Consider the following 144179-nt stretch of genomic DNA (forward strand, 5'->3'; position numbering starts at 1 on the left):
TTTCATTTATGTTTATGCCATGTAAGTACCTACACTTTTGATATTTATCTCCACCTTGTGTTTTATTGCTGCTACTCATATAATGATTTTAAAAAAATTATTTTGTTTTTTAATTGTTGAAAAGTTATTAAAAATCAAAACTCTCTACGTAATTTTTAAACTTGAATATTAATCTTACACGATCAGTACAGTACCGACCCTGTAGGCACGTCATAATAGGTGGTCTTATCGGTGATTGATATGAGTCTGTTATCTTTTACCATGGCTCTTAGTACATTGATTAAATTAAATGTTTACACAAAAGACACTTAGTTGCTGACGACATCTCCAATGGAGTCATCCGAACTCAAACGCACAGTGATAAGAGTTAGAAAAAAACGACCATCGAAACGCATACAAAAAGTTTTGGAGGTAAGTGAATAGTGATCGTGTAATAAGTTCACATTTTACTACGAAAGTAATGCAATCTTGTGATTAGCTGTGAGAGTCCTCTTACATACTTGAACAGAGGCAAAAATATACTATTTTTAAACACCTATTTTAAAAATAGTAATGATCGTCTGTTATAGTGAAGTGATATTATTGGCATACAAATGTAATTTTTATCTGCTTAGCTACTGCAAGTCGATAGTCAGCAATAATAATTATTATTTTGATAAAAAATTTCATTTACAAATATAATTCTGGACAAATTTGACAAAACTTCAAGTAATAAAATTAATGATTTTATTAGCACGTGGTCTGAGAATAATCAGTTATAAGTAGAGCCCTGAAAATTACGCGATTTCGATAACTTGAATTTTTACACCAGATCATCATTTTTACACACAAAACATAAATTTTGCCATTTCAAAATAACACCGGTTTTTCGAAAAAACTCCACAAAACCAAAAATAAATGCGAAATTTACAGGTTACTAATTGTAAGAATAGATTTTAAATTAATAAAATATTTATTAGAGGAATGTAATATAATATAATGTGTATCATGTATTTTAAAAATGATTTAAAATTGTTAATTGATTTACAGACACCCCTGATTTACTCAGCCTAAGTACCTACTAAGTATTTGATCTTTAATCGATTAAACATTATTTTTAATTGCAACAACAATATCAGGACTGATTCATTTAGATATTCGTTTTTACCTAGATTGCATGCAGTTGGCAATTCTTTCGCAGAAATTGTAGATGTATTCAACTTCACTGAATATAGTTACAAGAAGGATATAATATTAAAACTCAAAAATAATAACTCAATATTAAAAAAAAAATATTTTTACCTATTATATTACTACCTTTTCAGCTATTGTTTCTACAAATGTGTTAGTAGATGAAAAATAATAAATAATATTGAAAAAAATAATTAAAGTGAAGTGTTTCATAATACGACAGACAAATTATTTTCAAATGAAGTATAATTTCTTGCCATGTATGATTATGATCATTCACACAATACATCAGTTGTGTGAATGATCGCACTGATCATTCAAACAATTGATTTATTTTCACGATAATCCGGTGTTTCAAATTGGCGAATTTTCGGAGAGATTGATAAAATCAATTTAATTTTTTTAATGCCCCGTCATATATACAAACATTACCTAAATATATACTTTTAAATAGACGTAAACAGGATAATTTGGTTCAAGATTTGATTTACCTCAACAAGGCATATTATGAAGATTGTAATACAATAGGAGGTCAATACAACATTATCATCGTTATGATATCAAGTCAACAATGTTCGTAAGTAATCAGTACCTACCTGCCTATCCTAGTGAAGGAAAAAGATATATTTTTTTCAATAAGGCTCCTTTATAAACTCAAAAATTGTTTACGCCCTTTCGAAAAAAAGAGTTTAATCTTTATTCGAGTTTGAATAATACAGATTATTTTATGATAACATTAGAAAATCTTTGAAAATTTTAGATTGCCATTATAGTTACACTAGGGTGTATGATACGCGTTAATTTGAAAGTAAGAACTGGTTGTAAATTTCATTCCTCGCCACACCGGTCTAAGTTTCCCTCTCGAAGAGCGGGAAATTGCATTGGAAGGATGCATGTAGGGGGGCGGGGCGCATGCGCGAGGCGACGCAATCAATAGCCGTAGTGGGGAATAAGCCCGTCATCTAGTTGTCTAGTTGGCAGGCCTCAGCCTGTATGGGGTGACATAGCCAGCATGCAGCCTCCCCCGAGAAAGGTGAGCTACTTCATTACTTACATATATCTCACACGAGAACCACTGCTAAATACAAGCCATGTCAGTGCCGGCGACTTCGCGTGTAAGTGGCTTTCCGCAACTCCTTTTGCACTCAGTTTCACTCAAAACTTCCTCTCGCCTTTCACTCCGAATATTACACTATCGATGCTTTATTTTTGTAATAATCCGCACGTGATTGAAACAAACGTAATTTAGTTACACTGCAAATTACAGTTCAAATTGGTTTTAATGTAATCCGTGAATCGATATCTTTTAGTGAAGTTGTTTAGTTTTCATCGTCGCACCACCCAAAATGTTGGCTCCAAAATGAAAAGATGCGTGCGTGCGATAATAAATGATGTTTTTTTAAAAATATATTAAATTAAAACATTCAGTTTGAAAATTCCGGTACAGTTTAATTTTATGATGTGGGTGATTAATATGAAAGATTCATAAATGTTTTGTAACTTTACAAAATTGTGAAGAAAATTACAACATGGCGCTCTCCTTAAGTTCGGTATGCCTAACGCCCAACAGAAGAGTAGGTGTGGGCCAGGATATCTGAGATATCAATAGGCCCTAGTGGTTCGGGGAGCAGTGTATTTTAATGTTTCAACTTTCCCGTTATTTGAAAATGTCTTGTATGAACGAACTCACGATACAACCGAAATTATCACTAATCTTAAAAATTTTCAATGGCCCCTTAGCTTTTCAAAATATTTGTACCTATGCCATACAATGAATGTTTATATTTTTTGTGACGTGTAAATAGACATTCGTGAAGTATATTTTGCATTTAAATAAGTAAAATATAATATACGACATTTATCCTGAACATTCTTTGAAAATAAGTGAAGAGTTTTTTTAAGTCACATAGGTTTATTAAAAGATCGAGCAAGTATTTTTTTATAATTAAGTTTATTCTTAAATTATATTATTTGACTGCTAATATATTTCTTAGTAATGTTAATTAAAGCATTCGTGTCAATGAGTACAAATACATATTCTAAAATACCGTACTTGTTATAGGGCGTATCTTTTCACAATTTTATCCATTTCTCAAACCGTATAAAAACATTATATTTCGTTACATTATTTATTTACACAATTTGTAACAGTTTTTATAAATTTTGAGAATAAAAAAAATACAAATCATTTTGAAACCTTTATAATAAATATTGTTTTGTGTTACCGATAAATTTATCTTAGGACGTAGGATAGCCACGAACTGCATTATTAATACTAACACTTTTTAACATGTAATCTTTTTAAAATTCATCTGTTTACTATTATCTTTCAATATATTTTTGGTCAAACATGAAAATGTATCTGGGAATACTATACTGTTCACAATCTTTAGATAATAGTAAAAAAACTCAAAGAAAAGCCCAATAAATGAAAAGTTGAACCGGTGGCATTCATTACTAAAATTTGCGTTAAGTACGTTACAACCTTCCTTATTCACATATATTTATGTCTTTATATCATATATTCATATACTCGAGGAAACACGTAACAAAAATACACTTAACGGTAATTTCATCGCCAAGCTTTCCTTACATTCTACAACAATATATTTGGATTATAACTGTAACCTAAAGTTAATGTCAATATATTGGCTACATAGTAATGCTCAACACAGACCGGTGAAAATTCACGGATTACCATAATTGTAGGATTTGCGAAGATGAAAGTATTTATAAAATAATTGCCTCGGGATCATTGCCTGAGATTTACCTTTCGAATGTTAGTAAACATGGAAAATTACGACAATTGTCGACCATTTAAATAAAAGAAATACACATTTCGAGTAAAGAATTATTAATCACTAATATAATCGCTTGAATTGCATTTGATTTATACTTATCAGGTATAATTTATTGAACTTGAATGAGTAATTTAAAAATAAATCGCTTGAATTGTATTTGATTTATACTTATCAGGTTTAATTTATTGATCTTGAATGAGTAATTTTACGTAACGATAACCGAAATTAGTAGTTAAACATCAAGTTATTTAGAGTAGAAACACAAAATAAGAAACAAAACAAAAGTACCAAAATACTAGAAAACGTATTCCTGTGCACACATAAAGCCTTCTTTAAATAATTAATTAACTTAACGAAGTGGGTGCTAATGAGACCTTTCTTTAACAGGGAAATTACGCGAAATTCCTGAAAAATTTGCACAGCGAGCAGGTGGCAAAACTACAAGCTAAGAATCAACATGAGTGCGAGTTACTGGAGGACATTCGCCAATTCACCATCAAGAGATCGGCGATCGAGAAATCTTACTCCGAGGTATTTCAAACCCTAATATTTATTATTATTTGAATACACCATTTACATAATTGAAACACTGTTCGTTACTTTGTGGAGCTTGCACAATCGTTTTAGATCCAATCGTGCCTAAATTATTATATTTCGTTAACTTGTTTTTAATAATTGCTTGTATCTTGCACTCTTAATTTATTATTATGTTTATGATTATAATGAGTTTACACCCGCCTTCAATCGTGGGTTTGTATAAATCTTGAGACTAATGCTAGAATGACCTATGTCAGATTTTTATCACTTCGAATTATGTATCGCAAGTATTCTAACACTTCCCTCGTTTTTGCTGTAAATTCTTATCAGTCATCTAAGATTAAAGCAACTGACGCTCTCAAATGTGTTTGTCTACTATACAGGATGTCCGGGGGGATTTTCAGTTGTTTTGTTATTTTTAAACTTATTTATCTTTTAGGTAGAATCACCTCCTGAAGATAATCCACTTTAGCCCCCACTTTTTAAAATGTACAAGTTGTACATAAAAAAAATCAAAAAAGTATATTACATTTGAGATTGGCAATTCTACCACTGATCCCTTGAAATAAAGCCCCATGTCCATAAAATTACAGTATTGCATTTAATAATGTTCCAATTCAATTTAAAAAACGTATTTTAAAACTCTACTCTCCAATTATCTACACATACTTTATTATTTTGCATTTTTCCCACACTACGTATTATGCGTGGTGGCAGTTTTCCTTCACCGACACCTAGTGGCTAGTGGCCCATTATAATAATAATATTGGAGTCATTATATCAGTATTTTACTACCATATCTTACAGGGGTTAAAAATCACTACATACAGTCTGTATTATCGATTTTTCGACAGATAACACCAAAACAAACCCTAGTCATATATTGTTTATCTCCCTATCCATCTGTTTAAATTGCTCTTATAGTAAGTACGCACGTTCGATTAGGTAAAAAATAGTTTTAAAATAACTTCAATAAAAAACTTAACTTGACTTTAAGAGTAAGCTACTGAAATATCGCGTGTATTAGAAGAATTAAAGGGAGAAAAAAAATGAAACCATACCCAATACGGTCGATAATATGAAACTGTGTAATATCTCATGTTGGTTTATTTATTTATTATATTTGTTTACAAACTATTATACAGTAATAACACAGCACAAATCATATAATACGAACTGACAACAGTAGCGATGAACGAAGGGAATGGTAGGTACTAGCTACAACTGAATAAAGCAATGATAGACTGTACAAAAATATATATTATGATTTCTAAGCAAGGTTTTGATGAAATACATGATTCATGCAATATAATGAGTTTTTCTAGCTACCGTTTTCTAGTCCAGCCCTGATAAAAGCGAAGCTATATAAAGAAATAGTTATATGTTGTTCATTCAATTTTTTCAATCCAAAGCAACAATTTCTCACTATCGTGTTATTATGTGTTTTCAGGATGCTCGCCTATCAAATATTTTTAGCTTACTTTATAATCTTGGTTTAGTTCAACTTATACTTATTGAAAACCGTTATTTTGAACGGCTTCAAATGTTTGAACGATGCTTACTATGTCACGAGTCTAAAGATACAGCCTTGCAAAATACGGTCTAAAAGATATTTTTATTTTATATTGTTATAATTTGTACCCTGAAAAAAAATTAAGGTGCCGACCTTAAGTGACCTCTGCCAAGGTCGCCATTTTGTATGAAAGGTGCCAGATTTTTTTTTTCTAAATAATTCCGGAACGGTTGATCATACGTTAAAGTTAAGACTTACTAAAAATATATATATAGCTAAATACACCATTTATACAATTTAATAGTGTTATTTCTGGCTGTTCATTACATAATTATGATAATTTTGTGATCTCATTTTAAACCAACACAAGGTTAACATTATATTTTTATATATAATCATCACAAATAATTGTATGAAAGAATAACAAAAAATGCAAGTAATTTGAAATATAGCAGTTAAATGTAACACTTGAGGGTAAAATTTCCATCAATCAACTGATGGCGTTCCAGAGAATGAAGAAATCCGACAACGACTTTAAGCATTACATTAAATTCAAGCTTCCACCGTATCCTCTGGCACTTTTATCTGGAGAAAGAAAGCCCAAAGCCACGAAATCATCGTTGTACGCTGTTTTCGAACAACCTCCAGAAGGCGTAGATCTCGAAGATAACAAAATTAATGTTGTGGATGGAGGACATCTTTGACACAAAGTTGTATGGCATCGAAAGGTTTACACAAAAAAATCTTTGTTTTCGATGAATTTATATATATACATCGTACATAAAAAAAACACCTTTGTTTTACCAAGTTGCCGAAAATTCTGCGAATAGTTCGAAACATAAGGAAGTGAATGAGAATATTATGTTTCGACACGCGTTTAGTTGCTGCGACATGACATCGTCCGTCTTCAACCAAGGAAAAACTAAATTTAAAACATACTGCTCATCTCCATCTCTGACATCTTCAAACATCGAGATGCCAACCCAGAAGAGATCATAGACGCCGGAGCGCGCATTGTAGTTGCTTCCTATAGTAGTCAAATGGAAAAGGAAACCTTTTAAGAATTCCGATACCAATGTTTCGCTAAATTGGCAGCAAAAAACCAAATAAATTTTCCCTTCTTCTTGCATTTAAGACGTACCATCAAGTGCAACAATTATATGGAATCCAAACTAATCGAAGACTGGGGGTTGGAAACTTGTCACGAATTGGCTCGCTCCAGTACCTAACAATGATAAATAGCACCCGAGACTTAATTGAATTTCTTTAGGTACCATTGTAAAAAAAATGTAGCTGCAGAAAAGTTGGTTTGAAGGGTTCTATTGTACGTGGATTCTGTAATGGTCAATCATGGGAAATTACACCAGATGTTCACATCGAGAGAGAGGACGAAGATCAAGGAAGATGTCATCAATTGTCACATATTTTCAGAAGAAAAGAAATTGAGGAAGAAGCTGTTAAAAACCACCGACCCCGACCATGATCGGAAAGTAATAATATACATAATCGCGAACATATATTATGCAATTCCATTTACTTTCTAATGTTATTGTTTAGATATACTATATTATGTCATTTTGTCCTCAAATGTTACACTAAACTGCCATATTACAATCTAAGTGTATTTTTTCTACTCATTTAAACAAATAAATATATATTTTCTTTTTGATTATTATACAATACTGTTGAAATTAATAAATTTGACGCGATATGGCCTACGTGCTCCGCGCGAATCTTTCGCGATAATGTTGATTAGACCCACTAGGGATACCACAGTTAAAAAAACACTATTTACTCTACCTCGGTGTAGAAATGAGTTCACAAAATTATCTTTGTCTCAAAAATCGTCTTTCCGCCGCTGTAACTTGTTGTACATTATATTTAAAAAAATTCATAATCTAAACAGTGATAAATTTTACGTTTTTCTAGTTTGTATTGAACAATTTTGTCGTAAGATCAATCGTTGAGGAATTATGTTGAAGAAAAAAAACATTTTGGCACCTTTCATACCAAATGGCGACCTTATCAGAGGTCACATAATGAAGAAAAAAAAATTATGGTCCCAATCTTTACAATATAAAATCAAAATATATTTTAGACCACCTTTTGCAAGGCAAATACGAGTACCTGTTTTTATCTCTATTGACTGAACTACAAATGCTAGAGAACAAAATACATACGACGTTTTGGCCAAGTATTAATTTGGCTAAACCTCGGCTTTCGGATGAGCCAACCCGACCATAATTCCTGAGACACGATGCCACAAAACCAACGCTTTCCTAATTCTTTTGTGTTTTCTTACAGGCTCTGTTAAAGATATCCTCGGCATATTTGAACAAAAAGATCCCGAATATTCCAGACTTGAAAGTTGATGGAGGTGAAGAAAAATGGTAAGTAATTTTTTATATAAAAACAATATTTTCGGTAGAATATGATTGATATTATGTGAAGTAAATAATCATCAGAAGCAATGAATTATAACAATCATCTTTATAGTTGTCGTAGCCGCAATGTTGATTTTTGGGAAGAGAAGAGAAAGAAAGAAAAAAACGAACATTTATTTTGGTTCCGCATATATATATTGGTTTCTTTGAGGTAGTTTAGCACCGACAGAAAAAAAAGTTCCGCAAATAAAGACTAAAAAAATATTGTCTCTGCGTCTCGTCACTAATTTATTACCATTAATTGAAAGGAAAAGTCTATAGCTTACGGTCACTTCCGAGTACGATACATTTGAAAAGACGTTAAAAAGTATTATTGAATCTTTGATATTTACATAAATTATTTGTGACTGAATACAATATTTATGTAATATATTGAAAAATAGTTCCAATTTTTCACCATTTTCATTTTTTTTTGTTATGAGTTAGTTTTTCGGATGCAACATTAACATTAAAAAGGTAGCTCATCTTAATTGACATAAACATGTACTTATATTTATGATACCGACATTGAATTACTTATAAATTAGCGATCGTCAAGTTTGATTGGTGAAAGTGGAAGGAAAAGTTATTTAAAATATTAGCATGCTTTTACAACTCTGCCGCAACCCGTCCTTATTGTTAACGAGGAGTACCTATAGTGGACTCTAAAGATGACTCGCGCTACTAATGGCGCAAAACGCTAACGGCAACCAAAATGGAACGGGGAAGAAAAGAAATAAAGAAATATTATCAACAAAATTGTACCTTATGCTGTACATATTGTAAAAACACTTACACTTCAAACTAACTTGATATATCTTTTTGAATGGTGCTCAATCAACAAATTAGCATTAAACATAAATAAATGCCAGTTCATTCATTTTTCCAAAATAAGTGATCCTAATTTTTTTCAATATTCATTAAATGATGAAAATTTATAAAATTATTGATCTAGGCATTATGTTCGACAGTTAACTCACCGATGTATGTCATATTAATAATATTATCAACAAGGCCCTAAAGACTCTTGGCTTTGTTTTGAGAGCTGCAAAAGATTTTAATAATTTAGGAACATTTATTATGTTATATAAAACCCTTGTCAGATGCCAACTTGAGTATAACTATACGTTATGGTCTCCATTTTTCAATATTCATTCAGATAACATTGAAAAGATTCAACGGAAGTTTCTAAGGTTTATAAATTATAAATTGCATATTCCTATACAAAACATAAATTAAAATTACCTCTTGGATAAAATGTTTCTATTGAAACTTTCAGAAAAAGAATAAGCACAGATTTATTTATTAATACTGTTACAAAGAATACTACATTTTAAAATTGACTGTCCCGAATTACTTCAATGTATCAATATCTATGTTCCCAAAAAATCATGCCGACATTTCTTACCTTTTAACTTCAATAACACCAGGACACCAGCTTACCAAAATTCTCCGATTCCGAGACTTCACAATCTCGGAAACAAATATTCTGATCTGGGTGATATATTTCATTTGAAAACTAATCAGTATAAATGTTGTATATTCTATCACTTTTATTCTTCTAGACACAATTTTTTTTTTTTTTTTTTTTTTTTTTTAAATATATTTCTTTTATACAAAAACATAAATATGTTAAATTACAATAAAAATGTTTTCTTTTTAACGTAACTACCCAATTCAAGAGAGAAAAACGTTTCTCGTGTTTGATTTGGGGAGTAGTGCCATTACAATATATTATATTGGGTAAAGAAAAGAAAGAAAGTTTTTATTTACAAAGTAAGAAATAAACAAAATGTATAAAGCTTGATAACAAAAGTATAGATAATTAAAATAGACTACAATAGATGTTACTAAATTAATTTAAGAATAAAAATAAAATAAAATAATATTATTACATTTCGATTAATAAGTAGGTAGTAGGTGGTATAAGTACATGTAGTTATTTTATTCATTTGGAGTAAACAGAGCTGATAGTATTGCAAGCGGAGGTACATAATAAGTTGCGACAATAATCTGTTGGTGGCTCGAATGCTGATATAATATTAGAGGATATGGTAAAAGAAGAAAAATATATTTTTTTTAGTTAATAAATTTTATGAAATAGTTAATGATATACTGAGTATGTAGGTACCATTAAAATTTGAATTTGATCAATTACTACTAATATGTACCTGTTATCAGTAGATATGTAAAAAATCAAATTAAAATTTATAATTATTATTTGGTTGATCAAGAAGTTGTTTTATTTGTAATTTAAAGGCTTTATAATTTTTTTCAGATTTGATTTTATATGGGAGTGCATTAAAAAAATTTATACCTTGATAAGAATAATGGTGTTGAGAAGCGCTCATTTTAAATTTAGGGATTTCTAAATTGCCACGTGATCTTGATCGGTTACTTATTTTTGGAAATGTTACTATAGGATTGAAATGATCTTTATGAGTTTGTAACAATGAGTTCTTTTTGAATATATTATTTAGACTGAGAACCCTAAAAGAGTTAAATAACTGTGTTGTTGGAAATATAGATGGTTTACGTAGGATGACTTTTAGAATCAACCTCTGTGCCTTTTCTACGGGTAAGAGGTTAGTTTTGAAAGTCCCCCCCCCACCCAATTATACCATATTGGAGAATAGATTGGGCAAGAGAGAAATAAATAGTTTTAATCATATTATATGATAGGATGTTTCTCAATCTAATGAATAAGTAAATAAGTTTTCTTACTCTGGTTGCCGTATTTTGGACTTGTTCGTTCCATTTTAAGTGTCTATCTACTATGATACCCAGATATTTTATACTATTTTTGCATGTTATTGGTAAACAATTTACATTGCTGCATTCTTTTTTATTTTCACACTGTGATGAATGGATTTTAATTGTTATATTGTTTTCGAAATTTTTTCCTGCAAAGAGAATGGGATGAAATATGTTTTCTCGGTATTTAGTGAGAGACAATTCAGGTCGAACCATGTTTTGAGTATGTTTATATTGATATTGGCTATCCTCATTGTTTCCTCCCACGATTTTCCTTTAGTGATAACTACAGTGTCGTCTGCGTAAGATATGATATTTCCAACAATGGGAAGAGTGAACATTTGATTTACATATATAATAAAAAGGATTGGACCGATGACAGTTCCTTGCGGTATGCCAAAAGATGAGGTTTTGGATTCACTAAGGGTATTATTGATTTTGACATATTGAAATCTCTCTTTAAGGTAACTTTGGAACCATGATAGCACTATTCCGTCCAATCCAATTTGTTTTAGTTTCTCAGTGAGTTTTGAGTGTGATATGCTATCGAATGCTTTGCGGAGATCAATGAAGATTCCAAGACACTTTTCTCCATTATCTAATTTTTGCATTATTGTTGATGTCAATTTAGCAATCGCATCCTGTGTGCTGAGATTGTCCCTAAATCCAAACTGGTTTGGGCTCATTATCAACTTATCTTTTAAGTAGTTGTTGAGTTGTTTTTTAACAATTTTTTCATAGATTTTTGCTATATTTGATGTGAGTGCTATCGGACGATAGTTAGAAGTGTTTTTTTCGTCACCAGATTTAAAAACAGGGGTCACAATAGTCTTCTTATAGTTGTTCGGGAATATGCCCTTCTTCAGACTTACATTTATTATATGAGCAATTGGTTTGCTGATTATCTCACGTACAGTTTTTAATGTTTTTACAGTTATGTTGTCGTAGCCAGGGCTTGCTGATCCTCGTAAACTTATTATAGCGTTTTCAACTTCTTTATCAGTTACTGAAGCAAATGTGTGGAAACCTTCTTCAAAAGTTGGGTTTAGCTCTGGTTGTTGAGTTTGTTCTTTGTCTAGGATAATATTACTAGCAAGATTAGCGCCGACATTAACAAAATAATTGTTAAAGATGTCACCACAAAGTTTTGGGTTTTTTTCTGTGTCAGTATTGATTCCTTGATGAGTAATTTCTTTGGGAAATTTTTGTTTTGTGCTTTTGTTGATTATTGTTTTGATAATTTTCCAGAACTCTTTGCTGTCTTGACCAGCATTTTTTAATTTATCACGAAAATATTTTTCTTTAGTCAGTCTAATTAAAAGCGTAAGTTTGTTTCTGTATTTTTTGTAGAAAGTAGCCATTTTTTCGTCGTTAGGGAATTTTTTAGACTGGTGATAGTATTTTTCCTTATTTCTGATTGAAATCACTAATCCATGGGTTATCCATGGCTTTATTAATCTGTGTTTAGATTTTGTTTTAGAATTAAGTATTTGCGTAGAAAGTTTTATGTGATTTAGGAAAACAGTTTCGAAATTCTCTGCACAAGTATTTGGATTTTCCGATTCAATTATTGATGCCCAGGTTTCCATCTTAAGATTTGTTTCTAAAGTTTTCATATTTAAATATTTTTTTTCTTGTTTTTTTTGTCAGTTTTGTTGGGGTTGGTACTTTTTTTGTCTATGTTGTTAACGAATATGCAGGTGTAGTGGTCAGTTATGCTGGTTTTCCATAATATCGACATGTTTTTTTCAGTGTTATTTGAGTTGCACCATATGTGATCGATACAGGAAGGGATTTGTCCGCTGATATTTCGTGTTGCATTATTTATATATGATTTATAGTTTAGCGAAGTCATTACATTTATATAATCATCTTTCGTTTTGCTTTGTACCCAGTGTCCGATATTAATGTTAATGTCACCAACAATAATATTAAAGGTACTTTTTTGACTCAGTAATAATTTTTCGGTTTCTATAATGAAATTTGTGGGATTCGATCCGTGCGTCCGGTAGATGGCAATAATATGGTACATAATTTCGTTCACTTTTACACTCAGCTGTAAACAGTTTGCTAATTGAATTTTAATTTCTGTGACAGTGACATTGTTATATTTATTTAGAATGAACACCGCGATACCACTGGTTCTATTAATATAGGTAGTTGACGAAAAATATGTGTAATTCGGAATACTGTACAGTGTGTCAGCGTTATTTATATTTAAGTGCGCTTCTGTTAAAACAATGAGGTCCGGTAATGTTTCAAGAAGGTTTAGTGTTACTACAAACTCATCTAGGTTTTTTTTTAAACTTCGGATGTTTTGGTGAAGAACAATGAAAGCACTTGGGACTTTTTTTAGCAGATCTCTACAATGTTGTGAATCTTCGCAAATGTGCTGTAAAACATCTGGTTGGAAAAAAGCGGTAATTCACCCTATTCCCAAGAAAGGTGACCGCTCCAACCCGGCCAACTACCGCCCCATAGCGATCACATCAGTTCTGTCCAAAGTGATGGAACGTGTGATCAACGACAAACTGCTCACATACCTCGAGAAGAACAAAATTATCAACGACCGTCAATACGGATTCCGGCGGAACCGCTCGTGCGGTGATCTTCTCGCGTATGTGACGCATGTTTGGGGGCGGTGCCTGGAACGTCACGGTGAGACCCAAACGGTCGCACTAGACATATCCAAGGCCTTTGACCGGGTCTGGCACCGAGGACTTGTCAACAAATTGCATTCTTACGGACTTCCCGCATCCCTGTGTACGTGGATTGCTGACTTTTTAAGGGATAGGTCGATTCAGGCGGTTGCTGACGGTTTCACCTCTTCCTCGCACTCCATAAATGCTGGCGTCCCACAGGGATCGGTTCTGTCTCCGACTTTGTTTTTGTTGCACATCAATGACCTTTTGACATGTGCACCGATTCATTGTTACGCGGATGACAGTACAGTTCATGATAGCTTTTTGTTTGACAAGCCCCCAAAGGGCACACAAACTCCAACGGCTCGGAGGGCTTTGAAGCAGAGAATGGACGGTTATCTCGAGAGTATTTCCTCCTGGGGTAAAAATAATCTCGTCGAATTTAATGTTTCAAAGACCCAATCCTGTCTGATTACGTCTAAAAGGGATCCAAATGATAATCTAGTCTCCTTCAACGGAAGCAATCTTCCGAACAGGCCTTTCATTGATATGCTTGGTGTAACTATAAGTGACCAGCTCAGGTACGGGGGCTCCATCGAAGCTAGAGTAAAGTTGGCCTCTCAGAAGCTGGGCGTACTGTACAGGGCCCGCAGATACTTTAATAGTACACAACTGCTCACCCTGTACAAATCGCAAGTGCGCCCTACTGTCGAATTTGGCAGCCATCTCTGGTCTGGAGCCCCAAAATACCTGAAAAAAAACCCTTGACTCTGTGCAGAAACGGGCGGTCCGTTTGATAGATTCCCCAATCTTAACAAACGGACTGCAATCTTTAGAGCACAGGCGTCAGGTAGGTATGCTGTCCTTGTTCTATCGGTATTACAATGGAAGATGCTCTGAGGAACTAGCGTCATTGATCCCTTCGGCACCGGTGCGTAGTCGGGATACACGCCAAACGCGCGCCCAACATTTGTACACAGTTGACACTTGTCACATGAGAACGGGTCGCTTCTATGATTCGTTCTTAAGTTCAACAGCTCGGCTGTGGAACGAACTGCCGGCCTCTGTGTTTCCTCCCTCCTACAACATGGGACTCTTCAAGACCCATGTTCACTCCTTCCTCTCCACAAAAAGACCCTCCACACAGCATCCCCAAAGATGACATAGGCCCTGAGGGAAATTATTTTCTTCAGGGCCTCCTGTGTGGAGTAAATATAAAAAAAAAAAAAAAAAATTTGTCAATTTCCTCGCCTAGAAAATCATCCATCACTTATTCATAATCGATTCTCTGTTGTGCTATGATAACCATTCGTTTTCGGTAAGTACATTTTTCGCTATTAGCACTGTGTTCAGTATTGTTTTTTGTTCCGAATAAATTGTTGTTTTTGTCGCAGTTGTAGCATTTGACTATATCTTTCGTTTTTTCGCATTCACTAAATTTGTGGTTTTTTGCACAGTGTATGCATCTAGGCTTATTCATTTTGTTCAGGCACCTTAGTGATGTATGTCCGAAACCAAGGCAGTGGTAACATTGCATTAAGGGATTGCAATCTTCTATGTGCGCTCGGACAAAACCAATATTGACCCTTTGTTTATCAAGTAATATCTTTCGGATTTGGCCTGTTGTTTCTATTATTACATTGCGCAGTTGGTCACTTTTCTTGTTTTTCAATATTTTAGTTACTTTAATTGAATCATTTGGGGCATCACTTAGTTCATTGTTTTGCAGCAAAAGGTCGTTAAGAAAATTATCTTCATTATACTCCCCTCCCACACCTTTAATGACCATGCACGGTCTCTTCTTTTTTAATTCTGTAGCAGATATTCCGTTTTAATTTTTATTTATTTCCGTTTTTAGTTTGTCTGCATCTTCTTTTTTCGAGCAAGTCATAATTATTTTATTGTTTGATGCTTTTTTGATCCCATTTATACCAATTCCTAGGTTAGGTGCTTTGATTGTTTTAGTAATAATTTTCTTTATGTCCTCAGATGTTTCTTTGCCTTCTGCAGCAATCATAACGGCATATTTGGGTTCTTCGATTTGTACCGTTCGTTCTTTTAGTACCATTGCGTACGATTTTGGTTCATTATTCTTTTCGAGTTTGGTGATAACTTTTTTTTGAAGATCTATTATTTGTTCCTGGAAATTGTTTCTCTCTTGTTTCCATGTTTCTTCTAATAGGTTTATGGTTAATTCGAGATTATTTCGCACTTTCGAGTCTTTTACGGTAGTTATATTTTTTAGGTCACTTTTTATGTTTTCGATTAATTTTAGTACGTCCATAATGTGGTAAAACTTGAGCAGCCGTGCACAAAATACACGTCACTCCGGGTCAAACTATGTGACAATACTGATAGAACAATAATAGACCTATGTACCCTTTTATGTATGTACAGCTTCTACTATTTTGTTTTGTTGAATCTTTTAAATTCAATTATATGCGTGAGGATTCATTTTTGCCATTATGTTTACATTCTTCTTTATGGTATTAATTTTTAAGTGTTTACTCTGATACAAAATGCTAGTATTTTTTTTAAAGAAAAGCCCACTAGGGCGTGTATAAATAAAAAATAATTACAGTTTCATCCCGATTACAAAAGAACCGTATGAATACACATATCGACAGTATATCTCTTAAAAAACTAATAAATACATTAGAATCAATGAAATCAATGGAAATCAATGAAAATTAAGACCCCAAGAAGTAAAATTGCTTGATCAAGTTAGTGATTCAGAATGTAGTGACTTATCCATTCCTCAAGGTACAGTATTGGGCCCTTTGCTATTTATCATATTATACGTCAACGATACATTTATAGTCTCTAAATGTGATAAAAAATGGAGAAACTATATCCTACGTAGATGACACAGTGCTACCATTAAATTTAGACGGAAATAAATAACATGGCCAACATAGATATCAATGAACTAAAAAAGTAGTTTGATCTAAATTTACCAACACTATCTTATCTTTTTTCTTTAAGCGTATCTTATATCTATATAAGAAACGAATAAAGGAATGCCAAAATAATTACATATTATGATCTCTTCTAGGACAAATACACAAACATAATGGTTATATCTCGTCATTATAGTAGACCAATGTCTAAAATGGTCACCATACATAAACATACTCAAATACAGATTAAGGCAACTAACATACATCTTTAGATGTCTAAGGACGGGTTGTTTCGGAGAATTTGAACAATTCATAAAATTTCAACGTTCATTTCCGGGTTCTGTGAAAGTCCTATTCAAGTTCTGTTATTATATCATTGTAGGCTAGTTGCTTGACAAAACTGAAATAAAAACAGAACTTGAAAAAATCTTTCACAGAACTTGAAAATGAACGTTGAAATTTGATGAATTGTTCAAATTCTCCGAAACAACCCGTCCTAAGACATATTCTAAATGAAGATTTACTTATAATGACCTATTTTCTTTCTGCCAATCAATAATAATATATGGCAACACAGGATGGGGTGGAACTTATTAAAAAACGAAACAAATAGCTTTACATAGCTCAAAAATTAGTAATAAAATCAATTAACATTTAAACCACGTACCTACATATTCATAAGTACTTATTTTAAGATAATTAAAACTTGGAAAACCGAATGTATTGTACTTCTACCATGCGACAATAAAATTTCACAACGATAATGTTCTTAATAAAACTGCTCCATTTAAAAATAAAAGAAATCTAAGACAAAAATCAACTATACCAAATCCAAAATGTCATAAAAATAATGGGCCAATTCAATTATAAATATCTCTGATTAATTTTTTTTTATTCATTACCTGAATGATTTAGAAACATAAATAACAATTTAAAAGATTTTAAATATCGCCTTAAAAACAAACACAATATATGTACGTTTAATTCTATAGCATAAATATAAACAAACAAATAATGATGATATTATGGACACTACGACATATTTTATTGTAAATGATGTAAAATTAAATAAAAAAATAACGAGGCCACGAATTCGCGAAACTCTTGCCACTTCAATATTTTATAAAACACAACTATTTCTACTGCATTGAATTTCTGCATAACTAATAGTATTTTTTTTATTTTTTGATTACTGTTGCACTAAACTATTATGTATATCAAATGTTTGTAAAAGCCCGTATGGGCGTAGAATATATAAATAAACTATTGGTACCCCGCAATTCCTCGTTGTATTCCTAGGCGTCCCCAACTTATTCTAGCATTTAAACACTCCTGGCACTAACAAAAATCAATTTTGAAATTTTCAGCGATATCGGTTGACTAGTTTTCGAGTCTTCCGAGCACAAACATACGCAGGGAGAATTTTTTAAATATTAATATTAGAAACTAGTTAGAATTTAATGAAACTATTTGGAAAACATTTTATAATACAAAACGTTGTCCTGCCACAGACCGCCTTCTATGTAGGGATGTTAAAATTTGTGGTTGAACGTATTTTTAGATGAGGTATCTAAAAAAATATTTTTTTTTTCGATCTCTACAACAGTGCCACCTTGTCCTAAACTATGCTATATTTAAAGCTGGAACCAACCAAACAAGTTCACATAATTTTATTGAAATCGGTTGGGCGGTTTTGGAGAGTAAAAATCACTGAACGAACACAGTGATTTTTATATATTAAGATTAAACAAAAATCAGAACGGAAGGAAATGAGAGAGGGATAAAATGAGGTATGAAGAGGACGAATGGGAATTACTTGATGATTAAATTACGTTACTGAACAATATAAGACCATTTTAAGCAACTGCATTGACCCTAAGTACATAGTGGTCGATATAATATAGAGAATAACGGAAAAATTTATATACTAGCCAGCGCCCTTGAGAACCCATAAAAACAGCGCCGTATAAATCATCCAAATATTATTATCATTATTATTAAAAAGTGAGCAAGTGGGCATCGTGTTAAACGTTTTGTCTAAAATTAAATTATCCTTGGATAGTGAAGTAATCAAATATTTTTGATGTATCTGCCATGGTTTTTTTCACATCATTGGTATTCCGTTGTTTCTCTCTGAGTTCATAGTGCATCTACATTGTATGCGTCAATTCTCTATGTTGTTGATCTCTGTCCCCCTTTTGTCACTCTACCCCCTTAGATACTTATAATCGCGGTGTAAACATAGGTCGAAACAGTGAAAAACTTGGCCTATTACCACAGCGTGCATATGGCTAAAACGGCCTTAAACCATACTTAAGGCCGGCAATGTTCGGTCATAGTGTTTTATCATATTTTCAAGGGGTCTTTCCACATAAATGCAGTTTTTTTATTATGCGTCTACCCATTCCAAGCTGCTAATACTAGGTTAGCAAAGGGAGCTCCAGTGACGCTAGAATTATGTCTGCCTCTCAGAAGTTGGGAAAACTGTTAAATAAAACCTTATGTGGTTGTGTACACACACCCCCTACATAAAAATGATATTAAAGCATAATGTAAACATAGTTCATCTCCCTTTTAATTTTAAATTTGTTTTGTGTAAGAGATTCAGTAAAAAAGATGTAAGTAAAAATGCATCCGGATTCGTCATTTTGCACCAAGAGAAGATTCAAAGCAGCTTGTGAACACTTACACTGCGTTATTGTTTTTATTTATTTATTTAGTGAGGACGCTTACGCCGCAAATGGGTCAAGTGCACGCAATCGACATGCATGTGAACTTTTTGACTAGGTGAGGTTTTGAGTTTATTTGAGATAGGTATCTTAATAATTTGTATAGTAATAAACAAACAAAAAATGGAATCAAACAAAAATCAATAAAATATAAGGTTTACATTTTCCACACGAGAACGGGAAACAGCGGTTCACCCCTTTCTCTCCTTAAAAACCCATCACTGTTCATCTCTTAGGATAAATGCATCCTATTATACACACATTTTTAATTTTTGTTTAACCTTAAAATGTTAGACATATAATTTGCTAATTATCTTGCTGCTACAATAATAATATAAATGTGTAACCAGTGCGTGTATAAATGTAAATGTGTTCATGTCAATTCCATCTTATTACAAACATATAATAATCTACGGTAGGAATTGATAGGACACAGCATCCGACTGACCCCATTACATATCGACGTTAAACCCTTTCACCGTGTAGAATATTATTATTAATTAATCCTGTGTGATATTTAGACCCGTTCGCGATGAATCTACATGCTCATGTTATGCGTATCATTGAAGCATAGCTTTGAATGGATACTCCGATAAACAGAAGTCCGGGTTATACAATGAAGCTTTTCCCGGAACTTTAATTCCGCTTCCCGTATAGCGCCATGTCAACAGTCTATACGTAATTGTTGTTTTGATTATGAAACACGATCATAGAGAACTTTGACAAACACTTTCTAAATATTGGATCCATTTCTACAAGAAACTAAAAGTAGGTTAAAATGATATAGGGAGGGTTATTTCATTTTTCAGCCATGGCTTAGCATAATTTAGAAATCAGGGCGCTAGCGCAAGAGCGGTGTAATGATCAATTTCTGAGAAATTGATTAATTATTCAAATCTACGCTTACTTGTGGTGTTATATACCTGCAATAAGAGAAATACGTCAACCCTAGTTTCCACAAGGTAAAAAATAACGCCACAAATACTGCTTTAGAAATAGTGGACCAATAATTAAAAACGCCCTAAAAAAGGTTAACAACAAAATAAGAACCATACCCATTACAAAAAGTATAGGTAATTTAGTTACCAAAGTTATGTTAGGTAAATAAAAAACTTAATACTTAAATATTGTACAAATTTACGTCAGACTTTTCTGGTAACTGTAAAACGGTGGCCAAACCATCGCTAAAATATTAAATAACCCGGTCTTTTAATATTTTATTACTAACGGTTTATTAAATTTATAATGTGAAAACAACACGGTTACCTTACCTCGTTTTTCCAGTGTTATCCAATAGACTAAACGGAGCGCTTACCATGCAAGTGATGCGTTGTTTACCAGTGGGAACATGTAATAGAAACATATATTTTTTGTTTGTTTTTATTTGAAAAAATGCCGAAGGACAGAAAAAAAACACTAACATTTTTTACTTTAAATAAGCCCAGAATTCGCTGGTTATCTTTCGGGTACGTTCTGACATAAAGTTAGGTATAAGACATCGGTGAACAGGTTTTCTCTCCAGTGGAGGAAATAGAATTTTCGACAGATTTAAAAAAAAGTTTGTCAGCCCTTGAAGGCATTTTCCAAAACAATAGGAAAAAAATATATTCGCGGGACGACTGGCGCAAGAGAAATTTATAATTTAGACACGAGAATACGTGCCAGGTGAATTTTTATATTCATTACACTAATTTTGCATATCTGCATTACTGTTCAAGTTTTGTCTTATTGTTTTTGTTCGCAAATCTGCAAATTTCTTGCTTTGCAACTTTTTTGTTGTTTTTCCTCTTTTAAGCAATAATACTCCTGCCTCATCCAGTATTGTCATCCAGTGGGTTTCGATTATTTTCGGAAATCTATGGTTAATTACTATTACTATTTATTCTGCTAATACCTCTATAAATTTACTTTTACCCGACGTACTCCCTCAATGACCATGACGTATACATTGAACTCGGTAAAAACCCCATTTGAGATGTCCTAAAATAACCAGATTAAAAAAACATTTATTTCGAGATAAACTCGCACAATTTAAAAAAAAATAATAATACCAATTAAAAGGCTATTCAGTACTGATAAATGAACATAAATATATTGTACCTGTCGATAGTTTTTGCAAATTTACTATTTATTCGAAGTTTTAGTTCGGAAGACCTAAGCGGGTTTGGGTACCCCGATAATAATTTATTGGATAACCAACACCTCTGCCATAGGTCACTCTGAGTGGTTATTTACCTTTGGTGATTTAGAAGGGGTGCCCGGGTTCCTCGGATGAGATGTATTCATGATGCGCTTGCTCATCAGCTGTACCAGATCAGAAGAGGCTGTTTTAGGGAGAGGCTAGTTTTGGGAGACCCTTTGACCTCTCTAACTGGTCTTTCAACCTATCGCTTTGCGCCGCAGTGAGAGAGATATATTCATATGTCCGTCAATCCTTAACACACTGATCCCTAGATTCTTACCCAACCCTCTTACCTTTTACCTTCCCAGAACTTCTTCTACTTACTTTATTTTTAAAAAACCATTAACACAGCATCCTCCCATAATATGACATAGGCCCTGAGGGAAATTTCTTATGGGCCTCCTGTGTGGGTTAATGTAAAAAAAAGACACCACAAAAAGTGAAGCCCGTTGTCATACTTCATATGAATTTTCTCAATTACTTTTCACCATCATGTGGTCATCATCCCATTGTAGGATTTGACCTACTATACTGTATATACTATATCTACCTCCTATATACTATATATACCATAGCTCTTATACCTCCTCTGGTCCCAGCCATTTGTCTACAATCCTCAGACCTTTTCATTATGCAGCAGTTCTCTTCCAAGAAGTAGGTCCACACTTTTCTCTTTCAGTCTCTGGGTAACTTCCACGATTTCCAATTTCGGTGTGCTTTCATCTGATATTTTTCCACATGGTCAGCCCAGATATTTTCATGCTCAATTAGATTCTCGATTTCACGGTCATTTTTGTAGTTCGTACAACATTTTTGAGCGTTTTAAAAAAAGCAGAAATACACAGATAATACTTACTGATATAAAATATTGTTAATTTATTGACAATCTGGTCAAATTATTATTTTTCCTGTTGAAAACGGGACTGTAGGCCTATAATGAATGAATTGACAAATTTCATAACGAACTATCAGTAAAGAACAAATATGTTACGAGGAAGTCGGAACACGTGTACTTAAAAATTATAATACTCTCGATTCTAGTCAATTATATCTACATATAAATAGAATGAATAATATTTTATAATGAAATTTTCATGCAGTCACATTGTTAACTTGTAGTGTTTGGCCCAAATATACACTATTGAAGACTCTAAATATCTACTAACGATAAGTTATAACTTCTAGTACAAACTTTGTTTTGTTTGATTGGAGCAAAAGTAGGGAACCAGGTTGGCTGGGTTCCCGGCCAAAAAAACACATTACAGTTTTTTTGTTGCGGTATTGTGTTTTTTGATTGATGTGTTTGTTTGTTGCAGGAACATGTGGAGCGTGTGGCGAACGGTGCTGGAGGAGAACGAGAAGCTGGCGCGCGCCAGGCTGGCGGCTGTGGAGGTGTTCCAGCAGCAGATAGCCGACGAGGCTAAGGCTCTGCGCACACACAAGATGGCCACCTCTAAAAAGGTGAGTCCTCTCCCCACAGACCCCACATAGACAATAGTGGGACATTGCTACCCGGTATCGATACCATGCTTCTCGTACTGGTCGCGATGAGGTTGAAATCATGAAGCTCAATCTCCAAACATGTCTTTGATTGTAGCGGATGGACAGACATAGCAGCAGAATATCGATGAAACTTGTAATCAACATGTATTCCTAAAAAGTATACCTACAGAAGTACTAACATTGGTACAAAGGTATGTACTTACAATTTAATCGTAAGTAAGTCTTAATTCCAGTCATTAGTGTAATATCCACAAACGCACAATTAATCAGGATGGCCAGAAATGGATATAAATGAGTTGCGGCAAACTGTTCCAGTCGTAAGCGGCACACTTCAGTCTCTCACTCTCTAATTCCAATGTCTTGTTTGTTCATTCCTTGACGTCATCCATTTACTTATATATTGTCTTCCTGATAAGTCTTCCATATTCTTACCCTGCCTAATATTTGTCATCACTTTGAAGGTTCACAAAAAATCATCGTTCTTTTGGGTATAATCAGCGAGGTTTTAAATATAAGCGTCGAACGTATTCGAATTTATGAAATGGAATCTTGAAGTGGAAATTAAATTATAGTTAAAAGACGTTTTAAAATTTGACAGCAGTTTAAGAGCTAGTCTCTACGGATGAAGGTTTAATCCTCAGTGACAACTTTTAAAAAAAGTTAAAAGGCATTTTGAATGTTGACGGTAGAGGTAGGTCCTATGAGTACTTTTCGTTACTGGGTACAATGAGTACAGGTACAAAAAAATACCGGTGACAAAATACTCAAAAGTATTTAATACCGACCTGAGGATTGATTCAGAATTCTAATGAACTCGCATAAATTCTGCCCACATATTCCTCACAAATATTCTACGGGAGCTTGATTCCCCGTTTTATTATTCGAAATCCATGGGGGGCATATGGACCACATATCCTACACAAAAAAAAATTAAAATGGGTACTCCCCACGGAATATTTGAAATCCGTGGGAGGGGGGTTGTTACGGAACTTCACTGAAAAAAATTCCGCACAAGCAAAATAATCTAATATGTGATTCCCCACAATAATTTTTCGAAAACCGTGGGGGGGGGGTAGCTACGGAAAAAAAATCCCCACATTTTTCCCGTCGCTAAATATCAGATCACATACCACTCAATACTCAAGACGAATATACCCATCAAAAATACCCATCGGAAATACCTATCAAAAATACCTACTGAAGAAATACCTATCAAAAATACCTACTGAAAATACCCATCAAAAATACCTATTAAAAATACTTGTCAAAATACCTATCAAAAATACCTGGTAAAAGTACCTATTAAAAATATTTAGTCCCGGTATAAAATACTCATGAGTATTTTGGAACCAGGTATTTTAGAGATCTGTCACAAGTACAAAGTATCGCAATGAAATACCCGTTACTTTTACTGGGTACGATAAATACGCCTCACCTCTAGTTGACGGTAGTTTAAGAGCCAGTCCTTGGGAGGAAGGTTCAATCCTCAGTAAAACAAAAAAAAATCTTCAAATTATTCGTAATTCTGTTTAAAAAGGAATTGCAGGCCCTTAACGATAAAATTTATAGATTTTCTGATAAACTTTTAATAAAATATCAATGAATTGTCACGATGTCGAAAAACGTGATCATAAGAAAAAACCTATCACGTTCGCATTTCGTCTTTATATTTTATTGAAACAAACGCAGGTGCAAAAACCTTATTACGAATTTACTAAAAGTTTATAAGGAAGCGGCCTACAGTCCCATTTTTAACCGGATTACCAATAATTTGAAGAGTTTTTTCGAGTTTTATTAAATCAACAATACTTATTTTTCTGTCTGCGTCTAAGGTTAAAGAAAAAAATTTGTATTCGTGGTATCGGGATTTACTTAATCTTAATCCCTAAATAAAGATAAACGAAGTCCCGAGATAACCGCCCAACACTGTAAAAACAATCAATTCAACGCTAATCCGCTCCGTTAATAATACTCAACTTACTATACAGAAGTTATGAGGAAAAACTATAGTAAAAATAAACTATGCCTAAATATTGGTCGATTATTATATTATTGACCCATTGCCTGAAGGTGTATCGGCATAAATGAATTATTAATCTGAATAATCGACTAACTTATTTAAATTACCATCCAGCTCTGCAAGAGTTGACCAATACCTACCTATTTATAAACTTCTATTGAACTATCGAAATATTTTCTTCTTCGATATTTTTTTCTCTCCTGGATTCAGTAATTTTCGTTTTTTTCTGAATCTCGCCTTTAAGGGCCATCTCAAAACATTTTTCGAAACTTTACGCCGATAGATGGTGTTGTTTTCAATATCGTCTAATAAAACACTTTTAACACGTTATGCTTTATAATATTGAGATGAATTATTGGTTTGCGAACGTATATAAGTAATATTAATCTGTATAAATTTTTTATGGTACCTATAATTACATAATCGTAGAAAACGGCTGAAAAATACACAATTTCATTGCAAAAAATACGTACAAAAGACATTTCACGCAGCTCCGCGCGCGTTGGTACAGGAAATTTTTATTTACCCAACCAAAACCATTTGCGAAAAAGACTCCATTTCAAAAAATTTACGATGTTTCGCATGAGTATGAAAGAGACACGAGATAGAGGTTTGTTCAATTCACTAAACTAAATCAATGCCTGGGAAGATTAAATAATTTATAAAAGGAGCCGGCTAGGAACAACGGTATGTGTGCCGGGAGCTGGCGTTAACTGGACCTTTTTTTTAAAGGCCGCTTTTGCTAAATGAACATAATCATACCAAGCGATGTAGGTATATACCTACATAGTAACCATGTATTCGCGCTTTTGCTTGCTCACAAATATTTCGCGAATAAGTCAAAAGGTTACACTTTTTCTTACATTTCTATGGGGCGCATTCATCAAACCAACGAAGTGGTTAGAATTGCCAGACGGAGAAACAAATTTGTCATATGCATAAGTCAGAAAGGGCTCTCGTAATATCAAGCATCTAAATAATATAGGCATTGTTTTGAAATCAGCTCGCCACGTGCGTCGTAATATATTATGAGTGTCCACAAAGACGATGCCTACAGTGTGCATATGAAGTCGCCTTTTCACATTAAAAAACTTTTTGTATTTTGTAAATGGGTATATTTTATTTTCACAAATGACAAACATGTCATGTAAATAATAGTAAATCCTTTATAGGGCAGAAAGGTGATTGAAAAAAAAAACTTTTTGTACAAATATCTTATACACGGTGTCCATAAACTAGTTGTAAAACTGCCATCACAGTAAGCGGAAAGCGTTGCCTGGGTCGTGATGGAGGAATTAGCCAGCTGTGGAATTGAACTCACGATGCCTGGCGGGAACGACGATAGTAAAAGATTTTTTATTTACTTATTTATTTATTTTTTATTCTTTTCACATATTCTGTCCATATTTCTTTTTTTTGTAAGATCCTTTTTCTTTCAATGTTTGTTTTAATATTTTGTCCGATAGCTTGAATTGGTCTACTTTGTCCAATTAATTCATCATCTTTCTCACAGAGAAGCAGTCCTGGATTTCTCCACAAAAATTAATTTTAGGGGTCTCGTCATTCGAACACTTGTTTTCTTTATTTCCGCGCCAGTGTTTGTGGGAACTAAAAGATATAATATAAAGGCATTAAAGGAGTATAATTTTTGAGCAACATTAAATATGAATCACCCTATACCAAACGAGCGACATGGGTCATAAAATAACAAGCGTGATGGTTAGTTAGTTAGGTAGGTACCGAGAAAATATTTAAAAAATAATAAAATATTTTGAAATAATTTCATAATACTTACCTGTATTCCGATTCGCCGTGCTGACGTTTCATCCCGTTCGCACTTAAGCTGCTGCCACACGCAAAGCTCACATCAACAGATAATATAAAGCACAATAGCGCTCGCCATACAATCCCATACAGACCCGACACACGTAAAAATATAACGCGCTATAAGTGTGGTTCTGAACTTCGCTAACCGAATTTATTTTACGTAACCGCTCCCGACGCGATATTTGAAAAGTTATGCGTCCCCCTCTCCGCCGTAAAAAGGAGAGGGGGTCATTTTAAATTACGGAGCTACCAACTAAGTTCCGTGTTCCCTTTGACAGCCATGACATAAGGAGCCTAATAATGCATTTCTTATTTATTATGTTAGCTCATATCGTCATGTGTGCTAGTAAATTTAGGAACATAAAAAAAACTTTATTTGGCAAACATACTTAACATATATTTAAAATATAAATATAATCAATATTTGAATTTGAAGTAAACAAATTTTCGCCCTTTCAAAATTAATCATATTTTTAATCTCAGTATGTTTATATGGTAATATCATTCGGTTTTTTGATAAAGTTGGACGGCTTGGACGAAAGTTGAGCTTATTTTACAATAATTTATTATATGTCGCTTTCGTCGATCGGCGTGCGAACTGCGAATTTCCTGATTCGACGGAGAGGTTATGTCAGGTTATGTGAAAATGCGCTATTTACGCGCAGATTGTTTAAAATCTAAAAAGTTTTTTAAATAGCATTTATAACTATATAGTTGGCGGCATCTTCATCTGAGGATGAGCTGTCCAACAGATCCAGCAATAGGCGACAAGTATCATCCATTTCGAAAACGTGCTCAAGCTGTCAGTAAGTAAAGTTGTCACTTTGACAAATGAAATTATGTTCCTCGGCCGCTCTCGAATTCAACTGACCCCCTCTCCTACCATAGGAAGAAATATTTGATAGCGTCGTGTGTCGGTAGAAAAGATGATGCGCTGTACATTAACTTTTGATGTGAGCTTTGCGTGTGGCAGCAGCTTTAGTCTTGGATTCACTCTTTTCCCGGAATACTGATGATTCTTATAAAGGGCACGCCTCATTTTTATGGAATAACAATGCTGTACAAAATCGAAAAAAGTCACTTCAAACCGCGGCAGACAATGACTGTTGTAGCCCAGCTACACTACTCGCGAAGTTGATCGAAGTTGACCGAATACGATAGTGTGGGCACGAACTTCGCTTCGCTTCGGTCATCTTCGCTTCGCTTCGCCCGACTTCCGATTGTTGTCGGTAAATGCGCCCGAGTCAAAGGACTCGAAGTTCGAACACGAAGTTTCTGCCCACACTACTCGGTTCACTTCAGTTCGCTTCGAGACGTCGTGTTTGGTGGTTGTGCGTGCGCAGAGTCATAGTGACTATACGTAATAAAATATGGCTTCTACACTGTGGTCACAGGACCTAATTTTTTTGTTCCTAGAAACACTCCAATCCGAGGCGGTTATTTGGGACCCAATTGAAAGGGACCATAAAGATAACTAACTAACTAACTAACCTTGAATAAACTTGACGGCCGGCATAGTCCAGTGGTAACGCATTGGACTGCCATTCCGAAGGTCGCGGGTTCGAACCCGGCGTGCGCAAATAAATTTTATTTGATTGATTTGTGTTATTTCACAATTAATTAATTAAAATAATATATAGTATATTTGCGGCACGTTCCAGAGTGGAAGATACTACCAGTATCGCCCTGGTGTAAGACCACCATTCAGAATTGAAACGTTGCTCCAAATGGCTTAAGCCGTGTTTAGTGACTAGATCTGAATAGCCAGGTACTTCCCCACCTTCCTCTTTCCCTTCCCCACTTACCTTCAGCCTCACAACATCCCCCAATTGGGGATGCCATAGTCTCACTGGCTCCAGACGGGAGCAGTTGGGACTCTTGTGAGGTATTCACTATAAAAAAAAAAAAAAAAAAAATAACCATCACGCCGTTTCCCCGCAGGGGTAGGCAGAGAGGACGGACCGCCAAACAACTCGGTCTTGGCACACACTCCTTGCCTCATTCACATTCATACATCGTCTCATACATACTCTTCTATTATTCTGACTCTTGACATGGCCCGACTCGAGTATCTGATTCACTTGATCGTGCCATGTCTTCCTCGGGCGTCCCCGACTTCTGCTACCATTCACATTTGCATCATATATCCTCCTTACACTCCTATCTTCGCTCATTCGCTCTACATGCCCAAACCATCTAAGCGTCCCTTTCTTAATCTTACTCATTACGCTTACATCAGCCTTGCCCTCTTTGCGGATCTCCACATTCCTCACACGATCAAACATGGTTTTACCACACATACGCCCTTGAGGTGATTTTTCACAAAAACGGCGCTTTACAAATTATCCAATTATTATTATTATTATTATTATACGCCTCAGGGATCTCATTTCAACAGCATTTAATCTACTTTCATCCTTTATTTGCCACTTGAACGTCCATGTTGCCTAGTGCACGGACTCCGAGAGACTGAGCTACTCGCGAAGTTGCACGAGTGTGTGGGCACGCACTTCGGACTTCGGCTAACTTCGTCGAGGACTTCGTCGAAGCGCCGAAGCGAGTAGTGTAGCGGCCGCTCAAATGAATGAGAGAATGTGAATTGGCGGGCGTCTAGCTAGTGATAGTTACAGATTTAAGAAAGTTCTAAATAATTACAACCGCTCTCACTATAATTATTATACAGTTAATTTTGCCTTTTTTACTGCGTGCCAAAACCGCAAATGTTCCTTGCGACGAGTAATACTGGAACATTCGTAAAAAAGCAAAACGAACATTCTATCAGAATAACAAATCAAGCCGCGCAAATTCACATTTTTACTACAAATTTACTGACCACTTTAACACCGTAGGAATGGGCTAATAGCGTGCACGTGAAACATATGGCTCGCACATATGTTTGTCTCCTTCTAACACGGATTCGGGCATTTCGGCTGGCGGTGCCCGCATAAAATAATTACTTTTGTTAATTTAATTACTTGGTTATTATAAGTGATAGAACAGTGAAATTTTCGTTCGCGATAAACTCATTACGAGTATTATTTTTCGGTACTAAAATAAATAAAATATTATCTATAGTTTTAAAATGTGGCTGAAAAATAGATTGTATGGGAATTGTCACATCTGTTTCACCTTAAGCCGTTTACAAGATTATATTGTCACTTTTTTTTTCAATTGTATTGGCGGGGGAGGGATATATTACGATATACTTTAACTAATTAACTAACTAACCATGATGCTGTTTCCCCGCAGGGGTAGACCGAGAGGACTGATTGCCAAACAACTCGGTCTTGGCACACACTAAATCTACATACATTTTACAATATAAACCTTTTTTACAATATTCAATATAGATAAAATACCCACAATCGACAAAATGCATAAAAATTAAGTTAAATAAATTTCAACTTAATAAATCCGCAAGATATCAAAATAATACTTTCATTTCATATTCAAAATATTTTCCTAGGAAAATAATAGAGGAAAATACCAGAACCTCTGAAAGAAGGCTCTCTTTTTTTATTATTAACATAATTGATAAGTAACAGTTGTGTTCAAAATCATATAACGCGGCAACCGCTTATGTAGTTTTTTTTTTTTAATTTCCCCGTTAGTTTTCACAGACATAACAAACACTGCTGTTACGAAAAGTGAATTTCACACAAAACCAACATAATGGTATCCCACACCAGAGTTGAATACTCTCACCGATGCATAAAACTTGATATCGGACTTCATAAAAGAATGTAGCAGAAAAGTTGACAGTATAGTAAAAAAAAATTACGTACAGTAAAAATGATACTGGAAAACTTTTTGAATATTATATTTTCGAACATATACCCACTTGTTTTAGCGAAAAAGCTCGCTAAAACTCATGAACGAAAACAAAAACATTTCTAAAAGAAAGGAAGTTAATACATAATATGCACCAATACAGACAATCCAATGTTTGTATTGTTTCCTTCAACTCTAACTGCGTAATCTGTACAATATTTTATAATTTTAAATCACCGCAATGATTGATGAACGGAGGAGTTCAAACAGACATTTTTATGTTCATTCTCGATTTTGTTACCTACATCGATTAACAATGTATATTGTTGGTTACCTACCGTGTCACTCGCTAAGAAGCAAGTAGGCATCTGAATCATCCCCCTAAAACCACAAAACAAAATTTTTGAAAACCAACAGAGAAATTATTCTAAAACTTTAGTTTTCAGAAATTTGGATCGTTTCACTTTTTTGTATACCATAATAATTTCCCTCTCGTATTTGAAATTACTATTAATACTTCGAATGGGGCTGGGGTAAAGGCCTAATTGCATTTCAAAATTAATTCCCTAATGCACGTTGCTCTCTGCTCTTAGTCTCCAAATCGAATATTGATATCGGTTCTTTTTTTAGCTAGGCAACAAGGTGACTGTGGATTTATTTATTTTTTATTATTTATACCCGCTAAACTGCCAAAGCAGTTTGTCAGGAGGTCAGTTAAACAATATTAATATATTACTTAAGCATACATATAACGAGAAATCACAATATTTAAAATAGATACAGAAGAATAACTTAAATAACTACAAAACAGAGACATATATAAAAAAGATACGATACAATAATTTTTAACTTACTACAATACAAAAGAATAAAATACAAAGACAGTCAGTTGTAACTCAGGCAAATTACTCATATTCATATATATACATATGCATAAGATTATAAACAATATCAGTATAAAAAAGCTTGATCTATTAACCATTTTTTAATTTTATTTTTTAATTCGGTGGTGCAATTTTATTGAATTTTTATGTCCACTAGAATCTTATTAAATATGGTAGGCACAAGATAAGAGAAAGTCCTTTGTCCGTATTTATTTATAATTTTCGGAATAGATATACCTTCATTTCTATTGAATCTTGTGTCATATGCATGATCTACTTTTTCTTTGTATATTGAATCTGACGTTTTGTTTTGACATATAATTTTAAACCATAATATTCCTCGATCAGATAATACGAACCCTTAAATGCATGATTTATTTATTTTTCTGGAAAAAAATATATTTTATAGATATTTACATGCAAGGAAATATAAAGAATTTTATTTTTTTGTAATTTTTTAATGATATTTGATTAAAAAAAAATTGTTGCAGGTTTACAACACCATGTATTTAATAAAAATTAATATGAATAATTTACGTATGAAAAAAAAATAAAAACCCTAAAAAAATTTCTGAAAACTAATAAGTGTACCGGAAAAATACGAGTTATTACATATAAGTATTGTATTGTTGTATCTACTTACATAAGAAAATCAAAATAATAACAGCAAAACAAAACTGTAATTCTAACCTCCAACCAATTTTCGAGAATCTTCACTTTGTTAAAGAAAAAGTGACATTCGACATTCGCGAAAGAAAAAAAAGGTGATGCCACTCGATAAAATATATTACCGTGAACTTGATAATTCTAAAACGGCATGCATTAAGTATACACAAAGAGTTAAAGATGGTTTGAACGGTTTGTTGCAGTTTTGCAACAGTATGCATTTAAGGGTTTTAACAGACTCATATAATAATTTTATATCTCTTCTTTGTGAATATATACGTTTTTTTACCAAAAGCTTAGTCATGGAGTTTTGAATTGATTGGATGTAACCTATATTTGTCTTGCAGGAGTTTCCCCAGGACGTTATTCCGTATCTGATTGTAGATTCCGCTAGTGAAAAAAAGAGATTATTTTTAACGTATTTATAGGCATAAAATATTTAATTTTGTAAATTCGCCCCGCAATAGCACGTAGGAGTTTGAAGATGTTGCTAACGTATGTATCCCATTTCATATGCGGTTGATGGTTTACGGAGTGATTGTCAGCAATACTTCAAATGTGTTGGGTTGTAATATATTAAAAAAAAAATAGTCCTTATAGCTAAATGATATATTTAATAATTGAAATGGTTAATAATTAAGGTTTCAAAAATATAAACGAGACATAAGAAGCAGCATGATTACAATGTAAAGGAAAATCATGTTCTAGTTAACGAAATATATTAGTTACTATAATATAAAGTACTCTATATTTAATTAATTTGAATCTCTAGGGTGGTCATAAAGTCTGATAATTTTTGAGAGTTAATTTACAAAATGTTACCACGATATTTTATTTAAATGAGTCGAATAATTCATGAATTTACAGGGCGTCAGTTTGTATAACCATAAAAAAGAAGTAATTATTTAAATATGCTACATGATAAACCAAAAATTGTAAGAAAGAAAACTGAATAATATGATTATGTCAATTACGTCAGAAATACGTTGTATAATAGATGTGCAAGTAAAAAATAGGCATTTGCAACATTTCATAAATTGATATTTCTTAGTAAATTGTACATAGGAAAATTTGAACATCGTTCCGCTCGGCAGAGGTAGGTGCGCAATGCGGTACCGATGATTTTCGGAGTCAGAGTTTTCAGGCCATGAGGTTTTTTATCCAGCTAAGAATTTTTCCTCCTAAAACTCATTAATGTAATATAAAATCAGTCAAGTAAATACAACCATCAGATGGTAATAGTAATAAGGCCAAATGAGCCGTAGTACTAGTCAGCTAGAAACATGAAAGGGTATTGCTATAAGCCCTAGCTAGTTAGAGGATTACGAAAGAATACATAAAATCAAAAAAAAAAGTTTTGGCCGAAACGGGGACAAAATGAACAGTGGCGGGGAGTGAGGATTTCGCCAGTGGCGTGGAGTTGACACATTTTATAAATGTAAACAAATTTTAATAAAAAGAAATAATGTGGCCAACAACGTCCGTTACAGTAGCTATGATTCGCCCTGATCTTTTCGTGTCCATAATGTGTTCCCTGCCGCTCTGCCGTTCAACGTCCGTCACATGACATTTTTGTAGTTGAAAACGCACATTTATGAACATTGGTTTTTCCTTGTTTCAGTGTTCCGACCATCTAGTGATAGTGCACAAGGAGCTACAGACTTGTGTACAGGATGTAGATAAGACCAAGAAGCTCTACTTTGACGAAGAACACTCAGCGCACGATGTGAGGGACAAGGCCAAAGACATAGAGGAAAAGTAAGTGTCGAAAGTTTTTAATGACGGAATCTGGAAAAAAAGTTGATTGCAGAAATAGGTATATTCAAGCTGATCACGTTCGACAAAGATAAATAACAAAATAAAAAATAACAACAAAGTTACAAATAAATCATTTTACGAAAATTTGGGAGGCAGGTTTTGGTTCCGCCGCCCCGAAAACCATTCATTGGATAACCACCAAATCTGCAATAGATCACCGGCAGGATCGGGTGAAGTTTGTCCAGTTCTTGGAGGGCGGATTTTTCTGCCCGTCTGCTGCGTGGTGGACCGGATAGTAAGAGGGGGTGAGGAATCTTGACCTCTCCAGCCGAACTCTCTCGACCCATTGCCTTGCTCTGCAGTGGGAGGGTTGGATTCATACATCTGCTACTCATACACTGATCACACTGATCCTCAGTTTCTTTCGCACCCACTACACCCTTATCCTTCCTATTCTTATAATACACACTCCCAACAGCGTCCCCAAAGATGAAGTCAATGTAAAAAATGACTTTATCCTACTTTTTCTGATTAATAAGCATTGTTTCCGTAAAACATATCGTGGTACCTACATAATTGATCTCATTATACCGAAATCATGCTAAGTATATTTTAATATATTGTGCTTGAAGATACATAATGATATAATGTTATATTCATTATAACGTGTTACGCGTTTAAAATACAATCTTTGTGTTTTACCTAAATTGATGATGTCTTATATGTATCTATTATTGGATTGCGAATATTTTTGCAAATATATGTGTGTGTTGCCAACTTTATGATTTCAATGTATTATTGCGATTCTAAAAATTGTGTTTTTATGATGTTTTTTCAACGCAGGTATTTTTTTTTGTAGAAATGTATTTATTTTCGTTTATAAGCACACGCAAAACTGCCAAAGCAGTTAACTAATTGCAACAGTAGACAAAAATCCGATTTACACTAAGAAAAAAAAACTTTTAATAAGTTATTCCTTTTCATTCGGAATTCAATTGCAATCCTTTGAAAGTGCTATTTGTAATAAGTTCTGAACTTAAATTTCCGAGGTAAGATTGCTAATCATTAAAGTGGTGTTATAGGAAAAGTAGTATGGAGAGAGATCAATTGTCCCGGGCAATCATTGCATTTTTATGCCTAACAGAATGACACAGTCACTATGTGGCTGACCTTCTACCTTCCCCATAAGTCATATATATTATATATTTAGATAGGTATGACGGTGAAATAATTGGGTGAAGGTATATATTTAATATACATCGATGTTACGAATTATATAGTTTGTTTTATTGATACGTAAAATTTTTATGTATAATCCAATTGTTTTATTGAAAGCTCAAGTTTTCACCAACTCTAAGATTTTATTCGAGTTGAATGTTTGATATCGTTAATATCTATTTTCACTAGTGACAGAACTTTTATTGATTTTAAGATCAAATAAAAGTTAATGCTAGTTTATTACTTTGGTGAAATATAATATGTGTTGAAATCAGTATTTGAACTGAGAAACTTCAGCCGACGACTGCTCGGTGCTCAATATTGATTTTCATAGGGTGGACGTACCAGTTTTAGCCTCAGGAAGATATCTTACGTTTGATTGATCAGTTACTACGACTATTGCATCTTGATGGCCGCCGTGGTCAAAGGGTAAGGCACTCGACTAGCAAGCCGAAAGTCATGGGTTCAAATCCTGGCGATTGAAAGTAAAATTTATTTTATTAATTTGTGTTGTAATATTAAAAATAATATATAGTAAACTTTCGCCACTTTCTAGAGTGGAAGATGCTATCAGAATCGCCCTGGCGTAAGATCACAATTCAGAATTGAAACTTTGCTTGAAATGGCTTTAACCTTGTTTGGTTACCATATTTGAATAGCCAGGTACTCCCTACCTTCCTCTTCCTTATCTCCTTCTCCTTTCCACGACCTTCAGCCTCACAACATACACCAATTGTGGATGCCAAAGTCTCATTGGCTCCGAACGGTTGGGAACAGTTGAGACTTAAAAATATTTATATATAATTACCTATTACTTGAATACTTAGATATTTTATGATAAAATTATTTGAGATGAGTTAAGATTGATTTTATGCTAATTAATTAAGGAGCAGATTGTGCTGTCCAACTTAAGTATTTCACAATCAAATACATATTAAAATGTTTACATGTAAGTGGCCAGTAATGGGCACGTTACCCTTTTCATTGAATGAAAGCCAGTGAAAACTTGGCAAGCAAATATGTTCGCGATGGGGCGACTGTACCAATAGCAGGACTGGGTATTGGAAAATGTACTACGATTCTTATTCCTTTGCTCAACTTGCGCGGTGTGTCACTAATCTGCCTTTATCGAAATATTCATTCGTTGTAGAGCTTTCAGATAAATAAAATAAAAAGGTTTTATTCCGATTGAAGAAACAATATAAGAAAACTGAAAATATTAAGGAAAAATCTTTAGTAAATGGGTAAGTTGTTCTAAATATATGCGATAAATATGTAGCGATTTTCCATATTAAAGCGAAAAAATACTTAATATTATATTTTTGATAATTTAAAATGACATGTATGCGATAATTGTATATTTTAACATAAATAACTCCTTGAATAATTATTTTACAATGCATATAAGTATTTGGCTATCATTCGTGCTGATGTGATATTGAAATAATTATTAATGTGCGATTGCCTCGTATTATCTCCACTTATCCATATTGTTAAGCGTATTGTCTTATAACTCCGAAGTTGATTTAAAAAAAATGAAAATTTTCTAAACATAAGTTATTTTGTATAATCGTGGTTTGAAATGCGATTTTTACTATTGTTTGCATTTATGTGCGCCAATTAATTACCAGAACAAATTAATCAAATTAAAACTGCGATACTGCGCGCGCACCCTCCACGGAGGGGTCTGTCAATATGACGGAGATGACATCACTGTCGCTATCTTAGAAAATCTGTCAAAACAAATGTACTTTACATTATTATCTATTAGTAACATTCGCGAATCATTTCTGGCGGCAAAAACTGGTTAGATGAAAAATAAAATTTCAATAATGCGCGTTCACTCTGACCGTTGTTTTGATTCCCTTGTACGCATTGCGTGAGGGCGTTCAATATTATGTGGGATGTATTGAGTGAGAGCGTTCAATATTATATGGGATGTATTGAGTGAGGGCGTTCAATATTGTGTGGGGTATATTGAGTGAGGGCGTTCAATATTATGTGGGATTTATTGAGTGAGGGCGTTCAATATTATGTGGGATGTATTGAGTGAGGGCGTTCAATATTATGTGGGATGTATTGAGTGAGGGCGGTCAATATTTTGTGGGATTTATTGAGTGAGGGCGTTCAATATTATGTAGGATTTATTGAGTGAGGGCGTTCAATATTATGTGGGATGTATTGAGTGAGGGCGTTCAAGATTATGTGGGATATTGAGTGAGGGCGTTCAATATTATGTGGGATTTATTCAGTGTGGGCGTTCAATATTATGTGGGATGTATTTTTTGTCGGAAAGAACATCAATTATATTTAAAGAATTTATCATAAAATAAAAAAAAAATCATGTTCATCGTAGGAGACAAAAAAGTGAACTGCATATTTTTAGAGTCAATCAAACCAAATACCCTATAATATTAATAACACCTCCAACTTCTGACGTTTCCTATACAGTCTGATGGCAACCTGCTACACTAGCGCCTCCCAGCGGCATGAAGTGTGCGCCTTGGTTTTCTCGAATACATTTTAATGGTTTTTGTGCGAAATTATATTCTTTATTTTAAGTTAATAGTAAATCAAAAAAGTGTAATTGAAAAAAATTATATATCCCACATAAGACCTTTCTGCTTTTTTTACTCATACATTAAAAATATATTAACGCGGCTCTTTGATGGCAATAGAATATTTAAATTAGGTAATACAATATTTAAATACTTACTTTCTAAAATATTTCAGTATATTTAATATTATTAATGTATAAAAAGATCGGTAATATATTAATATTAAATATCAATATATTCATTAATTCAAAACACATATTTAGATATTTAAAAATTCAGTTTTTCCTCCGTCATATAATCCAGGCCTCTCCAAGACCCGCATTAATAAATACTTTCCTATAGCCCCAACCATAACCCGCCTCACAACGCTGCCCAACCGGGTGGCGATATAGCTCCCCTGCTTTTACACTGTACAGACAGGGGCGCTCTTGTAAGGTGTCACATAAAAAAAATACAAAAATGTGTTTTGAACATCAACATTGACGGTGACTTCAACTTGTCACAGAATGCTACATGGAACTTTGCTGAATTAATCTTAAAAATTACAATTATATTTTCATGCTGTAATCCACGTATTATGAAATCAAGAACATTTCATTTGCTAGGTTTGAACAAAATAATTGCACCAACTATATAACCTGTCAACGTTTTTTGGCATCATGAAAAACGACTTTATAGTGTTTTTATTGTTTGTTCGTAAACTGAAAAACGGAATCTACTTTTGAAATATATATATATTTTTATCAATATTGATTCAAATACAAATTACAGGGTGCAAAACACCGCCACCACGTACTAAATAATTCAATTTGCCGCCATTGAAAGAAATGTCAAAGTCAACGTGCTACACAATCTACCTCTAGCGGCTACAATTATTCATTTCCACTATTTCACTGGAGTTAGACGTATTATTAATATTATAGGATATTTGATCTAACCACATTAATAATCTGACCGCTAATTGACTAACTTTTAGTAAAATTCCAGTTCAGAACGACAGGTACAGAGATAATAAGATTTTATGGTCTAAAAACTAAACAGGCACTTCGATAATGTTATTCGCCCTCCCCCTATTCCCATCACCGCTTTTCGAAACATGTTAGTTAAAATGAAAACTTTTTGGTTACATTATGTAAGTAATTATAATGAGAGGGTTTCAAAATCCCTCCATTTACAACACACACAAAACTCTTTTTCGTTTAAAACCACCTTTTATTTTGCAATATTATTACATTGCCAATTGTCAGAATATTGTGCAACGTATATGTCGCATATTACTATATTGGAATAGGATTGTAAATGTCTGCTAATACACCATTTTTTAGATCCGTATTTTCTTTCAAATTTTTGAAACAATATATTCAAGACTACAACGATATATTATGTTCTAGACCCTGACTGCCCAGTAATTTATTTTTGAAGTTTTTAACAAACTTATAAAAGCTGTTGTTTTTTGCAAACAATCATTGTAATCGACATAAATGTAGTTCTATGTAGGTCGTGAATAGGTATAAAGATAGACATTTAAAGATTTTTTAAGAAGGCCTTATATTTTGTTTTCAGTTGTTCGGTATATTTATACGTAAAAAATATTGTAATAATTAAAGAAAAAAAAACTTTGTTTGAATACCACTTTATTTTATATATTTATAACCAACCGGTTTCAGTTCAACCCGAACCTAGTTAATATGTTTTTATTAACCCTGATGAAGGTTCGGGTTGAACTGAAACTGGTTGTTTATAAATATATATATAATAAAGTGGTATTCAAACAAAGTTATTTTATTATAATTATTATTATTATGTTTACCCACAAAGTGTTTGCTACAAGTGAAAAATTTAAAAAAATATTGCGTACTTTCCGATACAGATTCTTTACGTGCCTTTTAATGAAATTTTACCCAAATTACACATTTTATTTTATTAACAAAATGTGTAATATATTAGTAATACAAAAAAAAAATTAAACATTTAAAAAATAATTATTCTAAAACTATTGTATAAGTTAAAACACTTTTCATAGCTCTAAAAGGCTATATCATTCTACTCGTAGCTCCAAAAACTAACTAACTTTCTGCTGTAATTACATCCATTAACTCCATTATTTCGGGTTGCAAGTAATCATCATATCATTGTATTTATCCAATTTTTTGAAAATCAACAATAGGCTCAACATAGGTATCTACATAATACAAGGTGGTTTGAAATTTTTTTAACCTAATATAGAAACATGTAATTTTTTGTCAGAGTCGGAATTATTTAATAATAATAAAATAAAATTGTAAATATTAAAACTTTCCAGCGATGATCCAACCTTTTTTAATCCGTAATAGTAAATAGAAAAAGTCCAAAGAATACCAATCAGATTTGGTGAATATGATGGAGGGCCTATTTACACAAATCAAAATTCGTGAATTTAGGCCGTGCCGACAGTCAAAGTGAGACTCTGAGTTATAATGATGTAACAGCATTTTATTCTTCCCGTTCATTCCCATCCGATAAAACTGTTGGGTCTTCTCCGGAGCAGGTTAACCTTTCGCAAATGTGGAATGTTGTTATGGTGTGGTAATCAATAGTGTAGTAATGGGTCCAGGCTTTGACGGTTATGAATCGATGCCAAAAATCTCAACCCATTCGCTTATACCAGTCCAACAAAGCATGGAAATGTTCAAGGTTGACAAGAGCGGCAAACACAGATACCTATTATTGAAAGGGAAATCTAAAATCTATCCATGGATCTATCTCGCTATCACAGCGTGCCCTGAAAATGGAATAAACGCCTTGCCCCCGCGCTTTTCAACATTTAGAACTTATATCCGAGGCTTCTGCCTACTGGACTTTTGAGCATCTTCATGGATGGAACATACGTTTAGTTTTATTTATTCGTGTGCACCAAACTAGGTGACCTAGGTTTAGTTTAGAAGTTTATCGTCGATGAACAATCATGTGAAAGTTTTGGTTTAGGGTTAAAAACAGTAACAACTTAACTTTACTATTTACCTGATAAAAGATTCTGTTATTTCTTCACGCGTCTCTCTTTCCCACTGAAATATTCATGAATTTTTTGAATCCTGTTTTTAAGAATCTTACACAAATTTCAAACAATGTTATCAGTGAATTGTTTAACAGAAAACATTCAACTCAACCATTAAATACTAGTAAAATGGAGCTCGGTGGCTGTTTTAAAACATCCAGAGATTACTGAATAAAGAGTTTGTGCTTTCGTCAAAACTGTATACTGTATACCATTATAAAAATATGTATAATGCAATGTAATAGTCATAAAAGGAGAGGTGGTCAAAAAGTTGTATGGTGATGTAAGATGGTGCGTGTTGATGCATGTTTTGGTGTTAACAGCTGAAATCACTTTTTTTAGACTCAAAAAGAAAAAAGGATCATTCTTCCAGTCAATAACATCTCTGCAAAAGAATAGCGCTAAAGTGTCGTCTCGGCGTGATGCGCTGGAAGAGAAATCCACCGGAGCGAGGAACGACTACATCCTCAGCCTTGCAGCTGCCAACGCCCATCAGGTAAACAAAAACACTTTATTACCTTCTTTTTCGAATTCCTAGCTCTTTTTTCAGTGCATAAGCAAATTTTGTTTTCTTAAATAAAATAAAGCAAATATAGTACCATTTTTAAAAACTATATTAAATGAACGATTTTATTAAATTAATTTGACAGGTTAGCGTGCAATATTTTTTTTATAATGTGAAGTATTAAAAAAAATTAATCTTGAATCGGGCAAAACTGTTTTTATTTTTCAAAGACATGGACACTATTAGCTTTATTTTTGATTGTGATCAAAAGAAGAACTATTCAAGTTTGTATGATAAAAAAAAAATAATTAAAATATGGAATTATAAGAGTGTGTAATTTTGTAGCTGTGAAACTAGAGGTGTCGATTGTCACGAAATTCACAGAAGTGTCAATATCTCTAAAACTAAAGATTTTTTAATATAGTCGTTTTATGATACGGATGGACCATTTGTTCATTTCCATTGCAAACTCGAAATCTATTGACCATTTAATAGTGTCGTACTATGATATGGATGGACCATTTGGTCATTTTGATTGCAAATAACATCCCCTATCAACACACTTTGTTAGATCCATGCAAAGGGACACCTGTATATATCGTTACTTAAGTTAGCTTATTCCCAAAATAGTGAAAAAGTTTATTCATTTAGTAATATATTGAAACAATTTTAAACTTTTTTTCTGACCGTTACCGATATCTGCCGATAGCGGCCATCTTCAGTACAATTTTTCCTTCAGCCATGGTATAAAAATATACACAATATTTGGGAAGGGCTATCATGGGTGGTAATTGCTTTAATATGTCATCATAATCTAATTCCATTCGAATTGTCGTCATAAAAAATAGACAGTTTATTAATTTATTTGGATAAGCAGCTTTTTAATTTGAAGCCGTACTTAATTCATTTGTTTTTTTTTAAATTTTTTAATTGTAAAACATGTTTATTTAAATTTCAAATATAATAATGTACCTCTTAAGTTCTGTGAGTAAATTAGATTTTTTATTGGACTGAACGCCAAAATATGTGTAACATTAACGCCAAAATACGAGAAATTCTGAAAAAAAAGAGACGAAATAAAAAATTCAAGACATAACTTTTAAATTATCATTTTACTTGAATGACGTATCATTTTACGTATAAATAAAGGGCAATTTTGCTTTTAAATAAAGAGCAAGAAATCTGATTAAAATGAGCTAAGCAGCTACACCATACTTTTTGTAGCCATCTAGATTTAGAGCTATAAAAGAGAGGAGCATGACTAAAATGAACCGTTCAAATGTCAAAATAGTTGACCGTCGATTTGACTACTAAACAAAAAATTACGTAGATTGATTGAAAATTGGAAATTTTCAATATTTGCATAAGTCAATAATTCTTGTAAGATTAGTGGTAAGCAATTCTTAATGAGTATACATTTTAAACGGGCCTGTAAAATGTGTAATGAATTCTTTCAGAACCGTTATTTCTTGGTCGACCTCCAAGGCTGCATGAGCACGATGGAGGCGGCGGTTTACGAGCGCGTGGCGGAGTACCTGACCCTGATGGGTCGCACGGAGCTCCTCACCTGCTCCGCCACCCAGCACTCCTTCGGCAAGATCCGCGACCAGGCGCAACAGCTAACCCGCGAGTACAACCTGCAGTGCTGCTACCTCTACTACCCGGTGCTCAAACAACACATACAGGTAAGTTGTATCATATAATCTCAAATCTTTATATTTCAACTATAAAGGATCTATATATGAAAGTAAGCTGACATTTCCTGGTCATAACGAATAGGTGTGTCAGTCGGCTTTGAGGGTTTGTTCTCCAAACCGTCAGAGTTTTTTTAGATACCCGTACTTTGAAAATTTTGTACTTTTTGAAGTGAAACTTCTTTACGCGCGTCATGCAATTTCGAGGACCGGAGTAAAACCGACTCATGACCGAAACGAAAATGCGGGTACCCCCACCACCGATTAAAGTTCATTTGATCTAGTCAAAGTTTTGAAGTAACATATAAATGCTTCTTAGCTCATCCCGACAACTGGCGTTGGTGGTGTAATGGTCAGCATAGTTGCCTTCCAAGCAGTTGATCCGAGTTCGATTCTCGGCCATCGCACATTATTTTTTTGTTTTTAACGCCTTTTTCATTCAATATCTTATTTTTTAGTAGGTCAGAACATTTTTTAAAAGAAAATAATATTGCAAAATAATAAAAACACTTATCTCACTGTGATAAAACATTACTCCGCTAGAGCGCGCTTTGCGTTATTGTGTTGGATTAAAATTATTATCTAATCCGTATATTATGATAATTGTATTACATTTATTTAATTAATTTATTTATTTTGATAATATGTAATAATTTACAGAAAAAAAAATTAAAACTATCTCCCTCTGATAAAATATCCGTTCGCTAGAGCGCACTACGCGATCTTGTGTGGGATTCTATTTCTGTACATTGTACATTATTTTTAAAAATATATTATATTTTGGGTGTGATGTAGGTAACATTATAAAACATAACAAGCTCTCATATTTTCAGAACCTACATAATATAATCAATTTATGCGGCTTTGCTTACAGTTGGTGCTCAGCGTGGTTGGCTTTCAATCAGTTAAGCGAGGTTCGATTCTCGGCTGTGGCATTTTTGAAGTGAAACCTTGTTGAGGTGGGGGAGCCGCTCACGAACGTTCTCTCTCTTCTCTTCTTTCCTCTCTCTCAGACACCAGCGAACTGCGCCACGCCAAGCATCAGCTGAAACTAGAAGTTTCACTTCTGTCTTGCGTAGGCTTGACACACCCACTTTTCTTGGTCCGCTGGAAAGGTTAGGCTGGAAAGTGGTTAGGCTTTCTAGAATCATCGTTAGGTGAGGTGTTACCTCCTGTCGGAGAGGTTCAGAAAAAGTTTCTGATATTTCTCTATACGAGGAAATGCGGCCATTATCCCTGACTCTACTTGCGAAATTTCTTCTGGGTATGCTCAGACTCTTTGCAGCTGAGAAGGAAGGGGTTACTTACACTTATTCAGGCTGCTGCGAGGCTAGGTTTATCGAGAACTCGGCAATATTGGAGCTTGTGAGTATACATGTTCCTGATGACTATCTTAGACAGAGTCATCATAGATTATTCCATCTTCCGACCCGTAGGACCATCAAAATGGTTCTCCCGGTGTGGAGGAGATTTTTGCTGCTAAATCAAATTTCTTCAAATGTCGATATATTCTGCGTCAGCGAGGAGGTCATTCAAAATGAAAACCTTGTTGATTCTTTAGTTTAGTTTAGTAGTAGCGTGGTGGTATTTGGCACATTTAAATGATATGTCTTCTTTTTTTCTTTTATCTGTATTGTACACTATTGTTGGATTGACAAATCTCCACTCACTATCCGATTGGCAGGACAACTTGCTGGACAGAATGATGTGGTTTTGTTGATTGTGGTTAAAACTGCCATCGAATTATTATTATTGCCTTTGTCGGGACGTCAGAATTATAATTATTCGTTTTGTGGTCAACATGCTGTCATGCAAGCAGTCCTGCAAATTGTATGGTGAGTAGAGGACTTAAGCTAGCTCACTGATATTTTGTGAGCAGTTTTTCTAAAACTATATCACATCTCTGCACAGGTATTCAATGAAAATATAGCATCTTCTCTCAATTATTTGACATGTTTAAAAGCTTCAAAGCTTATGATAAAAAAATATTGCAAAGTAAAAATATTTTTTAGAAATTCCAGAGAGAAAATATAATTCATAAATCCTGATGAAAGATTTTCTTATTCAATTAATGTGGGAATTCACCATAGCTATAATATATAGGTACAAGCAAGTTTCAAAATATGCATAAAATGCAAACTTTTAATTGACCGTCTATTACAATCTACATCATTGAAGTTGGAATACGATAATAGTCAAATTGATATACATAATGCAAGATGAGGCATGGAAATTTTTTTTTAAGGCGATTAAAATTTAAAAAAACGTGTTGCTGATGGAACATACGTATATTTTAGGATTGTGAAAGAAAATAATTTTCAGTTTTAATTTATGCAGTTCAACAAAACATTGGGTAAGGGGGTGCCCATCGTTCTCCATACAATAGATTTCTGAAGGTTCTCACCACTTTCCAACATATTCACCTGATTCAGGCTATATCCTCCTGAATAAGATTCTTCAGTTGACGCAGGATTGTATGGTGGTGTTAGTAAACCCCCGCTTTGCGATATTCCCATAAAAATCATCTTATAAAATATCTTCTTTAAAGAATTTCTAAAATTATTTAAAAAAAAATAATTAACAAATATACATATTGTATCTTTACCTTTTATGTATTTTATCTTATTTACTTTTAGTTTTTTACCTTTACTTTTAGTTTTTAACACTTTTTTAATTTTATTATTATTATTATTTTAATTTTTTCACATTGTATAATTTGTATGACTACCATAACACGGGCATTAGCCTAGTATTGTAATTGAAAATTGTACTGTTTAAAAATCTTTAAAAAAAATAAAAATAATCTGTAGAGTTGCTAAGCTCCACGAGCAGTTGTCTAATAATTGCTTACAAAAGTGAAATGAAGTTGTTGAAGAATGAACAATGACCAATACTGCCTAAAGTTATTGCCATCAATGTTCAGAGATTGCCACCACTCTAATACCAAAGTAATTTAGAAACTGTTACCAGGAATCTCAGCATAAAGTAAAAAATGGAGAATCACGGGAATGTCCCGGAAAACAAAGACATCTACCAAAATATAATTATCATTTATTTAATATTTATTGCAATAAATATCATGCTATATATTATTCTATTTGTGTTGCAGTATGAATTTGAGGCGTGCGACAACGACCCCGTGGACCACGTGACGGCGGACCACGACAGCGCCGCGGCGACCCTTAGCAGCGAAGCGCGTCGCTGGGCAACACGGATCGCGCGCGACAATAACTCCGTGCGCGAGGGCACGCGCCGCGTGCAGGTGCTCATCGCGCTAAGGGACTCGGGCCAAAAGGTATATTCTATATTCTTATTGATATCTGTCATCTGCCACCTTCAATCTTATCAAAAAATTCGTATCATGATACAATGTGTCTATAATGGACATATATATGTTTGACCAGGCCGTTTTGGCCATGTATATATATATATAAATTTAAAAAAATCATAGAAATAGTCATTGACAACTCAAAAGGCTGAGGGCTGAAAAAGGTATGAAAGATACAAGTAAGTGTAACTCTCAATCCAGAAATTTCCTGGCTATGCTTTTGCTTTTGTAGACATTTCTGACTGGGTCACATTTTGGAAATAAAAAGGCAAATTTTGCTAAAGTGATCTACAGGAGCAACATTCTTCAAAAAAGAAGCACGTTTACTTTGTTATTTGACTTAATAAACACTCAAAGCACTTAGATTACCTAGAAGCTAGATCACTTAATTATTTAAGGTGAGCAGAGTAATATGGTTATACCGCTGAGAGCTTCGTTGTAGTTGTAACATCTCCGTATCAGTTTGTAAATACTGCGAAGAACGGAGCTGTCAGCGGTGCGCCATTAATGAACCCAAAATGCAAGTAAATATAACATTTGACATGAAAGCTCACTGTTTACTCAGGATACCAATTTGCAGGTGGACCCCAACGACCCCAACGGCCCCGACATCGAAACCAAGATCGACGAGATCCGCCAGAATATTCGGCGCGCCGAGACGTCCAAGGCTAAGGCGGAAGCGCGCATTGAATGCCTGCGAGCCGGCGGCGTCAGCGTGGATGAGATTGTGCAGGAAGCCGAAGCTCTGTCGGTGCAAGACCTGCCGAGGAGCAGCAGCTCGCTCAGCGTGAGGACGGATGCGTCGGGAATGGCAGTAAGTAACACTCATCCGCAAAACAATTTATTATTTTGGCGAATACGGTTCAACAACTCGATTATCTAAAGTAAAAACATCTGATATGATAACCCTTTTTTACCGTATGTCTATTTGAAAATACATAGATTTAAGAATTTTTCCTCTCGGCTTAGAAAGAATAAAAATTGATCGTTTTAGTTTTCTGGCTTTGCACTCTATTTTAACATTGATATTTTAGCTACTTGTTATGTGGTAGCCATGTATTTGGAAAGGTGATTTTGAAGATTAATATCACCTTCAGCACCATTTATTATTTTTTGTATATTTTAAATCGTTTTTTTTAAAGTAAATCAGATGTTGTATTGTTTGTATACAGTGTACGATTTAAAATATTTTGTGAACTACGTCTTTAGACTACGACGTAGACACGTCTACGTAAATACGTCTACGTCTTAGAGAACTGATAGTTGCAATAACTCATAAAGTATTGAAGAAAAATTATGAGGCGTTAACAAGCAACGAAGAATGGTTATGTTTTATCAATGCAACTTTTAAAATTACTATTACTGTTACTAAACCTTGGACGGGCCATAAGGAAATCTTAAAGGGCCCATAGACTAAGACCTCAGAAATCCCTCTCTCTGTACATGTATTTTATAATTTTTAAGAAAGTTCTCTCAAGTCAAATAGTCGAAAGCTGCACCTTAGAAATTGTTAAAGCAACAATTTTGTACAATTTTTGTAAAAAAATAGCGCAAAAAAACGTAATATATATACGTATATTGGCAAATACAAGTAGGTAACTCGAACAACGGAAGACATTTAAAAAATATATGTATATATTATGCTTAGACTTAAGATTAGCCATTTAATAGAATATTTCTCTAAAAGTACCAATGAAAAATAAACGAATTAAAATCTACTCTCTTTGACCAGGTGGCTACAACGTAGCAATTTGTTAGACTAGTCAAAATAATGAAAAAAAATTCTAAACTGCCTATATCACGAAGGCGCGAAAAAGAAATTATAGTAAAAATCTTAAGTAAAGTCAACTGAACTAAGAAGATTTTAATCGGGTTGGGTAAGGGGTTGAAGGAAGACAATTCTAATTAATCCGAGTTATATAGAGGTTCTGTATTCTATGTTTAGATGTTTATGGATTAACAAAAAGGAGGAACGGACGAGCCGTTCATCGACAGCATGGGGGCACAGTCAAATTGATAACTTTACACTATCGAAGTTGACCTAATTATCGATGATTTTATACCGATTTCCCTAGCACGGTCGCACTATTGATTTCATGACCGATAATGCAAATCGGCGCATCTGTCTATGAATTAACATTCCAAAAAATCAGACGGTTAAGTAAAAGTTAAAAATAAATTGTCAATGTCGAATTGAAATAGTAGCATTAGCAGTCCGCATGTACTTTTGTCACTAAAAATGGAGTTAATTAGTTTTTTCTCAATTCTTTAAATGATGGAATTAAATCTATGAATCGTGCATACGATTTCTTTCAGTTCTAAGAGCTTAGTTAGTTCACCCTCACTCAATAATAAGCCACTTAATTTGCACAACGAACAACATTATCCAAAAAGTTGTGTATATTGACAGCTTATCATATACCTTGGAGGTCGCACTAAAAGTTACGTGTGGGAAAATTTTCTGCCGATAGAACAACCAAGACTGCTGGATCTGAAATTCTTCAATCTTTGAAAAAAATAACATTTAAGTTACACTTTCATACTTAAACTGTGCATGATGTGAACATTTTTAAGTGGACTGTTGACATCTACCCTTTTTTCAGCGCTTATGTAATGATATGTTAATAGTCTGTAAATGTTCCAAAACAATAAATAAAGTTGTTTGTTAATATAAATGTTTTCGAATCTCGCTAGGAATTAAGAAAGGTCTGGAAAGAATAGGATTTTATAAAGACTAGTGAGAATTGGAGGCTGGTAAATTTGGACACATTGCATAAAAGGCATGTCCTTCTGATTGTGGAAATCACTTTCAGAAACAAAAATCTATGGAAAAGCCAAAAACAGTACAAGCGTATTGAATTTGTTCAGGGCCTCGATTCTCGACGAAGTCATTTGATTCGAGCAATGAGTGGTTCGACCCAAACGAGTGGAATGACTTTTGACGTTTGGCGTATGTACAGTCGACGAGGCTCAAGAATGATAATGTCGACTAATATATGTACCTTCGACGGTGATTGCGAACGAACTGAATTGTAGAACCGATACCCTGGCCATGCAACCTTTTCCTAAAACTAATATAAACATTATAGAATTAGTTTTTGGTGTATTATGCCGTATTGCGCTACCTCCTTCTTTAGCCAACGTTTCGGACAGCATCGCAGTGTCCATCATCAGGGCAGATGTGTAATCTAAAGTTGGGGTGAAGTGTGTGCTTATGTATGAAGATGCGATACCGTATTGCCAGCTCCAACCCATCTAAGATCTGACATTAACATATAAGTTTTTAAAGGTTTTCTGCGTTTAGTTTACCGGATACCAAGAACTACTGAGCTTAGCTCCATCGTCTCTATTGATGTTTACGGTATTTTCATGAATTTCAATTCCCTCCGTAATTAGTCGTCTTCTATATGTTTTGGGTCTCCCCAGGACTTCAGGAATAAATTCAAAGTAATGCCCGGTTTCAATTAAATGCTCGGAAATTGCCGATTTGTTAGGGTGGCCGAGTTTACATGCTCTGAAGTTTTCAGATATCCTTTTGGAGACTGTCCGTTCTGTCTGATCTACATAAACCTTGTCACATCCGGAACAGCTCAGAAGACAGTCTTGATGCTTTATTTTCTTAGTATCGTGGCAATTCTGTCTGTAACATTGTGAACATAAGGTAAGAGCGTGCAGCCTTTTTAATTTTGTTCAATCCTGTCTTCGTTTGGTGTAGATTTGGCTCTTATGATTTGCCTAATCTGTTTTGCGGGGTAACCGTTACGCTCTAGTGCATCGGTTAACTTTATCAGTTCTGATCCGATTTTTGGTTCTCCACATATTCTTGTTGCTCTGGTCACCAACATGTAGATAAGTTCTCTCTTCTGTGCTGGGTGGTGATGCGATTCTGCATGTAGATACCGGTTCGTATGATCTGGTTTTCTGTACACGGTGTGTCTAGGCTACCATCTCCTTTTTGCATCATCTACAAAAAGTCCAGGAATTCGTTCAGTTTCTCCGTTCCATGAGGTTAAATGTCGAAGACATCATCGACGTAGCGCCACCATACTTTAGGCATAGCCGTATCGGTGTCGAGTGCCACTTCAAAGTTCTCCATAAAAAGTTGGCCAGTACTTGCGATAACGGACTTCCCAACTCCCTCCACTTGTTCAAAAAGTTCCCCCTGGAATGCAAAGTATCCAGTTTTGAGGCAATGTTCAAAAAGCCTTCAGATGTCTTCTTCATATATAAATAAATATATAAATATATCTCACTGAGCATTGTCATGGAGTTTTCTAGTGGTACATTAGTAAATAGAGATACTACGTCAAAACTGACAAGAATATCTCCTTCCTCAATCTTAACCCTTTTAAGTTTTCTGATCAGATCTGTGAAATCCTTAAACCATGATTCAGTTTTTTTCCTGTTTGCATCTGCAGTAATCTCAAAAAGTATTGTGACAGTTTGTGCGTCGGTGCACCAATAGCACTGACAATAGGTCTCATTGGGATCTCCTTTTTGTGGATTTTTGGAAGACCGTAAGTTTACGAAAAGCTTAGATCGATCCTCTTTCCTAATGCTAGAATATTTGACCTGTTCCCTTGTCTTTAGATCAATATTGTTGGTAGTATTGTTCTTAATCTTCTTAGGTGTTAGTGTCGCACGAGACGTCTTCCATATTAATCACGACAGTGGCATTTCCTTTGTCGGCTGGTAGAACCAAGATTTTATCATTGGCGCGCAATTCTTTTAGGGCCGTAAACTCTGGTGTCGTGATGTTGAGTTGGGGTATCACAGCCCTTTTCAAAATATAGCAAGTCTCCTGTCGTATGTCCTCTGCTTACGTCTCTGACATTTTATGTACTTTTATCATTGTCTGTCTCTACCCCACAAACGATTGATTCCACGGGTATCTTTTTTGGGGCCACTGCGTAGTTCATTCCCTCAGCAAGCACAGAAGTCGCGCCAGGGCTCAACGCAAGACTCGAAATGTTTATGACAACTTTGTTTTGATCAAGTTGTTTTTGGTCACCTTTTTTGTCTCAGTCCAGACTCTCGAACTCTTGCTTGTGTCTTGCATCTGTTGACTGTTTAAATCTTTGGGCTTGTTGGTAAGTAATTTTGTCAACTTTCTTCTAATCTTCTTCGATTAGGGTTGCACTCAAGTGCAGGTGTAGATTGAAAAGATCTCGAGATATTCCATTAAGTTCGCCGCGCACGTTGTGAATTCTTTCCTTTCGTCGCGCTGTCTCTGCTCTTTTAAATACCCTGTCGGCCTTCCGGTATGTGATGATTTTTTTTATTCGTATGTGTACTAGTACGATCGATTCCGCCTTGCATCTTTTGAGGAAAGCTATGCTGTCCAATAGATGGTTCCTTCTCTTCCTCAGATCCTTCTCCTTCTCCAATCGTCGTACCATTGTGTGAACTTCCTCCTTATAGAGGATCTGTAAACACTGCAATGCTGTCCGAAATGTTGGCTAAAGAAGGAGGTAGAGCAACATAGCATAATACCCCAAAAACAAGTCACTATAATACTATTGGCCGTGAAAATCTCAAATCATACCTAATATAAACATGATTAAACAATATATTTTTAAATACATCTATTTGAATTGCGGTTTTTGTTTTCTTAATTGAACGAAAAAATTAAATGGAATCTTGGAAATGCTAATTGACCCACTTCCCGACGTCCGATTGAGCTGAAACTCCGCAGACAGAACCGTTATCGCTCTTGCACACTCTTGCGCATAAAGATTTAAAAAAAATTGAATTGATGGCATTGTGTAAACTTTTTAGCAGTTGATTTACGAAATAAATTTGACACCATCGAATTAGGATATGGCATGAATGAGTGATAGCGCGGTTCACTCATTTAAGTCAGTTCCTGGAAGGAGGGTTAAACCCTCAATCAAACCACTTTCAAAAGTTCACAGCAGTTTAAGAGGCAGTCACTGACGATGAAGGTTCAATCCTCAGTCAAACCATTTCTTTCAGATTTGCTACTAACCGGCCCGAGGGATAGCGAAATTCGGTCGAAAATGAAAAAAAAAAAAAAATTGTATAGAAACTTTATTTTATATATATATCGTATTTTTTCTTTAATATAAACATTTTTTTACAGGATCAACCAAGTTCAGACTCCTTTTATGACAGCGACAATGCAGATGGAGACAACCCGCCCCCACAACCTATCCATAAAGAGGAAGAAGAACCCGCGGATGAAGAAATGGATGGTAAATTTTTTAATAATGTTACCTTAATATGTACTTGCTGTCTTTTACCCGGCGTTGCTGGGAGTTATCCTTAGGAGATAGACATATACCATTCCGGAATTTTCTGTAGGTCTTTTTAAGATATACAATTCAGTAGTACAATTTTGATGTGTCTCGTAAGGTTTAGCCAGCTTTGATTTTTTTTTTACTTGATTTCAAAACATCGACTTTCTCTACTTTCTTTAAACGTAATATGCATGTTTTACATATATAAACCTTGCGGAAGAAATTTTCTAAATGATAATGAAAACCGTACCAAAATCCGTTGCGTATTTTAGAAGTACTAAGCGAACAAACAGACAGACATGGAAAGCGACTTTATTTTATACTATTTAGAGATTTTGACACGCTTCATGCAGGTAGGTATATCGAATAATATTATTATATTTAGAGTAGGACGAAAAAAATATTAAAATTAAAGAATAAAAATAAAAATACATCGAGAGTGAGTCTATTTAAATCGAGAACAAAAACAAGAATTTTCCTTAATTATTTATACGTTTACTAATTTTATAAATGTTTATTATAATATCGTTCTTTCAACAACCGATTATTTTTATTGTTATTTTTATCCCAATTATTCACAACCATTGTTATTGCACCTAATTTAAGATGTAAATATGTAATTATGTTTTTTTTATCCAATTGTTGTACAATTTAGTCGCAATTACATATAATTCAATATTACAAACAATTTAAAATTTCTTTATATCAGTATACAGGCAGATGACATTTAAAAAAAAGTTTTGTGTCATTTAGAGAACAGTCACCCAAATTTCATTTAACAGCACTACTCTCCTTATCATGCTGTACTTTGCCAGGACGTCGGTTCTGCCGTGGGGTACTCTGAACAGGTCACGGTACCGACTCCGGCAATAACCAACAGTAGAAATTTAAATGTACTATCATTATTTGATTTACAGCCATCCTGGAGACAGAGCGGCGACACATCGAGCAGCTAACGGCGGGCTGGGAGGACCCAACGCGAGTAGACTGGGGGGCACAAGGGGGCGGAGAACCAGCTTCCCCTGAACCCGAGCAGGGACCAACTTACAAGTGCACGGCCTTATACTCTTACACGGTAGGTACTTGTTTCCCTCTTCCCTTGACCAGTGAGACCTATTGAAGGAAACCGCTGGCAGTATTGTTGAGTTTTACCTGTGTTTTCTCCCAGGCACGCAACCCCGATGAGCTGAGCATCATCGAGAGCGAGCAGCTGGAGGTGATCGGCGAGGGAGACGGTGACGGCTGGCTGCGCGCGCGCAACTATCGCGGAGAGGAGGGCTTCGTGCCCCACAACTATCTGGACGTGGAGCGCGATGAGCAGGTATACTTACATAATATATCTATTATAACTAACCCCGTTTCTACACTCAAACCCCCGTATCTGTATTGATTCCACCGCTTCTCATTAATTGTAGTTTCGAACTCTATCTCTTTCTCTCTCTCTGTCTCAAGTACTAGCACGAATTCTTTCTTGTGTGATGTTAAAACAACCGCGTTGGCAGATACGAGTAAGAGGAAGAATGAAATATATGATCCTCTTAAATATGGATTCAAAAAACAATAATGAAAATAAAATAACAATAATGACAACAACGTGCCGTTGAATATTCGTAGTATTAACTGAGGTGTTTTTCGTGATTTTCTTTATCAACCAAAACTGGTAAGATATCTTACATTTTAAAAATAATTTATTTTGGTATTCGTGCACGGAGGAAAATGAGTATTGCTGATTTATTAAAATCCCGTTAAAATTGTGATAACAGGCCATTTACCAATTAACTATTAGTACTTTTATAATATACCGGAACACGTGTTCATATATCTGTGTTTATCATTTTATTATATAATGACGAAATGCGAAAATATTAGAATTTTTATGAACATGAACATTCCGACATCGCCATAACACATTCGTGTTTTACCGATAGTTCATAAAGAAATCCGTCGATTCATTCGTTAAAGGACTGCAGTCTCGTTTTTAACAGAGATATGAATAATTTGAAGAGATTTTTAATAAATTAGCAATTTTTTACATCAATAAGTTTTCTCCGTGTGATATCATTAAACATGATTGTTTCTATTTTTTTTCATTTTTCCCCGATACTAATTTTAAAAACTGCTTTAAATGTTGAATTACAACATTACGAAATATATTTATATAAGGTAGGTTGAATAAACTTTATACTTGAGTTGTATGTACTCGTAGATGGGTATTTAAAAGTAATTCAATAAATATAGCAAATGCCAAATGTTGGATGCTTAGATTATAGATTGATCAGTTAATTCTTTTCAATTTTATAATAAAAACATTCTTACTGAGAGTTTGATATTCATATAAACCGATCAAATTTCTATTCGCTTTAAGGTATTTAAGATATTATATGAAAAACACAAAAGACCCTCATTTAAAATATGCACAGTTGTTTTACATATTATTAATTAATTAAGTGTTTTTTGTCTTATGTTTGAACTCCCCTGTGAAAATAAATGTAATGACTTTTGGTTTTTCCATTGAAAGCATTATAATAAACTAGCATGAAACTCGTAAAGAGAGGATTTTTAATGCTGTCTTGCCTTATGACGCATGCTTAATATCCCAGTTACTAACTAACTAACCCTAAAATAACCCAGTTTTACTATAATAATAACATAATATCATCATAACCTTTAAATCTGAAACCGACACTAAAATTGATGAAATTTTGTAAAGTTTTTAATGATCATTATGAAAATGCATGATGTAGAATGTCAGTTAATATTTAGTTAAATCTCCGGTGAAAATATTGTAAATTGCTTTGCCAACCCACAAAAGGTATAAATACTCGTGAATACCTGTTGAATATTTCTCGGTATTACTTTTCCAGGCTGAATCGACAACCGAAACGAACAACCAGGTCGGTGATAATAGATTATTCAAATTTGCTTGCTTTGCTGTTGAAATAGTTCACAAGAGCATTTCTTAAATTATTGCTCCTAGAATGTATATTGTGTAATTATATTTGGTTTTAAGAACTTCATTGGAATGCAAACACATAAATATTTATGCATAGTAACACTACTTAAAACAGCAATAAAACCAGTTCAATGGTTTGTGGGATAGTAATAATAATGTTTTTAAAGGCGGACACAAACCGTGACCATTTACAAAACTTTGAATTAGAAAAGTGGTATTAATATTACTACTATATGGGTCTTTGCGCCTACCGTTGATAGTTTTCATTTTAATATAAACATTAAACAATCACACACGGTTTTTACTGTACCATTTTTGTTGACTATGGATCATAATAATACAACATTTTATGTTCGAATTACATATATTAAAAGTTTTTTATGTTTAACATTTTGACAGTTAATAATTAAAAAGTTTCACTGGATGTAATAAAAAACTACACTTTTAGAAAGGCGCAGAGGATTTCACAATTTGAATTGCATTATCTCATTACAGTTCTATTTTCATTATTATACGTTACTTAAAAAAATATCACATAATACAAAATAAGGCAAATAACACCAACATAATTCAAGATAACATCTTACTTTTTGTTTAATATTTTTATAATTTTTCCACATATTAACATTTGGTAATAAAGATTCATTCCGAAATTGTAAAAATTGCTCGTATTCTGATTTATAACTTTTTAGAAGGTATAAGCAATTCAATTAAAATGTCTTATAATTGAATTGTTTTACTTTTCATATAAGCAGGTATTTTAAATGGTTAATTAGGAAGATTTTGTGAACGCTATAATAAGAAAGAAGTTTTTGCGATTGTAAGAATAAAAAAGTATTTTTGCGAAAATTTCGTCATAAATTTAATCATTGAATTTAACGATGTTATGGCGCTTAGAAAATTTCTTGATTCGAACGATAAGCAATTTTAGGGCACATACCTACAAGAACAAAATAACTATGCTGCATAGTGCACATTGCAATGAGTGTAGATATTGGTTACCTATTCCCTTCCTTACTAAAATTAATTTTCTGCTTTACCTATAAATTGCCCACGCAGAAATAATACGTAGATTCTGGATACATCATTTTAGTACAAACAGTATTTAATAATAGATACTAATAAAATAGGTAATGGCATTATAGTACCTGTATCTATCTATACGTCAGTTTTTAGATTTGATAATATTGATTGAATAATAACGGTAATGGCATTCACCAAAACCTCCTAGATCACAAGGACGGGACACTCATTCAAAGCAGCCTCCTAACTCGTATGGGGTTTTACAAAAAAAAATCATTTTAAGTTTTTTTTCTAATTATTCTTATTTATTAAAACATCTAGAAATGTTTTAGTTAATTTAAAAATATAAATAAAAATAAGTTTTTTGGAGGTTCTCGTATAAGTTGATTTGATTCTCATCAGGCTGATTTGATTCAGTGTCCCAGCCTTATGTTCTAGGAGGTTTTGCATTAACGCACCTGTATCTATGTATACGTCAGTTTTTTTTTTAATATTGATTAGATAATAACGGTAATAGCATTAACGCACCTGTTAACCTATACGTCAGTTTGGAGATTTGTTAATATTGATTAAATCTTTGACGTCCGAAATTAATTTTCCCGAAAAACTAATATTGTTCATTATTATTGATCTTTGTCGGGAATCAAGTACGTATTAAATGCAAGCCCGGTATCAGTACATTATCCTGAAGAATTGATTAAAAATTATACCTATAAATAAATAATAATATAATGTTAACTTCTCACTTTAATTATTAGAATTTCGATGTCTTTTAATGAACAGTTTCCTAAATAGAAGAAAATATTCATTAACTTCTTCTGAATTTCATCAAGAATTTAGAAAAAAAATACAATAACGAAATGGTTTCACCGACAAACTTTCTTTAAATTGTACCTTGCATGATTCTATCTTTTCTGCTGTTGTTTCCATAGTCCGAGCGAAGTATTTATTTTATCCAACATGAATAATACGTAAACTAAACATATATTATGTATTTATACAAGCAATGCTGAATGTATTTTGCAAGTACTATAATGCATGAAGAGACTCCAAGTATGAAATGTGTGCATGTATGTATGTACGATTGTTTTTGTCAAAGAAGCCTTTGAAAACACATCCAAGCAAAGGTATTTGAACACAAATTTATTTGTCGTTTTAGAGGTATTTTTTATGTAAAACATTTTATTTTTGTATTGTGTGTCTGTGAATTTGTATTGTGTTTTGATTTTGTTTTCTTCACATAAGGATCTTAGTTAACCAGGTTTGTTTAAATTTTCTGTAAAAAAATGTACAACAGCCTTACTAATAAAAATCACTGTTTGCTACACATTGTACAAAGACTGTATTATTTCTAATTCGAATTATTTCTAGTGAAAAATTCTATAACTGGCTGCGTAAGATCTGATAACATAGTCCTTTGGCAGAACCACGCATGATGCTGATGCGCTAACCGTATTCTTTTTTCACGGGAAAATTACTTAATTTGCCTATCGTAATTTGTTTTTTAAATCCTGAATTCGTCAATAATTTTTATTCTAAAAACCTATACTATTATATGAGTTTACTTCAATAAATTTACTATTAAATGTATTATTTTTCGTCAATTTTAATCCATTGATAATGTTGCATTGTGAATATAATTTCATGTTACCGGAAAAGAGAGGTTTTTTCGTACATATTATTTTTTAATTAACTTTTATCGCGTGAATTTAATGAAACATCCCTGACAATAAAGATTTTTAATAACATGCCTTCTGGATATGGGTGTAAATACAATTTTTCTAAATAAACCTTTATATTGTGTAAAAAAGTCTGATATTTTTCGATATCCTCTGGGAACCTGGGAAAAATTAATATTTTAATTTTTAATTGTTTGAACGAGATAAAACGGAAAGTGATCATTTTCTTGCAAATTTCTCAAATAATCGGACTGTGTATTTTGAATTTTGAAATATGCGAACTTTTTTAAAAGTTTTAATAAACATTGTTAGTGTTAGTGATATGCTTTTTTTCAACTTTTTTTCATTTTATATAGCACAGGATCTCCTAGTGAGGAGGACTTCAATGATCTGTTTTAATTTTATATATATTTTTTATGTGCCATACAAAAATGTACCTAATTATTTAAAAATGTAACTAAATATTTTTTTATGTATATATATATATTTATATATAAAATATATAACACGAAAGCATATTTCAAAACAAAAGTATAAAGGGTAATTTTATTTTTTTTATAAAAGGTAAAATAAAAATATAGAAAATGCATACCTTGGAAAAATTCCGAAATTCAAAGAGAAATTACTAGTATTTCAAGTTCATACAATAAATAAACAACCCCCTTTGACTGGATAAGAAATGTATATATCTAATTTATCTTTCCATGAGCTATTTTATGTCAAATATGATTTAAGATTTTCACGGCCAAAAGTATTTTTGTTATTTGTTTTTGGGGTATTATGCCGTGTTGCGCTAACTCCTTCTTTATTTTCTTCTAATGTTGGCTAAAGAAGGAGTTAGCGCAACACGGCATAATACCCCAAAAACAAATAACAAAAATATTTTATGTCAGTTTTTATTTTACGTTTCAATTAGTAAGATTTTCACTTACGTGGTCATTTATCATTTGACTAAAATTAATTTTGCTTTAATGAACTCTGGAACTCAGATTTGCTTTGAATTTAAGTGACATTGTCAAAATTAGAACTGATTGTGCGAGTAATTCAAACAAGTGACATGGTACCTACCTACAATACAAAATTATTTAAATTGTCGTTTTCAAAATTGAAACTGTATTGTAAAGAATCCCTTGATTTTTCAGCGGTCTGACCTAATTTGTATACTATTTTCAAACAGTATTCATAAAATCTATGTAAGTTGGGCTGTTGAACGATTGCACACGGAGAAAAATGAGTATTGCTAATTTATTAAAAATATTAATAAAATAATTAAAATACTTTGTTTTTACCACGATAATCTTTACTTTTTATATAAAGTCAACATGTTTCGAGAACGATTTTCTCTTCATCAGGACAATCAAATTTGCAAAATTTGAAGAAGTATTAAAAATATCTTCAAATTATTGGTGATCCGGTAAAAAACGGGATTGCAGTCCCTTAACGAATGAATAAATAGGTTTCCTGTTAAACTTTTAGTAAAATACGAATACATTATAACGATGTCGGAACGCGTGTTCGTAAAATTCCTAATATTTTCGCATTTCGTCATTATATATTATCAAGGCAAATGCGTCTGCATGGATACATATTCCGATATATTGGTAATTTACTAAAAGTTTATCAGGAATGTGAAATACCGTTTTTAATCGGATTACCAATTATTTGAAGAAATTCGTAATAAACTAGCAATACTCTTTTTTCTCCGTGCGGCATATTTATAATAATAACTGTAATTTCACAACATTAATATAGTTTGATACTATAGGCACATATAAGATTTTCCTGAAAATTGTAAGTGAAACATGAATTTTCTCACCAATATTGGTTTTAATAGGAATACAGAGGGAGGTTAATGCATATTTATTAAATAGTTTTACAAAGGGAGGTTAATGTATATTCATTTTATAGTTTTACAGTGGGAGGTAAATGCATATTCATTTAATAGTTTTACGAATGAGGTTAATGCATGTTAATAATAGTTTTACAAAGATATGCACCCCTCAAATATTTTTTTAATCTTAAATCCAAAATCTTCAGCAATATTAAAATATTATTGCATTTGTTTACTATAGAACCACGAATGATGCACAAGTCTTATTTATCATAGAACTTTGAATTTTAAAAATGGACAAACACACTTTAACGGAATTAAAAAAAACTTTCTAAAGGGATTTAAAAAGCACCGTACCTAAATTAATTTGAAAGAAAGTGAATGAACCTATGGTTTTTAGAGACATAGATTTAAGATTCTCACAGTGTTGCTTGATTTTTGGGCAATGACCAGTGTTTCGCTTCTTCCACCTTCTTCAGTCAACGTTCAGTTCAGTCCGCCTAGACGGAGAAGAGTATCGCTTATTTATTAAGAATCTCTTCACATTATTGAAAATTCGTTAAAAAACGGGATTGCTGGCCGTTTCAAGATAAGCTTTTAGCAAATTCTTAATAATATCGGAACATGCGTTTGTCTTAATAATATATGATGACGAAATGCCAACATGTTTTTTTATGAACACGTGTCCTGACGTAGTAACAATTCATTGGTATTTTACTAAAATTTTATCAAGAAACCTATCATCAATTCATTCGTTAAGTCTCTGCAATTCCGTTTTTAACCGGATTACGAATAATTTGAAGAGATTCTTCATAAATTAGCAATATTTGTATCGGTAATTTTTCTAGCATTGTCCATCATACATCATGATAGATACGTAAGGTGTCTAAAGCAAGGTGAGAAGGGCAGCACTGCTCTATCCATAAGTCAAACCACTAACATGAACAGCATCCAATGCCCACTGCTTAACAATGTCTGTTTGATTGGTCGCCAAGAATGCCTCGACTCCTGGACTGGTGACGCAGATATCTTTCTCCTCGGTGGACTACACGGTAGACGGCGAGGACCCCGACACGGCGCAGTCGCCCGATCAGATCAGCGTGATTTCTGCGCCCATGACGGGTAAGCCCGGCGTGGCGCAAGCGCCCGTCAAGGTCAACGGGGAGAGGGAGCACGCTCAATACTGCTGCGCGCTGTACGACTACGAAGCCACTGCGTCGGATGAACTCTCCTTCGAAGAGGGGCAGGTTGGTCATGCTGGTTTTTTAAACTTTGGAAATGAACAAAACAAAGTCACATAAACATTTGAAGCTCATTTGTAGCTTTGTAAATAACCCTTGAATCGATGATTCTCAAACTGCATTCAGATAAATGAGTTTTTTTTAAACTCACTTGGAATGATATATTATTATAAATAGTATTGTTATTATTTTGTAATATATTATCACTTAATAAATAAATAAATATTAGCCCCACAACTTCCAATGCAACAAATCACCATAGTAGCCCGTTCTGTGTGCAGTTCGTGGGCAGAGGCAACGTACACATAATGGTAATTTGTTGCAACCTTTGTTGTATTGCATGTTCTGTTGCTAATATCCGTGGCTTTAAAAATGACACTATTTTAATAACGAAACCTTTCTTTTACATTGAAAATTAAAATAAAAACTTTTATTTTTCCAAGAGGTTTCCATTATTCTGAAAGTAGGTATCTACCACTTACGCTCGAATAATTTTTTGTTTCTTGTTTTCTATTTATCTTATTTCTATTATTTTTTATTTTGTCTTCTCATTTTCTTTAGATATTAAAATTAGATACATTTTTTGCCACCTGGGAATGGGCTCTACATAAATATAAATTTACTAGATTTTCCGAGAAAAAAATAAATGCCACCGTCACCTTTAATACAAAATAATATATATTCGACGCCACCTAGTAAGAAATTAAGTATTTAACAATACCTTTCCTACAAACATAAAGTTGGTTTTTGACAAGTGAAAAAAAATTAAACCAAGCAATAATTTTTAATTGAATACTAGTATTTATTAAATTATTTGACGGTTAAAAAAGAGCCGACTTAGCACAGTGGTTCCGTGCACCTGACTGGCAATCAGAAGATGCAGGTTCAGTTCCCGTCTGCAGCATTTATTTGTTTCAATTTGTATTTCAGGTAAATAATTATTGCATATAATAATTTTTAAAAAGTGGAATTAAAGAAGAAAGAAAAACACAAGCATTCATCTAATCACTATTAAACTTCGACGATTTTTATCGATGTGGTGTCAAAAGTTTATTATATTTAATTATCTTAGTTATGTACTCCGATTTTGCCAATACAATAATGTTAATTATATTAATAAAAAAATATTATTGGTTTGTTCCTAGGTGATACGAGTGATGGACAAGTGTGCACACGACGTGGATGACGGCTGGTGGCGAGGGGAGGTGGACGGAATGGTGGGAAACTTCCCGTCCCTCGTTGTGGAGGAATGTGACGAAGTAAGTTCTCTTCAACTATATCTTTCAAAACATTTTAATCATTTTGTAATAACGGCATCCTTTACATTCATGAATATGTGTGTGTGATTAAAAATAAATTTTGATTTGTTATCTATGGCCTAAATTATGATTGTTTTTATCATAAAAAAATCTATGGAAAGTCCGGACCCGCAGACAGTAACTGACTTAAAACATTATATTAGACCTATAAATTTAAAGCAATTTTTTGTTTTATTTTACCCATTATAACAGGCTTATATCGTCAGATCAATCAAAGAGTGGTATCTTTTTTCATGATAACCTCCTTTCGATCAATCTATGCAGATGTTATGAAGTTTGCCCATTAGTGTGTTGAGAGGCGCACTCGGCATTTCACTTTCTAGTGAGTACATTCATAGCCTCCTAGACCACAGTGATCTAGAAGATTTTGGTACAACCGTCTGGCATTGATTAGTGGTAGCATAGTAGCTCGAATCCATTTTTCCTAAAAAAAGGAACCGGAATCCTATCATGGTCTTAATCAAGCTTCTCCTGGCAAACTTGTCTTTATTACATCTTTTGTGGCTGGTTTCAGGGAAAATTGTATCATTTCCTCAACTGTCTTATATTAATCAACACCATTATCTGTGTAACAGAACGGAGAACCGCTGACAGGGGGTTCAGACTGGACACCGCCGAGCTCAGAGCCACCCGCGCTGTCTCCCCCGGGGCTCATGGTGCCACCCGCCGCGCTCATCATCACCTCCGCCACGCCATGCATGGAAGATCCCAACGGAGACGAGAACGAATGTAAGCTTCATTTATATGCCATTCACACTCAATTCAATAAGTTAGCACGAATAATTAAAGATAGGGAAGAAGAGTAATTATTGAAGGATCACCTCGTATACCGACGAACCCAAGTCTTCTACGAATTGAACGAAGAGAAACACAACACAAAAAACATAACCATAAACACATAATTTAGGAGCATAAACAGTGTTCCGGGATGAGCTATCCTGCAGCTTATACAAACATTAATAATATGCATTCGTAATTTTGTATACCTTTCAACAACCCTGAGCAGGTCCATACGAGTGGAGGGTGCGATTGGAACAGGTAAAGTAAGAACAAAAAACAATAAATATATAATACATTTGCTTTCTCAGATCACACATACTCTTACGACACTCATTCTAACCACGCACTTATTCTTTTTCTTTCGAAAAATAATTCACAATACTTCATCTATGTAAAGCAATGGTAGTTTAGAAAGTAAAAAATGTCAGATTTAAAATTACAATTTATATATAGGTATATTTCAAACATATATTTTTTATCAGTTAACGGCGTCACTACAAGCCATCAGTTAGATTTTGATTTTTTTTGTGAAAGTGGTTTTATATTCGAAATTCGCGTTCTTTTTTAATTTCACGTTTTTTTTCCAAGTAAAACTATGTTCCCTTTTTGGTTGGGTATGGTCGGTGTAAAAAAGGGTTGCGATGTTTTTTGTTTTTTTTTTTTAAGTTTCATAATATTTAAAGAATGATAATAGTAAGTCTCCGTTCCATTTTATTAGTATTCAAGCTTTTAGAAAAGTTAATATTTAGAACGAACAATATTGTGTTAAAAATACGAAAACTCGCGTTATTTAATCGAAAACTCTAGCAAAACTAAATTAAATAATTCGTAATTTTCGTAAAAATCGACGAAAGTCGAGTGAAAATTTGCATTATGGCAAACGCGAAAATTTTATGTATCTATCCATCTAGCATAACGTCAAAGTTAACTTCTAATCAGCTGCCACTGCTTTGAGCAAGAGTATCTTATTGGTATATCGAGAGATTCTGCTTCTTCTAAAAGATTCTTCTTTTGCCCTTCTATCATTTAATTTTTTATAGTAATTTGGCGATATATATCCTTATTGCTTCATCAGCTCACGTAATAAATATACATTCTCAAGTCGCAGAACAAGAGATGAACGGGGAGCCGGCAATGCCCGCGATGCCCCCACCGCCGCCCCCGCCGGGCGCCGAGGAGGCCGGGCGCGAGCAGGCCATGCGCGAGCTAGACGCGATGGAGCACGACGACCTCGACGCTAACGGGTTCAACCTCGAGTTGAGTCACACGCAGCAGCAGCACTACGGCTCGCAGTTCCAGCCCAAGATACCGCAAGTCGCCATCACGGGTGAGTTGCAAACTACCTACTCCTGATAGCAGATAGTATCGGACAGCTCTATTAGTATCTTTCTTTCAAATAGTTATAATCCCATATTCACAAATTTAATAAAATTTTAACATAACGTTTTTATTTTATTTTCACGCTCGCCATAGTGGATGAAATTCCTACATTCTTTGTAGAAGAAGAGGTAACACTTTTTTATTATTATGATAATTTGTAATCATTAAAATCATTCATGACATTTTTACGAAATATTTTCTAGGACGTCGACCAAGAAACTGGAGAAGCTGAGGCCGCTGACGCAGCAGAGCCAGATTTTGGACTTGGGGTGGCGCAAATAGTGATCACTGCCGCCACGCCCATGATTGAAGACCCGGAGCAAGCTTTCCCAGACGAGAATGCAGAAGGGAAGGAACCTGACGGAGAAGATTCTGCTGAACCAGACAAGGAAGACGAGAACGAAAAATCCAATGAAACGCCCGAACCCAAAAAACAAAAGCAACCGAGGGTTTCACAACCGCCACCCAAGGCTCCTACTCAACCACCCCCTAAAGTACCCGACCAACCACCACCCAAGGTACCCGACCAACCGCCACCCAAGGTACCTGACCAGCCACCACCTGCCATCCCCGAACAATTCCCACCTAAGGCTTCTGAATACCAGCCCATGGATTGCGAGTCGCCCACCTCGCCTGAACAAGACGGCAGCCAGTCTCCTCCCAAGCAGGTGCAGGGAGGGAGAGCGAGCATCCCGGATGAACTGGAACCTCATCAACTGGCCAGGCTTCAAGACCTCAAGGAGTCCAATGCTTGAGCCATTTACTAACTATATACTCTAACAATTCATTACTAGGTAAACTTTATAACTGCGCATTCTTCCACCTGCAAACTTGGACACTATTCTTTTCAATGTGATAATCATTTTCATATTTGACCTCGATTCTGCCCCCAATTATTGTCTTGATTTTATTATGTCAAATAATTACTAAAAACTATAATTAATACCATTAAGCCCAACATTGATTTATATAAATTCTCCGTTTATTTATGTTATTCTAATCACATACATTAGGTAATTGTTTCAAATAAATTATATGGCGTGCGCTACATATACCATCGATTAAAAGGAAGGAAATGCGAGCATTTGAAAAGTTCAATGATATTATAATGTGAAATTCTGAAATCTTCTCATCTCGACACTAAAAAAAAATATTATTTTTGTCAAAGAGTATCGAAATTCGGTAAGTACTTTCTATTTTTTACTACTGCTCCTTGCAAGTCACTTATTTACTACAGATTTGATAATTCCTTTGTAAGAGATTAAAATATAACATGGTGGTTTTAGTAATGTATTTAAAAAAAGGCTTCGAAGAATCAATTCACTTATTGAATTAATCAACAAATGCAAAAGTATGAAATTATTCAACCATCTGCAGAGTGAAATTTTTAGAGGTAGATACCGGGTTTTATCGATAAATAATATTTGTACCTGCACGAGTTTGGTTGGTATACAATTAAAATATCTATCGTCTTCAATGCCCTTGAAAAAATAATATTTTATTTGTAGTCGGGACCTATTTTTATATAAAACATATGATGCTATTACTAAGTGTGTAGGAAATTCCTTGCAAAATCAATATTATCGTGATTTTAGGTAGGTACTTACTTATTTCCCAATAACTTATTAATGAAGTGGTTCGAGGAGTTGATTTACGTAGTACTATGCCGGAATGTATTATTAATAATTATTATATTGTAAACATTATAATATCATTTTAGCTTATTCTGTATTTGATGTTGAACTAATGTTAAATGTAGGTTAAAAGAGGATTACTTCTTCTGACTGAACAAACCAAGGCCGCACTGTTTCTTGCGAAGGGCCTTTAGAATTAATTGGGTGACCATGTTTACTAAAATCAATCTATTTTTACTTGGGCGGAGCAAGATTAGTATTTTCATCTTGCGATGCCCAGGATTTGGGATCGATATCAATAATCAGCAACTATGACAGAACTATAGATAATTCACAAGTCAGCGTTTGGGTTTTGGAAGCTTTGGCTGAAAGGTTATACAGTTAAAAGTACCCACACTCTAGGAAATGCTAGTATATTCAGCCAAGGCTAAGCCAAAGGATGTATCTACCAACTCTGAAATTATCAATTTCTGGCACTTGTTTGGTATATTGAAGATATACTTTCACGGCTTTTGTGCGTCCTCTACAGTTCTATGATCTAAAGTATTAGATACTTTTGAAAATATAGAAACCTTTGATTTATTAGACGTGTCAGTATGTAAAAAATGCACAAACCTATAATATTAGGTACCTATTTTACACTGTCAGATGATAATGTAAAACATTTCGATTCTTATCTTATAATATTATTATCACTGAAACAACACTACTAGGTACTCCAAGGACTTGGAAAATAAATAAAAATATTTTCATAAAAGAAAATACTAAACATTTCAATAGGATTCGCTTTCTATTTAGAGTAGAAAAGGAGTCGTGGAGAGCGGTCTAGCGCAATATTTGTATCTACTGCCATTATTTGTGCTTTAGTTAAAACGTTATCCACGTACATATACTTTATCAAATTGGGCAGTTCGTATTTTTATAAATTTGATTAACTTCAGCACCTATACACTAAGTGCATAATAAAAATACAAGAAATTTGATCAAAAGTGCATTAAGATGGGCCCAGGAATGATTTGTCACCTTGTTTTAAACTGACTAACTGAAGTTATCGTCGTCTTTTGGGAAGATGTGTCCCTTCTTCGTGTTGTCAACTCCCCTTGACTTCGACACTAGCCTTACTTGCATATGACTTCAACTATGTAAATAAAATTTTATATTTGGATAAAACCTTTAGATAAAAGGGTATTGTCCACTCTATTATGTTTGTATATGTATAATTGTTAAGATAAGGCTTTTATTGGTATTTTGTCATAATTTAGCACTTAGATCAGTATTTCGAATTCAACCCCTAGAATCCCATGTGTGTATATTTATCAAATATTCGTGTTCATTTGGTTTTGGTGTCGTCAAATATAAACACCCTTTATAACCCATTCAAGCACAAACTCCTTCGTAGAAATTGTTTCATTCATAATTATTGTATGTCCGATATCACGATATAAAACGTTTGGATGAGATGCTATTACTATTGTAAAGGTGTATTGGCCATTTAGAACCCGTTTCTCTGTATGGGTTTAGTAGCGGGATTAATATTTTATTCTTAGAAACCAAAAAGTCATATAAATACTTCATGATATTATACTCTAGAGGTCAAAATTTTACAAAAATGTCGTATAATTTAAGTTAATGAGTACGACTCTTAACAGACAAAAATAAGTGTACCTTTTGGTAGAAGGAGTATCTTAAAACTATGATCTTTGAAAGGATTTTATGTTGTCATACGTATATCTAAGTGCTTTTTATTCATCCCGATAGAGTATCTGGTTATCACGATAGATAATGAGTACCTATGAGTAAATGCTTTGTACTGAAGTATTAGGGAACTGTAATAGTGTTTGTCACGTAATTGCTTTGTACAATTTGTACATAGAACTTTAAATCTGAAGGCGGCATGTGTATGTATGTTATTATGAGGATCAGGGGTGGCTTAAGTGTACATTAAGGGTATTGTTAAATTTTCTTCCACTTGAAACTTGGGACTATATTTTCTTGGTTTAACTTATTCATTATGTGCATCCGAAAATTTCTACCATTGACATCCAACTGTTACAAAATCAAAGAAATAAAATATTATTATAAATTAAATTTTAAGCAATTTTACAGTTTTCAATAAGTGCACGAGTTAGCGCGGAACTATGTCAGAAAACAACGAGACTTTATTTCGACCAAACCAACAGAAAATCTCATAAGAAGTCATACTTAAGAACAAACCAAATATTGTTTTCATTATTTAAAAGGTAGTACAATACCCATAGTCGTAACATTTCATTGTTTTAAAATGCAATAAAAATACACATTAATAAAAAATAATTACGTAATTTATTAATATTATGTTACATTATATCAGAATAATAAGCAATACCCTAACTGGAAACATTATTATGTCGAGCACAATAATGAATTTATTATAATATTTTGTAAATGTGAGCAACTAAGGAAACAATTTATTTGTGAGAACGAAGAACAGTTGCTCGCCTCTAGATATAGGCACAATAAAATAAACTGATTTAAACTTTCTAAAGAGAACTTAACTATTAACTCATCGACGCTATTACAATGGAACAATCAGTCTACTAATTTTAATAAATATTAGATTAATTATCTCGGATGAACAAAAAATGTGTACATATTCTAGAATGCACTTTGGACATTTAACAAAGCACAGCAAACTTATCCGTGCCTATATCGATAACACCTGTCTTCTCGCGAAGTGCAAAATGTTCTGCAGCACTAAAAGAGCGTATTTCTAACCAAGTTATTGTTAAAAGTAGGAAATAATTTATTTTAAGTTTTCCATAATACTAACTTAATACCAAAGAGTGTAAATCTTAAATCAGAACAACATCTAAAATGAGTTTTTTTGGGTGTTCTTTCATTAATTAAAATGAATTTTGATGGATTTTTATGCGATCATTTTAATCAAAATGTAATCATAGTAGATAATAGGAAACACTAATAGTTTTCAATTGGAATACAATTTTGCCAAAACTTGTTACTGATTTGCATTGTCACAGATCACATTCCTCCTAGACACTTGGTCCACCTGTTACTTAGACTAGAGCGCAGTACGCGGTCTACTCTCTGCTTCCATTAAATAACCTACTTTTGACTGTAATACCTACACAGGTACCCACTTAGCCATGTTATCATGATCTCAATAATTTCAATGTTTTAACCGTATTCAGTCACAGATCACCCTCCTCCTGAACGCTTAATGTACTTAGACTAGGGCGCAGTACGCGGTCTACTCTCTGCTTCCATTAAATAACCTACTTTTGACTGTAATACCTACACAGGTACCCACTTAGCCATGTTATCATGATCTCAATAATTTCAATGTTTTAACCGTATTCAGTCACAGATCACCCTCCTCCTGAACGCTTAATGTACTTAGACTAGGGCGCAGTACGCGGTCTACTCTCTACTCCCTTTAACTAACCTACTTCTGAATGTAATACATTCACAGGTACCCACTTCACCATGTTATCATGATCTCAATAATTTCAATGTTTTAACCGTATTCAGTCACAGATCACCCTCCTCCTGAACGCTTAATGTACTTAGACTAGGGCGCAGTACGCGGTCTACTCTCTACTCCCTTTAACTAACCTACTTCTGAATATAATACATTAACAGGTACGAACTTCATCATGTTATCATGATCTTAAAATTCTCAATGTTTTAACCGTAACAAATTCTCACGTGTTCTTGGCTAAACAGATGTGTCAAAGCCAATACCAAATCACCTAGAACGTCAGAAAATTCTTTCCAAATAAATCGTCTAATACGTGGAAACATGTTTTACATCCTCACTGCAAGCGATGTGATTATTTTCACGGATCATGGAGAGAGGATTAATCTTAGGTAGTTTGTGAAATATTTTCCCATATAAAGTTGTCAACTTTCTTTCTTTCGATGTATTCATACGTTGTTATTTATAATGCATTTATTCAAAATACTAGTGAGAAATTAATGAAATATTTCCATAATGTAGGGATGGTAAAAATACTATATTATTATCATTTATTCAATGTAATGTATGGCACGGAAATGAATGATAAAACCTTGTTGAATCTAGTTATGTGTGACTTTAATTTTGTTTAGTACAAATTCTAGTATAATTTCTCAAAATCACACTAATTTAGTATTTAATAAATTATCAATACATATAATACGCATTAAAATTTTAAGCAGGAGGTACATATAATACAGTATTTGAATATCCTATATCATTATAAAATCAATTACATTGCCTTACTGCCGTAAAACTGCCAATCTCAATTACGTTATGATTCTACGAGACATGTAATATTGGATTGAATATACATTGCCTACAGACAATATTAGTTTATTGGATGTAATTAAATAATACAACTCACACTAATTAACTAGTTTAATACATAATTTTCTAAAAGAATTCAAAAATTTATAATATCACTAACCAGTTGTGATTTAAAAAGAATATCGTTTGTAAGCTTTACAATATTACACTATTATATTGTGAATTAAATGCACTAACATAATAATATTTGAGCGCTTTTGTTACTTAAATAAATTGATTTGTTAATGAACATTAATATTCTTGTTAAGTGCTAGTGAGTATAAACTAATGATTTGAAAACAAATAATATACTTACTCAAATGTAATAAATGTTTTATGAAAATGTTTTGTTTATAACAATAAAAACTGTTCACCATAGAGTTTAATTACTTTAACATATTTGTTACTTTCTAATTATTTGAGTTTGATTGAGGTTTTTTGGTTTAGTTATGACTAGCTGACTTTATACGATTTTTAAAATAGGGGTCAGCCGACTCGATGTCCGAATTCATACTGAGCGAATTTCCACATTGCTTGGATTTGCCACATACGACCGAGTCGAGCACGTATTGGTTCGGACCCGTGGATTTTAGACTGGCCGAATATCAAGCAGAGCTTCCGAGCCTATCAAGCCACCTGAGTTTCCCCGCTATGAGTTTTGGCTCCCCGTTTCCACTTGAGTTTTGGCTCGGCGCGGAGCTATTTGCTCTGCCGTGTGGGTCCAGCTTTATATTAACCCGCTCATAACCCTCGTATTGGCGCACCGTAGGTACTGGCGAGGCGCCACACTAAGGGTAACGGACTATCCTTGTGACTCTTGTTCGAACTCGATTTTCCGGACTATGTGAGGCGGGCATGGAGTGCGTGGGGAACAAATATAATCCAATCCCAATGTGTATGTATGATGTAAGTTGGAATCGAGTATATAAAATTTATTATTATGTTAATCTAATTTTTGCGCAACGTTTTTAAAACTGTATGCACAAGTTTCATTAAAAATGCAATCTGAAATGATAGGCAAATGGGAAAGAAACAAAAAGTTTCCCATACGTATCGACCACTATCTAGTACACTTTATGTTTTTTTCACAAGCTTTTATTTATATATCAGCTGTGCATGTACAAACCACCTAAAATCAATTATACCTACAATGTACCGATTGGAAAAAACTACAAATTATGGATAATACGAATGAACCACGGAAATATTTCATAAAACTCATTCAACATAACATTTTATCTATTACCAAAATAATTGTAAAGATAATCTCACAAAAAACATAAAAATTAATCAATGGATCACTTAACACGAGTTACCCCAGAAAACAAAATCTGTACGATATACACGCTATTTTAAGATACTAAAAAAGATACAGAACATTTACAAAAAAGTTATTACCGATACAAAAGATACCTACTGTACAAAAATAGAAGATTGTATTTTTTATTTTATTTAGATTGTATTTGCCAATAATATATATTTTTAAATCAGTTCTAAATCTACATCTATCGAAGTTACATAAATAATGTCCCCGGTTCGTATGTAGATGGCTCCAATGAAACGTACCAGGACCGGTATTATTTTTAATATATATCTGTAACCCAGGAACAAGGCGAAAAATAATTAGTTTTGCTGACGATACGTTAATTTTATTTAAAGAAAGAGATTGGATAAGTGTATCTACAAAAAAGCGGAACACGGACCCCCTTCACACAGAATTTCAATAAAACAAAATATCTGACATTTTCTATAACAGCAGGACAGCCGTCAGATGACTTAATACTCAAATTGTGTATTCCTTTAGTGTTTGCCACATTTTCCGGAAATTATGTTTACAATCTTCCATTTTTTTCTTATAGTAGGTTTTTTTGTATCTGTAACACCTTTTTTGAAAACGTTTATCATGCTTCTGTCCCACTGAAATTTAGCAGCAATTTGTAGAAGGAGGCAGCTGCTGCTGCTTTGACAAATTGGTGAACAAAAAATATTAAAGGAAGAAAGGAATTTTGTAACTGGCGGTAAAACTACATATCTGTTATTTTTATAATAAATGTAACAAGCTTAGTGCCAGATATAGACGTAATGCGTCGTCTCGGTCTGGGCCGGTCTTAGGCCCGATGGGAAATATAAAGTTGTAAGTTTGTGGGGATGCTGTGAACATGGTTGGTACACATTGAGGAAACAGGACTAAAAATAATATGTCAAATTTTCCATAGGGCCCCAACGATGGAGGGTCAAGTTCAGACATGGGAGCTCCATCAATGTTGAATTCAAGTTCGAAGTTTGCCAGAAGCTGGGTACTATACAGGGCCTGCAACTAATTTAATAGTACAGAACTGCTGACCCTGTTGACTAACTCGCAAGTGCGCCCAAGGTGGATTTGGCAGCCACCTCTGGTCTAGAGCCCCACAATAACCCTTGAAGCTATGCAGGAACGGGCGATGTCCCGTCTTCAGTGATTCCCGTTTTAAGAAATGGATTGCTATCTTTAGACCACAGACATCAGCTTGGTATGCTGTCCTTGTTCTACCGGCATTACAAAAGAAGATGCTCCGAGAAACTAACGACATTTATCCCTTTGGCAGCGGTGCATAGTCGGAAAACACGCCAAACGCGAGCCCAACATATGTGCACATTTGTTACATGTGAATGGGTCGCTTTTAATACTCGTTCCTGAGTTCAACAGCTCATCTGTGGAACGATTTGCCGGCTTCTGTGTTTCCTCACCCCTTCCTCTCATTGAAAAGACCCTCCACCCAGCTTTCCCAAAGATGACATAGGCCCCAAATGATACTGTTTTCCTCGGGGCCTCCAGTGTGAGTTAAGTTTTTTTTAAGTTGCATTCTTTTCATTATTAATTAGTTATTTCCCAGTTTCTGTAGTTTTAGTTAATTCTGTTTTGGCATGAGTATTAAAAGAGATATCTGATTTTTTAAATCCATCTTGTATAGATACCGCGATCCGAGTTGTAAATAAATAAATTGTGACAAACCCTTAATTTCACGTGGTGTTCACAAAAAAAAAATTATATGACCAACTGGTTTTTACAATTTTGCCTTGGTTTATGTTCTTCTTCATTTGATTTCAGTTACAACTAGGCTCCCTCATTGGCCGGTAAGGAATCGGCATAAACTGAGTGCTGATAGACTCTAATCCGAAAAGTCCCTCAATGGACTGCGCTTCAAACCGTTACCTTATTTTGGTGAAGTTTACTTTTCTGCGCAAAGTCTTACAGTATTCGGTTTGTCGATTCCTTACAAACCCACGAGGGAAGTAAAAAAAAACTCAAGCTTTTGCAGCTCCACTATCGCAAATTTAAGGAAGTTGTTTTACTGTATATCGTAAGCGACACAATATTAATTTATAATAATATTAGATATACTGATAGTGGTTTTTCCTCAACTAAATTTTAGACCACTGTAATACACAATAAAGTAGGGGATCCAATTTGCGTATGATTATTTGGTATCTTTTGGCGGTCATGGATCGAATAGGCTTCGAAAGTAGGTATCTAAAACACAAATTAAAGGAAAATTAACTAAATAAAAATATTTTTTAACTTTTATATTCTTCTATGCCTTTTATATTATATATTGGTGTTGGACAAAAAATTACTAAATTCTTATTGCAATTCAATCAAATTTATTTAAAAACATGTGCTTGCATACTCAAATATTTGGGCAATATTCCTGTTTATGTACTGATTTAATTAAATGTACACCACAAGTTAGGTCTGCATTTAAAAAATTAAATTCATGTAATGTGACTGTTTTCAGAAAAAATGTTAATTCGTCAATCTTGTTTTTAATACCCAAATTAAAAAAATGATATCCTTCCAATCGTCAAACGCTGGTAAAATTTTTTAGACCATTATTTCTTGAATATAAAAGGATGTAATAAAATAATATTAATCCTTAACACGGCAGTCAAAAAACCACTAAATAATAAAAATAATGAACATAACACTTGCCCTTGTATATAATGGGAGTAAAGAAGCTGGGAGCTCTTTTCTTCAGGATCATCTAATCATCCCTAAAGCAATGTACCCACGCTCATTCATGCTCGAAGGTTTTATGCTCATTCGAATGCGTCTCAACAAGTTTACTGATCCATAATTTTTGCTGGATATTTGACAGAAATTTACGATTTGACTGCAGCGTCTTGGTGGCGCCTATATCTATGGCGTATTGTGTCGAGTGGCTCAAGCGTGGACGCAATGACGAACATGGTTCCATGTCAACATGTTCGATCAAACATCAATGTGTGTAAGTAGCTTAATGTTATCTTCTTTCAAAGAACAGACTTTTAAATAAAACAAAACGATTATTATTTTTAATTATCTTTTAATATGAAAACAATAAAAAGAAGGACATTTATGAAACAAGAGAAGTATTGAACAGGTTTGAGAGAGAATTTTTATAATTTTCTCTAGTCATATATTATGAAATCTTCTAAAGATTAAATAATATGTAGTTGTATTGTAAATAATTAGCTCATTTTGATCACTTTTATCTATTCATTTTTTTTTTAAATTATGAAAAAAGTGGTTAAAAATTATTGTTAAAAAGATAAAGCAGACCCCACTCTTATTGCCTGATTGGTTCCAGGACAGTAATCATTTCTACAGACATTGAATTCACATTTGGACGGATCTTTGTTATTCAAATTAAAAAATATGCATAAGGAGTAAGAATGATTTCGCTTCTATAAAACAAGCGGCGTTAGATTTCATATAAAAAAGTAGTACATATAATATAAATAATAATAATGTAAACGACAATTTTGTGGCTAAAATTAAAAAAAATTTGTATAAAGAAGAAAAAAACAATTACGCAGTTTAGTTTGCAAACATTCGCTCACCGAGAAGTTAAAGAAAATAAGGATCAATAATTAAATATCAAAGATTAAAACTAGCACATATTATAATTATAAACTATAATTAATATACCAACATAATATCAAGCACACTAATTTTGATTGTCCGTGACATGCTGTGTGAAATTATTCACAATGAACTCAAATTTGCTGTGACTTTATATATCATTTTCAAAATTGGAACTGCTTGTGTAAAGAATGATTCATAAGTGATAAAGTACCTAAGGTACCTACCTATAATCTAATATTATAACAGAAAATTATTTTTATTATCTTTTTCGATATTTGAAACTCACTGTCCACATAATGCAGTCTAGTTTGCAAATACATAAGTAAATAATATATCAAAATGTTAAAGTGAATAAATCTCGCAATAGTAAATAATAATACTAGTAAAGTAAATAATAATTCGCCTTCGTGGGATTTTTTTTTTAATTATGTACATTTATTTCAATATTTTTTATACATTTTTCAATATTTTATGTAACCATGTATGTATAAAAAAAAAATTAATAAATAAAAAAAAAATAAAAAATAAAATAAAAAAAATACCAATTAATAAAAAAATCATCTTACTTTTTCCCAGAATATTTTGGAAAGGTCAAAAATTAAAAATATCTGATTCTTGGATTATTTTTGAGATTGGCAAAGATATAAATCGGATGTAAGTGGTCGGTGAAGGGATGGTGGGCACAAGTCAGGGGTCTGCTGTAAGTATTGAAGGTACAATTCATTTTCTTGACAATATTTATCAAAGAAGTGTAATTTAAAATAAACCTAAAAAAAAATAATCACCGAAGCATTTTCTTCAAGTGCCACGGCTTCAATAATATAAATAATATTTTGTTTAATTTCATAACATAATCTTAATAATGAAAATATGAAATAAAAATGGACAGAACTGAAAATGGCTCACAATAATTTAATAAATGATTATACCCTGGTTATATGTTATATAATGGCAAAACAGACAATAATAATTTATTATTTCAGTATTATGTAATTAAAATTATTATTTTCCATTATTTTTAAATCAGTAGGTGGTAATCAGGTAATTTCAAAGCTTAAACATTAATGGAATTTTGTGACAATTTAACACCACGGTACTAATGGTCTAAACCTTAACGTGGTCAATAACAATCATTTCTGCTGTACACAGTCAGGGAAACTATCTAGGAGTGTGACTCCCCATTCTTCGCCTAACATGCACTCTGTCTTGTGCTCCAGTCAAAGGATGCAAAGGGCTACTAATCACCTTAGAGCGGATAATGGGCGAGTCATTACATAACCAATAATAATAAATTCAAGCAACAACCTCCTAATACGGCTAGTACACATTGACCCAATGCAGTGGGCCAACATTGGCACTATGACGTCATGTCATTTAGGTGGTAAATCAAAAATGGCAAATTTTAAATCATTATAGAAAATTTATTCATCAACATAAACTAAATTTACCTTTGTTATCGTAATTTTTTTGGAGAAAAAAAAACAATGAAAATATCCTATTCTGTGTTGGCCATTTGATCTTCTTTTTTTAATGTGAATACCGTACAAGATTTCCAACTGCTATCAACCATCTGCAGCAAGTGAGACTACGGCATTCCCAATTGGGGTATGTTGTGAGGCTGAAGGTAGTGAAAGAGGAAGGTGGAGTAATATCTGCCTATTCAGATCTGGTCACAAAACACGGCTAAAGCCATTTCAAGCAACGTTTCTGCATTGTAGTCTTATACTAGTGCGATACTGAGATTATGTTCCACTCTGGAATGTGGGGCAAGTCTACTATTTATTATTTTTAAATGAATGAATGATGAAATAACACAATTTCTGAACTTCGAATTGCAAGTCGAGAACCTCCCCTCGACCATGGAGGTCTTCAAATCTAAATGTATGTGGAAATTATCATAGCTGTGACAATTTATTTGAAAAATATTTTTTTATGTAAAAACCATACAAGAGTCCCCACTTCTCCCAACCGTCTGGAGCCGGTGAGACTATGGCATAATATTGGGGTAAGTTGTGAGGCTGAAGGTTGTGGGGAGGGGAAGGGGAAGGGAAGGATATGGGGAAGAGGAAGGTGGGAAAGTACCTGGGTATTCAGATCTGGTCACCAAACACGGCCAAAGCCATTTCAAGCAACGTTTCAATTGTAAATGGTGGTCTTACACCAGGGCGATACTGAGAGTATCTTCCACTCTGGAACGTGCCGTAAATATACTATATATTATTTTAAATGAGTAAATTGTGAAATAACACAAATATATCAAATAAAATTTACTTTCACACTTTCGATTTGAACCCGTAACCTTCAGCTCAGCTAGTCGAGAGCCTTACCCCTTGACCAAGGAGGCCTTTAATTAATTAATAATTCGTTAACGTAAATAATCACTCAAGCAATAATCAACACGACTGTCTCCGCTGAACTCGTATTGCGAGCTGAAGACAATGTGTGAACGCTTTTAGCGAGTCATTGATAGGTGCACGAAAACTGACAATAATCGAGCTGACCGGCCAACGCATGCAACGACCAAGTCGTCCTGCACTCATTGGGCCAGTGCATTGGCCCAGAAAGTGAATAGTCTAATCCGCCACGGGAAAAGTTTCAGCAAGATGTTGCACTGATAATACCTGCAATTATTACAAATTGAACAATGCTAACAATTTGATGTTAGTGTTACTCAAATAAGAATGAACAATATTTATGAAAATATATATATAATCCACTTTAAAATGGATTTTAGATTCACCAGGTAAAAACTGAGACTGTGATTTACTATATTTCCCTGAAAACTAATGAAAATTGAGTTAGGGAAGTTCAATTCAGAGAAGTTACTTAATGGATAAACAAGTCTAATTAAGATGGCAATCAGAAACATGTATCTGTGAACACGTTAAGGGTAGACGTAATAATATTTAAAAAAACTATATCTAATTTACTTATACTTATATAAAGTAGACTTATTTATAATGAGCAAATGGGTTATAAGAACAACTATAATTGGGTATTTTGTTAATAAATTAGGGACATAAATTATTGTTTTTAAACGGTGTGTAGGAAATAATAAGGTAATAATTTGTAGTATGCCAAAAACAAAATGGAAAATGCATATTAATCTAAGGATATTTTCACTATATATAATATGTACATAGATATCGTCTCTATTAGGAGCATGTTTCAAGAATTTAAATTGTTATCATTGCTTAAGGATTTTTTGATGTTTCAGCAGTTGGCCTCTAACTCTCATCTATATAAAGACCATCATTTTAAATATACAACATGCTACATTTTATCTTCCTCTAATCAATACAGTAGAACCTCGTTAATTTAAAATCCACGGGACATCAAAAATAAAATTTCGAATTGTTGAATTCCCACGTAATTGGAAATTTTTTGAAAAAAAAAAACGCCGAAAATCGAGTTCCTCGGCCGTCCCTTCAAATTCGGGTAGTATCTTTGGAGTAAATTCGTATTAATTCGAATTATTCCCATGTAAAAAGAATTTTCGCAGCCGATTCTGAAGCGGTGATTACCGCCAACTGCGGCGGTAATCACCGCTTCAAAAATAAATTTAGAATTAAATTTAAAAAAATTAAAATTAAAAAAACATTTTGTATGAAATTTTTTTTCTGCATATATTTTTTTGGCGAAAATTTCGAATTATCGGGGTTCGAATTAATGGGGTTCTACTGTAGTAAGTTTTGTGACTAATTAAATGATTTTAATCACCACACAAAACTAGGAAACATGTTATTTTTTCAAAATAATAATAATGCTTCGCAAATGCAACACCATACCTTGAAGTGGTACAAATATGATAGAGAACATCGTACTATTACATAATTTAAATATTCAAGTTTTGGAATGTAACTAAATAACACAATTTGATTAAAATACTATAAATTGAACAAATTCATGATTATGTACAGTGTAAGTACGTAATAGTTCATTTACTTATATAATTATTTAAAAAATATATATATTTTTGCACAATGAAAATAAATATGAAATTTTTAGAGTATTAAAGTTTGTACAAATTTCTCTTAATCATCAATCGTAAAAAAATATATCATATTATTATTGATTACAATTACACTAGACATGTTTTATCTAACCTCAACTTATCTTCGAAAATACAAAAAAATCAGTCAGTTCACTTAATTAACAAATAAACAATAAAATTGGAATGCATATTAAAATGTTTATATATCAAAATTTCTGAATTGACAGAATAAAAATATTATATAATACCTTCCCTAACCACTAAAAATAGACATCTGAAATAGATCCAGTCAAAACCTTCAATACATTGGAATTGGAGGTGGCCACTGTTGATTAAATCATTAGTACCATGTAGGCTTCATTTATTTTTGGAAAACATTTATGTGCACTGGTTATAGAACTTAACTAAGATACAAAATAATACTCTGATTAAAGTCATAGATAAAGTTAGAATGAAGTAATATACCGTTGCACAGCATTACACACTTCAGTTGATGTTGTAGGGAAGGCAATGGGGAATGTTTCACAAGCATAGTACAAGTACATTTTTTGTACACAAGTCTTACTCACAATGAAGTGCGCTCAAAGCAAAAAACTAAAAAAATTCTAATACTTGAAAAATAATATTAATGTTAATAATAATGTATATATTCATTTGTAGAGAGCACTTAAGAGAGCTTTATTCCTACAATTAAAGCCATGTATTATTACAAACATGTAAGATGGTTTAAGATATACCTAATTCTTTATTAGGTTCATGAAGGTTTGAAGACATAAACATGGTTTTAAGAAGAGGTTTACCGTAACATGTTTTTGCCGATCTGATACCGATTATTATACTCAATTATTGGTGATACCCGTACAAATAGTACACTACGACTCAATGGATTACAAAACTGATTTTTCTAAAGATGGAAATAAATGATATATTGATTTAATTTAGAAATGAATTTCTAAATTTGGAATTTTTTTTTAAAAATATAATAGTCTCAATCAAAAGCAAAGTGAATAACGGTTCAATGATGTTACAACACATATAGACGTGTTTTAGAGCTTTCATAGTAGTAAGCAAAAGAAATGCTAATTGTCTGATTTTTATTTCGTAGTTTTGTGTAAGAGTGTTTCTTACTTGCCACTTTTTGTGAGACAACAGCATTTATTTATGTATTGTAACTTCATTGCCTATGTAGTATATATTTGTTCACTAGAGTTTAATTTAAAAAATGAACTTTGAAAATTGTACATAATTTTAAACTATTTATCCACAAAGATGTAGGGTTACATCTCTAGTTTTAGTTGCACTTGTTATACATTTGTCAATAAATAATTGAAATAGATGGATCACAGGGTTATTGCTGGGTTATTACTGGAAATATCAGATTGCTATAATGTGAACATGTTCAAATTTAAAGCTTTGTTACACTGGTTAAATAATTACTGGTTAGACATGTTGGTTGTGCCATCATTAGGTTCCGGTTTTGACACATTTGATTCATCCCTTTTCTGCGCTTGTTTCTTATGATTGAAGAGATGCATCCTAAGGCAAGAGATATTCCGCATCTGTTTGTTGCAGATGTCGCAGATGGGCGACACCTCAGGGCTGTCGTGCATGTCGCGTATGTGTACTTTAAGATTGTACCTGTTCACAAACATGCTGCTGCAGTGAGGGCATTTCATTTTGACTAGTTCTGAAATCAAAAATACAGGGTAATTAGAATAATAAATGTAAGGAGAATTTTACATATCTACGCCATGTTAAACCTCCCGCACCCGAGGTGGGTGCGGGAGGTTTAGACTTCCCCCAAATGAGATTTTTGAGCGATATCTAAGTTGTGTTTTTTCATCACTTATACTTTAATTTAAATAACCTTAGGAAAACTATTAGGTAGTCGATCTGCGTGAATTTTTTTATTATTTATTAATATTAAATAATATTTATTCAATTACTCATCTTTCACTTCTCTATTCAGTGCTTTTTTATTGTTTTTTGAAACCATGGCATATCTTTATGAACCGGAAAGATCAGACATAACTTATGGGTGCAAAAAAAAAAGAATTAAATACCCTAAAAATCATTTTTAAATAACCAGCCGCTTCGGTATAGGGTTGCCAATTCATGGGGAATTCCAAATTTAAACCGGTTGGGTATTTTGTGGAGAGAACGTTGATGTGGGGAAAATGTTGGGATTCTCGAATATGAAATCGAACATGACTAATACTGAATAAAATAGCATTTCCTGATTATCCAACCATATTGAAAAATAATATTTATAGAATAAAATGTACTTATTAGAATAAACTATAATTTAAAACAAATTTAGCAAAATTTCTATATTTTAATCCTGAACGAAAGAGTAAATCCGAAAAAGATAAAATAATATAAAATAAATGCTAATTTCAATATAATTTTGTTTCAATTGGGAAGTAAAGGAACTTGTGGGGAATTTTAACATTTATTGTGGGTATTTTAGAACATATGCATTGGCAACCCTGAGTTCAAATGCCGTGTTCACTTTATTAATCTGTCAAAATTCAAATTGCGGGGAGCGCAAACACTACATTTTATTCTTTAAAAATGAACTACCGTAGAATATTTGAGATCTTAAAAATAATTGAAGATATTGTATAATCCAAAAGCTTGCTTTATAATTTCATAAAACAATGTTTGCAGCCTGCAAACCAAAGTGAATTAATGTTAAATGTTCACAAAAACAGTTTATTTATAAACAAGTTCTGCTAGTAATTATTATTACGTGTGACAGCTGTTTCGCCCTCTGAAGGCATTATCAAACTAATGCCTTCAGAGGGCGAAACAGCTGTCACACGTAATAATAATTACATAGCAGAACTGGTTTATAGAAAAACTGTTTTCATAAATTGAACATATCGTCGCCGTTCAAGCAAAAGTCACCAACCCTGAAAAAGGCAATTTTGAGTTGAGTTTGCCACCCGATGCGTAAAATTATGTTCTTTAATATGCACAAGTCACCGGAGTACTTTAGTTAATAAAATGCTTCGTAAATCCGATTTATTTATTTTTCACTGCATGACTTTCGATAACATCTCAACAAGCGTAAGCCTTTATACGCGGATAGACATGTTTGACAGTATAAAGAAAAAAAAAATTTCCTAATAACTTAAACAAGCAAAAGTTTCTAAACTATGGCTGGTGAGTTTTACTTAATTTTCATTTCAGAACTACTCATACTGTTCTGAAACAGGCAAAAAAAGCCAAGCAGGAATAGTTACTTTAGCTTGTTATAAATAAGATCGGGTTGGTATAAAATATAACAAGCAAAACTCGCTACCGCGTAATGGTTACTTTCCTTTGCTTGCAATTTCAACACAGCACTGATAAAATAAACAAGCAAAAGTAACCATCCAACCATAGAGAGTTCTGATTGACAAATATTTTTCGTTTATGCTCAGTTTCCTCTATGATGTGACGTTTGACGTTATGACGTTTCTATGCCACCATGCTATTCGCTTCCTGTCGCAAGACGCTAACCTGTTATTGAACGTTTAAATACTCGGGGACGTTATTGTTTCGATTGTTTTGTTAATACTTATTGTTATATTAGTATACATCGTAATGCTTTGCAAGATTTGTAATATTGATTTGCCGAACCGGAGTTCTGTAATCATGCATTACTCGAAATATCACAGTGCATCAAACGCCATTGACATTGTTGTACCGGTAAGTGTTTATCATAAATAAACTCTTCTATTCAATAATGCAATGAAATTACAACCAAACAGTTAATTTATATTCGTTAACATTGTCTTATGTACCATAATACGTATTTGGAGGTTATAATTTACTAATTTTATTGCATTTCAGAGTTCTTCAAATACATTGATGGAAGAGAGAAGATCAAAGAACCTAGATCCCCAAATAAGGGAAATAAACAAAGTTGACAACTATACCCAGACTGTGAGTTTTTATCCTTTAATAATACCCTTCTATTTTTTTGTTTTCTTTTCATATTAACACATATTTCTATGTTCTTTATTGTTTCAGAATGTAATGGATAACAATTTAATTAGTGAATCTTCCAACTTCATTTATATTGAAAAAATAATAGATGCGAGTGCTGTGCCTATTATTGTAAGTATATTTTGTTGTGTTGGTTCAAGTTAAAAAGTTTAACAAAGTTATCAATAAATTCATTGAATTAATTTTTACAAGAACCATCTGAGGAGGAAATGAAGGATCATTATATCTCATTCGGTGAAGGAACATCACTAAATATTAATTATGAAGTGACCGCTACAAGCCCTGTGCCTATTGTAAGTATATTTTTGTGTTGGTGCATAGTATTAAAACGTTCTGTGTTCACATCATTAGTTTTGTTTGTTTTTCAGAGTGCCGATGATACGCTAAAGGATAAAAACAATATTGTTGCAGAAGTCAATGGGAATGATCAGGAAAACGATGATCCTAGCTATGTCCCAGATAATATTGATGGGGAAACAGAAGGTAGTGACATTGTTTGATTCGTGTTATGAATACTGTTTCATATTTTCAATTCATATTATTTACAAAATAACTATTTAAAAACAACAATACGACTACAATTAAAGCACATTTTTTGTTTTCCAGTTTGCGACCAACATACCAACAATAGAAGTCGGTGGCGCACGTCAGATCCTTCTACCTGGACTCGCAATATTGCAAAGGATCTTAGGAATTCTGGAAAGGCTTATGAAGTAAACAAGAGGGTATTTAGTTCCAAAACCCCCAAAAAAGCCAGCTGCACTAAATGCATATTTAATTGCACCACAAAGTTTCCAGAAGAGAAAAGAGAATTAATATGCTCTGAATACTGGAGTCTGGGTGACTACTGGCCGTCAAAAGGATTTTATCCTGACTAACACCAAGGTCGTAGAAATTAAATGCAGGATTGTAAAGCCACCTTTGAAGAAACGTGCTAATGCAAAGCACTACCATTTCTTTAAAGATGGCAGAGAAGAAAGGGTTTGCCGAGATTTTTTTTTGAAAACATTGTGCGTTAGTAATGGTCCTATTAACAAAGCTTATGAAAAAGCCAACAATTTAAATGTATTTAATGGAAACAAGATGCCTAACAGCTTAGTTAAACTGATCAAAGGACATATTGAAAAATTTCCTGTTACAGAGTCACATTACGTGAGGAAATCATCAGGCCGGCAATACTTAGACAGCAAATTGTCGATATCAAAAATGTTTGCACTGTTTATAGATTACTGCAGAGAAAAGGATGTTGTACCGCCCAGCATCACATCTTACAAAAGGATATTTGGCAATAAAACATAAAACATAATAATAAAACATAAGGATTTGATGGTATAATGTGAAAAGGGTGTGATACCACAAGAATTCCACCACTGGTATCAATCTCTGCCGAGCTCGACAAGCGTTATTAATAGGAATCCAGAACCCGATGCTGGAAGTGATACAGAGGAAGAGGATTAGTTATCAATAATTTTAATTTTATATTTGTTTTCTCTTACGATCTTTGTTTTAATTATACTTTGTAACATGTTTTTTTACTTTAGGAAGAAAAAATCTTTATTTTGCCTGTATTTTCTAAAAAAATGAGTAAATTTTTTGTAATTACTTATTAATCTTACATATTTTTTTAAATATGTTAAAGTTCTACCTATTTTATTGAATAAAACTTATTATTAACCACATTTTCTTTATTATAACGTATATCCCTACCTTTCACTGTTCCTCTATTAGCTATTACTGTCCAGATTATTAACAAGCAAAAGTCACCAAACCACATTTGAGCCAACTTCCCCCCCTTTCAAACCATTTTAAATATACAGTGGTGCCTCACACAACGAACGCCTCGCACAGCGAATGCTGCACACAACGAACTTCCTTTTCGTTCATTTCACGATTCATACAACGAACTTCGCTTCACACAACGAACTTCGCTTCACACAACGAAGTCGCCCGATCTTCTACGATCACTGCCGATTAATTGCATCCTCCCGCGCAGGCAGTCGTTAGACTCGTTAGCAGGGGGGTATAACTCCGAGAAAAAAGTGGGTCAGAAAAAAAGACACGGTAATCTCTATGGGTAAATTGTGACGTATATTTTCCACAAACCAATACGAACTTCATGCATGTTTATAGGCCGCTGTCATTGGCCGATTTTAGGCTAGCCAATGGGTTGGCTCCGAATGAGAATTATATTGTCTATGGTTACGCCTTTTTTATAGTTTCTATCCTAGTCGATGGTGAGTATGTGTAGTAGTGACGTATATTTTTCAGTTACAGACTTTTATCTATGGCAAACATTAGGACCCATGGGCTCAGTACTAAAAACCCGAAGATATTGATCTAGTGAGTGGTTCATTTATGCTCGTTAGTCACTGCGTAGTACGCTTAACTTACGCACGTATCGCAGCAATCGTTCTTCATTACGAATTAAATCGCACACGTATCACGGCAGTCGTCCTTTTAAGATAAACTCAACATTTTTTTTATATGATGGGTTCTAAAAAAAGCAGGAAGGTGATTTCTCTTTTGCGCACCATCGGCGGAAAATGGATGAAGATGTGCAAGATTCGATTATTTCTTAAAATTAAAAAATGTGTGTTTTTTTCATTATGTTTTTAGATGTATCTAAATAAAAATAATAACAAAAAATTTATCTTTTTTTTATGTCATTTTACCATATTTTATGCTACAGAACGAATTATTTTTTTTAACATGTATTGTTATGGGAAAACGCGTTTCACATAACGAACTTTTCGCATAACGAACTTGCTCCTGGAACGAATTAAGTTCGTTGTGTGAGGCACCACTGTATTAACGAGCATCAAAAATTTTAAATAATTTTTGGAAGTTATTAGGAAGACATGGGAGAGTGATGTAATGCAGATAAAATCTTAAAAATATTAAATTCTGATTTTTCCTCCATCTTCAAACATTAAAATCACGATTAATATCTCAAAATGATGTTTTTAGGGTTGGTGACTTTTGCCTGAACGACGACGATATTTGAGTATATAAAAGAATAAAATAAAATATTATTGAGTATATAAAAGAAATATAAAGTTCTTCAAATTAAACTTAAAAACAATAAATATTTAAATTTTCACTCCAAAAAGTCTCAGTGTTGCTATATTTAAAATTAAAATGGAGTAATTTTACAATCTCTATCCATACAATTGTTTCCAAGTCATTATAAAAAGGATACAAGTAGCCTATTCCTCACTTGCGGTCATAAAAAGTGCACAAAAGGGGCTAAAGGGCTACAATAATATGCATGCTGTTACCATTTTTTAATATTTACTGATCGACAGATGGGCGAAGATGAGCGGAGTCCAGTTAAAGAAAAATAGGTAGTGTGATGTATGGTAATAAGGTTGAGTATTTAATCGATAGATGGAGCTAGTCATAAAGCTTACTACAGAGTCCGTCAGATGTCGCTAGGGTGTAACAGGTACTTGTGAGATTATATTGTCAGAGAGCAAGCTCCTCGGGAGCCAGAGAATTACCTACCCTCGGGTAATGAACAGTGTAGTTTAATTCAGACCTTTTATTGTAACGTAAATAAACACAATTATAAGACGAACCTTTTACTTATTTCAAAAAGTTCCCAACACCGACGTCTGCATAGTAAAGGCAGATATAACAGGTAGTATATCTAATGACAAGTTTCTTCACAGAATTTGAACAATTCATCAAATTTCAAAGTTAAAATTCAAGTTCTGTTATTATATCTTTATGTAGTTGCTTCACAGAACTGAAATAATAACAGAACTTGGATAGGACTTTCCTGGAACTTGAAAATTAACAAATTCTGTGAAACAACCTGTCCAAGTGTTACTGGAAAGGGCAGAAGGAATACATATTAAGAAACGCAATCGCTCTGCAATATATTGGGGACCCTAGTGATCCTCCTTCGGGTGTAACTTGATTTTTAACTTCAGTTACATAAAGGTTAATGGTCACAATTTTGGTATGGTGTACAGTGGCTCAGTTTGTATTTGGCAGTTGTGAAGAGCCATCGATTACGATTATGGAGTGTATAATGTGGAGGAAGATCAAAAGAAAACAAATTAAGAATAATTAATAAGTTAAAAGGAAGACACATGTGGATTTACTGGTTGGGCTTGAAAGTTTAACCTTTTCTATGCGTCATTAATTTGTATCACTTCGTTCACACGCGGGGCTATTTATCATCAATCTAATTTATGACTTTAAACAATAATCACGCATGGATTTTAAAATTTGTTTTAAAAAATACGTCGCTTATGTCTTGAATTATCTTTTCAAGTATAAATAAACGATCCGAACATCAATGAGACTTGATAAAAATTCGAAGTATATATTCGTAATCTGATACGGTATACCCGGGCGGCCATGTTTATATTTCAAAGATAACGATACACATGCTTATAAACATACCGGAGTATAGCTCTTCAACTGTGGTGCGATGTAAGTGGTTGATTTATGGGTGCGATGTCGCGTTTGACTGGATACATGAAATATTGACACACTTAAAAAGGTTCATATAATAAAAAATAACTACACTTAAATTTACAAAAATAATGAAATAATTTTTCTGTTATTATGTCACCGTAAATATGAATCACTTAATATATTTTTTTATCGTGATAAATTTTGAAACAGTTCTCAACGCATAACGGCACATTGCACTCTAAGCACATAAATTTAGTAAGTTTTCTGACTTTGGGCTTCAGTGTTGAAGTGGCACAGACACGACACCTTCGACGAGGGTTTGTGTTTTTTGCTGAAGGGGGAACTTTAATGGGCATGTGTTTGGAAACAATTTTCGATGATAAACGCATCGGGTAATCTCTTGATGTTGTGGGACGTAAAATACTCGGCAAAGATTTGTGATATTTCTCTAGTAATTGCTCAATCACAGCCATTTGGAAATCAGCCAAACTGACTTTTTTTGATGTTACAGTTTGGTATATTATGTGAGTCGTGTAATTTCTATACCCGCTATATCAACTTTCATTGATTTGGAGAAAACCGCAAAAAACTGTCACATCTCTAGCGTACATAAGTAAATGCATTACAATTTTTTATATAATGAATTGGAGTAATAAAATTTCGAAAAGCATTTATTTTTCTATATATGTCTAGCAATAATTAAGTAATTTCGATAAATAAAATGGATATAGCGGATTTTGATACTCACTTCGTGATTTAGAAAGTCAACTGAGCCGACATGGCGGGTTTAGAAACTCACGCGTAGATCATTTTGACACACGAGCGTGGCGTCAGAGCGGCGGCCATATTGTATTTTGGCAAAATAACTGCTTGTGATTCGTTGAATCCGATATAGCGGATTTTGATAGTAACTTTCTGTATGATATAGCGGATTTGGTTTCTCACTCGCAGTTTTAACATGGTTTTTGATCGTGATAAGGAGGGTTTTGAAACTCAATTTTAGGCTCCTCTTGTTGCTCGCAAAAATGTGAACAGGATGTCATACTCAGATCATTTTGTCAAAAAATCGGATATAGCGGGTATAGAAATTATAGGATTCATGTGAGCATTTAATAAATACAAATCAATTATATGAAATGCAACTTTCCTGTACCATTTGAGTGACTTCCTCATACAACTTAAGTTGCTTAGCATCATATCAGCTTTGTCTACTAGACCCATGTTCTTGTTATAGTCTAGAACACATTGTGGTTTTAAAATGGGCTCTCCTGTCGATCTATTTATTTTTCCCGATGGTCCAACAGAACCATCGTGAAGAGTGGTCAGCATGTGGATTTCACGCCTATCGTGCCATTTCAAAGCTAACAACGGTGATTGGTGCTTTGATTGGATTTCCCCTTTCTTCAATTTAACAAAAGGTGCCATGCCTTTCCTGTTTTTCCGAACAGTGCCACAAGCATTAGTTTTTTTTTCGTGTAAATATTTAAATAAATTTGGACTAGTGTACCAGTTGTCGCACCACAAATTATGACCCTTTCCGAAATAATCTGACAAAAGGGTGGTTACAACGCCTCCCGAAATACCAATACCTTGAGTATCATTTTTTTCTGTATCAGAACCAACATAAATTATAAAATCGAGAATGAAACCCGTCATGACGTCACACATCACAAACATTTTTATTCCAAATCGGTGACGTTTCGATGGAATGTATTGCTTGAATAATAGACGGCCTTTGAAAACGATGATGCTTTCGTCAATACATAGATTTTCATGGGGCATCATAGTTGATTTAAAAATATTTCGTGTATGGTCAACAAGAACACGTATTTTATGCAGTCTATCAGTAGGCGTTTGAATATTACTATCACTAAAGTGGAGCATCTGTAATATTATCTGATAACGGTCTCTGGGCATTGTCTTTCCAAATATTGGTGAAAAGATTATGGGGTTCGTACTCCAATGTTCCTCGATAGCTAAGTGTTTGTTCCTAGTCATGGCAAATGTTAACGCAATAAAAACGTACATTTCTGAGACTGTTGTATCAACCCATTTTGTAACTCTCGATTTTGCTGTAAAATCCATCGTCCTAACTTTATATTGATAAAATTGATTTGTTTCATCAACAATTTTTGTCATATTCAAAAAATGTTCAAAAAACATAAGTTCGGGCGTGTCTTCAGTTAACCTGGTATCTGGATTGATACCTGATGCGAAATCGTCGAATTCATAAATAATGGGTACGAAAGGGCCGGCAGTCCACAGATTTTCAACCACTTCTTCTCCTTCTTCAATGTTCATTTCGGGTTCAGAATCATGGCTTTCATGTATTTCAGCATCTTCGCAATTATTATCGACGTCACTGTCACTAATTTCAAAATCTGAATCTATTTCTAAAGTAGCACCAAATATTTCTTCGTCATTAAGACCACGACCCGACATTTTGTATTTTGGCAATAAAAATACTTTCAAAAATTGATAAAACGTCAAACTTGTACAACTTTACACTTGATTTTTCACTATAAAAAAGTTTTAACCACGTATCTTTATTTGAAAATAATCTAACACTGACGAAATTTTATATTTCTTCAATAGTTTGAATGAATGTATGTAACTGAACTTATTTTAAAATATGATAAATCAGATAATGTACACTGTAATTAAAAAAGTTCATATCCACGAAAAAGAAAACAATAATTCGATAAAACAATGTAATCTACACAGCGAGCGTCTCTGTTTGAGAATCTTTTAAAATGCGCCTGCGCAATAACGTGTGTAAAGACGCGGGAAGAATTCAAACTGATTCATTTTTCGCTCTGAGTTGGAAGATCCCTTCAAATCTTTGTATCGATGATTAGGATACGTATTATGGATAAATATCGTAAGATGTCAGTAGTATAAAGATGTGAGATTTTTTAGGAGTATAAGTTTTACCGTGCTCAAGCATGTTTCATACCCATAACGCCGAAGAAACTTTGCGTCGCACAGATGTGCCACCCGCGTACAGGGCATGTACAGTGCGTCGCAGGCGTGCGTCTCCCGCAGAGAAAAGGTTAAATATAATAAATATCAACATAAAGAGGGAGTGGTAAAACGCCAATAATTCATAGAGAATGTACATACATTATTTGAGCCATAAACTCGGTGATTCAATTGGCTACGATGCTACTCATATTTTCTATTGGTCAAAGTAACACATGTTGTGGTTGAGGAAATTAAAAATTTCAGCTTTGAAAAAGGAGCCTCTTGTTGGAAGATCTCTTTTAAATAAATACCTTGTTGTAAGAATCTCGTATTTGTGTAGTTTTTACTTGACCATGGCCTTTATTCACTCAAAATTTTAATTTTGTGCTTCAAGAAATTGAAATATATTAGCGTTTACTAGCATTACTCTAACCTTTGTTCTGGCTAGTGGATTCGCCAGATTGTCGTTTTCTTGCCTCATTCGTTGCTGGTGATTCTGGTTCACTGAAAAATAAATAAATTAACAAATAAAAAATTCTAATAACTATTTAGTTAGTGAATTAAAACAGATTTTAGTTTGAAAAACATTTCTATGGATAAATTCAAATCAGAAAATGAATTTTATGCATTTTTTTTATTATGGAGTCCAAATTAACAGGGTTCTAATGTAATTAATTTTTAATAAATTCTGTTTTTCTTTTCTCTCGTGTCTTGAAAACATTATACAAAACAATACAAGAAGGTAACTCACGGAGGACTGTTGATAGTAGAACAGCCAACTTTGCTGAGACGATCGTCCATGGGGTGGTCCAACATGTCACTTTTTCTCTTTTTTGAAAGTCTCTTAGTGGGAAGTATTTCCCGTGCAGGGGACTGCTTCATGCTGCTCGTTGCAGAGTGTTCTTCAGGCCCAGTGTTGTCTCTGGCATCGACCTTTTCTTCTTTAATACTTACCTCCTCTTGTTCATTTCGTAATAAAGTTCTCTGAAAAAAATATTGGAATATCCTGTTAGGTTCAGGTTTCAAATAAATAAATAAATAAAAGCATTATAATCTCTCTTCCCACACTAATTCTTTCGTTCTTAATACTAACACTTACTTTAGCTAAGTAAAGCCTTCTTATTCCAGACAAATAATTAAATGACAGAATACGACCTGCAATAGCCATCATCCATCATCATTTTTAGGCTGAATAACACTGGGGAAAAGTGACTCCGAGATATAAGGTAGCATCTCTGAGTATTTAGACCTTACTCCAGTACTCGGGGTTCGTCTGGGTTGGACCTTCCATATCTTATACTTACGGCACGAAAAATGGACCATTCAAACAAAAATTTAGGGACCTTGGGAGAGTAGACGAGAGCTGAGGCGACCAATGTTGACTCATCCATTACGGGACCTTCAGTGAACCCAAACAAAGGGGACTTCCGATGAGAAAACCCTTACTGCAGTATGAGGTGAAATGGGAGAAAGTACGATGAGCCCATTGCCTGAGTGCTCAAAGGAACTATCCGTATTACACCCGATTTAACAAATTACATAATATTTAAAAGGAACAAATGTACTGTGCATCTCAATAATGAATTGCCTACTTCATTTAGGTTGCAAACACATTATAAAAATCTTATTTTATAGTAAATTTCAAGAATTACATTTACCCCTGTCTCCACAGTTAGGCCGTCTACCCCAAGCAAGACGGCCGTGCCAATGAGGCTGTTGATATTAGCGGTGCTGACACATACTTCTCCCTTGTACATAAACTGCAGTATAGAATTCAGATCGCCGAATTCCACATCCTTGAGAATAACCACATGGTGCTGGAGCTGCGTGTCCTGTATCCAAAGAAAAATTCATTCAAAAACATGCCCGGCGATTCATCAACTGATGGTGGGGTGTTATCAATTCCTTCGCACTTTTTGATGACCTATCACATATATGTAATATATTTAATCAACGATCAGCATTATTTTTAAATTTAAATTTAAAAATTAAGGAGATACAATAATAATAATAAATGTGAAAAATATTTTTTTATATTCAATTTTAGAAGTGTAGGTGGTGTGGTTGCATGGATGCGATACAGTACATAATTTTATAAGTAAATTATACTTATATTATAAGTAGGCATAATACATTATATTTTCAATTTGATGCTAAATGAACCACAAAATATTTAATGACCCTTTATCATGTTAAGACAATTTCCGTGGATAGATACATTATATACAATCGCAAGGTCGTCTTATGTTTCTAGGAGTCACCTACATCGCTAAAGTTTGCTCAGCGGTAAAAAAGTAGAATGACACTTAAAGGCTAGAAAGGTCTTGAAATGTCAAGAAAAAATCGCCAAAACGCCGCATGTTTCACACTACCATTCAATTGCAAAATAGTACGCTAAATATCCTTAAAAATGTAATATTTTGGTGTTTTAACTTATTGATCGCCGACACTCAATTTACAGCAGATTCTATTTTCATTATAACTTACTTGTTTTTTTTTGCAAAATTACGTTATTATAAATTATTACCTCTTACCAGATAATGTGTTTATATATATACAGGGTTTTCCAATAAGACGTGTTATTTTGATATTCAATCGTAAAAGATCAATGGTTTCGTTGCTTGTGTGGCACGTAGCGCCGTCTTGTTGAAAGTAAACGCTGTCCAGATCAATACCATCCAATTCCGGCCATAAAAAATCATTAATCATCTCTCGATAGCTATCCATTAACCGTAACTGTTGCTCCAGCCTCATTTTCGAAAAAGTAAGGTCCAATGACTCTGCCCGACCATAAACTGCACCAAACAGTCACACGTTGAGGATAGAGAGGCTTTTCAACTATAACTCTTGGGTTTTCCAAGCCCCAGATGCGACAATTTTGCTTGTTGACGAAACCACTAAGGTGGAAATGGGCCTCATCACTCAAGATGATTTGCATTTGATTCACTCAAGTAAATTTTAATAATTTCAATGCGTTGTTGAAGCGTGTATCGTTAAATTTTTATTAATGGTGTATTTTTTTTGAGAGGCAATTGTGATATATATGCAGCAGCTGTAACCACATATGAGATAGGCCAAAGACAATCAGCGAATCAGGGTCTATGGTTTTTTCCATCCTTCCTCTCCTCACCCACATACTAGGCAATTCAATAAATTATTTATTTTAATGCAATCCGCAGCAATCGGAGGTATTTCAGATAACTAGAGCAATCAAGAATGATTTTTTAATAGTATCCTTAAGGATACGCTTGCTCAAATAATAAAGTCATATAAGGAATAAAATATTGTAAACAAGACTAACAAGAAAGTAAGAAAAAGAAAACACAAGATTTATCGAATCACAGAAACGAAGATTAAAAAAAATAATAACAACCACAGGTAATTTTTAAATTTAAGCAAAATTCATGAATATTTTTTAAATTTCACTCCTCGCTGATAATACCTAACACCTAACAGTCCTAACAAATCGCACTTGAAATTATTTTTCATTAAAAAAAGCGCTACACAAAAACACACCGTTTGGCTCAGTGCCGGGCCCTGCCCGCGTGGTCAATTTGTTCGCTTTTCAGAACAGCTCATATGGTCTCTTACAAATCGGTGCCTCCCTTACTGTTATAGTGAGAAACATAAACTAAACGGTGTTAGAAAGAGAAAGAAGGTTTAAAATGTGCAATTCTATGAAAAAGAAGGTTCCGATCGCAATATAAGAAAGATTTATGAAACTTTGTGAATTTTTATAAATTATTTCTACATGAAACGACAAAAAAGTGAGTTGAGAGGAATGTTTATAATAAAACATGTTTTTTTTTGTTATCCGAAATTTTAGTTCAGCGTTTAGATGAAAAAATGTAAGGTGAGCCATTTTTCAAACTTTGCATTAAAAATTTTAATATTTCGAAAAATACATCTCTATTTCTGACAATACAATTGCTGCTGCCATGTTAGTTTCTTAAAAATATTTGTACCTGTGATCCGCTGATCTGGAAGAGGTGTTTTATTTTATAAATTAGGTTATTATTGCACTAGCAAAAATTCTTGTTACCTAATGGCACGAAGATGTACCTATACCTGGCATAAAAATATTGTTAACAACGTGTTTGGGAAAATCTCACACATTAGCACCTGAAAATATAATTCCAACACTAAATATATAATATTATAATAATAAATTTGTTCTAATTTAATGGTAGGTACACCGAGTAAAGAAGAAATAGAACAATGTACTTTTTACTTGACCCCTACAAGACCGGTAAAATTTTGTAAATATCTCAAACCCAAATTAAATTAGAAATAATATTCAAGTTTTTTTACTTTGGAATTTTCAGGAAACGCTTTTAAAAAATCTTTTTTCTTGTGTACATTATCGTTTTAAAAACTGGGAATAAATAATATTATGCTATTTTGCACTCCTTTCTGATAATATTGTTTGCAAATGTATTAACAGAAAGAATTGCAAATTTGTATTAACTAGCTCATCCAATCTGCAATTATTCGCACAAAAAAATATTATTATAATGACCCAGCAAGAAATAATCAACAAACTAGAGACTATGGTTGAAAGACTCAATGCAAGCGGTTTATCAGATTCAATTCCCTGTGTTCTTCTTATTGTCAGGGTTAGACAACAATTCATTTTATGGCGTATAGATTAAGCTCATCTCAACTTTTTTATTGTGATGTCTGGCATTGGAACAAGGTGCACTCAGCCATAAAACAATTAATATAGTAACATGCATAAAAGTAAAGTGTTACGCAGGGAATTCATTGCTACTAGCTACATAAAATAATATCGCTTGGTTTCGCACATATACATTTATTACCTTGAAAATTCGGCGGAAATATGGGCTGAAGATGGATAGGATGAGTTTGTGGGCACGGACACTCTGTCCGTCAGCCGTGAGGGTGACATCCGCCAAGTCCTCCGTTTCCAAGAAACTCTTACAGCCGTTAGCCAACACCGAATTGAAGTTGTTCCATTTCAATATGTACTCTTGCGCCATATTCAGTGAGGGTCTTGATAAGTTTTATTTCTAAAATGTTTATAAATTAACAGGATATAAATTAGTTAGGACAGCATAACATGGCAGCACTGGACTCTTTTCATGAATATGATCTTCAATCCTTCTTAGGAAGCCATAATTTAGAGACTTGTGGCAACCATTAGAATAGTTTCGTGGTTATCTAGGTGAAAGAAGTTGAATGTTAATCATGTCCTGAGCTCCAATAACTCTATTGCACAATCTATATTGTTTTCAACAAGGGAAGTAGCTATGATAGCCAGTTTAGGTGAACCATCCAGAAGGCATAAGTTTATATGGAGCCACTAAATAAGGTATTCATCGTTGAAGGCAAGAGGGTATCTCTGCTCTCGACTCATTGCACATAATCAAGCAATCTGTAGCTTTTTTGAGAATGCAGTTTTTTTTACCCTTTTGCAACATTTTTGGGGGGAAGTTACAATACTCAACAGTGTAAACAAACCTCACGGGTTTTGAACAATATCACGCAATTGTGAAAAGTTCTAAAATACTGCGAATAAATAAAGATTACAACAAAGAAAAACATCATCGCTTACTATAGATATCCAAATTGCAAAGTGCATGGGATAGTGGAATTCCAAAAAATTGAGAACACATAAGCTTTCACGTTCAAACATATGCGTTAATTGTGTAGGATGGCAACTGAAACATAAACAAACAGTTTATTGCGAATTTTGCATTAAAGCAAACGTATAATTGCGCGTTTAAAAAGCTCGAACAGTAATGTTTACAAATAATGGACTACAACAACTTACAACGACTTTTCGAACTTTTCCAGAGAAGTGTTGCCCGAGCGTCCAAAGTGTTGCCCAGAGATGGTATGCTAAAAAAATAACTCTCCCCAGCGTTTTCGCCAAAACTCTCCAGATTTCATAAAAACTCCCCAGATTTGAAAAATTCTATGCTTCAACCTTGAAAAATAGGCAAGAAAAAAGCAAAATACAAGGTTAAAACAGTCCCAACTGTAGGGGGGAATATTTTTTCCATTATAAATAATGTTTTATGTAGTAGTATATTGGCTAATGATAGCTAATACTTTTTACAAAGATTTTGATTGTGTAATATTTATACCTTCTCGTGATAAATAAAAAAAATAAAGATCTGTATAGACAGAGCCGATATGTCTGTATTTTTAGGAATGGTTTCACTGGTCTTTTCTATCTTGCTATGGCTCATATCATATAACAACTTGACAGAGGTAAATATCTCTCAAGCCGAGGTTAAAATGCAATTGATATAATGGCCCATTTTGTGTTCGCTATGAGATAGATTTACATCTGCCAGTAGAGTAATAATAATAATAAGTCTTATAACTACGTTAGTTTATGAAAACATTGGAAATCCAACATGAAATATTTCATAAACACAAACTATCTTTCTTCACATCAGCCTTTAAGACATCGCTCACAGATGGTCACTGAACAAAATACATGATTACTCAAAATCCTCTTCCTCAAAATCCCACAGATTTCTTATTTTTTCAAAAAAACTCCTTTTCTCCCTTTGGAATTCAAAATCACCCAGATCTGGGGACTTCTCCTCAGACATATCATCACTGGTGTTGCCTGTGGAATGTTATTATGGAATGTTGAAGGCGTTGAAGCAATTATCTTAGGGATGGACACATAAAACTATATCGGTATTTCAATATTTATTATAATGGGGTATATTGTAGCAGAACATTATTTGTTCAGGTACCATTTCCCACTAAACTTTGGTTGTGGAAATAAATTCTTTATTTTTGAAACCACTTAATAAATAATATTATTATGAATCATTTTTCAGAAAAAGGTCTGTAGCAGAAGTCCGTCCTGAGCCTGACACGGTCTTATCAAAGTTAAGCTATCTCATTTTGTATAAAGATTTAAACAGTAGTAAAGAGAAAAGACAAAAAAAACATTCACTTGCATCTCTAAGAATTAAACTAGAGAAACCACTTTTTAGATGAGACTGAATCTCGTTTTCTTTGCTATTTCACATATTTCGTTTGAGAGTCGTAAATATTGTATACAATGATTAATATTTAAATATTATAATAAATTGAGGTTTTAGGTTTTACTCGTTAATTAATATTTGTCAATGTTTGCAAATTTACATAAAAATAATTTTATAAACGAAAAAGAGTAGGTAGCAAAAACTTTAATAATTACCTTTTTAAAATTCAGTTTCTTTGATGTAAAGTAATAATTACAGTTTTCGCGACAAAAAAACTATCGGAAAGTGATTTTAAAAACTTTATATTTGTTTGCATTGAAAATTTTAATATTTTTTATTGCATACATCGATTTGTAATATCAAAATCTGAAAGAGTTTTCAACTGCTTTCAAGAACAGTGTTTTATTTTGAAATACATAAAAAAAACAGCAACAACTATCCAGAAAGCGAAAATATTTTTGGCACAATCTTATTCTGACAGTTCTCTTGAAGTACATTTGCAAAATGTCAAAGGATTAAGGAGATATCTAATAAATATTTGATGTCAAATATCGATTGATGAAAGACTCACCCCTAAAATTATGGCAATTGGGCGAATGTATATCCATAAATAAACCACTCTCTAGATCGATATCTTCGGGCTTTTTGTATGGCGCCATTTTGTCACCCCCTTAACCGCAGACGACCACAGATAAAACGGTCGTTTGGTCCAGACAGGTAAATATATCGTGGACCATAAATAAATCTCAAGGCCATTTAAAAAAGTGTAACAATAAACAATATAACTACACCCAGCGAACATCGTTCATTCAATAGCCCACAAAAAATTATATTTTAAAAATAAAAATATTGGAATGCAGGAAAAGGAAAATAAAAAAAACCCCACAGCTATGCACACATAAAAATACTTTTTATTTTCAAAAAGACAATGGACAGTAATAAAAAACAGGGTCAGTACAACCGATGTATTGAGCATTGATTTATCATTGAAGTAGAAGATAAAACTAATATATCTAAACAAAACATGAAACAGAACAAGACACAGAAAAATAAAAAGTAACGGTCTCAACTAGGAATCGAACCCAGTCTTACTGCAACAACTTAATAGGATTTAATTTGACCTTGCACAAAAATACAAGAATATATACACAAAATACATATTCAACAAATTAAAGTGTTCATTATTATTGCCACAGCACTAGAAGTTATTCAAATTCTCCTGCAAGGGTTTCATATAATTTCCACAGCTCTGTCGTCAGCAAACATCATGGAAAATGCTGGTTAAATCTGAATACTTACATGATGCAATTCTGGAGAGGTTTAAATGACCTTGTATGATGTAATCGTGGCTTTTTTTAGCAGTTTAAGCATCCTAATACGTGGTATTGTATCGCGTCGGAATACGGATAGGTCTGAAAAGGAAAATTAATTAAATTATTAGCCAATGAAGTACATTCAGAAATCAGGAATATTGTATCAAAGAACGAGAGGTTAGTACCTGTATTTTACAACGGGTTCGGGTCCTTCTTTCAATTGGTGGAGATAGACCGGATAACACACTTTAACACAACACGGCATTAATTTATCACCTTGAAGAATTCTAGCACGTAACATTATTTTTAGATGGGTGAAAGAAAATTCAAAATATTTACGTAAAAACATCAACTGCCTTTTCAACTTACGAAATGGCGTCTTGGAAATTACCGTTAATTTTTATCGGAGCATAGAGCATGCTTAGCTTCTCTTTCAGTTACACAAGTCGCTATGGTAGAGAGCGAGAGATCAAACTACAATTTTTGCTCTAAGCCAATGAGATCTGAGCTTTCAGCCACAACAGCTTTGTCTATAAGAATTTGGGTATTGAATAACTCCTCCCATCAGGGTTACAAGGTCATGCGGGAGTTATACGCCCCTGTGTATATCTATGGGCAGGGGCATTTAACTAAGCTTTGGCCTTGAAACCCATTTGAAACCGCCACGCCCACCTCATTATTCTTATAGAAAACAAATAATATGGCTAAAAGCTCAGATCTCATTGGTTAGAGCAGAAGGATTGGTTTGATCTCTCGTTCTCTACCATTATGACTCGTCTAACTGAAAGAGATGACGGAATTTTGTCATTTGACTGTTTTCAAATCATTCTTATTTATACACGCGGGTTGTCATTTGCTGCCGAAATACTGTAATTTCGCGTCGAAAATATTGCGTGTTAAAGTTGTTCGTGATAAAAATACAATATTAGCCAGTATAGTGTTAGCGAGTTATAAGCATATATTCATTCTACCTACGTAAGTTCAAGTTTAAAGTGAATTGACAGTTTTTAGGTTAGTCTTAATCCACAACGTATAAATGTTATTTATTATATCGACCAACTTATTCATGTTATTGATTAGTGTTATCCTGTATTATCTTATTGTTTTGGTGAAATTAAAGATTTTTAAACATATGCAACCATGAGTTCAAAATAGGCAGAAAAATGTCGGAATTCATCGTAGTACTGTCGGACAATCATGTTTTGGAAATTTTCTTCAGTGTTTTTTCCAAATTCTCGTCATTTTGGGTTTCTTCTTCTCCGATTAACAAGTTTCATCTTAAGGAAATAAACTTTAAAAGTTTATTTTCTTAGATGAACTTTTGCCCGTGGAAAACATTTCGACATTTTTCTGCTTCAAGGAAATTTTTATTTTTAAAATAGTTTTTTGGGCTAGTGAATGAATGGAGTAGGCCGAGAGCAATTATATTGTCTGTGGTTGCATCTTACTTTTAAATGGCCTTGAGTTTTTTCTACCTTGTCTACTGCTTTGCTCCGCCCGGTAAGTACTGCTTGTATATCTGTGGTTAAGTACTGTGTAATTCTGTTGTATACAAAAAGCCCGAAGATATCGATCTAGAGAGTGGTATATTTATGTCTATGGGCGAATTCAGGCGAATGTCAGATAAGTTGAGTGTCTTAGTAAAGTGGTTAATTTATGGTCAGTTTCGGGTAGATTATTTAGACTATTTGACACGCCATTGTTATAATAACATTAAAAACTGCTTCATCTTTGAGATTAAGCTAAACTCTGCGGTTTGTTAAATGTACAGAAAACCTTAGGAATTTACATGATTGTAGCCACTTGACAGTGGTTGTACACGCGTAAATTTATCTAATTTGCCATGGCATTACAAAGTGTTCATTGTAAATAAATATTCCTAGACATTGATTATTGTTGTATTCCAGCGGCCAGTCAAAAAGATTCAAGATGAAATTAAATAGTATATTTTTTATCGTGTTCGTTTACTTGGTGCAATCAACTTTATCAAGAAAACATAGACTGTATATCTCGGTAAGTGCCTGAATGCAGTCTTTTCCTAATGTTCATAATATTATCTCTTAGGTACAACCAACCTTATTGACATTTCTGAGGTTGTTCTATTTCCGATCTTCTTTGTAGCTAGAACAAGTTTAGTGGTTTTAAGCCAGCTTTCTTAATATCCAAATACCCGTGTTCTTATCTTTTCCATACATTTTTTTAAATATCTGAACAACCTTGGGTTTCTGCCTTTTCTATTCAAATGATTTTTTATCCTCTACTATTGTATCAAGTCTGCCTTTATCCAGCTTAAAAGTATATTGACTGTATACAAAAGCATAGGAATTTACTCTTATAAGAATTAGGTCAAAGGCTTTAGATTGATCAGGGATGGGCGACATGAAGTGTTTGCTTGAAGTTTAATGTAGTGTATTTAATTATAAAGCCAATCTGATTCTCTTTTTTAGGACGATGAAAGACGTTACATTGCCCTGAGCAAATTCGGCTTTTACCAAGGCGGTATTTTGGACATTAAATTGGAGAATTTTCAAATACCTGTAGGAGGTGAAGATGGAATGGTATGTAATGGGCAATATATATTTTAAAACCTTTCAAATAAGAGAATAGGTAAAACTGTAACCAAACCAGATGGCGATGTTTGTTTCAGTATATTTATTGATGTTGGCGACATCTTATTATGGAATTCATGTAACTAAATCCTTTCCAGATTAAAACTTTACTTACTAATTTTACCTTTCGTATTTTTGATTGATGTACTTTCTAATTTACACATAATTGTGTACTGTTTTATCATGTTTGTTTGCAAAATTTTATCTGATACTTTTTGTGAAACAAAACGGACAATTTTAATACTAAAGGTCAATTATTTAATGATTCAAAGTAGTTTCCATAATGCAGGCAGAGCATGGCGTTATTATTAACCTTTCCTTATCTGTGGTGTGTATTTACTACACATTGCTTCTAATAACTTTAATAACTCTATAAATATAATAAATTCTGATTTCAGATTTTAGGTATTCCTCCGTTATACATTTATGCACTGAATTAAAACATAATATTTTACATAGTTTTCAAATTCAATTAAAAATCAGAGATTTTTGTTAAAAAACGGGAACAAATACACCAATACAATCAACCGTGTGACACTGCTACGCAAAGAGTGTGCGAGGAAATGACACGCTATTCATGTCCTACGCGAGAACATGAGAAATCCACACTTCCGCAGTTGTATTTTGATTTAGACCATCGATACCTACGACCGCACAGCTGTGTGTGTGCCAGCCGCCAGCCGAGTGGTTTATTTATGCGCCAGTTAGTCGGTCGCGGACCGTCGTTAGATGTGGAGTCCTCGTACGTTTTTTTAGCATCTGCCGATGGTTTTTTCATGTTTTCAGCAATTAAATTACAGTTATTATCACTTTTGATATAATATATAATAAACAAAAGCGATTAGCTATGAATATTCATATTTTTACAATATTAAATCGCTTATTTTGAGATGTGTATTGACTACACAGCACCGGAACGCGTGGATTTTTTTTTTTAGCACAGTAAGGGAAAGGTTAATAACATAATATCACAGTGTTCTGTCTGAACAAATATATCTACTATATTAATAAAAAAAATACATAATTAACTGACATATTTGAAGTCTAGAGTGAGTGCAAGGACACGTATACCGGTTTTGTCGGACGGTTTTCGAACGCCGGTGATAATTTATACGGCAATATACCCAAGGAGGCACAAACTGGCTGCCAAAACCAGCGCTATTGTCTTCGCATCTTGTATTTTAAAGATACATAAAATAATGAAATATTTAATATTTTTAGTATGGATTTACTCTGGACCGGACAATAAGCGATGCCTTGAGCCCGTACCTAGACACACATACCGACACATGTCCTCTGCAGATCCCTTTAAATCCAGATGCGGTGCCCCAACACCCGGCCATAGTTTATTTAAAGATGAATTTAAATACCATGAGGTAAATGATTAATAAAAATTGTTTGGTTGTCAATTAGAGTTGTTAAATATTATAATAATGTTAAAATTTAATTGTCATTTCAAACAATTTCAAAGGGTGATTTTATATATTTGTAATTTTTATCCATTATGTTTCAGGCTAGAAGTATCTTGTGGCCGTAACTTTGGACCATTACATTTGTATACAAGTCGAACTCAAATTCCTGGAGAAACACCCAAAGCACAACCATTTCTACAGGTTCATAGAAAGAAACGTGAATCCGGTTAGTAGATATTCAATTTTATATCCATAAACTTAACCACTGATATAAAATAGAGGTAAGCTAGTATGTAATAATGAATCTGGTCTTATCATAATAATTATCAAATTGGGCGCTTTTATAATTTGTGAAGACACAACGTGGTAACAGCACGCCACGATATGATGATATAACAGGAAGTAAAACTTGTATGAAGACATTTTTAATTTAGAATCCGCGGTAATGACACGCCTTTTTCGATATACTTCGAAAAAGTAGTGACATATATTGTCTCTAATAGAAGCTTTCATTCACAAACCCACACGATTCGCTGGGTCAATTTAAAGAATATCCCCGGCTTTGGCACCTTCTGTCCCTATGCGCGCCATAGAATAAACAAGATGGTACTATGTCTTTCGTCTAAGTAAAAATTAGGTACCGACAAGAAAGCTTAGGGACCATGGCCGTGTGGGAGACAGCACAGTGAATATTGTACCTTTTAAAGAGATGGTGACATAAACATATATGGGTTTTTTATTTTACACACTTGTCGTGTGTGGAACAATAGTTGTATTTAAATTGGACATTTCGGGAAAGGTTTGGGATAATTCTTTATGTTGTTTGTCCTGATTGAATGGCAAGGCATTGCTGTCCGATAATTTTACATAATTTTTTTACACCAATCTCTTTGTAAGGATCCCAACTACAGTGAAACCTCTATCTATTGGTTTTAAAGGGACCTATCGAAATAAACGATGAATGCGGGAAAACAATGAATGCGGGATTAAGAGAAAAAAACACAAGGAGATACGATCCAGTGAAGATACCGTCCTCCCAATCTGCATAACCGTTGGTAGATTAAAATTATAAGAAGAAAATAAGTTTTAGATGTAAATAAATGTATTTATTTAAAAAAATACAAAGCTAAACAGAACCAATTTTTTTTTAAAGTTTATTGCATTGTAAATACATAATCTTTCATGGACATTTGTTTTTTTACTGTTTTATTTCCGCAAGTCAACAGTATATTTCCAGCTTTTTCGGCATCAGTTATTGAGTGTGCGTAGTAGAAAGTTTTCAATATTTCAAAGAGGGTGCATGCTTCTGAAAATGAAGGTACAGGCAGGGGCTCCTCTTCATCAATATCGACCTCTTTTGTTGTCTCCGTCAATCTTGCGTCAAAGCTTTCGATAGTTTCTATCCTACAAGTTGGAATATTGTCGTCGAAAGTAGCAAAATTGTTAAAATTTGTCAAATTTGGTACCAAGAGATAAGAATTTTCTCCAGTTTGCTAAACTTTGATTCTTTACTGGTTTTTTAGTTTTCGAAGATTTTCCGCACTTTTGAATTTGCTCCCGAATTTCGTTTTTTTTTCAAGAAAATAGAATTTAACATGGATGCCGCGATTCCTAAACGCTTGGCTATATCGATGCGTTTTTCAGCGGGGTTTTTTTCCACCTCTTCGATAATTTTCAATCTTTCTTGAAGAAAGTACTTTTTTCATCAAACGGCTCATTTCGAAAATAGTTTAAAAGCCCAAAAAGGATAACTGCAAACACTCCACTAAGTTCGGGTATCTAGCGACAACTGACGACAACTAGCGACTGATGGCGGCGACAAACTGTTATTCTTTCTCTTTCTCTCTCAAAATTTTCGCGCATCGTAACGAGTGCCGTCTGGCGCCGTTTAAACACAGACAAAAAATATCAAATACGCGACGTAATTCCTACGATGAATGCGGGAAAATGGTGGACATAGAAACGATCGATGCGATCTATTTTTGTATGAAATGAATTCGGACTAGAAGAAATAAATGATACATCCGGGAAAACGATTATTCGAGGAACGATAGATAGAGGTTTCACTGTATATGTATATGTATTTAAAAATGTGAACCAAGTCTTACCCAATCTTTAAATCCTTGTCCTTTGTATGGAAGAATATTTTATCAAAAGTAAACTATATTTAAACCCGTAGAACGGGTAATACATCCTTCCACTTATTGCACCGGAAATTTTTGTTATATTTTTTAATGATTTGAGAAACAAAAAATTGTAACGTAATAAAAAATATGTACATTTTTTACAAATAAAACATCACTAAATGGCCAAACACTGACTTAAACTTCAATTTATTGAGTCGTATTACAAAAGTAGGCTTAATTTCAGACAACAATTTTATAGTTGGGGTATTGTTTATTGTTGTTGTTATACGCCCATAGGGGCTTTTACATAGATTATAAATAAGTTTTACATAAGTTATCGAGTTAGAATTTATACTAAGAGTTATAAAAGTGAAGAATTTTAAAAAAATATACAAGTAGTTTTTGAAGAATATGGCGTAAAGAAACATTTTAAACAACATAATATTTAACAATAACAAAGAACAAAATATAATATAAAACATTACAATAACATATCTAATCGTTAAATCTATTACAATAATTTGTATGATTCCACAAAGTGTTGGTTTAATTTGAATTTAAGATTATAAAGGGAATCATGGAATATATCTATAATACCACCAAACTTGTTGCCCAAATCATGCATCCTATTGGTAAGTGAGTTTGACTGATAGTTGGTTTTATATGTGTCGCAAAAGAATGTTGTATTTTGTCTAGTATTTCTTGTCGGTACATAGAGTTTAATAGCAGCAACGATGGCAGGGCTGTCAATAAGGTTGTTCATGACTCTGTATAATAAAATTAGGTCTGAAATGGTTCTTCTGTCAGACAGCGTAATTAAATATGGTGAGTACTATGTAAAAAATTTCATCATAGTTGTGAAGTGTTACTGTTGTAAGTGTAAACTAAATCCATTTTCTCAAATGGGACCCTTGTTTTCGCCCGTATAAATTGTGTCAATATAATATTATTTTGAGTCGCGGACTCATGACGTACCTTTCCCCTACAAATTGATATAGATTATAATATATGGGCATTTTTCAAAATATCAAATAAAGGTTAGTCACACATTTTTTTCAAATGACACCACGCCTAGATCACTAGAGGTGCCTCTGGTGAAGAGGGATGGCGAATTGGACTCGCTCACAGATCAAATTATCCTCTTCTGTCTAGTTCCAAGGTTAATTGATTTGTGAGTGAGTCGAGTCATCATTGATCTTGCGCGTCCCTGGTGTTGTTCCTTCAGGAATCTTCAAATTTATCTTACTTCGGGTGATTTTTACCCATATGACATCAAATAAACTACCTTTAATCAACAGTCCCAAACAGGCTTGTAAACAATGAGCTTAAATATATTGGTATGTATATATTTTTGTTATGTTTTATTTAGAGTAATTGCTAGTAATATTTTAATGTGATTTCAGGGTCCAACCAAAAAGATGATGCTAGCTCAAACAAGAAGAGTCAGGAGGGTTATGATCCTGACTGCTCCAACACTGTTCTACCAATTATCAAGGGATCCAAAAATGGTGTCACCTACTACAATACAAGCGTGAGTGACTGGTGACTATATTTTATGAGACTAACGGCCATTGTTTCCAATATTTTCCTAGCCGTAGCTATATAATGGCTTAGTTAGGTAAAAATTACCCAAACTTCTATTTGGCTGTCTACAATCCTAAGTTAACTTAATTGACTCCACCCATAGTTAAACCATAAACCGAATACTATAGGAATTCAAAGCCCTAACCAATCAATTATAAATTATGTTTAACAAGATAAATTAAAAAAATATTTGAATAAATCGTTTCAAATGTTGAAATACATAAACCAACATTGCATATTTTACTAATAAAATTTTGCATATATGTATCTTGAATTTAGTTGTTCCTTTACATTTAGTCTATGTGTACTCGAACATCTTTAGTTACGGCGAAAGTTAACAACTATTGCGAAATCTATACAAATTTAAAAAAGTCTCCCTAGTATAGCGTCGCCTCGTGTACCTCACCTCCATTCACCGCTTTGGATTTTGATGCAGCGACGTAAGTGTTGCCTGCAACTAAAGTTGCTTGTGTGCACCTGGACACAATTGGTTCAAAGAAATACGAATCGAAGTCTGAAAAAATCATCAGTTTCATAATGCTGATGCTGCATTTCTATTTACAAACCGATATTATTGTATGCCGGTATATTTGATCTGCCCATTCTGCTATTATAAAAATATCTCAATATCCCACTTTCTATATCTCATAATTTATAATATACATACATACAAAATATGTCAATAGATATTTAAAAAATTCAAATTTACAATTATGTAAATGTCACTTGACCTTCCAAACAACGATGTAGAGTTTAATCCTCAATTCCCATAGGTGTTTTGTTGTCGTAAGATAAGCTGGGTTGCATTGGGAACAGAAAAGTTGTGCATTTGAACATTCTTTAGGCCAAATCAAAGCTAAACGTTCAATTTGTTCAATTGGGAAAAACAGCCTAAGCGTAAAAATTATAGGTATGTATATATATTTAAAAATTCTTTCCATGATTTTAGTTTGCAATGTACGTGGCATCTTCTGGAGAAGAGGGATTTTACAATTTATATTTCCATAATTGTCGGTCTACACCAAATCCTCTCAACTTTATGGTAAGTAATATCAGTAACACACATAGTGAACACAAACCAATACATATATTATGTAATAAATTACACAAAAAGTCGTTGGTGCCTCATTTATTCATGTAAGTGAATATATCCTTGTTAATAATATTATACGTAATATAATAACTCAATGCCATTTCACCATTTTATTTAAAACTTTTTTGTGACTTTACACTTAATTATGTCAATCTTTGTTTCACCTAATGGCGTACACATGATAGATCCGTTGCAACCTTTCCATCATTCTCACAAATGATGCATATATTATCTTATTACAGCTATTATTACGATATTGTATATTAACGAATCTTCAGGGGCTCCATTTATTGTTTTTCTGTCTTTCACCCTACAATATTGTTCTGCAGGTGGAGATATTTGAAAGCAATGGCGGCAATTTCCTCTCAGCCGGGGACCTTCCTCTGCCGGCACTTTACACAATGATGTCGCTACTGTTTGTTCTTAGCGCCGGCTTCTGGTGCTTCCTGCTGAAAAATAGCCGCCATCCGGTCTACAAGATACACATCATCATGTGCGTCCTGGTATTCCTCAAGTCCTTGTCGCTGGCCCTCCATGGAGTCAACTACCACTTCATTCAGACTCGTGGCGAGCATGTTCCCGCCTGGGCCATTCTGTACTACATCACACATCTGTGAGTATTTTCTTGTCGCTTGTGCTAAAGCTAAAGTTATCGCTTTCTGATTCAACATTTTAAATGAAAAAACTGTATAAAAAAATTAAAATTATTAACACTACATAATAATATGTACATAACTTTGTCCCACTTATTAATGGCTTTAGTAATAAGTGGAACAAAGTTAAAAAGTTTAATTTTATATCATAATTTATTTAAGTACCTACCATGTTCTTAAAACGTGGATGCGAATACTTGCTTGATTTTAATGTATGCGAAATTATTTGTGTTAAAATGCGATATGTGCTTGGTAGGTCCTCCATGTAGTTTGAAATATTAAGGTTTGGTGCACAAGTTAGGTTTTTTGTCTTATCAGAACCACTGCGGCTCGATAATTACGCCTCGGCATTCTATACGTTACATGGGGCTTTGCAAACACACCGCAAGGCGCCCATATTATCCCAAATTGAAATTCTAATAATAATTCGAATTGCAGAGCCACAGCAGAAAGAACCCTGATGTGTGCACCAAGCTTTAAGATCATCATTTTTTTAATAATGCCTAGGGCCTTCAACTGTGATAGTTTATACAAAGATTTTGTACTGAATATTTAATAAATTGTATTTTTTCACTTTGTATCGAAGAAATTCTTAATTATATTGTATTTCCAGTGCGGAAGCAGGTGCACGTTTTGTTATTATTTTGAGTTAACCTTTTTAACAGATAACCTTGGCAAACTTTATTTACCATTTAAATTTACTACCATCTTATCTCTCTTTTATTTTAATCTTGACGAAGTTGCATAAAATAATTCAGATTATGTTGTATCTTGTCAACATTAAATGAGGGCACATATTTTTTTTACCATTAACAGAGCACAAGAAACTGGAGATTTTTCAAATGAATTTTTGATCTGTATGTACATTCATATACATATATTTATAGCAACTGTAAAAAAATTATTTACTAAATATATATTTTTTAATTACATATTCGCGGCTGGTTCATTCTTTTAGAATTCTACCTAAGACGTTAAGTGGAAATCCCGCAGTTTTTGGGATAATTTGGGAAGTATTTGTCCAATAACCAAAAAAAAACATTTAAAAATGAGAGTGACAAGCTGCTGGAAGCCAATTAATTGAAGTAGTTTAATGTTGGTGGAATACATGTGTGATAAAGTCAAATGAAATCCATCAATAGGATACTTAAAGAGATTTGTGTGTTAAACATTTATAATTGATATTTATATAAAGATTCCTTTAGTATTACAATTACGTACCCACCAATTTGCGAAGTGATGTGGGTATTTTGATAAATATTGATTAGAATTTGCCATAATTTATGGTTTTAATTTGGTTTGTTTCAGTTTGAAGGGTGCAGTTCTATTTGTTACCATAGTGCTGGTGGGAACGGGATGGAATTTCATAAAGTATGTTTTGGCTGACAGAGACAAGAAGCTGTTCATGATTGTCATCCCTCTTCAGGTAAATTAGTGGAATCTACAACAATTATTTTGACATTGTCATTGTGAGATAGTTTGGGTGGAAGACAAAAATAGATTTTATCAATCTTTCTACAAGTCCATTTTTTTAGTTTTACGGAAACAAAGACACGAATTACCAATCTAGATAGTGTAACTTCAGTTTGAATTTGAATGATAATAAATTACATTCTCTGAAGATGTAAACAATAAAAGATCCCCAAATTCGTAAAAAAAAATCCTTCTAAGTTTTTCGATCAATGTTCTTCAATGCTGGCCTTTTCAATGCAATCTGTCCCGCCATGCGGCACTCTTTGACACTATATATATATATATATATATATATGTGTGTGTTTAAGTGAAACTTTGTGGATCACATGTGATACTTCCACTTACGGGTATAGATCACATATGCGACAGCCGCGTAGATGATGTTTAAAAATGAATTTAAACTTGATAAAACCATTTCATTTTATCATTTTGCTATTACAAAATGATAAATTATGCATAAATTTAACTTCGAAACTTATTGAATATTGTTACAACTACAGTAACTGTATATAAAGATTGTGACATGGAAAAAATAACTTAATGATAATCGAAGGATATTCGATGTTTCAATAATTCAGCTTCATTTATTCAAGTAAAACTATCGAAAAAGCGCCACGCAAACAAATCTAATCTAATCATACTAAAAACAATCCATCCGATTCGCAGTAGGGATTGCTATTCTCTGCATTACATCTACCCATAAGCATCAAAGTCGTTTTTGTACGTAGAATGCTAAGGCAATTTTGTTTGTCTGCAATTATTGCTGCTTTATTGTGACGTTATTGTATTATTTATTATAACATAGTTATGCATACATATTTAACCAGTTAACCGAATATGACAAAATATTTCATCATTCCAAAAAAGCAACTATAGCAGGTATGATGAAATATTAGGTCAAGACAAAAATACCTTCCAGTGGGCGTGACGATCTACGGTTTATTTTGTTTGGGTATCATATATAAAATACATTTAGGCGTCGAGTTACATTGACTCACCGGATGTTTTTATTGCGTTTGGCTTCAAATTTTGATATTCTCTCTTCAGTGTCGCATGGAATTTCATACGGGTTGAGAGCGCGCTTTTTGTTATATTTCAGTTAATAAGCTTATGTTTTTATTGACATTTTTTGATACCGTTAGAATATTTTATACACATATATACATATTTCTTCATTGCGATTATTACTATGGGCTTGACAAAAAAACCCGTCATCCTATTTATTAATATCTAGTATATATAATTATTCGCTTTATATACACACTTTGTCATAGGGAAAATAAAATTCCCCTGTTAACAGGTTAAAATGTCGACATTTATCAAGTACAGCTAGGGAATGCAATCCCGCAAGAAAATGTCAATCCAGGTATTTGCGGGACTGAACAATCTTAGTCCCGCTGGATCCAGGTATTTGCGGGATCCAGCAGAGTGGACTTATAGTATATAATAAAGACCTAATACCTCGATCTACCGACCTTGTTTTTAAAGTTTTAAATTTATAACTATAATAAAACAAGTTCATTGGGACATTTTAAATGATTTATTAATAGGTATACCTTTAGTTAGACATAGGTAAAGTTTAAGTCATGAATTGGCAAAGAATAAGATAAGAAATAAATTTACATAACATACCCGCCTCGGAACTGACTTTGTCTAGTGAGGTGGGTAAACTGTGGGAACTGTGGGAAACTTAAATTTAAATAATAACGTTCACACGATAAACAATATTCTTGCACAATGAGCATCATAAGTTTAATTAAACATTATTTTGGAAATAGCTTCGTAAAAAAGTTAAAGTATTATTTGTGTCATCTGATAAAAGGCTTCTGATATTGGACACAAGGTAGCCAGCGGCTGAAAAAGCTCGTTCAGCTTCCACGCTGGTTGGCACAATAGTCATTAGCGCATTGTAAGTGAATTGAAGGTATGTGCCTTTTAATCCACCGGACTCGAAGTAATTCATTTCCTTCTTTATCAAAACCTCAAGGTTGCTCATATTGTCGCGCGCAGAGTAACATGTATGAGCTGTGCTTCTCTGTAATCCCGCCAGTCCAGCGGGATCCCGCAAAATTTTCGACCTAGATTAGTCCCGCAAAATGTCTGCGGGATCTCGGTATTTCGGGATTCCGGTATACCGGGATTGCATTCCCTAAGTACAGCGATATTTCAGGTAATATGTACATATTTATTTTTTACTAAAGACAAACATTAACGAGTTTTTTATTTATTTTTTTTTTTTTTATATTTACTCCACACAGGAGGCCCTGAAGAAAATAATTTCCCTCGGGGCCTATGTCATCTTTGGGGATGCTGTGTGGAGGGTCTTTTTTTGGAGAGGAAGGAGTGAACATGGGTCTTGAAGAGTCCCATGTTGTAGGAGGGAGGAAACACAGAGGCCGGCAGTTCGTTCCACAGCCGAGCTGTTGAACTTAAGAACGAATCGTAGAAGCGACCCGTTCTCATGACCCGTTCACCCGTTCTCATGGGTTACGAATAGCCTGACAATATTTGAAAAAAAAACTACTACTATCATTATAATAACCGGAAAAAGTTGCTTGTGCAATGATAGAGGACTTAGCTAACAAAGGAATCCAACGCACGATGTTTGGGTGGGAACCTGTGGCACTTTTCCACTCAGCTACTAACCGGTCTACCTATTTAAATTGGTATGTTAGCTAATGGGGATTGATCTTCATTTTATAATTTGTATCCATATTCCTTTTTAGGTAGTGGCAAATGTGGCAGAAATAATACTGGAAGAGAGTGAAGAGGGTTCGGCAGAACACAATGCTTGGAGATATATCTTCATCCTGGTAGACCTTCTGTGCTGCGGAGCCATCCTGTTCCCGGTTGTCTGGTAATGCAATGCGTATTCATTCTTAAATCACATGTTCATACCCTTGCTCTCCGTCATTGAAGATACTCTCAGTATCGCCCTGGTTAAAGGCACCATTCAGAATCGAAATAGCCAAGTTCTTCCCACGTCATCTTCCCATCTACTTCCATTCCCCACTCCCTTCATGGTTCCACTGGCCTTGATCAGTGGGAAGCAGTTGAAATTCTTGTGTGGTGTTCACATAAAAAAATAAAAGATATTTTATTTCTTGCTATACAGAAAACCCAAGTTATAAAACTCATTTTGGTGAGCATTATTAACTCTGAATCTTTTTATTTCCAGGTCAATTCGCCATCTCCAAGATGCGTCCTCCACTGATGGCAAAGCACTTATAAGTCTCAAGAAGTTAAGACTATTCCGTCACTTCTACATAACGGTTGTCTGCTATATTTACTTCACTCGTATAATTGCCTACTTGCTTAAGGTAACTCAAAATAAATTTATGCTCATATTATTTTTAAAATGATAGCACGGTTTCTGTGGTTTGCTTGAAAGCTAAAAAATGGCTCACCTTACGTTTTTTGTCTAAACACTGAATTAAATTTACTGATAAAATACCATATCTAACACCTAACAACATAACATGTCTAACAAACACATATTTTGCTAGACAAATGTATTATAAACATTGTCACCTCAATTTTTTGTTGTTTCATAAAAAAATAATTTATAAAAATTCTTAAAGTTTTATAAATTTATCTGAAATTGCGGTCGAAACCTTTGGTTCCATAGAGGTGCACATTTTAATTCTTCTGTAGTTAACTTCTAGATTAGTATATAGAGTGTAGTGTTTTCCCTTTCTAACACTGTTTACATCAGATTTCTCATTATGACAGTAAGGGAGATACAACAATTTCTACGAGACCGTATGAGCTGTTCTGAAAAGTTAATAAATTGATTCTATTGGTAATATGAAGCTGTTTGTTCACAAAACTGTACAAATTAGCGTGAGGGGTTAACTTTAATCTTAATTAATTAACTTGTCTTGTACATCAGTTTGACTTAAAATAAATTACGTATCGCATTATTTCAGTCAATAACAAAATTAATCGCATTAAACCGTTGTTCCACTGCTATGATCTTATCAAAATATCACAATAATCTTCTTTTTCATTTACAGAAAACTGTTGCCTTTCAATACTCGTGGCTGGATGAGATGTTCAGGGAAATGGCCACATTTGTTTTCTTTGTCCTAACGGGATACAATTTTAGGCCAGCTTCGGCCAATCCATATTTTACTGCCAAAGATACAGATGACGTAGAGGCTGAAGTGTGAGTGTTAATTTTCTTAATAATTGAATAATTACCAAATTTACTATTAAAATTATATCTTCCAACTTCTTCCCCATTCTAAAAATTTTTCTTCTGTTCTGGCAGAAAATCTATAACATGGTACCCTACTCCTGGGGTTTAAAACATAAAATTGTTAACATTCAATTTTTTTTGACAAAATGTTAACTATTACTTGTTTCCCCCGTCCTGGCAAATTTGTTAACATTGAAACTTGTTTTATTTTTACCATATAATATTAATAAGTTTACATTTTTCGCCACGTCATGTGGTACAGGAAATAGTATACAGTGAAATCTTGATTACTTTCATTTCGCCATCCCTATATATTAAGGCTGTTTGTCTCCAGGTTGACAGAGTGTGCTCTATATGAAGGGGTGTCCAAACTGTCCAAGAGGAACGACTCCAACAGGGAAGACCAGCAGCCATTGATTCAGGAGAGTAGTCACGACTATGACTGAAGTAATCCGTAAGGGCTGTCACACTTCACCACTTCGAAGCAACTGGGTAGTCCAGCAATGCAATAATAATACAATGAATTGTGTAGCCCTTACCATACAACATAATACTTAATGTTATATTATTTGCCTTTATTTCAAAGTCCAAACAAATCAATAACAATTAGTTGTAATGTTTGAAAAGACTGTTTTATAATATTGTCTACGTTATTTCTTTTCAGAATAATATGTTTTTGATATTACTTTGCTCTTTTTATTAACTAAATCTTATTACCAGCTGGCTCGAGTCGTAATCTACAAAACATTTTGGGTTGGCAAGTTTTTGACAAAAAAGATTGCAACTAGGTTTCAAAATAGTACACACTAAAAAATTTGTTTGATCTTGTAATGTTTTGGCAGTTGGGCCCGATATTTCTTTCACATAATTAATGCGCCCTGTCCACAGCAGACATTTGATAAAAGAATAATGGTACTAACTAGAGACCATGCATATCTTTCTGATGAAAGATGAATGTCACGGTGTCTCATATTACACTAAAATTGCACCTTTATTTTCTGAAGAACGATTGAAGGTTGCAGTGCATTACACTACTAGAAACTCAACTTCTCTTTCTGATGAAAAATTAAACATTATAGCCCCTCAGATTATGTATAAAAATACACCTTCTCTTTCTGTTCAAAGATTGAGGGTTACAGTGCCTTGCACTACACACATCTCACCTTCTCTTTCTAATGAAAGGTAGAAGGTAACAGCGCCACACATTACATAAAACACACCTTCTCTTTCAAGATTAATTATCTCATTAAGGGTTACCTCCCCTCACACATCATTCAACAACACTCCTCCTCATTCTGAAGAAAGATTGAAGGTTACAGCACCACACATCAAATACAACAATACACCTTCTCTTTCTGAAGAAAGATTGAAGGTTACAGCGCCACAAATCATATACAACAACACACCTTCTCTTTCTGAAGAAAGATTGAAGGTTACAGCGCCACACATCAAATACAACAATACACCTTCTCTTTCTGAAGAAAGATTGAAGGTTACAGCGCCACACATCGTATATGACAACTCACCTTCACTTTCTGAAGAAAGATTGAAGGTTACAGCGCCACACATTATTTACAACAACACACCTTCCCCTTCTGAAGAAAGATTGAAGGTTATAGCGCCACACATCATATATGACAACAGACCTTCACTTTCTGAAGAAAGACTGAAGGTTACAGCGCCACAAATCATATACAACAACACACCTTCTCTTTCTGAAGAAAGATTGAAGCTTACAGCGCCACACATTATTTACAACAACCCACCTTCTCTTTCTGAAGAAAGATTGAAGGTTACAGCGCCACACATTATTTACAACAACACACCTTCCCCTTCTGAAGAAAGATTGAAGGTTATAGCGCCACACATCATATATGACAACACACCTTCACTTTCTGAAGAAAGACTGAAGGTTACAGCGCCACAAATCATATACAACAACACACCTTTTCTTTCTGAAGAAAGATTGAAGGTTATAGCGCCACACATCATATATGACAACACACCTTCACTTTCTGAAGAAAGACTGAAGGTTACAGCGCCACAAATCATATACAACAACACACCTTTTCTTTCTGAAGAAAGATTGAAGGTTACAGCGCCACACATTATTTACAACAACCCACCTTCTCTTTCTGAAGAAAGATTGAAGGTTACAGCGCGACAGATCATATACAACAACACACCTTCTCTTTCTGAAGAAAAATTATAGGTTACAGCGCCACACATAATATACAACAACACACCTTCTCTTTCTGAGGAAAGATTGAAGGTTACAGTGCTCGCACTTCATTCAACAACACACCTTATCGTTCTGAAGAAAGGTAAATAAAATAATGCCTCATGTTACATACAACTTGCTATCTCTCTCTGGTGAAAGTTCAAAGGTAACTAACATACAGCGCTGCATGGAATTTAAAACACAATTGCTTGTGCTAAAAATTTGAAAGGGTGCACAGCCTTACATTGGATGTCGCATTCATTATTTTATGTTTCAAGAAATCGGTTGTAAAATTTTGAAATTAGGAGTGTTTAGAGAAAATAGTCAAGTATGCACAAATTAAATGTAATAATACATCCAAAACTTTATTTTCAAGACATCTTTTTACACACTTACAATTCTAAAATTACTAAGTACAATACCTACTCTTTACATCTAAACTCAAATTAGTTAACTCACAAGATAATCCTGAAATTATCTTAATTTCTAGCTATCATCTTTGCTGTTGATTACATTTTTTATGTATAAATTTGTTTACAATCAGATAAAGAAGTTAATCAAGTCATTGATTAAATAAATACAGACATCAGAATCGTGAAAAGGATATGAAGCATTAAGCCTAGAAACATGTGAATAATACATAATATTTAAAGGTTTTATGGATTGAACAAAATTGATAGTTCAGTTAGAATTATTATTGATGTATTTTAAACTGTTGGCTATATTGTGTTTTGCATTGCTGTATTAAAAACCATCACTTATCACTGTTTGTCAGAGTCTTTTTTCTCTTTTGTCGCTTTCATAAGTTCATACAATTGAGCGATCTGCTCATCTCTCATATGCTCCAGTAGTTCAGGATCCATGTTTTTCCCAAACTGATCAGACATGGTCTGGGGATTCATGTTCTTTGTGCTGAACTGGCCACGCAGACTAATAGCGTAGTTCTGTGAACAAAAAAACAATTACATTAGTTGATAGGTTTGCATTATGAGCTTTTGCTATGGTAAATGCGAAAAAAGTGACATCTATGTGACTATGAAACAGAAATCTGTTTTCTGAAGTTGCGAAAACTCTTAAATGGTGTGATCTGTCATCATGGAATTTGTAAAACCTTTCTATCTGAAATTATTGTCACATTGCCATGTCAACCTGTGTATTTGAAATTTAAAATTGACGCCATATAGTTTGTTCTGAATTTTTATTTTAGTAAAAAGAGTTGAAACTTGGACAAAGCCCTGTATTAACTAAATGTATTTAATTAAAACAGAAAATACAACTACAATTATTGGGCCTAAAGATAAATCCAATTCACCTAATTTGAGCTACAGTTACCACATTTCAATATTATCTAATGACCTAATAACTAACTATGCCTATGGCCTCTGTGTTTCATCTCTCCTAAAACATGGGTCTCTTCAAGACCCATGTTCACTCCTTTCTCTCCTTAAAAAGACCCTCCACACAGCATCCACTGAGATGACATTGTGACATTGACAGAGATGGATGGTGTGGAGTTAATGTAAAAAAACTAAGTATGTACATACAAAACAGCAGAAAGCAACAAAACTGCGGTTAGGTCACATACTTGGTGTTAGGGAGCACTTTAACATTTCCAAACGAATAATTATTATAATTTATGGCATGCGTACACACTCTTCTTCCTGTTTTGCGAGTTAATATTAAAATAACTTCTCTTATAAAGCCTGCAACAAATAATATTCAAATAAAAAATAAGGTTAAAAGTAATCTAAAATGTTTGTGTTATATTTCTACAATATATATTCTATGGATTTGAGAAAACCAAACAGACAACCGGTTTTGTCATAATAATTATGAAATTAAAGTATGTCTATATTTTTTATTTGTCTAGTTTTTGCAACCATTATCAGAAATGGTAAATACAGCTCACTCTTGGGGCTTCGAGAGACTGCTTAACTTTCAGCATGCCAAGATGCAATGCACATATGAGACATCTTTGACAATTAAAAAATATAGTTCACGGGGACGCCTGAGGAAGACATGGCATAATCAAGTAAATCAAATACTTGAGTCGGGTCAAAATAACACAAGAGTATGTATAAGATGATATACGGATGAAAATGAAGCAAGGAGTGTGTGCCAAGACAGAGTTTTGTGGAATCTATCCTCTACATATCCCTTTGATGTAAATGAAGCAAGGAGTGTGTGTAAAGACAGAGTTTTGTGGAATCTATCCTCTAAATATCCCTTTGATGTAAATGAAGCAAGGAGTGTGTGTAAAGACAGAGTTTTGTGGAATCTATCCTCTAAATATCCCTTTGATGTAAATGAAGCAAGGAGTGTGTGTAAAGACAGAGTTTTGTGGAATCTATCCTCTAAATATCCCTTTGATGTAAATGAAGCAAAGAGTGTGTGTAAAGACAGAGTTCTGTGGAATCCATCCTCTACATATCCCATTGGAGAAAATTATTTAGTTTTCACTTAAACTGTTGAGCTGATAAAAGGAAGTGGTTGTATTAAAGAAAGTTAGACTGATACCATAAAAGTATCAGTAGGTTTCTGACAGGTATGTGAAATAATATTATAGAATGGCTTCTAGGGATAAGAGGGAAGGGATTATTCCCAGTTCCAACTGAAGACAGACACCTTTTCAAGATGCTTTAAGACCGTGCTTATTATGTCAGTTAATTTGTTTCATGATGGATCAGAAGGTTTGTAATCAATTAAATATTGTGTACTTACAGTCCATTCGTTTAGAAACATGACGGCTTCTGATTCCTTGCACTTCTTGTGGCGTTTGAATTCCTCTCTCGCATATTCGTTTCCCAGTGCTCTCAGTTCTACGGGAAGACTTCGATGCAATCGCAAAATAGTTTTGTATAGTTTTCTCACATGCATAACTCTCTCCATAATTAATATTATCTCTTTGACTAGCCTTGGATTAAATAAACTAAGAATAATATGTACTTATAAATAAATTGCGAGCAACTTTCAAGACCACCTGCACCAAGTATTGGTTGATTTACGATGTTTGTCTATAATAACCCAAAAATTGTATAACCGTTCAGATCAGTTCAGATACTTTTGACAACATTGAAGAACTGTCAGTTTTGTCCATAGATGAAATATGGTCATAGATAATTGTGTAGGTACCTAAACTATGGGGTTTGTTGTACATTTTTTATATTATACATTTTTTACATGCGACTGCAACTGAAATAATAATTTTGAAAAGCTAAAATTAGAGATTATGCAATACATTTGTAACTCTAATTTTGGCTTTGATGTAAATTATTTATTTGTAAGAAAAAAAGAAAAGGTATTTTGCATTTTTTTTCTAAAACTCTAATCTTTTGTAAAAGTTTTTTTAAAATGGCTTTCGACTACCAAAATGGGCAAATGCTTAAAATAATCCATAAAAAATATGGTAGTCGATGATTGTTTGAAATAAAACATGAGTTTTATTTTGCATAGGAGATGCTTGCGATACATTCTAAGCCTCTTCATGCATTAATTTGTAATCGTACGAATAACCTCGGTTGGATAATATTTCTTATGGTTATTGTTAACAATGTTTATATTATTAAATTGTGCATTCTACTGCGCTCATATAGGGGAGTTAATTCTACATGCGGGAAAACATGTTTGGGTTAAAAAGTAGGTATAATTATATTATTATACATCCATGAGTGAGTAAATAAAGAAACGGTTTGGTGAAACAGTTTCGACAGCTTTCACAATAGGGCAACCTCGTTGAAAAGTTCATCACTAAACGAATCTTCACTGTGGGCAAATCATTATTATAATATGAACCTTCGCCTTGAAGGGGGTGACAGATTACGCTATACAATCCCATACAAACCTGTCACACCTAAAAATATGATGTGTTGTAAGTGTGGGCGTGGCCGCAATATGTGCTGTGATCTACTAGCCAGGCTATATTTGAAAATAATGCTACCCCCTCTCCTACCCACGGTAGGATAAGGGGTCAGAAAAAATTATAGAGCGCCGTGATTACGCGGCTGTCATTTGTCAGAATGACAGATCCCATACAAAGAAATGATATTCCGCGGCAGTCCCTCAATTGATCTGACCCCATCTCCCGAGGAAGATTATAGGGTAATGTGTCACCCCAACATGTAATACGTACATGCCATGTCCAAATTATGCGCGCATAATATAGCGTAATGTGTCACCCCAACATGTAATACTTGTGTCTAAGGCTTGATTCGAGTTTCACAATTACAAATATACGAATTTTATAATTTTTTAGGTTTCCTACCATGACAACAATATAATTTTACACTGTCTTGGTCACAGGTCTAGAAAAATGCGACGGATGGCTCTGGGTAATTCTAGGTGGTAATACGATCACAGGAACTTTATTTAGACTTGATAAAAATGTGACACATAATAAAAGTTGTTATTATTTTACTTTTTTACGGGGTTTATGCAATCCAATGTAATTCGTATTAGTATAAGCATTAAATAAAATATTTAAAAAAGAAAGGAAGAAAATAAATAAATTACATTAATTACAATTAAAAGGAAGGAAAAAGGTACATTGAAAGAAACACGTAAAGTAAGTATATATTAAAAGGGAGATACGGATTAGTAGTCACCACAAAGATCAAAGTGAAATTCGAAAGGGAAATATCTACAAAGTATAAAAAGTTTTGCAAGAGGAAAGAAATAAAAAAGACCAATATTTTCCTACTTTATACCAACCACCATTACCCACCATTAACCCGCCCGGAGTGAAAGAGGTCGAAAAAATTTTTTCTTCGAATTTCAAAAACCCTATATTATTTAATGTTGCTGTAGATAAATAGCTGTTGAAAAATATTTTTTATTTTTTTTTGACATATGATCTTCAGGTGGCGCAGAGGACCTGAAATTTTGAAAAAATGATCGACTCTAGAAATTTTTTAAAAATTAAAAACAAAATTATTATCATATTTAACTTTATAATTTGCATTAAAATATAAGGAACATTAAGAATATATATATTTTTTAATCATTTCAGCCTTCAGTCGTGTCATATGCGTATGGGGTAATTATAAAAATATAAATAAACTGCTAATTCTTTTATATGCTGTCTTACGTTTTGTAGCATCGCTAATAAAATATTTTCAGAATGAGCGAAGAAAAAGTTCAGCTCGATTATTCGAAAAACAATTGTTTTCAGCTCATATTTTAAATAAGAGCATCTTTTTATCATACTAAGGACATGTTTTGGACCATCTTTACATGAAGGTTTTGTTTTTATGGTGAACCATATTGGCGCATACACTTTTATCACAAACATAGCAATCTCAACCAGACTATGAGTAGGAAACTTTGTTGCTACATATAGTCTCAATATTCTATTTGCACAGGTTAGCCAACGAGAGTGTGCCAGTTTTCCTGGTTGCTTATTAGCCATATCAGTTTTTACGCTGCCTTGTGTTACAGCTTGACAAATTTCATACAGATATTTTTGATCATTGTTTAGAATGTCGATATCGGGTAAGACTGTCGTAATTAAATTTTACCAAAGGGAGGTCTTCACAGTGCTGTAACATCTTGCCAATGACTCCTGCGAACGTATTGGGACCTGAAGTACTGCCATCCAAAGTATTAAAAAGATGACGCAGTGGTAATTCGTTGGCATGCAACAAACATATAAACCAGTGTAATGGTCTATTTAAATGTCTTTCAATCAATGCGATTGCTCCATTCTTGAAGCCCGTGTTTACAGCCGTTCCATCGCATCCAATGGCTACAATGGTTGATAAATCTCCGAAGTGCAAAATTCTAAAATTGAATCCTTAATAGAATTAGCGGTTCCAGAAGGAGGCGCGACGTGGCCAATGTACTGAGAATCTGGCTCGGAGAGCAAAACAATATGTTCTTCAGTAATGGTTCTCCTGTGGTACTTGTTATCATGTTTTTCCTGCACAATGGTCTTGTCTTTCCGACCATCAAAATATAACCCACTTATTTTACCGTCAGAACTCCCGAAGCTCGAAATCTGCCTTCTTTGCAACTCTTCTCGAACTTTTCGGCGCTCGCGTCGTAATTTACTTCTATCTAATACTTTTGAGAAATCTTGTTTAGAAATAAAACCAATATCTTGAAGAACTGCACTGGCGATGGTTGATGCTGATCTGTCGGAGACACCGGTCCTGTCACAGGCAGTGGCAAGATTTTTTTAATCGATACCTCATCTGATTTGTTTATGATTTCGATGTGGATGGCGTGGAGTATGACGGAAAAAGTGTATAAAAGTCTGGATTTTGATTGCTGTCTGATAATCTTACACTATCATCCGAGGTCTCTGAAGTCTCTGGTGAGGGGCTCAGAGGTTTCTCAACAGTCTGTTTTTGAAGTAATTTATTTTGCCTCATCAGTCGTAATTGCCTACGCTCCAAAGCCTTGGTTGCCACTATATCTTTTGAGCCGATATTCATTTTGCGGCTACTTCTCTGATCTTGCAGGAATTCTAGCTCCTTCTTGGGTATTTTCACTAAACATTTACGAAAATCGACACAAACGCACTTGCAAACAGCAATATCAAAGAGTTTTTTTGTTGCATCTTCATAAAATTCAGTTTTCTTTTTAGGTACTCGACATTTCTTTAAGCATTTGTACTTGTGATAATACCGGGTTAGTTTAGTAACAATTTGACGTTCAGTTACAATAGGAATAGACGCTTTATTTCACATATATCTTTCACAGAAGGATCTTTTCCATTTGATAACCTCTGCAAGTCATTTCTAATCTACAAATAATTCTTTATTACATCCGAATAAGTTGGCAACACATTGTCTTTTAATTTTTCTGGGCCACCAAACATAGAACACATTGAATTTTTCTTGTTTTAGGCATATTACAAAGAAATCACAATCAAGTTTTCGCAGCTGTTCCAACGAACGTGCTAATGTCTGTTAATTACTGATTGACTGCAGCTGTTGTTACGCAAAATAGTGTCAAAGGGTGGGGGGAAGAGGGGTTAGTTAGATGGCTAAAACTAAAATACATTTTGTGACGTTTAAGCTGGATTAGATGATGTGCTTGTTTACTAACAAAATCTGAAAAAACACCATTTTCTGTAGAACTTTAGGGTCAGTGCGCCACCTGAAGATGAAGTTGGAATTTGATGATATTTTGTGTACTTTATAGGGTACTACCAAGGCACCCATTGGTAATATAGGAAAAACGAAATTTGAAAAAAAGTTTTTTCACTCCGCCCTAACCACCATGTCCGAAAACTAGTGGTACAGGCGGGAAAATGGGGAATCACACGGAAAACCCAAAAAACATAATATCTGCCGTATAGAGGTTCGTACAGAATGCATCAAATAGCATTCTCTTTACAGGGCTGGTGCATTTTGCATCTGTATAACTTTTCGATAGCATAAAACAGCTATTATGTTGCTTTGCTTTGCTCTGCTTTTAGTGATCCGCACAAGAGCTGCCTCCAACCGTCTGGAGTCTGGAGCCAGTGAAACTATGGCATCCCCAATTGGGGTATGTTGTGAGGCTCAAGGTACTGGTAGGGGAAGGAGATGGGGATAAGGAAGGTGGGAAAGTACCTGTTTATTCACATCTAATCTTCAAACACGGCCACAGCCATTTCAAGCAACGTTTCAATTCTGAATGGTGGTCTTACATAAGGGCGATACTCAGAGTATCTTCCACTCTGGAACGTGCCGCAAATATACTACAGGGTTTTGTTATTTTGAATAGCCCGCTATTTCGGTAGATGTTACTTTTGAAGCTGTTATTTTTTAACATTTGACAAGAAAAAACTACGCCATTAATAAAAATGGAACGTTACACGCTTCAACAACGCATTTAAATTATTAAAATTCACTTGAGTGAATCAAATGCATATCATTTTGAGTGATGAGGCCCATTTCCACCTCGGTGGCTTCGTCAACAAGCAAAATTGTCGCATCTGGGGCTCGGAAAATCCAAGAATTATTGTTAGAAAGCCTCTCTATCATTCATTGAAGCCTCTCTCCGTCATTGGACCTTACTTTTTCGAAAATGAGGCTGGAGCAACAGTTACGGTGAATGGATTGCGCTATCGAGAGATGATTAATTATTTTAATAGCCGGAATTGAATGGTATTGATCTGGACAACGTTTACTTTAAACAAGACGGCGCTACGTGCCACACAAGCAACGAAACCATTGATCTTTTACGATTGAATATCAAAATAACACCTCTTATTGGAAAACCCTGTATATATTATTTTAAATAAGTTATTTGTGAAATAATACAAATAAATCAAATAAAATTTATTTGCGCACGCCGGGTCTTGAATCCTCGACCTCCCGCTTACTAGTGGAGAGCTTTACCCTTCAACCATGGAGGCCGTCAATCTCATGTTCATCCGCAATTATGATAATTAACCCAGCTATTTCACTGGTTACAACTTACAGTATTTGTTCAGTTGTATTGGAGGTACGACTGGGCTTTTTTGAAGCGAAAAATCATCACTACGGACTTCGTTTCATTGTAAATTATATTATGTAAATGCAATTCGGCGTACGGTGTTTCACAATGTTTCCATTAAAAGAATGCCTCACTGGCTATTGCACATTTTGCGACCACTCTACAGTTCCATCTAGGGGTGAGTTTAAATTTGTTTCTTGCTTAGAATAAAGAAGAACATTAGAAGAGCTTGAGGGCATGTTTCGTGATTCAAATATTTTTCTAATCGAGGCTTAAATTCCGCTTAAATGTGTGTGTATGAAATTTAAATGGGATAGAGATCTACGATGTAAGTGAGACAGAATTGAGCAATTGGGCCATTCCATGGTACTTCTAGTGTTCGTTTTTATTATATGGTTTCTTAGGACAGGATTTTTAAAATGCATTCTCTCTTTTTACGGGCGTTTTACACCATCCAGTTTATTTATTCCTAAGGATTTGGAAAAAAAAAGTTACAGATTTTCGAACACTTTAAGACTGAGGACTCTCTCAAAATTATGTTATAGTTTGATATTCAAAATATCAATTAGAAGACAAAAACTTGTGTTTAGTACTGATTTAATTTGAAATTTCAAAATACTGAAATTTTATATGGCAAAAAATATCAAATTTATAAATATTCTAAAACATTAAAATTTACCCACCTTCGTTCGGTGCAAAAAACTAAGTGTAAGCACACATCCTCGCTTCATAATCATTCAATCATCAAATCATAAATATAAAAGTAGTTCCGCATTCCTTTCGTCATCCGCATTCAAACATCTAATCATAAATATAAAGGTGGGCACACACTCATTGCTTCATACACTTTACCATATAGTTGCCTACAATGGGCAAAATGCTAGTAAAATATTAATTATAAGTACTAACAATAATATTTTGAACAAATAACTACTTTACGAGAAACAGATATCTTTTTATAATAAATAGTAATTCTTAGTACCTAACTTCTTGATAAAAATATTGCTAATTTAATGCGAATTTCTAGATTTAAGATTGTAGCCCAATAACAAATGAATTGATAGGTATCCTGATAAACTTAAAGCAAAATACCAATGTTTTGTCACGATGTCCGAACATTTCATAAAAATCCTAACATTCTTACATTTCCTCATGATATATATTATTAAGAGAAACAGAGATGCGTGAACACGTGTTCTGATATTATTATGAATTTACTAACATTTTGCCCGGAATCGGCTTGCAATCCCGCTTTTATCAAGATTATCAATAATTTGAAGAGATTTTTAATAAATTAGCATTACTTTTATTACATATTTCATCGTGAACCAGATTTCGTTATACTTAAAAATATTATATTTCTAATTTTTTGTAGGTAGATAACAAATTTAATGTGAAAAAATGAAGACATATAACTAAATAAACAAAGACAATTAAAAACCAAAACAAAACATTAAAATTAATATACGAAAAAAATTGCATTTACCAAAATTTTAATGTCTAGGTACATTCAATAAATACAGTGTTACAGGAGAAAATTTCATCATGGACTGATTATGAAGATTTCTTATAATTATTAAAGCTTTTCGCTTCGTCGTAATATTAATAATTGTATTATAGATAAAATTGGTTATACATTCTAAATAATGTGGATCTATTTTTATTGTTTTTTTAAGGATAGGTATAACTTAGTATTATTATATGCCTACATAATATGTTTCATATAATAATTATTTAAACATCTTGACTTTATACAATTCTTCATTTCACACTTAGCGTTGGTTTGTGTGTAAGACCGTGTTCTAAATTAATTACGAGCTCTGGAAATATCTCCCAAATTGTCCCGAGTTGAATGGTGGTAAGCTGTAACTGATGGCATTCCAGCATTTATGTTCTTGCGGTATGGCGTCCAGGTTTCTACTGCAACGGCGAAGAAATATTGTTACTGTATTGTTGTTGTTGATAACTGGTATTTCGATGGTCACGTGTTGATTTCGATTTCCGGACATATCATAAAAATCCTAACATTCTTACATTTCCTCATGATATATATTATTAAGAGAAACACAGATGCGTGAACACGTGTTCTGATATTATTATGAATTTACTAACATTTTGCCCGGAATCGGCTTGCAATCCCGTTTTTATCAAGATTATCAATAATTTGGAGAGATTTTTAATAAATCAGCATTACTTTTATTACATATTTCATCGTGAACCAGATTTCGTTATACTTAAAAATATTATATTTCTAATTTTTTGTAGGTAGATAACAAATTTAATGTGAAAAAATGAAGACATATAACTAAATAAACAAAGAAAATTAAAAACCAAAACATAACATTAAAATTAATATACGAAAAAAATTGCATTTACCTAAATTTTAATGTCTAGGTACATTCAATAAATACAATGTTACAGGAGAAAATTTCTTCATGGACTGATTATGAAGATTTCTTATAATTATTAAAGCTTTTCGCTTCGTCGTAATATTAATAATTGTATTATAGATAAAATTGGTTATACATTCTAAATAATGTGGATCTATTTTTATTGTTTTTTTAAGGATAGGTATAACTTAGTATTATTATATGCCTACATAATATGTTTCATATAATAATTATTTAAACATCTTGATTTTATACAATTCTTCATTTGACGCTTAGCGTTGGTTTGTGTGTAAGACCGTGTTCTAAATTAATTACGAGCTCTGGAAATATCTCCCAAATTGTCCCGAGTTGAATGGTGGTAAGCTGTAACTGATGGCATTCCAGCATTTATGTTCTTGCGGTATGGCGTCCAGGTTTCTACTGCAACGGCGAAGGAATATTGTAACTGTATTGTTGTTGTTGATAACTGGTATTTCGATGGTCACGTGTTGATTTCGATTTCCGGAAATTTCATAAAAATCCTAACATTCTTACATTTCCTCATGATATATATTATTAAGAGAAACAGAGATGCGTGAACACGTGTTCTGATATTATTATGAATTTACTAACATTTTGCCCGGAATCGGCTTGCAATCCCGCTTTTATCAAGATTATCAATAATTTGAAGAGATTTTTAATAAATTAGCATTACTTTTATTACATATTTCATCGTGAACCAGATTTCGTTATACTTAAAAATATTATATTTCTAATTTTTTGTAGGTAGATAACAAATTTAATGTGAAAAAATGAAGACATATAACTAAAGAAACAAAGAAAATTAAAAACCAAAACATAACATTAAAATTAATATACGAAAAAAATTGCATTTACCTAAATTTTAATGTCTAGGTACATTCAATAAATACAATGTTACAGGAGAAAATTTCTTCATGGACTGATTATGAAGATTTCTTATAATTATTAAAGCTTTTCGCTTCGTCGTAATATTAATAATTGTATTATAGATAAAATTGGTTATACATTTTAAATAATGTGGATCTATTTTTATTGTTTTTTTAAGGATAGGTATAACTTAGTATTATTATATGCCTACATAATATGTTTCATATAATAATTATTTAAACATCTTGATTTTATACAATTCTTCATTTGACGCTTAGCGTTGGTTTGTGTGTAAGACCGTGTTCTAAATTAATTACGAGCTCTGGAAATATCTCCCGAATTGTCCCGAGTTGAATGGTGGTAAGCTGTAACTGATGGCATTCCAGCATTTATGTTCTTGCGGTATTTTTTTTTTTTTTTTTTTTTTTTTTTTTTTTTTTTTTTTTTTTTTTTTTTTTTTTTTTTTTTTTTTTTTTTTAAGAAAGACAAACATTCCCGGGTTACGAATAACCCAACAATGTTTGAAAATCTCCTACTACCATCACAGAAAGCCGAAAATGTTGCTTGTGTTGTGATGGAGGACTTAGCCAGCCGAGGAATCGAACACGCGACGCTCGGGTGAGACCCAAGCGCTATGCCCACTCAACCACTGACCGGTCCGTATGGCGGTATGGCGTCCAGGTTTCTACTGCAACGGCGAAGGAATATTGTTACTGTATTGTTGTTGTTGATAACTGGTATTTCGATGGTCACGTGTTGATTTCGATTTGCCTTCTCGGGATGGATCCTTTTGAAGTTTCTTCTCTATATAGGGCATTTCAGCCGAATGCTCGATAACAACGTTATATTACATTTATCGCATATAACCAGGAACAATTTCAAGAATGTTGAAGCGATCTGATAAGGCAACCGTGATACACGGTAAGCTGAGTGAGGTGAGTCCGTTTATTAGATGGTCATTGTTTAGAACAATTACGGTGCAGTATGATTTTCACCCTCTGTAAAGATAAGTTTGCTGGTTCCATGCCGATTCGAGTGTTAGGGTGACTGTGATTCCATCGTTTTGACTTAATTTGTTCGAATGCCGTACCTATAGAATGGGTTGGGGTAATGTTGATGGGCTCCGGTTCCGGTCAATGTTAAGTTGGTTTATTGTTATTAAGTTTAATTTGTAGAACTCCATTTTATTTTTTTATTTTTTATATATACAATAATATTATTATTGGGTTTATAAAAACAGTTTATTTTTAAACAAGTTCTGCTGTGTAATTATTATTACGCGTGACAGCTGTTTCGCCCTCTGAAGGCATTATCAAACTGTGGGTAGCCCACTTACAGACGATACATTTATATTATTTCTAGGTAGGTATTTTAATTTCATTTACTGATTTCTTAATTGATTTCTAAGTAAAATATTAAAAATTATTAATGGTTATTACCCCAGCAAAGTTTCCCCAATTAGTGTATAAATTTGACTGAATGTCTTTATGTTAGTTATTCCCAAACGATGACTCATAGGGTTATTTTAATAGCATAATTAAGTACTTCATAGTGCACTCATATTTGCATTAGGTTTGAAGATATCTAGTAGGGGTGAACGAATTATATTTGTTTGTTCATTAATTAGAATAGCTTTCGGATTATTAGAGTTTTTGTTAATTTCTAACTGCTCTAAAAGATTCAGTTTACGGCCTTTATTTTGTACGTGTAACGGAGTTGGTTTATTATTATCATTAAGTGAGTGATTTTCATCTAGGAGATGTTTGGCAAATTGAGATTGTATTTTATTATTATTTTTAAAAGATCTTATATGTTCTTTAAACCTAGTGTTAAAGGACCGGCCCGTTTGTCCAACATAAACAGCGTTGCATTCGTCACACTGGAGTTTATAAATGCCACTATTTTGTAATTTGAGTACCTTACTTTTTGAGTTTTTAAGAGATGATCCTAAGTTGTTATTTGTGCGGAAGGCAATATCTAAACCACACTTTTTGAGGACTTTGGCAATTTTATTAGATGTCTGTCCGATGAATTCTAAACACCCGAATTTATTATTCGTCTTATTATTAGTCGTTGGGTAAATTAATTTAAGTCAAATTTTTTACCCGTCACACGTGGAATCTATATAATATAGGTATATCTAAACACACGCGTATTTGAATGTAAAGTTGTGTCAAAATTTGAAAGCAATCGATGAAGAACTTTCGGAGATATAAGATTTTGAATAAACGAACATTTACATTTTTATTTATATAGATTATATATACTCGTATATCTTATATGTATTATTAAATTTATAGAATTATGTAATTTACAAAAAATTTTATACAAAAAATATTATTACAGCTAAATCATGATTTTATCACGATCACATGCTGTAGTCACAGTGTCAGACACGGATAAATAAATTTTCTTAAGCATAGCTCTGGTATGCTTTGCCGCGGCTGCTTGTTGTTGAAGTTCCTAATATTTCATTAGAATGGCGCTGTGTAAATTTTCCTGTTTATGAATATTCTCTTATTTAGTCGTTTTTTTGTGCCTATCTCAGGCTTCATGTTATAACTCACACTATTGGATTACAGCAATAAATATTGTTCATTTTGATTGTAAAACAGTTTTCTTTTTCTTAATTCCTGGGTGATGTATTAATCTGTATAAAAATGCAATGTAAAGTTAAAATTAAATTCAAACAGGAACGTGCACTGGATTGTCAATGATTCTGATGAGTTTTCTTCGCCTATTGAGGCCTCCAATTAGATGAATTCGGGTGTCATTAACCTGACTCTCCCTTATTTCTTGAAGTAGAGGATTTAATGGTTCTATTGGTATATTGAGATATTGCATTTGGATAATCTTGGAGATGTTTTCACTTATATCGTCAGTTGTAACTGGTGCATTATCTTGTTTGGGACCGGTCGCCACTTCGTCGCTTTGAGGTTCTGTTTGCGCATTGACCTCGCCTTCTACTGCATCGATTTCAGTTGATTCTGCCTGTAGATTAAAACATTTATAATCAATATAAGATGCTTCACATAAGTCAAGAAGGGCGTTATGCGGCTGTCATGTAATTCGCCCTGTCTATATAATAACAGTCTCAATGGCCGGAGTTAGTGATTCTTTGGCAAATTGGAAATGTTATTTGGCTACAATAGAAGAGGGAAATATAAGTAAATATAGGATTATTATTTTTTTTTATATTAACTCCACACAGGAGGCCCTGAAGAAAATAATTTCCCTCAGGGCCTATGTCATCTTTGGGGATGCTGTGTGGAGGGTCTTTTTGTGGAGAGGAAGGAGTGAACATGGGTCTTGAAGAGTCCCATGTTGTAGGAGGGAGGAAACACAGAGGCCGGCAGTTCGTTCCACAGCCGAGCTGTTGAACTTAAGAACGAATCGTAGAAGCGACCCGTTCTCATGTGACAAGTGTCAACCGTGTACAAATGTTGGGCACGCGTTTGGCGTGTATCCCGACTACGCACCGGTGCCGAAGGGATCAATGACGCTAGTTCCTCAAAGCATCTTCCATTGTAATACCGATAGAACAAGGACAGCATACCTACCTGACGCCTGTGCTCTAAAAATCGCAGTCCGTTTGTTAAGATTGGGGAATCTATCAAACGGACCGCCCGTTTTTACACAGAGTCAAGGGTTTTTTTCAGGTATTTAGGGGCTCCGGACCAGAGATGGCTGCCAAATTCGACAGTAGGGCGCACTTGCGATTTGTACAGGGTCAGCAGTTGTGTACTATTAAAGTATCTGCGGGCCCTGTACAGTACGCCCAGCTTCTGAGAGGCCTGCTTTACTCTGGCTTCGATGGAGCCCCCATACCTGAGCTGGTCACTTATAGTTACACCAAGCATATCAATGGAAGGCCTGTTCGGAAGATTGCTTCCGTTAAAGGAGACTAGATTATCATTTAGATCCCTTTTAGACGTAATCAGACAGGATTGGGTCTTTGAAACATTAAATTCGACGAGATTACTTTTACCCCAGGAGGAAATACTCTCGAGATAACCGTCCATTCTCTGCTTCAAAGCCCTCCGAGCCGTTGGAGTTTGTGTGCCCTTTGGGGGCTTGTCAAACAAAAAGCTATCATGAACTGTACTGTCATCCGCGTAACAATGAATCGGTGCACATGTCAAAAGGTCATTGATGTGCAACAAAAACAAAGTCGGAGACAGAACCGATCCCTGTGGGACGCCAGCATTTATAGAGTGTGAGGATGAGGTGAAACCGTCAGCAACTGCCTGAATCGACCTATCCCTTAAAAAGTCAGCAATCCACGTACACAGGGATGCGGGAAGTCCGTAAGAAGGCAATTTGTTGACAAGTCCTCGGTGCCAGACCCGGTCAAAGGCCTTGGATATGTCTAGTGCGACCGTTTGGGTCTCACCGTGACGTTCCAGGCACCGCCCCCAAACATGCGACACATACGCGAGAAGATCACCGCACGAGCGGTTCCGCCGGAATCCGTATTGATGGTCGTTGATAATTTTGTTCTTCTCGAGGTATGTGAGCAGTTTGTCGTTGATCACACGTTCCATCACTTTGGACAGAACTGATGTGATCGCTATGGGGCGGTAGTTGGCCGGGTTGGAGCGGTCACCTTTCTTGGGAATAGGGTGAATGACCGCTTTTTTCCAACCAGAGGGCACAGTGCCACACTTCAGGGACATTTTGAAGAGCTTTGTCAAAACTGGAACTATTTCCGCAGCACACCTCTGCAATACCAGGGCAGGTATTCCATCAGGTCCACTAGCTTTGTTAACATCGAGCCCCCGTATGACGTGGAGTACATCCCGATGCCGGATCCTCAGCTTTTTCATATAGAAGCCGCAGTGAGGAACCGACGGCGGAACAGCACCTCCGTCATCGAGGGTCGAGTTTTCCGCAAACATTTTCCCTAATAAGTTAGCCTTTTCGGTGGCGGTGTTTGCTAGTGAGCCGTCAGGTCTGGTAAGAGGTGGCAAACTGGGTTTGCAAAAATTCCGACCTATTGAGCCCGCAAGGGACCAGAATGCTCTGCTGCCATGCGGGCAGGCAGCCAGCTTTTTGCTGATCTGCAGGTCGTGTTCAAATTTTGACCCATTAATGATTATAGAATGCATAACTTAAGCGATAGAGTGAAAATCACATTATATCGACACTCACATAATATTATGTTTATGATCAAACCTCATTTGGTGTGACGGATCCGTTCCATACATTTGGTTCATTTGACCCATTTGGTACACTCGGTCCTAAAACAGTTTTCACGATGCCTACTGGGTCTTTATCTGTAAATTAAAAAAAAAAGGTATTGTAATTCCGTCAACTAGTTATCGAAGATAATGATAATACAGGTAGGTATCTATATTATATGTTATGAGGAATAAAATATTTATTAATAATTAAAACATTTAGAAGACGTAGGTATGTTTTTAAAAAAAATAAATTATTTTTTATATTCAATAATATTGTTATTGGGTTTATAAAAACAGTTTATTTTTAAACAAGTTCTGCTGTGTAATTATTATTACGCGTGACAGCTGTTTCGCCCTCTGAAGGCATTATCAAACTGTGATGCCTTCATGCCTTCAGAGGGCGAAACAGCTGTCACGCGTAATAATAATTACACAGCAGAACTTGTTTAAAAATAAACTGTTTTTATAAACCCAATAACAATCTTATTGAATATATAAAAAATAAAATGGAGTTCTACAAATTAAACTTAATAACAATAAAAAAAAAAAGACGTAGGTATGTACCTACGGCTTGCGAGAAGATGTTATCTAAAATTCTAAAAATCTATAGGTACATTTATAAACATTTATTAAGCTTGAACTTACTATCATCTTTATCTTCCGACGAATTCATTCTGGTCGCTATCGATTGCTTTAGTTTATTTCGAACTACTATGACCGTAGCGAATACTACAATTGTTATTACAGAAAGTAACAAAATATAAAAAACATACCCTGAAAAGAAAGAATTACTTAGTCTAATTAATGTTGTAGGTAAATCATATATAATTATAAACATATCATAAATAGACATCGGAATATATGCATTGACATATTAGCATGCATATTTGAGCCATTATGCATAATTCAGCCATGTATGTTTATTTATGGGCTAAAACATTTTATAACCTTTGCTTTCATTCTGTAGGTATGCACTGCGAAATTGAAAAATAGCATATTTCAGTTTGAAATAAAAAAAAATCCAGTCATCGGTTTGATTCCCTGTGGAAATCATTTTTTAGTTTTTACAATTTTGAGTTTTTCAACTACACATGCAGGTTTAGAACTTTTTTCTGTTTTTGTCATATATTTTGGGGCATATGTATTTTGGCATTGCATGTTATTATGTATATTTGCATATCCGATGTCTAGCATTAAGTAATAATATACTATATATTAACCTGAGTTGAGGGCCAGTGACAATAATTTGTCATTTTGCTTATCTTCGTCGTACGGGAGAATAGTGGTAAGTGTTAAATTATTCATGCTTAGACCAACAGAGTTTCGGGACCAGATTACTACTTGGTATGTGTGGTCAGACTTAAGATCTTTAAAGATCAGGTCATTTTTAGTGCTGCTTTTATTCTGTATCGTCATTTCATATTCATCTCGAAGTATAGCGACATAGTCGTCGGTAATTCCTCCTGAAATATCTGAGTGATGCACAAGGTTAAAAAATATAAAGTATTTTTAACATCCTTTAAAAAAAAAATATTTAATAATAAAATCAAAAACATATAGAAAATCAAATAAAATCACTTTTGCTAAAACGAGCTGTAAAATGATTACATACTCGTACTAAATCTCATGTCTCTAAATAGTACTGCAATCTTATTTTCTCGAACACTGGTTTATTCAAAAGCCGTAACAATATATTTTTGCACATATAACAAGACAGCAATAAAATTTTGTCACGTAACAGAAATCGCAATTATTTATTTTCGCACACATAAGAATAAATTAGAAGTCACCTTTCGGAGAGGGGCGACTTTGATAAACCATTTTTATTTTTAAGAGAATATATTATATATATATTATTTAAATATAGTTAAAAAGTACAAGGTATAAATATACAAAATAAAGATTTTGAAAGAGTTTGAAGTATAAATATAAAGGTAAAAAGTGTAAAGGTAAAATACAAAGTTAAGTATAAAGTATAATTTACGGTGTAAAGTGTAAGGTCAAATATAAAGTTAAGTTAATTATAAAGAATAAAATATATAAAAACAAGGACAAAAGGTAAGAAAAAAAAAGTTAATAATGATTTGGAAGAACTATTTGTCAACTAAAGCAAACATAAATGATTATCAATTATCAAAGTAACGATAATGTGAACAATAATGTATGCTTAATTACTTATCATTTGATTCTTGCATACGTAAAAAATATTTTTTATACATCTTTTATATGATAACAGGACTTCCTTCATCCTTGATATCAAAGTATTCATTTCTTAATCTATGCAGGCGATATATTAAAGAATTTTGTTCTGCATTATTGGCAATATTGTTAAAAGAATATGGCGAAATGAGTCGAGTTGGTCTATTAGGTATCTATACGATAATTTATCAGCGAGACTAGTTCAGGGGAGTCAAATCAGTTACTGTTTATTTTAAATAAAAAAAAAATCATTAAGTATTCGTTAAGCCCTTTACTAAATACACATACATTTTACACAAGACACATACAGACTAGACCAAAGATGGACTAGACCAGAGGTTCCCAAAGTGGTCTATATAGACCCCCAGGGGTCGATATCGGCTTACTGGGGGTCTATGTCAGCGAGAAAAAATTTTGGGGGTGCACGAGATTCAAATAGGGTACATGCGAGTGGACCCCCATTTACCTCAACTCATTATTTAGGAGTTCCGTAAATGACACAACACACCTAACACAAATAAAACTTTTTTTTTTGTTAAACTAATGTTTAAGACAAGATTTTTTATGCATAGCACAAAGGGTAACAATTATTTTATAAGCAATAATTATTAGCCTGAAACACGTCCCGTTGTCCCGTTGGCGTCATGTATCTTTTATCAGGAGATTTTTCAATGTGGATGAGTGTTTCAGGCTAATAATTATTGCTTATAAAATAATTGTTACAAATAACACAGTTTACGTAAAAAATTTACTTTTTTTTTACTGAAAAATTACTTATTCTATTTATTGAGGTATATAAAGAGTCTACGTTCCTTTTCTCGTCAGAATTAATATATTAAACCAAAACATTGCACATTGGAAGCCGCGAATTTTCCTATTTCCCCAACTTGTTTATGAAAAACGTCCAGGGTAATAATGACGTTCAACATTTAGATGTACTTCACACAGACTTCAAAACTAAGTTTGAGGACATTTTGACTGTGGAAATGGAATGTTGAAGAATCGGATATCATATGACAAGAAGAACTGATCGGAATAAGCGCTAACAAAGAACTTAAGGGGCAGTTATGTAGGGCCAGCTACAGAAAGAAATTCCCGTTCCTATCCTGCTAGATTTTCATTTGGTGTAATACCTCACAAGGGCTCCCCTGTCTGCACAATGCAAAAATAGAGGAACTATATCGCCACCCGGTTGTAGGGCAGGCAAGGTAAGGGAATCTTTTTACGAAAAAAATAAATGATTATCACATGGGACGTTAATAGTTTTAGGAAAATTCGATATTCGGCAGGCAGGGGGTCTACGGAAAAAAAAATTTGGCAAGTGGTCTACAGGGCAAAAAAGTTTGGGAACCTCTGGACTAGACCGTACTTTGAAGATATTACTTTATCGCTTATCTGGATATGAAAAGATTTTTTTGGCTATTTGAAAAGATTTTGTTGTTAACACAAACAACAGTCACATTTTGAATAATATGTCACACTCGTACGCATAAGAAAGTTATGGACCTTAATTTTGATGATTGAAATATATCGACAAGCATTTACTGCAAATGACGTTATTATTAAAAAATATATATATTTACCTTCCTCGCAGAAGACACCAAAGGAGTCGAAAGTCATACTGGAAACATAACACTTGGATGGCGAGTTTGGACGTCGTCCTTCCCGTATTATGGTTACACAGCCAGTTACCTGCCATCCGATTTCGTTCTTCGCATAGCAACTATAGTTGCCAAATCCGGGTGTTTTAAAATAATTATATTTTAAAAGGCGACTATTTGAAATCGGCTGTAAGGGAAAAAGAAAAATTTTAGATTTTTTTATGTAACGAAACATTACTGAGGTACAAATTCTGGTCAAATTATTCGTTTTCCTCTTAAAAATGGGACTGCGGGCCTATAACGAATGAATTGAAAGATTCCTAACAAAGTATTAGTTAAAAGAAAATGTTTTATGAGGACGGCGGAACACATTTCTTCATGATATGTATTAACAGTAGTAACGCTCATGCCCTTCAGCGGTAAAAAATGTACTATTAATCACGGATACCATTTTGACAAGATTGATCGAGATTGATATGTACTTACCTTTTTAAGGTAAGCTATATTTAGGTCTGAATATATATTTTTTTGGGATTATAACAAAGTTATTTTTTTCATAATATTTTGGGCATTCATGCCTAAATAGCTCGGTTGCAAACACTCCTTTACATGTAAATTATGTACCGATCTTAACCGTAACTTAAAGTACCTAACGGTGGAGTTTTCAGCAGCAGGACTATATGTCTATTTTGGTACGAGAGAATGGATATTTGGATAGTGTGAAAAGCAATAGATGGGATGAAAACGAGTGGGTGAGATGGAAACCGCTCCACGTATAGGTACAAAACATATCATATTCTATGGGCTGTTGTTTGTGAAAGTTCTATTCAATAATAGGATAATAACCTAACCTAACCGGTGAGCGGATAAATTAAAAAGTTATATAAAGTCATGGAAAGTGATTTTTTTAATTTCTTTTTATTTAGGAAGCAAACAGTCGTACAGTAAAAAATTATAACAAAAAACATTCATATGTTCTAGACCAATTAAGTTCCATTGAGTTAAATGTTGATTTAGTATTTTTTTACCTACACAACATATTAAATGGCAAAAAAATAAACATAATAAAGAAATCATGATGTAACAAAAACTTTATTAACTGGATTAAGTAGGTTAGGTAAGGTTAGGTTAGATTAGGTTAGGTTTATATTTTTTTTATTCGTTTCTAATGACTTTATATCACTTTTAAAGATGTTTTGAATTGTCACTGTGTTGAGTTATCATAGAGAACCAATTTTGAATTGTCACTGTGTTGAGTTATCATAGTTAGGTTAGGTTAGAACCAACCTAACCTAACCTAACCTAACCTAAGCTAACGTTGGAGTTTTCAGCGGCAGGACTATATGTATATTGTGGTACAAGAGAATGGATATTTGGATAGTTTAAAAAGCAATAAATGGGATGAAAACGAGTGGGTAAGATGGAAACCGCTCTACACGTTATTACAAAACATATCATATTCCAAGGGCTGTTGTTTGTGAAAGTTCTATTGAAGTTCTGTGAAACAATTACTCATAATAGGATAATAACCTAACCTAACCGGTGAGCGGATAAATTAAAAAGTTATATAAAGTCATGGAAAGTGATTTTTTTTATTTCTTTTTATTTAGGAAGCAAACAGTCGTACAGTAAAAAATTATAACAAAAAACATTCATATGTTCTAGACCAATTAAGTTCCATTGAGTTAAATGTTGATTTAGTATTTTTTTACCTACACAACATATTAAATGGCAAAAAAATAAACATAATAAAGAAATCATGATGTAACAAAAACTTTATTAACTGGATTAAGTAGGTTAGGTAAGGTTAGGTTAGATTAGGTTAGGTTTATATTTTTTTTATTCGTTTCTAATGACTTTATATCACTTTTAAAGATGTTTTGAATTGTCACTGTGTTGAGTTATCATAGAGAACCAATTTTGAATTGTCACTGTGTTGAGTTATCATAGTTAGGTTAGGTTAGAACCAACCTAACCTAACCTAACCTAACCTAAGCTAACGTTGGAGTTTTCAGCGGCAGGACTATATGTATATTGTGGTACAAGAGAATGGATATTTGGATAGTTTAAAAAGCAATAGATGGGATGAAAACGAGTGGGTAAGATGGAAACCGCTCTACACGTTATTACAAAACATATCATATTCCAAGGGCTGTTGTTTGTGAAAGTTCTATTGAAGTTCTGTGAAACAATTACCCATAATAGGATAACAACGGAACTTGAATATTAACTTTGAAATTTGATGAATTGTTCTGAGTTCTGTGAAACAACTGGCCATAAGTTGTAATCCAATATAACTAACTAACCATCTGGCAGAGAGGATGGACCGCCAAAAAATTCGATTTTGGCACACACTCTTTGCATCATTCAGGCTCATGCATTGTCGCATATATATCCTGCTCTTGACATGACCCGACTGAAGTATTTAATACACGTGATCCTGACACGCCCTCATATGAAGTCCGACTTCTTATGAAGAGAATTATTACATTTGATAGGTTCTTATTGGTGATTATTCATAATTACCGTACTATTCGGGAACTTCCATAGATATTTATTCGGAGGAGGATAAGATTCCACCCGACACGGCAAGTGGACTGGTGATCGATGAGTTATCCGTTGTATTACTGGTGTTAAATATGTACAAATTGGCTTGTCTGTAACAGATGTGAAAATATATAATATCATGTTTTCTTAGTACTAAAATGCGTTGATTATTGTACATACACAATATATGAATGAATTAATTAAATTAAATGTACGTAAGTTAACGTAGGTATTATAATGTTTTTGTTGTTGTATTATTAACTATGTAACAATTTCTAGCCATTTTTGTTTTATTGAGTTTTATTTTTCAATGTGCATTGGAAAATAAAACCCAATAAAACAAAAAAATCATAATGTTAACCAAAAATCAACAAATATCGGATATATGGAAATATAGTATGGAAATCTAATTTAAACAAAATTAAAAAAAAGTCCTGAATGGATTTTGTAATTTTACCAGCACAGAATAAAAATAGTTTTTTTCGTGGAAATTATAAACTGCAGATTAAATAATAATAGGTACCTACTTAACTATGGGTTTGTTTGGCGTAATGTTGTGTTTATGACAAAATACATGGCTGTTATGTAATTTGTGTATTGTGCTTACTTCTATTTTTCTTTTTTAAGACTTTTTGATTAGTAAGTATACAGCTTTACCGTACACTGTTTTGTAGGCTGTGAATTTTCAAGTTCTCTCTAAAAGAGTAAAACAATATTTTGAAATGATATATCAATGCAGAACGATTGTGATATAAACATTATTCACAAATTTATGGGAAAAAATACGTTTTGATCTTTTTTTTCGGTACCTATTTCGTTTTGTATAAGGTAGGCACATCTTTTCAGCAATTATGGACTACACACCATTGGTATCTATTATTTAACCTCCTCTTTTGTCCGTTTAGGGGCCGTTCAAGTATTACGTAAGCAGATTTATTACAAATATTTACCCCCTCTTCCTCCTTATCACCAAAAGTAAGCAAAGCTCTTACCCCCCCCCTCCCATGCTTACGTAAAAATTGGTACCTATATGCATTTTTCTGTTAATGTATTCTGTTTTTCAAGCGAGTACCTAAACGTATTAATTATTTGTGGGAATCCCCGAATATGTATTCGGTTTTCAAACATAGACAATGTGTGGGTTGCCAATGTGTAAAAAAAAACTACTGCTGAGCAGTGTAACGTATGCAATGTTAGGTAGGTACATTCCAATGTTTAAAAGGAAGCGGTAGAGCTGAGATATCCATCTCATGATTGTGGGATTAATTTCCTGTCAAGTAAGTTAGGTGATCATAAATAAAAAAAAGGAGTGAATTCTTAATGGAAGATATATTGAAACATCAAAAGCAACTACAAAGGAGTACAGATGATAAACATGTAACCATAGAAATAAATATAGGCACATACCCGATGGACTCTTGAATTAAACTAAACTAACTTAACGTGAAACGAAAGAACGACAACGAATGGCGAACGAAGACTTGCTCTCGGCAGCGGGGAACGGACCCGAGTCGAAAGCCAGGACATCCTTCTCTTGGTGGCAGCGGGAGGACAGCAACTCCCTCAATGGACGCCTGCAGGGGCATCAGGCCTGCAGCACGTGGTAGTCGACCAGACTCTTCAACGGAGCCAAGACAGCAATCCGTTTTCTTAGTGGCAGCGGGACAGCAACTCCCTCAATGGACGCCTGCAGGGGCATCAGGCCTGCAGCACGTGGTAGTCGACCAGACTCTTCAACGGAGCCAAGACAGCAATCCGTTTTCTTAGTGGCAGCGGGACACTCCGCCGAGAACAACCAGCCACAGCCAGGACCAAACCAATCTCGGTTTCAAGTCCGAAACACGAGCACTCCGACATGACCATCGGCCAACACTCAATAAAAGCGGGATTCCATATTCCCCACTAAAATAATAACAAACACGAACTGTACGTGAATGGATAAACACCCCGCGCCTTTTTTAAAAGAAATTATAACTCCTATTCACATGATTAACTCAGATTCAAGCCCCTTTAAAGGAGAGTGACTGGATCCACCGATCAGCAGGCCTTGCTGACCGGGGGAGGAAGTGACCATAAACAAAACTCTACTTCCTTCCTTCAAAATATTGCCAAAGTTCGAAAAAAAATACCCATAGACAAAATAAACCCAATTAAGCAAGAACTTCTCTTGTCACAAAATATTTATGTGACAGCAGTTATGACGTAATCACTATATCGACCCCCCCACCCCCCCATGTCATCAAAAATAAGCAAAGCAAAGACCCCCCTGCCCCCCTATAGTGCTTACATAATACTTGAACGGCCCCTAATACGAGGCATGATTATGATGTGAAAATATGTAATTTTGAATATTCTGCGTGTGTAATCAGTTGAACAGTTGTATCACTTACATTTGACCACAAGTTGAATTAAAGAGTTGCTTTCTGCGTCTCCGAGGATATTGGAAGTTTGGCAGAAGTAGAAGCCCGCGTCCAAGTGGCTAACGTTTGTCAAGGTCAGTGTCTGCTCGGGCACCTTGTCGCCTGAATACCTCGGAAGGTTGTCGGCGACAGTTCGGTTCACCCCCTGTTGCATTGGTAAGGAATAACATTTTCATCAGTAGACACCTAATTATCAAATGAGTAGATTGTATACCAGTGAACTTACTTTTTTGTTATTGAAGATCCAACGCACCCGGTAAGGAGAAGGATTCGCCATGACATCGCAGTAAAGTTGAACACTGTTTCCCTCGGTTATGGTAGTTTTGTTTGATCCTCCAACGAAATACGTTCGGATTCTTGGAGCAACTGTAAATAAATATAAAAATACATCGATAGAAATGTAATCTTTAACAATAATCATTATTTTCAAAACATCGTCTCTTTGTCACCGGAACATTTCAATCATGTCACTATTAAACTATGAATTGAAAATATTTAAACCATTTTTTTTTACTTCAAGAAAGAAGAGGCAGATGTTTATATTACATGGTAGTTTTTATAAAGGTTTTGTATACGTAGGTACTTACACATGACGTCAAGTGTTAGGTTGGCGAACAACATTTCATCTTCAAACTCCGGGTTAAAGACTCGACACCCAAGCAAGCCTTTGTTTTCTCGTCCTGTCAAGAGAATGGTAAGCGTGCTAATATCCGTCGCACCCATGGCCTGAATCATAAATAAAGATTTAACAAGTATTTCTCCATACCACACGAAATATCGGACTCCTTGAATCGGTTGCTACGCCACTGCACAGGAGGCTCTCAGATTAATTTTCACAAGAAAACGTGAAAACCAATATTATGAACGCAAAATACAGAAACCTATTTAAGAATACTGCTAATAAATAACAATTAATAATTTCTTCCAGTAAAGCTAAAAAGGAATGACCTAAGGATAAAGCTAAGAAGGAATGATCGTACCGTCTGCTCAAACCCATCAAATAAAATGGTTCCCTCCAGGCCCCATTGGAATTCGGGCGGAGGAACTGACCCAGTGGAAGAACAACTAAACGAATGTTTAGAATTTTCCATTAAAGGCATAGCGGCCAATGATACCAAATTGACATTTTGAAGGGGCGCTGAAACGTAAAAAAAATACATTACTTCAAATCAAAACATAAAAAATAATAATAATATGTGGATGATTTGTACAGCGCCGTTTTTGTGCAAAATCATCTCAAGGGCGCTATTCAAATACATAATACGTTTCTACAATGATATATGTTATTACTAACTTTATATGGAGATAATATACAGTACAATACTTACCTGGTAGGTCACTTGAGATTAACACTTAATTAACATTGACTAATTGTTTATTAGCGAAATTTAGATACAGTATTTAGGACATAATTGGAAAATTGGATATAATTGGACTTTCTCTTAGGAATGGTATATTTAATTAAATGGTATGACAGCTTAAAGAGATAAGTTTTTGGTTTAGACCTGAATTCTGTTGGACTTGTTATGGATCTTAGTTCCGGAAGGAGTTTATTCCAAGCCTTCGGCCCAGATACTCCGAAAGCGCGAACACCAAACTTAGTATTTGGCTTGCGCTTAGGTTTCATCAGTCTGCCTACACCTGAAAACCCCAAGGTCTTCACAGGTAACAATGAGTATCGTTTATGAGAAGTGAAAAAATAATACCACAATTCATTATGAAGTATAAGATTTTTTTAAATAAATTAACTGCCTACCGCA

General features: G+C 33.8%; 4 protein-coding genes across 8 annotated transcripts; 2 read left to right on the forward strand and 2 right to left on the reverse strand.

The window, feature by feature from the left end:
• The first annotated feature begins 326 nt into the window (after nucleotides 1–326).
• On the forward strand, nucleotides 327–71121 carry nwk (FCH and double SH3 domains nervous wreck). 5 transcript variants are annotated; one of them, XM_089646117.1, is made up of 19 exons: nucleotides 327–411; nucleotides 4359–4502; nucleotides 8326–8411; nucleotides 22968–23112; nucleotides 33944–34080; nucleotides 41233–41386; nucleotides 42853–43080; nucleotides 46199–46384; nucleotides 46998–47231; nucleotides 52521–52632; nucleotides 53595–53752; nucleotides 53846–53998; nucleotides 55542–55571; nucleotides 61159–61410; nucleotides 62550–62663; nucleotides 63299–63452; nucleotides 64606–64830; nucleotides 64977–65011; nucleotides 65087–71121. In XM_089646117.1, the coding sequence occupies exons 1-19, from the start codon at nucleotides 331–333 to the stop codon at nucleotides 65636–65638; spliced, it is 3180 nt and encodes a 1059-aa protein (XP_089502243.1). In that variant the 5' UTR covers nucleotides 327–330; the 3' UTR covers nucleotides 65639–71121. The 5 variants fall into 5 exon arrangements, with proteins under 5 accessions (XP_089502243.1, XP_089502244.1, XP_089502246.1 ...); XM_089646120.1 differs by lacking the exon at nucleotides 327–411 and adding an exon at nucleotides 2106–2203; XM_089646119.1 differs by lacking the exon at nucleotides 327–411 and adding an exon at nucleotides 2244–2285.
• An 8705-nt stretch (nucleotides 71122–79826) lies between these two features.
• Nucleotides 79827–96780, reverse strand: LOC149412357 (uncharacterized). The gene is made up of 6 exons (XM_089645679.1): nucleotides 96684–96780; nucleotides 95929–96138; nucleotides 92767–92940; nucleotides 91860–92092; nucleotides 91542–91612; nucleotides 79827–81407 (listed from the first exon to the last, which is right to left on the reverse strand). Exons 2-6 carry the CDS (start codon nucleotides 96106–96108, stop codon nucleotides 81154–81156), a joined length of 912 nt encoding a protein of 303 aa, XP_089501805.1. The 5' UTR covers nucleotides 96109–96138; nucleotides 96684–96780; the 3' UTR covers nucleotides 79827–81153.
• A 4221-nt stretch (nucleotides 96781–101001) lies between these two features.
• Nucleotides 101002–115231, forward strand: LOC149412358 (protein GPR107). Its single transcript, XM_089645815.1, has 12 exons — nucleotides 101002–101408; nucleotides 101843–101953; nucleotides 103226–103380; nucleotides 103518–103642; nucleotides 106946–107073; nucleotides 108076–108168; nucleotides 108549–108832; nucleotides 110181–110298; nucleotides 113072–113202; nucleotides 113524–113665; nucleotides 114362–114513; nucleotides 114881–115231. The coding sequence occupies exons 1-12, from the start codon at nucleotides 101325–101327 to the stop codon at nucleotides 114990–114992; spliced, it is 1635 nt and encodes a 544-aa protein (XP_089501941.1). The 5' UTR covers nucleotides 101002–101324; the 3' UTR covers nucleotides 114993–115231.
• A 2279-nt stretch (nucleotides 115232–117510) lies between these two features.
• On the reverse strand, nucleotides 117511–119826 carry Sdhaf3 (Succinate dehydrogenase assembly factor 3). Its single transcript, XM_089645816.1, has 2 exons — nucleotides 119489–119826; nucleotides 117511–117711 (listed from the first exon to the last, which is right to left on the reverse strand). Exons 1-2 carry the CDS (start codon nucleotides 119654–119656, stop codon nucleotides 117529–117531), a joined length of 351 nt encoding a protein of 116 aa, XP_089501942.1. The 5' UTR covers nucleotides 119657–119826; the 3' UTR covers nucleotides 117511–117528.
• Nucleotides 119827–144179: the final 24353 nt, after the last annotated feature.

The sequence above is a fragment of the Hesperophylax consimilis genome, chromosome 23 (assembly GCF_061612785.1).
Source record: "Hesperophylax consimilis isolate HC1 chromosome 23, BYU_Hcon_1.0, whole genome shotgun sequence".
In the NCBI taxonomy this organism is placed as follows: Eukaryota; Metazoa; Arthropoda; class Insecta; order Trichoptera; family Limnephilidae; genus Hesperophylax; species Hesperophylax consimilis.

Bases quoted from the DNA above. Each gene is read 5' to 3' on its own strand.
- LOC149412357 (XM_089645679.1), bottom strand. From the start codon at position 96,108: ATGGCGCAAGAGTACATATTGAAATGGAACAACTTCAATTCGGTGTTG. The intron at 92,093-92,766 runs GTAAATGTAATT...TATTTTTTTCAG, and splicing joins GCCTAACTGTGGAGACAGGG to AGAACTTTATTACGAAATGA. The intron at 91,613-91,859 runs GTGAGTTACCTT...TTTATTTTTCAG, and splicing joins TCTACTATCAACAGTCCTCC to TGAACCAGAATCACCAGCAA.
- LOC149412358 (XM_089645815.1), top strand. From the start codon at position 101,325: ATGAAATTAAATAGTATATTTTTTATCGTGTTCGTTTACTTGGTGCAA. The intron at 108,169-108,548 runs GTAAGTAATATC...ATTGTTCTGCAG, and splicing joins CAAATCCTCTCAACTTTATG to GTGGAGATATTTGAAAGCAA. The intron at 113,666-114,361 runs GTAACTCAAAAT...TTTCATTTACAG, and splicing joins TAATTGCCTACTTGCTTAAG to AAAACTGTTGCCTTTCAATA.
- Sdhaf3 (XM_089645816.1), bottom strand. From the start codon at position 119,656: ATGGAGAGAGTTATGCATGTGAGAAAACTATACAAAACTATTTTGCGA. The intron at 117,712-119,488 runs GTAAGTACACAA...TTTTGTTCACAG, and splicing joins TGTTTCTAAACGAATGGACT to AACTACGCTATTAGTCTGCG.
- nwk (XM_089646117.1), top strand. From the start codon at position 331: ATGGAGTCATCCGAACTCAAACGCACAGTGATAAGAGTTAGAAAAAAA. The intron at 4,503-8,325 runs GTATTTCAAACC...GTTTTCTTACAG, and splicing joins TCGAGAAATCTTACTCCGAG to GCTCTGTTAAAGATATCCTC. The intron at 55,572-61,158 runs GTCGGTGATAAT...TTGGTCGCCAAG, and splicing joins CAACCGAAACGAACAACCAG to AATGCCTCGACTCCTGGACT.